Here is a 140,250-nt window from a genome sequence, read left to right as displayed (position 1 = left end):
CAAGGACTTTTGCTACATCCCTGTCAAGTTATGTTTTAAAACTGTGATTACCGAAACTCATGCTTTGATTGATTCGGGGGCCGAGCAAAGTCTTATTGATCTAGATCTGGTTAAATCACTCTCGTTGCCCATGGAACCCTTAGACACCCCCATAAAAGCTGCCGGTTTGGGGGGTCAGCATCTCTCGTTAATCACCCATCGTACTAAACCCTTTCAGCTCGTTACGTCTGGTAATCACCACGAGTACATTCAATTTTTTGTTACTCACGCTCCGCAAAACCCTGTAGTATTAGGCTACTCCTGGCTTAAAACCCACAATCCTCAATTTGACTGGGTCCACCAACGCGTTATAACCTGGAGTGCTTCCTGCCTTGCTAACTGTCTCCAGTCTGCTATACCCGCTATGTCACCCGCTGACACCGTAGTTGCTGAAAACATTGACCTCACTTCTGTGCCCTCCTGTTATCATGATTTCAGAGCGGTCTTTAGCAAATCTAAGGCTAATTCTCTGCCGCCACATAGGCCTTATGATTGCGCCATAGAACTCCTCCAGGGGGCGACTTTGCCCAAAGGCCATCTGTTCAACCTGTCAGGTCCAGAGAAAGCTGCCATGGAGTCTTACATCCATGAGGCTCTTTCGTCCGGTCACATCCGCCCGTCTTCCTCTCCGGTTGGTGCAGGTTTTTTCTTTGTTGAGAAAAAGGACAAAACGCTACGGCCTTGTATTGATTACCGTGAGCTCAATCAAATCACGATCAAAGACAAATACTCTCTCCCTCTTATTAGTTCTGTGTTCGACTCTGTTCAAGGCGCTCAAATTTTCTCTAAACTCGACCTTCGCAACGCCTACCACTTAGTTCGCATGAAAGAGGGCGACGAATGGAAAACCGCATTTAATACTCCTCTGGGCCATTACGAATACCTGGTCATGCCCTTCGGCCTTACTAACGCCCCTGCGGTTTTCCAGAGACTCGTCAACGACGTCCTCCGGGATTTCATTAACCGGTTCGTCTTCGTCTATCTCGACGATATTTTGATTTTCTCTCAGGACCCCATTCAGCACGAAAATCACGTTCGCCTAGTCCTATCCCGGCTCCTTGAAAATCAGCTTTTTGTTAAGGCTGAGAAATGTCTGTTCCATGCCTCCTCTATCCAGTTCCTTGGTTATATTCTCGAGGCAGGAAGCATCCGTCCAGACCCAGCGAAACTCGAAGCCGTCTCTCAGTGGGAACCACCTAAAACTCGCAAAAAGTTACAACAATTTCTTGGTTTTGCCAACTTCTATCGCAGATTCATAAGAAACTACAGTAGTATTGCAGCACCCCTCACTCAATTAACCTCCATCTCCAAGCCCTATGAATGGAGTCCTGAGGCCCAGACCGCTTTTGACACCCTCAAGTCTCTGTTTGTCACGGCTCCTATACTCATTCAACCTGACCCCACGAGACAGTTTATTGTTGAGGTTGATGCTTCAGACACTGGTGTCGGTGCTGTCCTCTCCCAAAGAGAACACACCTCTGGAAAACTCAAACCCTGCGCCTTCTTCTCCCGGAAACTTTCTCCAGCAGAACGTAACTATGACGTAGGAAATCGGGAGCTGCTGGCCATCAAGTTGGCGCTGGAGGAGTGGCGACATTGGCTGGAGGGAGCTAGCCAACCATTCATTGTGTGGACCGACCATAAAAACCTGGCCTACTTAAGGTCTGCCAAGAGGTTAAATTCCCGTCAAGCTCGGTGGTGCCTATTCTTTGACAGATTCAATTTTACCATTACCTACAGGCCGGGCAGTCGTAACACCAAGCCTGACGCCCTTTCCCGGAAATTCAGCTCTGACAACTCTCCCGCTACTACCACTATCATTCCCTCTACATGCATCGTGGGGAATCTAACCTGGGACATTGAGAACCGCGTCATGAATGCCCAAGGTGAGGAACCTAACCATGACCCCTATCCTGACGGTATCCTCTACGTTCCCGCCTCTCTCAGATCCGACGTTCTCTCCTGGGGTCACAATTCTCGTATCGCCTGCCATGGAGGAGTTTTCCGTACGCTCAATCTGATCCGGAAGAGGTTTTGCTGGCCCAACATGGAGAGGGACGTGCGTGAGTACGTTGCCGCATGCACCACTTGTGCCCGATCCAAATCATCCAACTCTCCCCCTTCAGGCCTACTTCGCCCATTACCCACTCCTCACAGACCCTGGTCCCACATTGCTGTGGACTTTGTTACCGGTTTACCTCCCTCTCTAGGCAATACAGTTATCTTCACTATTGTCGATCGTTTCTCCAAAGCAGTCCAGTTTATACCTCTTCCCCAGCTCCCTACCGCCACCGAGACTGCAGACCTCCTAGTTAACAGTGTTTTTCGCCACCATGGCATACCCGCTGACATCGTCTCTGACAGGGGCCCACAATTCATATCCCAAGTATGGAAGGCTTTCTGTTCGGCTCTGGGCGCCACAGTCAGCCTTACCTCCGGTTACCACCCCCAATCTAATGGCCAAGCGGAACGGGCAAACCAAGAGCTGGAAGCGGCTCTTCGCTGCCTGGCAGCTCAAAATCCTGCTGACTGGGCCAAGTATCTAGTTTGGATTGAATATGCCCATAACTCCCACACTTCGTCAGCCACTGGGATCTCCCCATTTGAAGCCTCTCTTGGGTACTCACCACCTCTGTTCCCTTCTCAGGAGCTCGATTTGGCAGTGCCCTCGGTCCAACACCATCTCCAGCGCTGCCGACGCGTGTGGAATCAGACCAGGGCTGCTCTCCTCCGCACCAAGGAGAGCAACTGCCGCGCTGCCAATCGTCACAGGGTGGTGGGACCCACGTATCAGGTTGGACAGAAGGTGTGGCTTTCCTCTAAAAACATACCTCTGCAATCCACTTCTCGCAAGCTGGCTCCCAGGTTCATCGGCCCATACGTCATCGACCGCATCGTCAATCCTTCCTGCGTCCGTCTTCGCCTCCCTGCGGCCCTCAAGGTTCACCCTACGTTCCATGTTTCTCATCTCAAGCCTGTTCTGGACAGCCCTTTGTGCCCGCCGTCCGTCTCCCCTCCACCCACCCGTATCATCGATGGCGCTCCGGCGTTCACTGTGTCCCGCATCTTGGATATTCGTCGTCGTGGCCGTGGTCACCAGTATCTGGTGGATTGGGAAGGGTACGGTCCTGAGGAACGCTCCTGGGTCTCCCGTTCCCTCATCCTCGACCCTTCCCTCATCACGGACTTCTACCGTGCCCACCCTGATCGGCGTCCGGGACCGCCTGGAGGCGGTCGTTGAGGGGGGGGTACTGTCATGGTGCCGCTGTCAGACTCCTCCCCCTCCCAGCTCTGCTCTGCTCCTGACTCACAGCTGTGACCCATCACCTCATCAAGCCTCTGCTCTTCTTAAGGAGACCCAGCTCCAGCAATCATCGCCAGTCCGTTAACCCTGACGGTTTAATATCAAGCCAAGAGAGTCACCAGAGTTTTACACCACCCCGAGCAGCAGCAGACTCACTGTTACCACACTGACGCCTTGCATCCTCAAGAGCCACTGTTCCTGTGCTCCGCAAGAAACTCCAGCCACGCCACTCTCCAAAACCCCCAGCCTCGTCTCTCTCAAGAGCCTCAGCCACGCTCCTCTGGAACACCAACCACGCTTCACGCCAGGATCACCCACTCAGAACCACAGTCACGTTTGCCCTTAGTCCTGCCTGGATCAGCTAAATAAATCTTCATTTACCTACAACTTACCTGCCTCTTCCTTCTGGGTTCCAGCACCTGGGTCCATCTCGTGTTCTGATCATGACACCTAAAATGCACATGACTGCCACTACAATATTAAATTTCAACATTTCTGTCAACGAAGAATTGCATCATAGCCTGCGACACACGTTTCTACCAGCAGGGCAGCGGCGCAGTCTGCAGGCGCCGCAAATGCTTGAAGCTGTTCTGTCATTCGAGCGCAAGCTGACTGTCTTTGCCAGAGATCTACAGCGAAAGAGAAGAGGATGCTGCTGCGTTTTACCCTTGCACTGACTTGCTTGGCATTTGCACAGAAATCAAACTTAACTGTATTAATTTGAATTTATATACTTTACCTTTTCAAAAGGCTATTTTTTTCTTTTTATAAACGCAGGCTGCATTTTATTGCACTCTGTTTAGCTCCCAGAGAGGGGCACGTCATGCACGTTCCATTTTGTTGTTTTTGTTTGAATCCTCAAAATAAAAATGACATCAAAAATCAGATTTCTTTACTACATTTCTTTAATTTTATCAAAACAATGAAACATAATTCATTGATATTGTAATGAAGTTAAACTTGCACAACAGAGCAGTCACGCGACGTGTCGTTCTCGAATGCACTGCAGGGCAAACAAATATTTAATCGTTAATGCCCATAAAGTTTTTGTAGCAACTTACTCATTTTGATAGCAGGGTAATATAGCTAATATAGATACATATTGCATGTGTTGCCTTCATTATAAGGCTTAAATAGGGCTTTTAATATTTTGCGGCTCCAGACATATTTGTCTTTTGTTTTTTTCGTCCAATTTGGCTCTTTCGACATTTTGGGTTGCCGACCCCTGCACTAGACAGTGCTCTGAACCTTTTTTCTTCAATGATTTGTGAACCTCACTGGTGTCCATGGATTACATGAAATCTTTCCACCTTTATCCACCTTTGTCATGGTAGGGAGAACACGTCAATGTAAGGATGGGATCATCTAAGATTGCACAAGGGTTAAAGAATAATTGCTACTCGTGCAGTAACAGCAATTCATGAATTACCAACCAAATATACTAGATTTTTCTAAAAATTTGATCTTAGAACAAACATTTCAACATTTTCAAACCATTACGGCTTTGAGTGTGATCTTCATGCAGTGTTGTGCGGGTGAGTGATTGATGGTCACACAGGGCTTCTGTTTATCTCACTGCTGCTATAAGCTTAAGAGCTGAACTTGTGGACTAAGGAAGGAAAAGGGAGGAAGAGAAGTCATTCTTTCCAGGCCATTGAGGCCAAACCCGGCACAGTTGTTTTGGGGGTTAGTCTGCCTGCTGGGCATGAGAGGCAGCTATTGTCAAGGTCGGTTTTGGAGGCCGGGAGGGGTTTGAGCAGACTCTGGTGTGGCAAGGGAGCCCGGGGGAGGAGTGGGAGAGAAATTTAAATTTCTGTTAAACTCCGTCACAAAAACCAGCCTTGTGACAAAGAGACACTCTGAGGACCACAGAGGCTTCACGGCTTCTCCATGGTGATAAAATGTTGTGGTGACATTAATCTCAATAAATCAGCCCACTGACCCATCTTCACACTGTGACAGTCTGGAAAGACTTTGTGCATAAAAAAGACAAAAAGAGAAAAGCCTGAAAAGTTTGGTAAGAGAAGGAAAACAAAGATTGAGAAACCACTTTCTCGACCAGTTTGCTCTAATTGGTCAAACATTGCTGGAACATTAGTCAACATGTTTTCAATGAGTATTTTTGTATCACACGCTATCAAATAAAGCAATAATTGGGTAATAGCTAAAAGTTTTTTCCTTTTTTGGTTAACACGTAAAAATAAAAAAAATCTTTCTTGAAGATAAAGAAATTTGTAAAGACCCACTTTAAAGGAAATTGTGTTTTTGGTGGTTTTAACATGTTCTTGTGGCCTTTTTCTCATGATGGAGGACAGATATTAACAAAATTGAGAAAAATAAAATGGCATCTGCTAGTATTTCTGTATTCATATCATTGTGAATCAGGAGCAGACAAAAAATGTCAATTGAAAAGGCTGCAGCACTGACATTTTTGCTACTGGATCCACAAGTCCCTGCTCAGCTCCATTCTGATGCATCCAATTGCAGACAAATAGATCCAGTAACATCTTTGTTTTCCTCGTCTGAGCTGACATCTGACTCAAAACTGTACAGCTGAATAGCTCCAATATTGCTCAACACTTTTGTTGCCCACTAATGTTAGATTGGGGTTTTGAGGGGCTGTAAGCTTGCGGGAGAGAGAGTAAACAAAAGGATGATGGGATATCAGGGGAAGCGTACTTCCGCGCCACATGCAATTTTCTGATGAACATCTGCTGCTCTGCAGAAATTATGTCCCAGAAAACACAAGTTTTTTGTTTTGTCTAAGTCATACAAAGACTACTGGAAATGCTTTTACAATAGATCAAAACATGATGGGAATGGAGCTTTAAGAGCTACTCGAAATTAGTTTGTAGCTTTGTTATTTCTATACTTGACAGCATTTTTAATTAAATTCACAGACTTAAATAACTACATGAATGTATTTACTGAGAATATAACAGCATAATATCTGTTCTTCCTATAAGAATAGGTATTAAAATTCCTTGTTTGCTTTGATAATTTATTGAGATCTGAAAAACTCAATATTCATTCATCTTCTTTACCGTTTATTCCCTTTCGGGGTCACAGGGTTGCCGGAGCCTATCCCGGCCACTTGGGCGAAGGCAAGGGATGCCCTGGACTGGTCGCCAGTCTGTCGCAGGGTAGAATGTCCTCAATCACACATCCATTCACTCTCACACTCACACCTATGGACAATTTAGAGTTGCCAATCAACCTATGAAGCATGTTTTTGGAAAACTCAATATGTTGTCTGTTAATAGGACCTATCATGCACACTTTAAATTTGTGACATGAAAAACTCAAACAACAATGAAGATGTAATTCACGGAGCAACTTTATTCTTTGTCACGGTGTCATTTCCCCGTTGTTAATTGGGCAGAAAATTACACCCAATCAACCAGGGTTGAAAGAAATCTATGTAATAATTTGGGAGAAAAAAACGCGTAAAAAATATTCTCACAAAGCAACTTCCTGGTGTGGAGCAGATGCAGAGTTATGAGTCATGAAGCAGGAAACTGCTACTGCTGCCTGTAAGCTGCTGGACATCCTGCAGATGCTCAAACAACGCCCTGAGAAGATGGCTCAAAGAGCAGGAATGACACTCTGCGGGACCCTCACATTCTTTGTAACTATTCATACGTCTGTGAGTCACACAGGGAGAATCATCCCTGCCTGTTTTATCTCACCTTTTCTCCCTGTTTCCCATTGCGGCGAGTTGTGGCCTCTCACCAGCATTAGAGGCCCGAGGCGCGGGGTTACAGAGGAATGTAAGGTCTTGCTCTGGGTCTTGACCAGTCTGCACTCAAGTGATTTCTACTGTTTAGAGTCAGAATTTTCCCATAGAAGCTTGTAGTGAACCGCCTACTCGTCATCCTTTTTCTAGTATAGTCAACAAAAACATTTTCCAACTGCACATCTATGTAGACTTTGGGTGCCGGACAAATCCTGCAATAAGCCACAAAGAATGTGAGGACACAACATGAAACGTAAAGGCACAGCTTCCCTATTACAGTTTTTACAGTCGTTCAGAGAGCAGTTTGTGTCACAGCCAAAGAGTAATCATGGTCAGTAAACTATCCAACACGTTTGTGCTGTTGTGTGGCTTCAGCTCGTACTATTAAACATGTATATATTTGAGTCTGGGGAAATCATTTATAGTTTATTGCGGACTGCACTCAAGAATGTAAAAGCGTGTTGTTTTTAAGTCATAATTAAACTCTGATTGGATGACTTAATACATTAACTATGGCAGCAAACTAGGAAGTTAACACAAGTTTTCATGAAATCCAGGAAAGTCATAGTCACTGTGTACAGGTTTAGATTCAGGACACGTCAGTGACTTTCATTTCAGTTTTTTTTTTTTTTTCAGCTGTCTGTCCTCTGACTTTAAAAGGTCGAACCAAAAATAAATAAATAAAGGAAGTAAATAAGTAACAGAGTTGTACCAGTGCTCTGGATTGAGATTCAGCTCACAAAAGCATTTGTCATGATGAAATAATTGTTCGGAAAAGAATAAAAACTTTGTGGTATTATGGAGAATTTTGATAAAACATCATCATCATCAAAACATCATATTTTTCATTCATTCATCATTTTTTAACCATTACATGGTCAAGGTTTTCATTGCTCTTGCTTTGAGCACTTTTTGTTTCTGCTGAGGCAATTAAAATGCTTTTACTGGACTTCAGAAACACTTAGCGTAACATTTTTAAAGTTTTTTAATGATCAACAGTGATGTGTGCAAAACTGTTTATGATCCATAAACTACACTTTTCATCTCTCATACATAGGCCAGAACACATTTTCTCCCTGAGGACAATAATTTTTACGGTACCTTACCTTTTAACATATGGCTGACCTTAAGGTATATCAAGGAAAGAGTCTTCATTTAAAAAAAAATTGTTTCACTCATTTTAAATAAATTGTTCAATGGTTGGAGTCAAAAAGATGGGGAATCAAAGAACAAATTTCCCAAATCCATTCACAAATTGGAATAATAATAATGTTTTACTGTAGTAGAATATTACAATTTATCAAAATCAATCACTTTCATTTATAAAGTGCTTTAACACAAACTGAGAGTTGAACAAAACGGTGAAAAGTAAAAGCTCAATATCATAAAAACAGTTCAAATTAATTCACAAATGAGTGAATAAAAACATAGAAACAGCTGTTTTCTTATGATGGAGGACATATACAGTGTACAGAAAATTAAGCTTAAAATTGCATTTCTGCATTTATTTTATTCAAATCGTTGTGGATCAAGAGCAAACAAAAAATACTGTTGGAAAAAGCTTGTTGCTGTTACATAAAATCTGGAATGGGCAGGCTACATGCTCCCTGCTCCGCTCCATTCTGATGCCACTAATAGATCCATGAACGTTTTTGTTTTCCTCGTCCGAGCTGGTATCTGGCTCTAGTCAATACAGTTTCATACAGCTGGTTAGCTCCCATATTGATCACCATTGTTGTTGCACTGGTAACATTACGCTGGGGTTTTGAGGGGCTGTAAGCTAACAGGAGAGAGTGTAAACAGATGGATGATGGGAAATGAGGGAACCTACAACTCAGACGCCAATTTCAGATGAACTCCTGGCCAATCTGCAGAAACAATGTCCTAGAAAACGACACAGATTTTTGGATTGATGAAAACAACATACGGTAATCATTATTAAAAATTACTGAGAAAGCTTTTAAAATCAATCAAAAGATGATCTGAGTGGGTGTTTAACCCTTGTGCTATCTTAGATGTCCCCAGCCTTACTTTGACATGTTCTCCCTACCATGACAAAGGTGGAAAGATTTCATGTAAACCATGGACACCAGTGAAGATCACAAATCATTGAAGAAAAAAGGTTTCAGAGCACTGTTTAGTGGGTCTAGATGACCCAACTCCCAACGTTAAAGTGCCTAGGATAGCACAAGGGTTAAAGGTAGAAGCAGACCAAGATTTTTTTAGTTAAGTTTTAAACATAAAACGATAGCTGTCTATTGTTTATAGACAAAGCATTTCAAAACATTAATATCCTTTCCAGAAGGCTTACACATGAATTAGCGTTTGATTTAAACTGTCTCATTTCACTGTTTGAAATCATGATAGTCTTGATGGTTCAGTGAAGGCTTCTGTTGCTTCCTGTGTCGTTTCCTCTTGTAGTAAATTCTGTTCACTGTTTGTTGGTGTAAAGAAATGGACTCCAGGTGCAAGATAAAGGGAACAGTTAAACAGTTCAATCTTGTCACTCTTTAATTTGGACTTAAAAATACGGTAAATGTGTCAACAAAGGACGTTTTTTTAGAGATCGTGAAGTTTGTTGAGGACATTATGCCAACAGGAAAAGAAATGTTAGTTATTAATGTTGTTTTCTAAAGAAATGCTCACACAAACCTGTATACAGTATGTGCAAAAATAATTATGGACTACAATGTATACTGTTTTATTTGAAATCTTATATTAACAACTTGGCCCAAGTGCCAAATGTGGCCCTCCATGTCCTTTTACGTGGCCCGCGAGAGCATAAAAGTTTTTAATTTCTTAAAATAAAAAATAAAAATTAGTGTGCATTTATTTATATCTAGGGGGAATCTGAATTGAAATATCGGAACTATACATCAGGACGTAAACACTGTCCTTATTACCTAACCTGACAGAATCAAATTTAAAATGATTTATAATAGAGTAAGAAGCAAACATATGTTTTCTATGCAACTGTAATTGTCACTTTAAACATTGAGGAGTGGCTGCATTTATTTTTTATTACCTTTAGTTACATCTATAACTTACATCTGGCCCTTTGAGGACAGCCACTATGCTTATGTGGCCCTTGGTGAAAATGAGTTTGACACCTCTGCTCTAAAATGTGTGTCAGCTTCAAAAAGGATTTAGAATAAAAGAGGCAATTAAGAAAATGACCAGTTTTTCAAAAAGAACCACAATATCTTCATTAGGTTGTCAGGGAGTGGCTTTAATAAACAAAAGGATGCCACTAGGTTTGGAATGCTGGAATCTTTTTACCTCACATGTTTCACATTAAGCAATAGTTATGTTTGTTAGGACCACTGAGGAATCTTCAAAGGATGCGGCAGTTTTTTGACTAATGCCCACTGAATCGCCTGTCTTTTAGAGAGAGGAAGGTTAGCCCAGCAGAAAACAAACAGAGGAAGCTGACCGCTGTGCTGTTGACGGACCAGAGGAAGACTATAGCTACCATAAAAGGAAAAGCCGCAGAAGCTCTCTGTCTGAGACAAAAAAATGCAACAAACCTTTTATAGTTTCTTTCACTGTCCTGCATTTCCCTGTTGCATTATTAAATCCTTAAGTTATTGTTAAGTGTTTGTTGGTTCCAAACAGGATTTCCCATGATCATATCTGTGCGAGAAAGAGAGGTCAAGGAAGGAAGTTGGTGTTAGGATGAACTCCAAAGCTTCTTTGTTCCATTGTCGTTGAAACGGGTGATGTAATGGGTTAATATACAGTATCTGAGCAATAAGACCATGTTTGTGTAAATATCATGACTGGAGAAGGTAAAAGTCAGCAGATGGCGATAGGGGTTAAAAAACTGTCTTCTTCTTTTCCTCTTTGGTCTTCCTCCAGACATCTTGTCTGGCAGCTCCATACTCAGCATCCTTTTTTAAAAAATGTCACTGTCTCTCCTCTGGACATGTCTGGACCATCCAAGACTGGCCTCTCTGACTGAGCTGTCCCTCTGATGTACTCATTCCTGATCCTATCCATCCTGGTCACTCCAAATCAGAACCTCAGCATTTTCATCTCTCCTCCCTTCATCTTTGCTTCCAGTTATTTTCCTCAATACCAATGTCTGAACAACATGGTCTCACCACATGTTTGTACACCTTTCCACTCTCTTTTTCACTTCTTTTCCACACTCCCCATTACTCTGGACCAGGGGTGGGCAAACTACAGGATCCGCCGGCCTCCATGTTTGGTCCAGCCCACTGAACAATATGTTTTTAGTGTTTTTTTATCTGGCCACATGATCAAGACCCACATAGAAGGTGACATTTTATTCCACCCTTCTGCAGTCTGTGCTCCAACCTGAAACCCTGTAAAATCCCTGTCAAGTAGAACAGAAGACAGTCTTCCCTTTCTACGTCGCAGTTCATTTTTCCCGGTTCAGCTCATTCTTTTAGAGAGATTATGGTGCTTTTTTTAACCCTTGTGCTATCCTAGGCACTTTAACGTTGGGAGTTGGGTCATCTAGACCCACTAGACCAGTGCTTCTCAATTATTTTTTGCCAGGCCCCCCCTAGGAAAAAGAAAATGTTTCGCGCCCCCCCTAAACCCACCACCACCACCCCACACACACACACTCGCGCAGTGACAATATATGAGATAAGTATCTATAGAAATTGTGTAAGTATACCTCAAACTGTATCTTTTAACATTAACAACAGATAAAATCCATATAAATCCACTTTCAACAAATATTAATTTTATTTTGCCACTCAGAAACCCTGTTCTAGTGTAAAACAGAAAAGAAGCTTAAAGTGCCTGAGATTAAAAAACATCTGTCAGTCCTTATTTAAACATTTTGACCAAATGAACTATTTGATGCTGAGAAAAATAATTCAATTAATAAATAATAGTAAATGTGAATTGATCTGAAACATTAACAGCACCAATATATTTAACGTTTTTAGTCTGAAGAAATAGGTAAAAAACATTGTGCTGATTTTTTTTCTAAATGATGGATTGTTTATCTATGATCTCATAAAGTGCAGCTGTTTTCCTGAATTACCTGCTGTCTTTCTGTCTGTCTGACACCAACAAAACGACAGGCAGACAAAGAATACAATTATGGAAAATAAAGACACGTTATCAAAATGTCTACAAGTGTTCATAAAGAATGACAGTATTAGCATGAGCTGAGTAATCTAAAGGCTAGTGATCCTGGTGTTGGGCAACAGGCAGCTCTCCCCGTGCCCCGTTTCACCTGGCCTACAGAGCCCACACCACCCCTCCCCTTTCGTTCTCACTCAAGCAGCCGCGTGTGACACGAGACAGGAGGCGCTGCACGGACGGGGATTCAAAGGTTTCAGGCTGTTACAAACTGTGATATAACAGACAATGGGAACCGAATAGTGGACCAGATTTTTTTCCAAGCACTGAGCCGCTGTCACCACCGCCCCCATGTTAAATTTGCGCACCGGAGAATTGCCCTTATTGCCTGTCCCTAAAACCGCCACTACTGCGCACCCCCCCTGGCATTGCTTCGCGCCCCCCCTTTTTTCTTCAATGATTTGTGAACCTCACTGGTGTCCATGGATTACATGAAATCTTTCCACCTTTATCCACCTTTGTCATGGTAGGGAGAATACGTCAATGTAAGGGTGGGGTCATAGGATAGCACAAGAGTTAAACAGCACTCCCTATTCTGTGTCCTGATTGGCTAGAGACCCTGTCAATCAATTTCCTCTGTGCAGTGTCTTTTGTACAGAAACGCGGAGCTCTTCAGATCATAAATCTGTGATCGATCAGATCTTTGTTTTCACTCTAAGACCCTGGGCCTAATTTCTATGAAGGTTTGAGAATTTAAACAAGAGAAAAGGGTGAAAATGTTCATGTTTGTGTCAGAAAAGTGTATTTAGGCAGTGAGGAGTTTTACTGCCATAAACTTAAACGTCTGTAATCGGACTCCGTGGATTTCACCGATCACGGTTATTTTTAGAACGCAACTCCTGGAATAAACGAGGGAACTCTGTAGTGGTGAAAAGGTAACGCATAAATATGCCTAGCTGCAACAGAAGACATGGAAATTAGCTTTTTTCATTACTACTGAATAAGAAACAGACGTGCAGGACACAGCCACTCAGTTTGAGCGCAATGTGTGACGTGTGAGGAGCTGCAGCTTCAAAGTCTCAGCGGGACAAAGACGGGAGAGGATCCACTATTTATTGTTTTTCTTTTTAATTTATCAGTATGTTTTTTCCTGACTTTGTGTCTTTTAATGTCACAGTTATTTGGTCATTTTTTATTTTATAAATAGTGTTATTTCTTTTATTAAAAGGATTATGAATTAATATACTTTATTATAGGGCTTTACAAAAAAGAAAGATCAAAGAAGTTTAAAGAAAAAGACTTATGTGGCCCTCACAAGAAAAAGTTTGGGGACTCCGCTCTAGCATCCATGTGGTGTTGGAAGATTTGTTGTTTTTTATTCTTCCTATCATTCAAACACCACATGAACGCAGCATTTCTCTAAGTTTTACACAATTGGCCCTAAAATGAGAACAAAAGTTCTTACCCTAAAAACTTTAAAATGCTCTGTTTTAAAATATAAATTTCAATCCAAATGTTTTCAACCAGATTCCATGTTATTTCTTTCTCACTCCATGCATCTGCTCCTGGTCCGGCCCTTCTATTCAATTTTAGAACCCTATGTTGCCCAAGAGTCAAAATAATTGCCCACCCCTGGATCACAGTTATTTTTAGAACGTAACTCCTGTAATATACGAGGTAACTCTGTACTGGTGAAAAGGTAACGCAGATATATGTCCAGCTGCAGCAGAAGACATAGAAATGTGCTTTTTTCCTTACTGGATGAGAAACAGAGAGCTGCAGCCCTCAAAGTCTCAGCTGGTCTGAGACGGAAGAGGATCGACTATTAATTGTTTTTTCTTTTTAATGTATCAGTCAGTATATTTTTCCTGACATTTTGTCTTTGAAAATCACAGAGAGAGTTATTGGTCATTTTTTGTTTCATAAATAGTGTTATTTATATTATTAAAGAGATCATGAATTAATAAAACTTTATTATAGGGCTTTACAATAAAAAAAATATAAAAGAAGTTTTAAGTTTTAAAGAAAAAGACTTATTGTGGCCTTCACTACAAAAATGTTGGGGACTTCGCTCCAGCATCCATGTGGTGTTTGAAGATTTGTTGTTTTTCATTCTTACGATCATTTAAACACCACATGAATGCAGCATTCCTCAAAGTTTTACATGAGGTACATCAAGCCATTGGTGCAATTGGCTCTAAAATGAGAGCAAAAGTTTTTAACCTAAAAACTTTAAAATGCTCTGTTTTAAAATATAATTTTCAATCCAAATGTTTTCATCCAGATTCCATGTTATTTCTTCCTCACTCCACGCATCTGCTCCTGGTCCAGCCCTTTTATCCAATTTTAGAACCCTATGTGGCCCGCGAGTCAAAATATTTGCCCACCCCTGCTCTGGACTGTTAAAATTGTATTCCTCTCCTTTCCACTGTCCTTTTTTACATAATGACAGATACAGTTTCATAGGCTTATAAAGGCTTTACCGGAAGCATTAAAAAAATTACATCTATTTTATAGGTTAAAGACTTAACTTGTCTGCACATTCAGATGGCCTTGATTCTACTACAAGATACTTGTTTTGTGGAAATTTCATTTTTTACTGATTTAAATAAAATTAAATTTTTTCTCATTACCAATCAGTTTTATGATAATTAAATAAATCTGCATCACGTTAACTAAACACTTGGATTTTGTGATTTAAAAAATGACTATATTTTATTGTTTTACTTTTTGTACTAATATTTTATTACAGAGAGAAAACGCTGTATTTGTAATAACTAAAATGTATTCATTTTTTTAATCTTCTGCTACTACCTTTTTGAAGTGTGGTTTCCTTTGTATTTTGGTATTGTTGATTTTTTTAAATAAAGTTTAAATGCTTCCAATTCACCGGAACTACACGAGATCACGTGAAACGAGCAAAACAAATATGGCGGTCACAGAGAGAGTACCATAAAGCTAAGCGGTCATCCTTTTTGCGTTAATTCTCATTTTCTAGTTGTTTTAAAAACATTTTTACTGCCATATGCACGTCGCTTGATGAATACGAGCGTCCTCGCGCCGCAGAATCGACCACAGAGCAAAACCGAAACCAAGAAAATGAACGGAAGTGTCAGGCGTTCGTTTGAAAACAAACATCCGGCTTTGCGTCGCGTGCGTTTTTGTGTCCCTGTTAAGAGATGGACAGACATGAACTCTTAGGTGAAGGAACGTCTGTGATGTTCGTGAACGCGGATAAGGCCGCGGGGCGCCGCAAGCTTAAATAAGGACGAGCCGCCATGGGTTTTGTTAACTTAGTGATAACTTCAGTAGGAAAATGTCTGGACGCGGTCTGCTTCCTTCTGGACCTAAACTTTCTCATGGTCCACACGGTGGTCCGGACTCTCCTGACTCTGCTTGCCTTCATACACAGCGTGCCCTCCCTCCTCATCAGTTCGGCTCTGCAGCTGGGGAACCTCTGCATGTACTGCGGCATGTGCGTGGCAGAGGCATCCTCACACCTCGCCCACGGCTCGGTCAGCCTGCTGGGTAGCGTGGTCCTGGCCCTGGAGGGGCTGCTGGAGAGCCTGAAGATGGTGGGTTACCTGTCGATGCACGTGCTGCTCAGAGGAAAAGAGCACCTGTACCGCAGTGTGCTGTCACTTCTGGAGGGTTGTGGCATTGCTCTCAGCCTGGTGGTCTACTTCACCAATACGGTGGTGAACTTTGTCCTCATTGCCACCCACAATGTCTACTTGGCAGCAGTCAGTGTGTGGCAGACGGTGTCCAGCCCACTCCAGAAGGTGGTGGAGCTCGCTCTGACCTCCATCACTTGTCTGTCCAGCTGCCTGACGGGAACGTCAGCTTTCCTGTGGTCTCCTTGCAAGCTGGTTCTGGACTTCCTGATCTCCCTGCTGCATATGTTCATCAGTATCTTCATATTGAACATCTATGGCCTTCTACTCACCGTCACTATCGCCTTGACTACCACCGCCTACCTTAACCCAGGACTGGTCCATCAAGCCTTTATTCGCCTCGTGGAATACATGAAGTCTTTTTCTGTTTTGCGGGGATTTTATCGGGCTGTCCATCGCTGTGTCACGGCCCTGTGGAACACTCGACATCTGCTCCGCCGAAACATGCAACACCTGCATAGGTCTCTCCGTCACCTCCAGCTACTGCAGGCTGCCATGTGGCAGCAGCTGTCTCAGTGCAGCAGGCAGCTGTGCCGTCTTCTGCGAACGATGCTGCACAGGGGCAACAGAGTCGGAGGCGACGGCGACCCCGGAGAGAGGAGGCGGGACCCGCCGGACGGGAGAGCAGGAGGCGGGGACCACCGGGAGCTGCTGGATTTAGTGTTTCCCTCCTCCAGCAAAGACGGCCCTTTGAAAAAGCTGCTGTCTTCTGGAAAGAAGCGTAAACATTTGCCTGCTGAAAGCCTACTGACTTTACTGAAGGAGCAGGAGGAGAGGAAGAAGTGCGTGATCTGTCAGGATAGCACCAAAACCGTGGTGCTGTTGCCGTGCCGACACCTGTGCCTGTGTCGAGAGTGCACAAACATCCTTCTGAGGCAGCCCATCTACCAGCAGAACTGCCCTCTCTGTCGTCACATGATTCTCAACACTATGGACGTGTATTTATAGGGATCAATGATCCGTGAAAAGCCTTACAGTATTTACAGAAATAGAAAGGAGTAACGATAAGCCTAAGAGTAACACCAACACTGTTCTTATGTGATATTCAATCTGTTCTTTCTCCATAAAGCTGTAAATCTAAAAAAAAAAAATGTATCTGTAATGTTTTATTTTGAAGGTACTCCTCAATCTTAAAGGGATCAGTGTTAAAACAGATCATAGTGGATACTTGGTATATCGCTTTTACTATTTTAGATGTGAAAAGCAAAGAAGATTTCCAGACTCTTCTTGCAAAACTGGGTAAAAAGCTGTGGAAACTAAACTCAAAAGTTGCACATACTCAAAACGAATGCCAAAAATCTGCAGTCTAAGCTCCATTCTGCACATTTGATACCAAAATGAGACAAACATTGATTAACACGCATAGTAAATCTGTTTTTATAGACCAGAAGTGTGTTTTTTTTAATGCTGGGTAGTGCTGTCACTAACAGTCTCATTTGGATTCTATTTTTTTTTTATGTTTCTTTTGTTAGCTTTCTTTTTCGACGTTTATTTATGGAATAATTCTATCTCTAAATAGTATTTTTACTTGCCCTGCATTTAAAATTAACAATGCTCTGTGCATAGGATACACATGTACCGTTGAAAGTATTTTTTGATTTTTTTTTTCCCACTTTTAACCCTCATTTCCATATTAACCTATTAACATTGCATCCTAATGCTGGTTAAAGGTAGTTAGCTTAAAATCTCTAGTACTCAAAGAAAAGTGAGGCATCCTTTTCATATTTTAACCCAAGAAATCTACCAATACAAATGGAACATACCATGTGTGTAGCAGGGTCGTACTAAGTTATCAGAAGTGCAAAAACGCTAAAACTGTGTACACAAACATTTTAGAATAAAAATTGTGCTTTAGGTTTGTGTTCCTGTCACTCTCATTCTAAACAGCTGCAGTCTTTGTTGTTTCACTACATTGCTGTTGAGTCTCAGGTGTTCTGATCCATGTGTGCCCCCCAGAAGAGCTGAAGCGTTTCCCACCGCTCACATCTTAAAGCACTGAGTAAAGGTGCCATTTTTATCTGTTCCTATCACAAACCTGGCAACCCATAAGGAGTTTCGAGTTTTTCCCTCTGACCTCAGCTCTGTGTGGCATTAGAGGCTTTTTCCAGACTGTCAGCTGAGCTCTGTTACAGTCACCATCTCCAAACAATCCATAAATGGTCTCCCCTTTCTGTCTAACACACTAAGAAGCAGATTTCTGTTGTATAAAAGCAACATAAACTAATAACACCAGTAGCCCAGTTATATTTGCTCTCCTGGTTTATTTAATGCTTTCTCAACTGAGATGTTGGTTTTATCCTGTTAAAAGTTTACAACAACAGGAGGAGGACATGTGGGATCACATGAGTTTCAAGGACAAATGTCCATATCATTTATACATTTTTTTTTACTTTTAAATCAACATGTATTTTGTGCTATGAAATTATGATTGCTGTGATGTAAAAATAAAAAAGTAGTAAATGAATGTTTTTTTTTTCCTGTACTCTGGCTCCTCAGGTATTTTTGAAACACTGTTGGCATTCCTTACTAATTCCTTGCGTGGGTTTGAAAATGTGACTCAGCTGTTGTTTGCTGCTACATTTGGCATGTATGATTAGAAAATCTGAAAGTATTGTGTAATTATTTTTTTTTTACAGGTGTGAGTCTGCAATAAAACTAGCAAATTCACAGTTCATAATAAAACAAAATCTAAAAGAAAGTTTGTCTGGGTTCTCCTTCATGAGTTTGGGATACAACATCTTTCTGAATGAAGCTTATACTATATTATTTTTTTAGAATTATTATTTTTTTATATTATTTATCGCTGGTCATATTTCACTCTTCAATACATCCTTATTCACTTCTTCCTGCTCCTCAGCAGCCACCTCTTCCACTCTGCTCTCTAACTTTTTCCTCATTTATCAGCTCTTCAAAGTTCTTCCATTTTTCCAGCACACTTGGAACCTGTCAACACTTTTCCATCCCTGTCCTTCATTACCATAAACTCCCAAACACCCTTTCACCTCTGTCTTTCTGTACAGATCCACCTCTCCCTCACACACCCTGTGTTTGGTCTTTTCCACCTCCACCTTGTGCTGCAGCCTCCTTTCCGTCCTCCCAATGCCCCGCGTTTTCCTCTAAACACTCCTCTAAACGTCTTCATTCCACCACCAGGTCTCCTTATCTGTCTTCCTTGTTTCAGATGACACACCAGTCTCTCAGATCATTTTAGCTGTCCAGTCATCTGGAAGAACTCCTGACCTCCCAAAGTTTGTTTTAAATCCTCCCTAAAAGCCACACAGCATTTAACCACTAACAAGATAAACGGTCTATTTCAAGCTTTAGACTTGTCACCTTATTTTACTCTTTTCACCTCCAGAACATTCTTAGCAATCTCCCCCTTAAAGATCTCTCCTCCTCTGTTTCTCTTTTCATCCGCACTATGATAACACTGCATGAATTTGTTCCCATCCTGTAATCCCTGTGCTATCCTAGGCACTTTAACATTGGGAGTTGGGTCATCTAGACCCACTAGACAGTGCTCTGAACCTTTTTTCTTCAATGATTTCTGATCTTCACTGGTGTCCATGGATTACATGAAATCTTTCCACCTTTATCCACCTTTGTCATGGTAGGGAGAACACGTCAATGTAAGGGTGGGGTCATTTAAGATAGCACAAGGGATAAACATTGCTTTTCTTCTAACTGTACACCTGAATATCCACCTTTCTTCTCTCCTTCATGTTAACCAACTCTTTGGTTATTCCTGTCAAAGTTCCCACATTTAAATTTCTACTCTTCTGGGTTTTAACCCTTGTGGTATCCTATGACCCCACCCTTACATTGACGTGTTCTCCCTACCATGACAAAGGTGGATAAAGGTGGAAAGATTTCATGTAATCCATGGACACCAGTGAGGTTCACAAATCATTGAAGAAAAAGGTTCAGAGCACTGTCTAGTGGGTCTAGATGACCCAACTCCCAATGTTAAAGTGCCTAGGATAGCACAAGGGTTACACTCATCTCCGTCTGACCCAAGGGGTCGTTCCTGGGAATGCCCCGACTCCCTCATCAGGCTATATTGTCTGGTTCTATCCTTGTTCTCTGGCCTTCCCCTCCTCTCCTCTGCCCTCATCTCTAGCTTCAATCTTTGCATGCTGGTGGGCGGGGTGGCGTCTTCTAAACCATAACAAGCTCTCACCTCCCAGGGTTTTTATCCATTCATTAATTCATCTACTTCACCATTTATTCCCTTTCGGGGTCACGGGGTTGCCGGAGCCTATCCCGGCCACTTGGGCGAAGGCAAGGGATGCTCTGGACTGGTCGCCAGTCTGTCGCAGGGTAGAATATCCTCAATCACACATCCATTCACTCTCACACTCACACCTATGGACAATTTAGAGTTGCCAATCAACCTATGAAGCATGTTTTTGGACGGTGGGAGGAAGCCGGAGATCCCGGAGAAAACCCACGCATGCACGGGGAGAACATGCAAACTCCACACAGAAAGGTCCCCTGTTGATGTGTTTTTCAGGTCCACCAGCCGGGACTTGAACCGGGGGCCTTCTTGCTGTGAGGCAAGAGCGCTAACCACTGCGCCACCGTGCAGCCCCGGTTTTTATCCATCACAAGAGAAATTCTGTCAGGATCAGCGATGATCTGTGATAAGCTCCATGTCAAAATGTTCCTGACAATTTTTAGCAGGATTCATTCATGTTCATAAAAATGAAGCTATATTTGGTCCATAAAAAAACACCTCACATCAGTTAAAAGCCAGACATGCACAGTAACCCAAAAAGTGCTTTGGTGTCTCATTTTTTGAATTTATCTTGAGCATTTTTTTCCATGAAAACAGTAATTCTCTCCAAAGATGGTAGTGTTTGTAGTATTTTTCTGTCTATACATAAAACATTGTGGTGTGTTCTTTTATCTCTACAACCTTTTAAAATTTTGACTAATCCCCCTGGTGTTTAACAGTTTCCTTATTTTATTATGATCATGCAGATCTTAATTTACGAAAGCAATATTTCATTTGTTTTTGAAAAGAACTCTTTGTGATATCAGTATTACACTTCACGTTAGTAATAGAATAATAAAAAGAAAAATACTGGTTGAATTTATTTCTGTGTGATTGTTTTTTCTTTTATGCATCATAGCATTTTATTAGTAATGGGATTCAAACACATTTGGACAGAGGACTGACTGAAGTGGTCACTTTGAGCATGCGCGACATTGCCCCCTGCTGGATAAAATAACCCCCTACTGCAAACTGCAAGGTTCTCAAAATCCAAGCTTTATGATGTCACCCCTTTAGCAGATTTTTTTTCTACGTGATATTTTTTCATATTTTTTTTACATTTATTATGTATCCTTTTTAGTAGAGGACAATAACGTAAAGTTATTTGTTTCAAGGTTTTAACATTAAGGTTTGATTTGTTCTTGAATGTTTTGCAAAGAAATTATAAGCATTGCCAAATAAAAAGAATAATTTTCCCATGAAAATCAAATACCTATTAAGAACAAGAAAGCAGTGAAGCAGAAAGAATGAAGAGGACAGGTTGAAAGTTTAGAATTGCCTCTATAGGTATTGGGTATGAATTTTTTTAGCATATTGACCTTAAAGTCTCATACAGTCCACGGTGTTGTGGAGGCAAATGTGAGGGGATAATGCCTGGTCAGAGCTTGTGTTGGTTCACGCAACATGACAGCATTTCTGAAACACCAAACGAAGCAAAAAAATGACTTTCACAAACAAAAAATCCCAGACTTCAACATATTTTAACCCTTGTGCTATCCTATGACCCCACCCTTACATTGACATGTTCTCCCTACCATGACAAAGGTCGATAAAGGTCGAAAGATTTCATGTAATCCCTGGACACCAGTGAAGATCACAAATCATTAAAGAAAAAAGGTTCAGAGCACTGTCTAGTGGGTCTAGATGACCCTACTCCCAATGTTAAAGTGCCTAGGATAGCACAAGGGTTACAAATTAAGTCCCCCTAACATTAAGTCCTAATGATAAAACCAGATGTGCCAAGTCTTGCTTTAAAAGATAATTTTGTGTCCCCCTTTATTTTATTTTTTAATGTAATTGCAGACTACAACAGCCCAGACACAGTTTCAGATGTCAGGAATTTGTGCCAAGCATTGAAACTGGTCATAACGTATTTAATTTACACCACAGAAGCATGAAGCCTGCATAAGGTCATATAATATTACTGTAATAGGATATATTCTGACTCTGTTTTCAGAGAGGAAACATTAAGATTTATCAGCTGCATAAATTTAACTTCAATCTATCTTGTTTGATGATTCCTCTGCTCTCACTGAGGTTTCATGGCACCTCAAACACATCTGCCAAACAGAAACTTAAAACCTGCTCTGGTTCTGGAGGGGATGTGACCGTCTGCCTCAGAGTTTTCCTCCTACTGTGAACACATGACGATAACGGATTGATGCCAGTGGAATGATTGATTCCCTCCTTGCCACTCCCAACCCGCCCTGAAGGGAATGCGTTTGCACATTTGGAGCCTAATCATGGGCGTGAGTCTCAGACTTATGAATGTGGTAGACACAGAAAGGCTGCCAGAGGCTCGGATCTTGTCAAAGTTGGCTTGCCTAACTTATTAATTAAGTCTCAATGACAAGGTCAAGGGAGGCAGATTTGTTTGAATGAAGTGGGACGACCGTGTCATCACAGCTGGAGAGGGTGGGGAGCTGATGACCCGGGTCTCGTTGAAATGTAGCGTGTCTCTCTCAGTGTTTGGTGGACTCATTAGGCAGAGGTAATCCACAACCAGACAAATGTTTTCCAGACTTTTTCCATGTGGGGATTTCATTCGGGAGCTTTCTGCTTTGGGTTTAGGAACCAAAAATGAAGGTGGAGATTGTCCTTGAAAATGCAGACTTTCCACTTGTTAGCCAGACATAGATGTTAAGCAAGTTTGAAACGTTTCTGCAAGGTTCATTTTTTATTCTGTAACTCAGCTGGTTCGGTGTGAAGACTGCAATAGAGTAACTCCTGTAACCCTTGTTCCTAGGCACTTTCACGTTTGGAGTTGGGTCATCTAGACCAGTGTTTTTCAACCAGTGTGCCGCGGCACACTAGTGTGCCGTGGGAGATGGCCAAGTGTGCCGTGGGAAATTGCCCTCATTAACTGATCTAAAAACATTTCCCATCTCCAGGATTTTAGCTCTCTGTTCATCCAAACAGGCCCTGATGAAACACTGAGGAGTTAGGAATATAAAAGATCGTAAAATACCTTTTCTTTGCGTTTATTTTATTTTATTAAAGACATTTTGATAAGAATGACGTACCGCGATTCAGCTGCACCTTCGGCTGTATTTTGGAAAAGTCCCGTGTTGGGGGGGTTAATCACATGTCATCGGTCTGACCAATCAGAAGTGCTTAAAGTATTCACTTCCTTGTCCCGATTTAGCTCGTAAAGTCGCTCAGTTCTAACAAAAATACCAGCTAAAGCTCGTCTTTAGCGGTGTAGCTTTCCACAGAATCCGGTATCAGACCGTGGAACAAGTGAACAAAACAATGAAGCTCCGAAAACCGATCTTCGGCCGTTTTATGCACTACATTTCCCATGATGCATTGGGTTGTGAGAGTGACAGCCCAAAAGGAGATCTGTTGTTAAACGTCTTGAAACTAACGAACACACAAACTGTTTTTAAATCTTCTAACTTAACTTTTATTGCATCTTTTAGAAAAAAACAGCTGCAGTTTCCAGCTTTTTCTGTAACAATTATCTCAAAAATGCATGTGAGATTGTGGAGGGGCTGTAGATCAATACAGACTATGAGTTTCTCCTTTTTTTAAATTTTTGGATGCTGGTGTGCCGCGGGATTTTTTTTAAGGTTAAAGTGTGCCGTGGCTCAGAAAAGGTTGAAAAACACTGATCTAGACCCACTAGACAGTGCTCTGAACCTTTTTTCTTCAATGATTTGTGATCTTCACTGGTGTCCATGGATTACATGAAATCTTTCCACCTTTATCCACCTTTGTCATGGTAGGAAGAACACGTCAATGTAAGGGTGGGGTCATCTAAGATAGCACAAGGGTTAAACATCTCTGTTTTTATTTCATGTGAATTGGTTGTATTAAAATTATTGTTCAGATCTGATGAAATAAACAAGTGTAAACTTAGAAAATCTTTTAATGAATGATAATGTTTTCACACAGACACTGAATCCTGAAGCTAAAGTCCTTTGTAGCTCAGCTTTCTTTTCCATGGAACCAGTTTTCAAACACAAGATGGAGAGGAGAACTATCAACCCTGTTTAGAATCAATTATAACGAATCCATTTATGCTCTTATCTCACGATATCCCTTTCAGGTCGGGGTCGCGGGGTGACTGGAGCCTGTTTGGTGAAGGCAGGTACACCCTTGACAGGTGGCCAGCTTGTTGCTGGACACACAATCACTCCCACACACACCTAGAGAGACTTCAGAGTAACCAAATAACTTTTTAAGCATGTTTTTTGGCTGCTGGAGGAAACTGATGAAACGGATGATTCAGCACTGAGTTTTAATGCAATTTGTATCAATAAATGTAGCGTCATAATCTGTGAAGAGTTGTAATATATACAGTAATGACTGAAACTTTTAATTGAATGAAATGAAATACAGATAGAATGACTTCAAATACCTATGTTATCAGTAAGAGAAAATATGTATAAAATTGTGTGTTATGTCTCTTTATGTCTTCTTTTCTTTCCAGAGAAAGTTGTCAAAGAATTGGAGGCAAAAACAATAAAAATCCTGTCATTTCTAACTCTGTTTAGTTTAGTCAGTCACCTCCATTTCAGGGTTGTTTTCAATAAAACGCAGCTTATGGCAAATGGGATGTAAAAATGAGTCTTTTCCCTGTCATTATTATAAATTGCTCTTTTTACAGTTGTGACCTTTTGCATTTGTGCCTCAGTTTCCAGCATGATGAGGACTTTTATTCCATTTGAATAATGGCTTTCATCTTTTCAAAGCTGCCAAATCTGCTGATCTAAAAGCATAGGATCTCCTTAGAAGATCAACAAACACCTTCAATTGGTGTGGGATTATTGTGCCTATTTTTTCTAACATCTGTAACTAACAAACAAACATGTAAAACTGTCTGTATACGTCATTGGATCTAGAAAAAAGAAAAGTGAAATAACACAAACTTGGACCTCATTTTCCACATAATGTTAAGCAAACACTGCAGAATTTTTCCAGTCTGAGTTCACCAGGAAGCCGGAGAAGGTGCTGTCTGTCTTGGTGCTGGAGTAAAAGCCGTTGTATTCAGAGAGAGCCATCTGTACCCACACCTGGTCACCAGGAACAAGGTGAAGCAGGGAGCCCCCCGATAGAGATGCTGGTTTGGGCCAGCTGCCGTAAAACTGAAAGTAAGACGCCTCAGCGTGGCCGTTCTTCATCAGGTCAAACTGAAGGCTGGCCCGGTAAACTGTGGCGTGGACAGCAAAGTAGTAGACCCCAGGGACCTTGCAGGTGAAGCGTCCTGTCTCTGCATTGTAGTCACCCTGCTCGTTTAGCAGGATTGTGTCAAAGCGAACGGCATCACCCACACTGAGGGGCAAGGGTAGACCCTGAGACAGTTTGGCGCTGAAGGCTGATTTGGGCGCCACTGCACACTCCCCATGCTGCCCCCTTTCACCCTTTTCTCCAGGGTTTCCTTTGTCTCCCGTCAGGCCTCGCTCTCCTGTTTCCCCTGAAGAAGAACACAGTTATGTGAACGTGTTGGTGGTAACTTCGGTTCATTCTCCCAGACTTGAAGTGAAGTTGGGTACCTGAGCCCCCTTTGTCCCCCTTCTCCCCTTTCTCTCCCGGAGCAGCATCCCTCCCATCCCGGCCATCTCTGCCCGGCTGACCGGGGCTCCCATGAACTCCAGGAGACCCAGGGATCCCAGGGTGACCAGTGCACAGACTGGGAGGGATCTGGTTGTCCTCCAGCTGCTTGGAAAAATGTACTTGAAGAATGAGGAGGGACTGAAGCAACAATCTGAGTGAATCCATCGCAGACGTCAGGCTTCGAGAGAGAAAAAGGTTGCATTGGTTAAGGAAACTCTGAAAACAAAAATATTTATTGAACATCCTAAAAACCTCAGGATGTTTAAACATCTGGTTCCTACAATAATATGGTCTGAGATCAAACAATCCATTTAAAATGGAATCATCAACACAGAAGCTGTTATCTTCTGCTTCATAATCATGATTTAAATTGGATCTTTAATTAAAATTTAAACGTAAAAAATGTGTAAACCAAAAGATAATCTCCTGGCCTCCTCAGTTGGTCAAAGTTAAATTAAATTATATGTAAAATAATTTTGCTCTGTGCACTTTTTTGTAAACTGGCCTTGGATGAAAAATTACTTCACATAACAGAGTGTGCACTCATGTCGAAACACTTCCTTTGGCCATTTGCTAATCTGGAGCAGTGTGTTTTTTCAACACAAAGCCAAGCAACAATCTTTAAAGCAGCTACTAGCGTCCAATATGAAAGCAAAGAGGCTTCACAACAAAGAGCAGAGTTTGAAGAAAAACACATAAAGCGTCTACAACAACCTCCTCATTCCCATTGTAAAGCACGGTGTTGGAAGGGAGGTGATGTGGGCTTGTGGAGATTCTTGACAAAGATTTTTTAAGCTGTGGTCATAACATATCTGCAAAGTAATATATATTATTTAAATCTACAATTAATCTTTTTAGAAGGCTGAATCTGGAACTTTTCTGTGTGGAGTTTGCATGTTTCTCCTCGTGCATATGTGAGTTTTTCTCCTCCCAATGTCCAAAAACATGCTTTGTAGGTTGATTGGTGACTCTAAATTGGCTTAAGCTAAGGTGTGTGTGTGTGTTTGTGTGGCCTCTTGACAGGCTGGCGATCTGACCCCGCCTTCACCCAACAGCGACCAGGCCATGCAACCCCATGACCCCCAAAGGGAAATAGTGGGTTAGGAAAATGGATGGATCTTTTTCAGCAATTCAAGCTGACCAAAGTGTTGTTAGAGGCGCTTCAGATTGAAATCACAAAAACAAGCAGTATGGAATCTGCAGAGTCCTTCCTGCCTCTGCCAGGAGAACGGTGGGTATCCCATCTTCACACTATACTGTTACTTCTCTGTAACAGAGGTGCAAGACAGATGTTCTGCTGTTTAATGCGTGGAGGGTTTGCATAAATGCTGTATTGACATAAGTTTCTGTTGAGTCATCATTATTTGTTTCTGAAGTGTTCTACAGTCACATCTGTCCAACAGCTCACCACCAGCGGAGTTCAGTGAAGAAAGCCTGTCAACTCATTTACACAAATATGCTTTCTGGAGAAACAAATGCTGCTAATTTTGTCCAGTTTTTAATCCAAAAGCTTGAGAGAGATTAACAAAGTGATGCTAAGAATGCACAGTGCATCTAAAGAATCTGTTGTTCACCTTTCAGCATATCTTTTCTGTGTGAATCAGCTTTCACTGATTTGTACTGGTGATTTGGGCAGAGATTTTTACGCCAAACGCCCTTCCTGACACAACTCTGTATTTTATCCGGGCTGGGGGATCGGCACAGGGGGACCCAGACTTGGGCCACTTGCGGCCCCATAGTTAGAGGGGTGAAGGGTCTTGCCGAAGGACCCACATTGGATAAAGCTTGACGCATCCCATGGGATTTGAACCCTGGTTTCCTACGCACCAGTCCTACACACAGGCAACTAAACCATCCAGCCGCAAACTAAAATGATGGAACGATGCTCCAAAACTGATGTTTCTTTGTTTTTTGTAAAAACTACATCCAAATTTAGTCTCCACCTCCTCTGTAACTCACCTGACCCCACTACCAAAGGGTTAAAAGGTTCCCAATTCCTGATTTGTTCCACTTTTTTATATCTGGGACATGTGAGGAGCCCTATTTTCATGCCGTCATGTTGTCCTCTGATATAAGAAAACTTTCTTGGGCTTGTTGAACAACCTGAGAGCAAAAGTGAAATCACAAAATAGAGGAGCAAAGCAGAAGGAGGAGTGACTGCTGTTTTTCTGACACTCTAGTGGTAAATAAGTCGCTGAGTGATGAGAAATGCTGCCAATCAGCAGGTTTCCTAAGGAGCTGCTGGAGTTTTTACATCCACAACAGCTGCAGACAGAGGAGAGAAACTATGAGGGTGGAACAAAGAGTCAGCATTCCTGGTAGAAGCAGGGAGCAGACGAGAACACAAATATTGGGGAGTCTGAGCAGCTGTCTGCCCTCACAGTTCAGGCCCCATCAAGATTTAGTTCTGTTGTTGAGAAACGCCGTTCTCAGACCTTTTCAATGTCACAGAGATTTTGTCGTTACATAACAGTTAAATGCCACCAAAAACAGGCAAAAAGTAGTAACATGAACACAACACTGAATTTATTTAAAGAATGTTTAGTCTTTCTTTGCTTTTTAAACAAAGACAATAGCTCAGACAGGACACACTTACTGGTAATGCGGTTCATGTTTGTTGGCAAACGACATTTTCCATGCTTGGATTGATGAGGTTTAGCTCCAGAGAGAATCAAAACCTTACCAGAATGCTCAGGAACTGCTTCTTCTGGTGCTTGTGTGTGCTGCGCTGGACCAAAAGATTCCCTTAACCAGAAAAAAAAAAAAAGTTACAAGGAAATGGTAATAAAGTCCCATTAAAACTGAGCAGGGAGAGGAGGAGCCATGTGTCCAGAAATGTGATGTTAAAGCAGCGCAAAAAAAAGCCAAATAACTTGAAGGCAGTGTGAGAAAATCATTGAGGAGGGAGGGATTTAAGGAGGAATAAGCAGTCTAAAGGGGAGGGGGACACATGTTTGCATAACGGTCCTCCTCTGGACATGACCACAGAAACTTCAGAGGACTGCGATCTGAACAGCCAGATGCCCCACAATGCTCTGGGAGTCAGCTGTGTTTTACAGAATTTGAGGTGAAAGATGCAGCACGGAATACGATTTCCACATTTTTCTCTGTGCTGACTCAGATGGGTTCACAGTTGCTCAGTTTAGATGTTTTTACTCCAAAAAAAAAAAACTATTAATAGTAATTCTCTTCTTTATATGCTTCGTCTTGCATCACCCTGATCAATAAGCTAAGCATCCTGATCTTTTCCTCCATCACCAGCTTCATTTCAAGTTTGCAAGACTGTTTGAGTTTTATATGACAGAGAAAACTTTCACTTTTTGAACACAATAATGAGTTTCCACCATTCACTCAGGTAATTAATGAGGCATTATGGCCAGTGAGTTCAGAGGCTGGTTTTATGGGGATCTGCAGGAAAACGAGCTTGTGCTTGGTGTTTGAGCAGTAAAACGGCTTTTATGGGAGCAGAAAACCCTTTTAAGCACAAAACTCATCCTTTTTTCTTCTTTTTTTTTGTAAAAGTGCGCTCCCTGTGAAGGCAGCAAGACGACACCGAGCTTCAAACGTTTAACGAGCAACACATTCAGCAACTTCTACTACAGCCACTTCCTGTTCTCTCCTAAAATGATGACGGAGGGGCATTTACCTCCATACCATGAAGCAATTCAGCAACTTCAACCTTTAGCATTGGAAAAGCCGTTTGTCGTGTCAAATCAGAAAAAAATAAACAATAAAAAATAAAAAATGTGATGCTAGTTTTGATTTTAAAACACGAGAGCCGATGCGATCAAAAAGCAGACAGAGCAGAGTAAAGGAGACATGTTTATTATTTAAACTATCACTTAAATAAAAAAAGTGCATAGAAAATAAACATGATTAGAAACTTTTCTTTTTACACTTATGTACAACTTTGTTTCCTAATTATACATTCAACCAAGTAGTTTGTAGTTTATTTTCACATGGTGGTTTTCCTTCATATTGTTGATGTGTATTGAAAAAAACAAAACACTGTTGAATGGGAAAATATATATATATATAGATGTATGACTGTGGTGAATACCGTTATTACAGAGCAGGGGGGGGGGGGTTTGATATATGACAAAAGATATATTCAAGGCAGTTAAAAAAAACAAAAAACAAGCCGTTCATGATCTTACTTCCTCCCCCCCCCCCCCCCTCCTAGATAGGAAGACAACGTCTATACACAACAAGGAAAAATCTACAAATACAGGCTAAGTACTCGTCCCACCTCCTCCTTTTTCTCGTAAAAAGTACAAATCTGGGTAAAGATGCAGCCCAAAATAAATAAATAACAGGTTTTTAACATCAACGTTTCTTCAGCATGATGACTTTCTGGTACGACAGTATATGACAAAGCTTCTGTGGAGAGATGGTTTGTCTTTCAAAGTGACCCAAAAAAAATAATTTATCCCCCCCCCCCCAAAAAAAAATAAAATTGGTGGTATTTTCAAACTTCAAGTCAGCCTTTTTTTGTTTGTTTGTTTTGTTAAATTTACGTCCGTCATCTCTGATACCCCTGTTAAAACATACAAAACATTCACTATGACAACTGGGGGGAAAAAAAACAAAAAAAAAACACATAGTAATGAAATCCAATCAAATGTCTGACTTCAGAGAAGTTCACAACCACATTAAAAACATTTCTCATCACATTAAAACCGTTCTGCTCCAGAGAGAAAAGAAAAGCGGCGCCGCTCCTCGCTGGTGGAGGAGCAGCGCCGGCACGGCAGAAAAGTGGTACTGAATATCCATATACAAAAGAATGATGCACGTTAGCTGATAGTACTGTAACACAAAACCATTATAGGTACATTGAAACATTGCTTTAACCGTTATAAATCTGCTGTTTTGCTACGGTAACTAAGTTTGTCTGACCATTCCATATACTATAGATACTAAAGTACAAGAAGTTACTATGCATGTTTCTGTATAATGTTGTCAAGTATTTATACTATAATTACAGATCATGACGGAGAAGGGCCACTGGTGTGGCGTGGAACAATGTCCCGAGAATCAACAGAAGCTGGTTCCTTATTGGATTCGCTTCATTCTGTAAAGTAAGTGACTTCTTGTTGACCCTGAAAACGCAGAAGTGGAGCTTGTGAAGTGAGAGTCGTGCCCAGAGCCCTTCGCGCCAGTAACTGTTCCGCCCACCGCCGCTGACCGCTCTGCGGTGGACAGAAACGGCGCTCCCTTCAGCTGCTCGCGCTTCCGGTTTCTTCCTGGTGCGGAAAAAAAGGAAAAAAACTGCTGCTGGAGCCCACTTTTCAGGCCTCGTCCGCGTCTTCCATGTTGACCGGGGGGGGTTGCGCAAGAACTCCAAACAAATACAGCTGACGAAGCTTCAACATCGTGTGAAGGAAGAATATACATTCATTGTTGACCTTAGCAGCAGAAACTCAGCGGGCCCACAGTCGGTGCCGCTGTACGGGGCCGCTCTGCCAGCGGAGGAGCCTCAGCCCAACGGTGCACACGTTGCACCAACAGGAAGGAGAGGGCTGCTGGTTCAGTCCCTGCCCTCACTTTGCTGAAGAGAAAGAATCAAGAGAAGTGCACTTTGCTGCGGCCCCCCAACAACCCCAAAGAGCCGGGTGCACAGACTCAAAGCGTCCCAGCTGACCGTGAGTGCTTGTGGTTTCAGGGAAAGAGATGTTTTTCCTATGTCCATTCAGTGCCTGTGTCACAGCTAAAGTGCAAACCTTTCAGGGGTCATATTTCACCTTAAGTTCACAGCAAGGGGGCAGTGCGGGAGGAACTGCTGACGGCCATGACGTCCCAACCAAACCGGCATGAGTGGAAAACGATAACGGGGGGGGGGGCAAATTGCAGTCACAGACTTCAGATCAAACTGTGGACGCCAATTGTCCCGCCTCAATATTCCATTCAAGCCTCATTAAAAAAAAACAAAAAAAAAAACAGCTTTAAAAAAGGACATGCTCACTTACAACTAAGGCAAACACCAAGAAGACACAACCGAATGCATGTTTTCCAAATGCTGGTGAGCCACGGACAACACAGATCACAGATGGATTCAGAGGAGATCTGCAGCCGACTGGAGTTTATGGTTAAATTAAAGGCACCTCTTTGTTTCAGGGTCTGCAGAGAGAGAGACTCATCACCGTCGACCGGTGGGATTCTGCCGAGTTTAAAAAAAACAAAACAAATGTGCACGCTTACTTTAGTGCCAGTTGACCCATGGTGTGACTGCCTGGGAGCAGCCAGTAGGCAGACTGGGTGTGGGGCTGTGGCGACAATAAGGCTGGAGAAAAGAGATATCAGCAAACGACCAATAATCCTACCTCTCTCAAGTGCATAATAATAATAATAATAATAATAATAATAATAATAAAAAGAATTCACATATCTGCCATATCACCAACATAGAAAAGAAAAAGCTCTGGTAAAACGGCCTGGGGTGAATGAAGAGCTACTGGTGGACTGAACTTAAAAAGGGAATCCCCTCACAGACCAGCGTCAGTCTTTGGAATTAAAGAAAAAAAAAAAACATTCAGGCTTTGAATTTAAAAAACCAAAAAATAATGTTAAAAAGTGGAATATAAAACAGAGACAAAGCATTAGTGTTTGTAAACCTCTATTTCCTACAAAAATGGCAATTAAAATAAATACAATTTTAAAAAAATATATAAATACCATCATTAAGTGCTGTGAACAACTGTTTACTTTCTTCTTTTTTTTTTTTTTTTTTTAGAAAAATATACATTATTTACATTTTGGAAAAGTAAGCATATTTCCCTGTCCGTAATAAAAAGACAACAAATAAAAAAACAAATAAACACTTTTCTCATGATAATATTCATCGCAACAGGTCAAGAAGAAAATTCAGCTTAAGGGCTTAATGTTTGGTTTTCCTGCTGCTGTAATTTGGAACATAACTGGAAAGTTCAAGTTTACACACACACACACACACACACACAAATAATCGAATTCAAAACAAAAAGCAGCATGCACAAATGTGCAATACGCCTGTCTGTGCAACTTTCCAAAATAAAGAAATGAATCAATGACACCGAAGCACAGCAGTGGGTTTCTCTGGTCCCATGCTTGTCAGTCCACCAGAACCTCTAGCTGCCTGGCCCTCCCCAACAAGAGACTTCATCTCCTCCACAGCACATCCAAGTTGCTCCCAAGCGGTCAGACTCAAGTTCAATCTAATACCGTTTCATCCCAACGACAAAAATCAAGTTTTGAAAAACGTTCTCTCTTTTTTTTTGTGGACTTTCTTCCCTCGTCTGTCCTGTAGCTAGAGCTCCCTCTAGTGTTTCCATCTGTTCCGCTCAATCGCTCGGACCTCCCTGCTTCGGCCGAGGAGAAGCTCCCAGTAAACTAGAAAAACCACTAAAGGCATCAGGGCACATTCAAACAGGGAGATCTGAACCACGAACAGCTGATGATAAAACACAACACCATGAATTCACTGTCAATCTGAACGGCTAACCAAATGTCCCCTCAGCAAATTGCACTTTGGTGGAAAAATGGAACCAATTTGTTCACTTTTTTGTCATTCTCTGTTCACATGAGCAAATCTGCACATATGTGTTGAAATATGCTATGAAGGGGAAACTTTTGCACTTTGGTGGAAAAATGGAACCAATTTGTTCACTTTTTTGTCATTCTCTGTTCACATGAGCAAATCTGCACATATGTGTTGAAATATGCTATGAAGGGGAAACTTAATCATCCAAATATAAATAAAAGTTAGTATTGCGATGCTGTTCCGTCATTACTGACCTCTTCCGAAGAAATGTCCAATGCCAAATTTAAAATAGACTAAAGGAGGCACATCAGATGGAATGGCCCATCCTCCAAAAAATGGCCCTTTCTGCATATAAAGTATGACCCACAGCTGCTGTCTCTTCCAAATCTGCAGAAGAGGGTCTCTGTGGGCCGGACCAATACGTTGACATGAAGCCATGGCAAAGCCTCAGCAGGGTGTTGGACGCTGCTCTTCAGAGAAGTATAGGAAAAAATGGCCATCAGTTGAGAAACTTGCGACACTTCTTGGTGCCGCAGTTGCAGGGCAGCTTGTTGCTGGCGTCCTCGATTGGGAACTTGTAGTCGTAGGTGAGCTCCTCTCCGCAGCAGATGCGGCGAGAGGCAAAGATGACGATGTGCTTCTGGCCGTCCACAGTGAGGACCCTGGAGTAGCAGTTCGGCTCACAGGAGTGGTTGATGAAGCGGGCGGCGTTGCCGTGCACCGTAGCATCCACCACTTCGTAGTCATCGATGCGAAACATGTAACAGCCGATCCCCTTTGGAGAGCAAAGACGGTCATTTTAACACCAAGCTACAAATAAACCTTCGTCTATGGTACCGAAACGCTCTCACCTTTGCGTCATAGTATTTCTCCCGTTTGTCAGTGAGTACAGACCGAATTACATTCCCAGAATATTCAATGACCATCTCCCCGGCCTCAATGGTTTTCTTGCAGAACAGACCTCTGCCATGAATAGGAGACCTGCAGAGAATCAGAACACCATTAACCAGGGGCAACACATTTTGACATCATCTTTCATTCTTTCATGCCTGTTTTTCTCTTTTGAACCTTGAACTTTCTTAACTTTCAATAGAAAATCTAGCAACATTCACAGAAAATTGTTGTGGTCTAACCTGTAAACTCCAACAGTTTCCTTGGACATGGCCTTGAGCTGTTTAAACCTGACAGCAAGCGGCAGCTCCATGGACGCTCGCCTACAATCACAGATGAAAAAATAAACAAGACTCTGAGAAACTACGCTTTTGGGTCATTTTAGGGGAAAAATAATCCGGAGACATACCTAATGATCCTGAGCTGACCTTCATCCTCCTCTTCCTCCTGTGGCCTGTATTCGGGCGGCTGACGATGTTTTGAGGCCAGGAAGTTGAACATGTCGAACACAGACCTCCTGGAGAGAAAAAGCAGAGCCATGATCAAAATACGACACAGCCCAAAGAGATTTCATCGGCATGCTGCAAAAAACCTGGGTGCTTGATGCAGTTCCCTTCCTCACCTGTGGTGGATTTCTGCACGGGCAGAGCCGTGGGGATTGAGGGGAGGGTCTTCGCTCTCCTCTGGTTTGTGGAAGCGAAAACTGTAGCTTCGGCAGTGTTTGGAACCGCACAGCTGCTCCAGCAGGAAGACCACGGCTTCATGAACGATGCCAAGCATCCTCAGTCCGTTCACACCTGGGATGAGCAGAAAAAGACCGTTTCATGACTGACATCTGTAGTTGCTTTTTGTTGTCATGTGAATGAGCCCTTACCATCGAAAGAGAGGTCGCTGAGTCTTGCGTGGGAGCGAGCCTCCTTCACCTTATCCGTCAAGCACTTCCAGGCATCTGCACAAACAAGGTCGCATTTCTTTCTCAAACAGTTGTCCTCTTTCACTGACAAATTAAACAAGTAAATTTAGCCATTCTGGTCTCACCTTCAATACTCTCAGAGCGAATGTGGAAGCCATCCTCACTACAGATTTCAAAGATGATTCCTTTTTTGGGTTTGCTGTCCGTGCTCGGATCCTCGACGTTGCTGTCCTTGTTGGGTGGTAGCGACACAGGAACAGACACGCCTCTTCCAACAGGGCACGCTTTGTCTTTTCCTACTGGCTTCCCTGGTGCAGCAGTCCCTTCAGGTGACTTCTTGTTACCAAGAACACTACGCGAACAGGTCAAACATTAAAAAACATCTTTATGAATAGTTTGAAATTTGATGTTTTTATTTATACATATTCACCAACAGGCCGAAACCCATTAATAGGTGAATTGGGAAAAAAAAATGTCATTCACTCTGACACGGTTTACCTTTTGCTGGTGGTTTTTTCTGAGGGCTTGGCTGTGTCCATGGGTTCAGGAGAGCTCAGGTCTTTGGAGCTACTCAGAAGAACGATAGAGAAGTTTCAGTTAGAATCGTATTTTTATGAAAGTTACTTTAGCAAAGTAAAATAAGCCTTTGATTACTTAGTAAACTAAATTTTTTGAAAATAAGAATGAATCCAATTACATGGATTTATTGCCATGTCTGGGAAACCCCATCTCCTGGGGCAGGTCAATTTTAGAGGAAAAAACTAATAAAACTAGTTAAAAATGTTAAAAACTGTGCTAACAAAGTGGGCACACTGCAAGAACTAAATCTTAAGAAGGTAAAAAGAACCTTGTTTCAATAAAAAAAACTTTTTTTATTTCTTCTTTTGCAAGAAAATTGATCTCATCAAGAAAGTTTTTGAATAGCAGCAGGATGTTTTTCTTGGTTCGACCATTTTTCTTACCCCCAAAGATATCTGCCAATGGGGTAAAAATGTATGACTTATTTCTAAGGAGCCTGTTTTTGCAAGAGACCTAAAGAAATCACTTTAGAAGGTGAATATTCACTACTTGGCAAAGACAAACACAAGAAATGATATAAAGGACAATAATATAATACTGGGGGCTGCTAAAAATGCAGCCAAAAGAAGCAGAATTCCTATTTAATTTTAAGTTAAATTGTATTTTGTCAATGACTGAAATGGGGAGGATAGGTTTCATGAAAACAGTGAATTTCTCACCTTGGCTTTAAGATTGGAAGCTGCCCTGCAGGTTTGTTGACTTGATCTTCTGCCTGTGAGGCCTTGAGCTTTTTGCCACTGCTTGAGTCCAGGCTCTGCCTGCTCCTCTTCACCTTCTGTTTGCTCTTCTCTGAGAGTGCGCCTGATCCCGCTGTGGTAGAATTGAGTGGCCTCTGCTCCGACGATCTCACGATGGGTGTTGTTCTGCTACTCTGGGAATGCGCAGAGGGGAGTGCTTGAGTGAACACTCCGACGACACGTCCTTTGGCGGGGCTTTGAGGTGTAGATGGGCTCGGGGATAAAGCAACAGTGTTGTTTGCACAGGAGTCCACGGTCTGCGCTCTACTAACAGGCTGGGACTGATGTTGCAAGTACAGGTTATTAACCTCTGTCTCTCCCTGCCGGTTGACGGCCATGGTGATGGTCTGCTGAGTAGGCAGGACACAAATGCTACTAGCGATAGATGTTTGAACAGGAGAGCTAAGTTGTGACATCAAAGTCCCCGTCCCTGCTGACTGAATGACCACCGGCTGGTCTGACAGGCCCAGACCATGAGGACCTGCTTTAAAAAGGAGGTTGCTGATTGGCCCAGTGATCTCAGTGGATCCAAGAACAGGGGTGGAGAGGGACACCGATCCAGGTGCAAGAAGGCCAGCGGAGCCACTTGGGGGCACAGACACAACATTCAAAACTGACTGACTGGGACTGAGGCCAGAGACGGTACAAGGTATCAGATGAGTGGAGGATTCGTGACCCATAATTCCAGACTGGGTGGTACCAGGAATCCTCTGCTGTAGCAGGGTAGTGGGGTCCAAGTACATGAACCCCCCTGATTTTCTTTTGATAATATTGGGAACCTTGCGCTGGGAAGAGGACAGGGTGCTTAACTCGACCAGACCACTCGGTTGGCCGGGGATGCTCGCAGTGATCTGTGGGGAAGACAAGTTGATGAGAGTCATGTTGGCGGGGGCCACGTCAGAGGGCGCCAGAGTGGGCTGGCTGCGAGAGCGGCTCGCCTTTTTGCTTTTCCTTGGCAGGCGAGAGATGGGACGCTTCTTGCCATGAGCCGAGGCAAGCACAGCTGGGGAAGAGTTCATAGAAGAGGGGCTGGAAACGATGGCGACACTAGGACCCAACTCGTGTGGCCGACCAGCTTCTGAGACAAGAATCTGGGACTGGTCATGCGCCTGAGAGGGAAGACCAATGAGAAGACCGGAGGTGGTGCTCGGGATTCCTGTCTGGAAGCCTGTCTGTGTGGGTCCTGTGAAGGCGTGAATCTGAGAGGGGTGGGGTATGGTGCCCAGGACTTTGCCCCCACCAGGAAACATAGGCTGACCTGATGATAAACCAGTATTCAAACCTGTGGTGAGTGTCATGGAGCTTAGCACTGTGGGTGAAGCAGTGTCCATCACTCCTGTGGCGCTAATCTTTTGAGTGACTCCGTTAGGGACAGTCTGAAGGACGTAAAGAGGCTGGAATTGCTGATGGACCACGATGAGCTTGTCTGGGCCTGATTTGATGACAGCAGGACTGGAAACCTGAGTCTGGGAAGGTCCTGGTCCAGGCACCGGACTGGGGCTGCCTGCAGTGGTCACAGAAGCTGGGAGGTACTTCTGACCCTGAAGGGGCATTGATGGAGAACTTGGCAAACCAGGGGTACCCGGATTCCTTGGAACATCCTGGCTAGCTGGAGCTTCGTTCACGGGGCCGACAGCAGGACTGGCAATAAACTGTTCAGGAGTCATGTGACCTTCTGTAACCTGAGTCTCCCTGTTTCCCAAAGCTGTGCTGTTATGCTGGTTCTCAGAGGGGGACAAAGCTGGCCCCGCTGTTTTCTTACCCCCACTCTTTTCTCCACTGATGGTCTCCGAGTCAGAGTTTAGGCCTAGAATAGTACGGTTTGAGGTATTTGAGATAAGAGTCCCGGCAGAGTGGTTCTGACTTGTGCCGACAGTGGGGCTGCGTGTGGTCAAGACGGACAGATCTGAGGGCAGCTCCAATGGAAGATAAGGCTCTTCCACAGAAATGGAGCTATTAACACTGCTCTCCACAACCCCTCCGCTTTCACCACTCGCTAGTGGCTGTGGAAAGTCACCAAACAGCATATCTTTAGGCCTGTTGACATCCACTCCTACATAGCTCTCATCCAGCAGTGGCTCAGACTGCTGACCTAAAGTTGGCAAAGACATGGACTGCGTGTTCAACACAAACTCCATGATATCCGATGGTAAAATATTCCCACAGTCGTCGCTGTTGTTGTTGTCGGAATCTGATTTAAGCAGGTCTGTGCTGAGGGTCAGTGGAGTGTCCAGGGGGTCCTGGGCCTGACTCTGAGGCTGGGACTTGACACTACCTCCTAGAGGAAGGCAGTTTTCCTTCTGGTTCCTTCTGCTTTCCCGGGTGTTGCTGCTTACGGCTCCGCCGCAGCTGTCCGCCTCTTTGCTTGAAACGTGCGCAGCAGTTTTCTCTGTGTGCCTTTCTCTGCCCCTTCTCTTTGGAGTAATCTTGTGAGGCGTGGACGTGGAGGTGGCCGTGGTAGTCGTGTTGCTGGTGGTGCAGATGCTGGTGTCACTCTCAGAGCCGTCATCAACACCGTCAAGCTGGCCTATTTGCTGCTTGCCAAGGGTCCTGTCAAAGACAAAACACAATGTGTGAAAAAAAAACATTACAACCAATGCAAAATCATGGTTTCCAAAGTGAGTATACTAACAGAGATCCCAGCATGTCCGTCTCTGTTTTTTCTTGAACTCTTTGTTGCTGCTGCTCCTCATCTTTGAGAAAGCGCTGGAGCTGGGACCCCCTTCCGAGACATTGGTCTAATCCTTCTATAGATGGAAGGCCCTCGCCGGGATTGATAATTGTCCGAGTGAAGTTGTAGTAGTAAGGATCTTTACCCCTCTGTTTCATTCCACTATCGTCATCCTCTCCACTTTCCCCTGATGAAGATGAGGTGCTTATATCATCTGCTCCATCCACCTGCCCTTCCGCTGACTTCTTACGACTGCCTGTCCTCCTCTTCACCACAGGGCCCGCTCCGTCACCACTGCCATAGAAGGGAAGGTCCTCTTCCCCATAGGAGCGGACTCCATAAAGAGGCGTGAGACCAAAGAACGTGTTGGAACGGGCACGAGCGCTGCGGCGCGGGTACCGCCGCTTCGCTGACCCTGACCCGTCGCTGTCATCTTCGTGATGTTTGTCATCCAAACTTCTGTTGTGGTCGTCCTCTGGGCCGTCGTCGTCTGCGCACTCGGTGAGTAGACTGTGGTGATCTCGGAGCTTGTTGCTTGAGTAGTCTTTGTGAAGCTCGTGCTCCTCTGCTTGAGTCCGAGTATCAGACTCCGAGCTGTCACTGCTGCTGGCAGATGGGGATGAAAAGAGGGCAGAAAGGACAGAGCAGTGAGTTGTCTGTCCAGCAGCAGCGGCAGAGGAAGTAGTGCCAGTGTGACAGGAGGATGGGGAAATGCCTGCAGCTGTGATAGTGCCATTAGGGTCAGTCATTTTATCAGTCTTCAGTGGAGTTGGGGTAGAGAGCCTGACTGATCTCTTTTTCTCTCTGGAAGCCAGTGGTAGCTGGTTAGCTGCCTGCTTAATATAAGACTGAACAGTGGTGTTTCCACCCGTCTCAGCTGCTAAACTAGTCTGCTGCAGCTGCTGCAAGCTGCTCTCCAGACTGGAGCTGTTCTTCCTCTCCGGACAGCTGTAATTGTCCCTGCTCTTGGAGGACGACCTGTCCCCTTCCAGGTTAAAATGCTTCTCCCCCTGAGCCTTCCCGTGGGCTTTGGTGCTGTTCCCAAGCACTTTGTTATTGCTGCTGTTGTAGAAGCTGGTGCTTGAAGCATGCGTGTTGGAGCTGCCAGAAGCTTTTGTGTTATTGTTGAGAAGTGGCATTTTGTTACTGCTGTTGCTGTTTGGAATGTTCTTTTCTCTGTCTTTGGACACGTCTCTGCTGCCTGCTGCCTTAACTTTGGGGTGCTTGTCTTTGGCAGTCGAAGCTGCATTTGGAGAGGCCAGGGGCATGGTGCCTCGTTTGATAACATCTTCATCTGCTGACGCCTTTGACAACCACTGAGTCTTCGCAGCTGCTGCTGTGGCTGGACCTGATGCGTGTTCATTTGATTTCCGTGTGATAGACTTCTGCGGGGAGCAAGATTTTCCAACAACAGAATCTTTTTGGAGTGGAGGTGGGACTGCATTTCTTGTGCCGCTGATGCTGTCCTTTCCTGAAGCGAGCCTTTCTTTGCTTGATGTTGTGTTGGAGTTGAAAGAGGGACGGTGATGAGACAAGAAGTTCAGGCTTGCAGACACATCTTGGTCTTTGCCTCCATGTTTCCCCTGCTTGTCTACTTGTTTGTTGCTGCCACTTCTCTGTAGACCTGAGAGAACTGCAGTGCCTACCGGAGGAGAGGACTGACCACAGCCTGCAGGAGCCAGTCTGGAGCTCTTGTTCTCAGTGCTCATTGGTTTGCACTGGCTGCCTGGGTTAACTTCTTTCCCTGAACCAGTTTCTTTGATTCTCTCTGTGTTCCTATAGCTGGAATCTCTTGACGGATGCTTACCTTTATCAGAGTCTCTGCTAGGAGGTCTGTCTTTCCCTTGACCACAGTCTTTTCCTGTTTCCCTGCCATACTGCCTGTGCTTGTCAATGTTTCTCATTGCAGAATCTTTACTGAGAGATCTAGTTTTGTCAGAATCCTTGTAGCTGGGGTCTCTAGAAGCTGATTTGCTCTTATCTGTCTCTTTATTGCTGGAATCTTTGCTCACTTTTCTTCCCATGTCAAGGTCTCTGCTTGCTGGTCTTGGCTTTTCTGAATCTTTTGAAGGATCTCTACTCTGAGGTTTCCCCCTGTCTGATTCTTTTAGACCTGAGTCTTTACTTAGCGGCCTCCTCTTTTCTGGGTCTTTGGTTGAATTTTTGCCCTTGTCGGATTCTCTTTGTCCGATTTCGCTAGACGATCTGTTCTTGTCAGATTCTTTGGATGGGTGATCTCGGTTTGAAGTCCTGCTCTTGTCTGCGTCTCTCAAACTCTGCTTTTTGTTTGGCTGTCTATATCTCTCTTCAGAAAGGGGCTTTCCTCGATCGTTATCTCGCTGGGCCGGGATCTTAGCTGAGTCTTTGCTAAGGTGCCTCGACTTTTCTGGGTCTCTGGCGGGGGAGGGTATCAGAGGAGGAGGTGAAGTAAGGGGCCGGGTTAAAATCTGAGCTGCAAAAGTTACACCTCGTTGTTTGTTTAACTGATAGGACGCAGGAGACAGAGAAGGGGAGCTGTGACGTCTCGACTCGATATTCTGAACACCAGCATTCACCAGGGAATCCCCAAATGTCATGACCTCCTTGCCTTGGGGTTGCACAGTAATCCCTAAATGAAAAAACAAATCTGTGAAAAACTTGGACTGCTGACATCACTCTAAAACAAATGAGGAGTATTATCTGTAAATGTACTTGACATGAAACATTCTAATGGCTCCACATCAGTACCTGCAGATGGCATGAGCTTGGGGCCGAGTGAGCGTGGACAAGGCGGGTAACTGGGGTGTCGGTTTCTGGTATAAACCCTGAGCTTGGGGGTGTTGGCGGGAGACAGTGTATCCGAGCGCCTCGGTGACTCGAATGGATCAGGAAAGTCTACATCTGTAAAATAAATCATACGAAAATTTCACTCTTTGCCGTTATTAAACCAGTCAAACATCTAAAAAAAATCAAATGCATCTCTGTCTTCAAAGGTCCCACCAAAAAAACACAAAAACAAGGCCTGTTATAACTAATCAAAAACCACTGCTGACAAGCACTAAAAATGTAAATGATGGAAATCACCAGATACACATAAATGTTCTTGAAAAAGTAAAGTTTATTTCAACTCAATCTTTGCAATATACTTTGTCTTGATGAGCAACTCTACCATTATTCTGATGTAATGGAAGACAGATGTCAGGCTTTACCTGCATTGGGAGGTGGGCTGTGTGCAATAGTGTAATTCTCTTCAGGAGTCATCGCACTCTTCAAGTCAGAATCTCTCACAGGAGGGTCGCAAACTATAATCCTACAAGTGTAGACACATCGCTTTCGAGCATCTAAGGTACTCCAGTACACCCTTGAACACCTGTAAAGAAATATTGTTCAATTATTTCACAAAAACTACTATCAGTTTTTTTGACAGTCCTTTGTGTTTTCTTGCAGAGAAGAAAAGCGCTGACAGTAGAATGAATAGAAAAAGTGGAACTCACTGGTATCCTAGAGGAAAGAGTTTGCGTTTGCAGTCTGAGAGTTCAGTCAGTATTCCCAAACAATCAATTTTCATGGATCCTGAAAAAAGAAATGTTGTTTGAAACAATTCGTACAGATAGTTGAGATAATCCAACAGAACAAAACTCTGTAGTCGTTTTCGTACCTATCATCATATGGACGCTTTCTGGCTCCAGTCCCGCCAGAAATTTCCTCTTAAAGTTAATCCCCTCCATGTCCACTAGGATTCTACGAGTTACCTCAAACCCTGATACCACCTTGAGAAAAATAAAACAAAACACTTGGGTAGAAGAATGCAGAACAGTTGTGGGAATGTACTGATAGTGGCTGGTTAAAGAGTAAATATGGCTTCCTTACCTCTCCTCTGATGACATCCCTGTGTTTTGGACAGTAGATTTTTTTGTCTTCCAAGAAGGTGCACTGACACTGGCGGGCGCACATGAAATGGTAGTTCCGGGTGCAGGAGGTGAAGCAGCAGCTAACTGTAGCCCCTGTTTTTTGGCACCTTTCACAGCACTGGATAATAAAAAAAATAAAAAAAATATTTAGATTGGTATTCAGAAACATGTCCTAAAGGGATGAGTAACTTGGCATTTTACCATTTTCTTTCCCCTGAGAACAGCCATGTGAACGTTTTTCAAAGATGCATCATCATCTTCAAACACCTCAGCAGACCAGAGAGCACAGTTGACATGTGTCCACTCATTCTGACCGATGTACAGCAACCTGCCACACTCCTAAAAGATTCATAGAGGTCAAACACCTTTAATCCCATATGTCTTCAAACAAATCAGAGTCTATCAGTCACTTACATTAATTTTCTCATCCCCATACTTGAAGCAAAAAACACATTTCCTGTTATCAGTGACACCTGGTGGAGGAGGGGGCTCTGGTCCGTCGTCTAGATCTGGGGCCAAACAGATTTGATTAGGGGTGATCATGAAGAACATTGTGAGCTCTGAAAGATTTTTATTGATTTATTTTTCAATTAAGGAGAACCGAATTGCTGTGTTTTTTACCTGGTAGGAGAGAGGGGGGCGGAGGCAGGACAGGAGGTTGAGGAGGGGAAGAAGCAGGCAAATCAGGTTCACCGGGAGTCTTGGGCTGGGGGGCTGGAATGATTTTTTTCATGAAATGGGGGTGCTCAGCACGGGAAAGCTCCTGTCTCTCCTGCCACTGGGCATAGTTGTGATCCAGGGATGGAGGCAGCACAGCGTTGGGGAGGAGCCCACTGCTGGAGAACATGAGGAGTACATGATGTGACACCAACAACCAGGCTTAATGAATACCAACGTTAACTAGATGAGTTATGACAACTTTATTGAAAAATTAAACAGTTTAAACAGCAAAAGTGATAGACTTCATAGTATTCATCGAATACTAGATGATCCGACATAATAAAACCTCAAGTAAACTCTTTCCAACCTATCAGGAAACAAAACCACCACAGTAATCCCGCCCACTGTTTTACCCTCTGCATATAACTTAACAATGGACCTCAGAAATTTTTCACTATCCTTACACCACCTTAGGGGGCTGCTCCAGCCTATAAGGGAGCGCCGCCAGAGAAACTTTGCATCCTCCTGTACCATTCATACGAGGACCTCAAGCAGTCCAGGTGGAAAGTCGTCGTACAAATAATCAACGTGTTGCAAAAAGACTTGGGTGGCAGTGAATGAGCTTTGAGTGCTTGAGTCATAATTACAGAATAAGTACATAAGTGTGGTTTGTAAACAAGACAATAAATGCCTTGAAAAGTAATTTATGCCTGACATGAAATTTAAAAGAAGTGCCCTTGGCTTTAAAATATTGATGCGATCCTTGGTAGTACTAAACCAGGCAATTGAACCGTAAAAGTATACATGTATAAAGGGATTCAGCTGGTTCAGAAAATGAATAAGTGGATGTATAAAGTAGCATTTGGTAAATTTCAAGTTGGCTCTATTGATCAACTGTCCAGAGTGTACCCCGCCTTAGTCTTGAAGTAGTCTGGAAACCCTCCAAAAACCCTTGTGACCCTGCACAGAACTAAGCAGAAAAAGATGGATGATGGATCAAAAGAGATTAAAGGTGCAGTTTTGACAGCTGATCCAGATGTAAAGAAAAACCTTCTAACCACTTCAGCTAAAATACAAACCACACTGCAAGAAAGAGCTGCAACTATTCTGCAAGCAGGAAGTGCTTAAATAAAAAAAACGAATCAGTTGTTCGAGCTGTAAGAATGAAATGATAAATGGTTAGAAATATGATTTGGGTTGAAGAACCTGCTTTTTTTGTTGTTTTTAACATTAAGGTAAGAATTACAAATAAGTTCTTAAATGAAAGCTTTTCCAGGCTTTCAGAAGCTCTTCTCCTAAATAAAATTCTCAATCTATTGTTTTAATGGAATGGTTTTCAATCCCTTTTTTTTAACTTGTTTTGCCACTAAACACTGAATGTTAATGCAAACAGATCTTCACACAAAATAAATCAACTTTGCAGGAAACATTTTTAATTTCCCTACTGGCACTACAACTACAGTAAAAACAAAAATAAATAAATAAGTCAATTTAAAAGACGACTGACGTTTAGTTCTTTGGAACAAAACACAAGGATTGTCTGAGTGTTCAGTACATTATGTACTGAATAGAGACAAGCACTAATTCTCCAGACGCAAGAACTTTCAAATGTTGTGTTCTGGCCAAGACAAGCACGACTGATTAATTTGTGCAAAGCAAAGTTTCATCTTAATAAGTCAGTCGAGAAATACGTAAACCAACAGAGAGCGATGTCAAGAGCCAACCACAAATCAACCACAACAATGTATCAGATGGACCTCGAGTGAAACGCGACACCCCTGCAGTCGGCTTCTCCCAGCGTTTGGGGGAAACGAGGGAAAGAGGAGGCCGAGGGCCGAGTCTAACCGACAGTATTGGTGAATGAGTGCTAGGAAAACGTCTCTTACAAAGACATCAGCGAGCTGAGAATAAAGTTATCTCCAATGCCAGCTGACTTAACTGATGTTATTATCCTGTCTATAAAGGGCGCATTGCTTCAGGATTCACTGCATTGCTGGTGAGTGAATGTTTTTACGGAGAGAAATGTGAAACTGAATGCGGCTTTAAACAACGTCCAAGGCTTAAGTAACAGTCGCTGTCATGTAAAAATGTGTCGAGAGAAAACAACTTTAATCCTTTCCATTCAATCCTAATTTTTTTTAGACATCATAAATGGTCTCTTAGGTGTTTTGAGTCAGACTTTTAGTTATAACTCCCGAGAATGGAATTGCAAACATCTCAATAAAGTATCAAGTCCCCATCGTGCAACAGTCGGATCCTGCTTCTTCTCAGATGGAACATGCAGCCCAAACATTTCTAAATATTAGCTTGCTGCTAGCTTCAAAATACAGATAATGATACAGTTTCTTTCTGAGAAACCTCATCTGTCTCTGGGTTTCCATAATTACAGAGCATCACTTCTTGACAACTGCCGTTTCAAGAGGATTCCAGATGTGCTCACATCACGGGAGTATCGAAGGTCAACCTTTTCCTCCCTTTTATGAAGAGAAAGTCATCTCAAAATGCTTCCAAATGTGCATTGCACAAGTGTTCACTAACACTGGAAGGCAAACTTAATCAAATGTCCAAATATCCGTGTTTTATACACGTTATGACTTTAAGCTCCAACAGTGTCTTCTGACTTTCACTTTTGTTTAAGGAGAATTAAAAAAACAGCTGGTTTTAAATTCTTAGAATTTATTAAAGCTTGCATTTTACATTCTATGGGGAACCATCTGTTTTTTATAGTCTACGAATTGTGTCATCTGCCATTAAACCAGAATTGTTATTTATACATTTTTGGATGGAAGGCCTCATCTTCCAGGTATAGCAGCACTTGTAAAGTGGGTGTGTACGGAGGACTAGCAATTGGAATAAAAGCGTTAAGATCTGCATCAGATCAGCTGATTCTTGTATAGAATTTCTTATTCAGACAATGCGACCACACACATTCAGTTAGATTCAGAAAAACTTCTGAGTCGATGACAGTCTAATGCAGTGTTTTTCAACCTTTTTTGAGCCACGGCACACTTTAACCTTGATAAAAATCCGGCGGCACACCAGCATCCAAGATTTTTTTTAAAAAAAGGAGAAACTCAGTCTGTATTGATCTACAGACCCTCCGCAATCTCACATGCATTTTTGTGATAATTGTGGCAGAAAAAGCTGGAAGTTGCAGCTGTTTTTTTCTAAAAGATGTAATAAAAGTTAAGTTAGAAGGTTTAAAAACTTTCTGATGTGTGTTCGCTGTGGTGTCAAGACCTCAGAGGAAGACTCATTGTGCGCTAAGACTCTGTCACTTTAACCCAATGCCTCAAAGTGCAAACAGCCGCCGAACGCCAGACAGACTCGCATCTCTGAGATTCTTGTTTTGTTCACTTTTTCCACGGTCTGATACCGGATCCCGCGGAAAGCTACACCGCTAAAGACGAGCTCTACCTGGTATTTTTGTTGGAACTGAGCAATTTTATGAGCAGAATCGGAACAAGGAAGTGAAGACTTTAACCACTTCTGATTGGTCAGACTGATGACGTGTGATTAAGCCTCCAAGAATGATTGGTAGAGACAGTTAAAGGGGCGGAACTTTTCAGAATTCAAACCACCAATCAAATAAACACAAAGAAAAAAGTATTTTATGATCTTTCATATTCTTAACTCCTCAGTGTTTTATCAGGGCCTGTTTGGATGAACAAAGAGCTGATATCCTGGAGATGGTTAATGTTTTTAGATCAGTTAAAGAGGGCAATTTCCCACGGCATACCTGACCATCTCCCACGGCAAACTAGTGTGCCGCAGCACACTGGTTGAAAAACACTGGTCTAATGTGTGAGTTTGTAGCTTTGACAGATTTATAGCACAAAAAGCTCAAGCTTCTGTGACTTCGTTTGACCTTCGTCCCCATCAGTACAAAGATTTGAAACCCTTTCAGAACAAATTATCTTTATGCTGTTAAAAGAAATATATACTGGAGCATCATAAATATATTCATCAGTTCCACCAAGGAAGCAATGAATGACTGCTAAGACCTTTTTCTTGATATATAATTTTGCATGCCATTTATACTAGTTAGATTTTTTTCACTTCTGTGATTCTGCTGGTTGTCCTTCCAGTTGTTAAAGAGTCCTTCATGTGCTAAAGATAAATGACAGTTTATATAACCGTAATGACTTCCACAGAGGAGACACTCAATACTTTGCAGTGACATAACTTCTTGTATTTGCTGTTGGACACTCACTTGGCAGAGACTTTTTGGCTTTCCCAGAACCGCGACTCTTTCACTTTGAACCACGGGAAGTTTCGCTCCATTTGCTGAAAAAGAAAACATTCCGTCATATTTACACATGAAGCACCTGCACAGACTTGCAGTTTGGGTGGAAAATCCATTGACGATTCAGTGTTCATTCAAATAAATCCCAGACAGGGTGATCGATCACTTCAATCAGCGCAAGAAAGATGTGTTTCTTTAACTTGTTGCTCTGCTGCCACTGCAGAACTTGGATAGAGTTTGTGACACTGAGCAGAATACTAGTGTTTGCAGTGAAACATGTCTGGGATTCTTACCCGAATGAAGAAGGACTTCACCATGCTGTTAGCCTTTCTGCCCTCAGGCTGGCCTCCATCACCCTTAATGGCTGTCTGGATGATCCGCACAATGTCATCATTAAAGTCCAGCTGGCAGAGAAAAGACAGAAGCACATGATTTACATATCCAACGCATAATAACACAATATAAAATCACAACATGTTGAAAGGCAAGTGTGGAAAGGCCTTTGTGGTATCTAAATTACTCTGGATGACATAGGATTACTTTATCCAGAAAATGCACAGGAAATAAAAAGTTATTTCATTGGCTTAAATCCATTACACTTTTTAAAAAGTGAGTGTGATGGTAGAGGCCTCTATATGTTCTTTAACCTAAATAGGCTTAATGGCAAAAGTTTAAAACAAAATAAAAGTCAATGAGCTGGAAAAAGACACAAAAATGGAAAATACACAACTAAACAACATGAAACTACAAGCTAAACAGACCAAAAGAGTTATGTCCATTTTCATGTTGGATATTCTCTTTCTTCCTTAGATGTTGTGTCATTAATAACATACTGCAGCGACCCTCAAATGTTGTAAAGCAAAGGAAAAAGTGCTTAAAATATCATCAATTTGGTTTATTTTGCTTTGATATTTGATGAATACCTTTTCTTCATTTCTTTGGTGCACATTTTTGAATTTTTGAACTACAACAGTGATTATTATTTTCACTAGACTACTATTATTTTAATGGCAGCATTATGCTCAGGATGTGTGCTTATGAAAGTCACCTTTGATATAAGTAATGAGGTATTAGGAGGAACGAACAAGCAGAACACAAACCTAACATCCCATAATTCAACAGCATTAAGCCCTCAGTCTATGAAGTGCCTGCAAAGTGAGTTGCCTTCTGTTTTAGGAGCAGACACAATTCACGTACCAGTGACCTGTAATGGCCTTGATCCATCTTCTTCTCAACAGACTCCAGATCTGGAGGGGAGTCACCGGGAGGGGTAGTGGGGGCAACTTCAGTGAGGACTGGAGGATCTGGGCCCTCCGGGGAACGGCGGGACGGAAGGCTCTCCTCCATTTCCGGATTCAGCTCTGGAGGCTTCACCGCCTGTCGCATAGTCAGAAAGTAAAGCTTTCTCTCTTTTAAATCCGAGTTTACTGCAGTTACTAAAAAAAAAAAACACTCCCATAACGTGGATTTAAACAGCACCCTCACCTGTCTGTAGCGTAACAGGTGTGTGGATGTGCGTGAGTTCAGCAGTGCATTGAGGACATTGCGGATGCAGCCCTGAAGCTCCATCTCCAGAGCTGATCTCCACTCGGCAGGATGGCATTCGGCACATTTCATACAGGTGTAGGCAATGTTTTCTGGCAGCTTTGACAGCAGTTCAAACATTTCATCTGAAAGACAGTAACAAGACAGGTTTGCTACCATCTTTCACCTCGCCTCCTGTAGATTATCAGCATTTTAAAGACGGCCCCGACAGGGATATTCCTTCAAAAGCTGACAGCGGTAAATTATGTTAGCATGCCATGTGATTGAATAGAACCTCTCTTCTCCTGCTGACTAACCTGTAATGTTCTCACACTTTGCATGAACCCACTGTTTGCAGCGAGCACACTCCATCATCTTGCTGTCATAGTAATCATCGCTGTAGCTCTTATCACACAGTGGACAGAAGTTACCTGCAAGACCAAAAAACAAAACAAAACACATTTAGCCAACAATTTTTGGGTGACATTTCTAATCCCCAAATAGTTTAATTGATTGAGTAAAATTAGCAAATACTTGAAGTTTTCTCTGATTCAAAAAGCAGTCAGGATCTAACCTTTAGCAAAGAGTTTGGCACAGTCATGGCACATGGAGAAATCATGTGACCACTGAGCATCCCAGGACTTCCCAGGTTTAGTGGCTCCACAACTCTTGCAGCGTACACACTTGGTGCAAATCTGACGAGAAAACACATGACATGGATGAACAGATGTGATGAAACGGTGTAGAGGTTACATTGTAGTGTGGGTGACAAGCTTTTGAAGAAACTTTATGTGAGTCTTCTGAACATAAGGAAGAAGAAAACTCAATTGTTTGAAGTATGGTTAAAGAGATGAAAGTGAGGTAATAGAGAGAGAACAGGGAGGAGTAGAGAGGAAACATACCCAGATTCTCTTCTTCTTGGTGGGTTTGGTAGGGTAGTTGGGACCCAGGCACTCCGGGTGATAGCTGTTGCGGCACTTATCACACTCTACCAGCTGTTGCTGCAATCAAAGCGATCCCAGATTAAATTAAAAAGCTAAAATATCAATCATCTTTATTGATTACCGATTTGTTTTTGTTGAGAGCTGATTAATAACAAATATCCCTTTTTTGGTTCTAGCTAATCCCAGCAGCGGTCATTGTCATTTGGAAATGAATTCAAGATCATCAGTGAACTGTTTTCACATTAAACTCAGAGTACCGGTAGTTTGGATTTTAAGAACACTACAGCCAGCACTGCTTCCCTAAGTTAAAAGGTAAGGATCATTGGCAGTGGGCTGTGTAAATGCAAGATCGTCGTTTGAAATGGGTTATTGTGCTTCTATATATAGATCAGTGGATCTGTAGATGGCCACAAGCTCTATCAAGCTTCTCTTGTGTCCTTGGGACAGCACAGTTAGCTCACACAGCCCTTTGCAAAACACATCATTAAAAGCTGAAGCATCTATTTATTTTTCCAATCAGGAGATATATCTGCCATTTATAAATCTATCACTCTATGTTTTACGCACACAATTTGCATTACATTTGTCATATGGTTTGTCATGTCAGCAGCCTTAGTAGGAGCTGAGATGTGAGCCATTAAATAAGTCTCTGCTGTAAAGTTAGAGTGACAGCTGACCTGAGCAGCAGCTCAATCCCAGATTAAAGTCAGACCATTAATACATTTTTTTCTGTGCTTTGATTCGATCTTTTCTTTTTAAAAACTTGTTCCAACAAACCCTTTTCTTTTGGCTGGCTTGTTCTGAATGGGCAGCAACCAACCCCTTCATGGTTTGCAACTATCTAAGCAGTTAATTTACTGAGCTGCTTAGACCAAATATGCATAATCCTTAAATGAGACAGCATGCACATTCAGATAGGACACGACTTTAATGAACAAAAACATGGCAAAAATCCAAGATTCTCGTTCTCTGTTCAGAAAAGGCCGGGCACTCTCCACTGTCACACTCCAAACGGAGCTTCTTTTGTTTGCTACTTCAAACTGAACTAAACGGCTTACTTTAGCTTTCTGGTGCTGGCGCCCACAGGCCTGGCAGAACCGGCACAGTCGACAACACCAGTTCTCAAACTGCTCCTGAAGAGGGCGCTCTGACTCCCCCAGGCAAAAGAGATGGAATGGTTCACAGCATACCCGGCAGTAGACAAACTACCAAAAAAAGAAGAGACAATTTAAAAGGCCAGCATGTAAGCTGAACTAAAAATAAAAATCAATGGAAATTGAAAAGCAAAATTCACAATATTTCACCTCGACATTTCCACTGCTTGCACACAGGAAGCAGAGCACCCTTGGAGTGATAGGCACAGAGGTGAGCAGGCTGAGGCCTCCAGCCTCCCACACCTTCTCCACATCATGGTCCCTCTGAAAATCCACTCTGATACGATGCACTCCGTCGCAGGGCGCTCTGGGCTTCACCTGGTCCCTAGTCGAGGGAGTGCTCAGCAAGTTTAAAGTACTGCTGCTGGTAGGTTTAGTGTTCAGCGGCTTTTTGAGAAAACAATCGAGGAGATAGAAAAGATTAGAAACGATCCACGGCTCACTTACAAAGAAAAAAAACAGAAATTCAAAGTGTTTTCTTCTAAGAAAATGAAAAAGCTGTAATGTAAATGTGTAAAACACTATCCTCAGTGAAGTCTCACCTTGTCTTTTGGTCTCTGTTTAGTTGATGGAGGAACAGAGCGAGATGTTGGCTTCTTTGACTGTTTTGAGTCAGCTGAGGAAAGGAAACAGGCAATACATTATGAATTTTAGCATATACTGTTTTATATATTCATTTATGTCATTTATAATTTTGTGATAAAAATAAGTAGTAGCACCAAACCAAGTTCATTGAAAATTAGCAGCTGGATTGTGGTGGCAGGAAGAGTACAGTGTGGGGGCTGCTCTCTCTGAAATATGAATGCAGGACAAACGTGCGCCCCGGTCTCTCACCTGTTGGAAGTGGGCTCTGCTGTTGTGCTGAGTGCTGCTGGGGTTTCTTCTTGTGTTCACACGGAGAAACCTTGGGTGAGGACTCTTTTGTTAAAGCCGGCTGGCTGGCGGGAGGCCACGGCTGCTGTTGCGCCATTTGGGAAGGTTGAGATGGTTGGGCCATTTGCGGCGGTGTTGACTGAGAGGGGGAACTGTGCGCTGAAGAAGATGAGGAGGAAGATGAGGAGGAGGACGAAGAAGAAGAGGAAGTGGAAGATAATGATGTAGAGGAAGAAGCCAGAGCGGGCTGCTGTGGTTTCGGGCCTTTTTTGCCGCTTGTATTGCTGGAAACGGGGAGCTGCTTGGGGCCCTCCTTGGTCAAAGATGGAGACTCAGCCTCAAATGTGACTGTGTTGGAAGCCTGAGAAGGTTCGACTGGGGAGGGGGTCGACAAGGGGATAGGAGAGGATTGCTTTGACAATGGCAGCTGTTTCGATTTCTCCTCTCCCAGCTTTCTAGGGGGACTTTCACTCTTTTTACAGGGAGGATCCTCCTTTGGTGGGGCAGGGGTAGCTTTTGGGGCAGACTCTGTGACGGGCCCTTTTACAGGATTTTTGTCAGGCAACTTAATCTTTTTCTTGTCCTTTTTGTCTTTGCTCTGCTTCTGAAGAAACATTTTTGAGGGCATCCACTGCAAGTTCTGGCACTTTCTCATCCTGTGAGAGGAAACACAGAAAGCTCAAACCTCCTAATTCTACAAAATGAGAATTTGTAATCAAGTTTCCTTTCAAATTACTGGGGGGAAAATTGCAAGGCCATGAACAAAACCTTACTTGCAACATTGCTTTTTAATGTTTCGTCCTCCAAACTTTGGTTTGTCGAGACAGTTGGTGCAGACCCCGCAGTCTTCTGGAACTTGGCAGCCTGAGCATTGGCCACAGCGGCGTGAGCGACGCCCCTTCTTGAGTGGAGCCTCTTGAACGGCTTTTTGCCGTGTCTCCCGTGGCTTTATGGGCGGAGACTGTGGTTCTGCCTCCTCAGAGCCCGCTACTGATGATTTATCTAAAAACACAAAAACATTGTTAGAAGTTATCATAAACATTTATATAATTTTCACAATCTAAAGCAATTTCCTCTTAGAGACTCATTTGTTCCTATAGAAGCATCTTATTTTTTGTGGATTACAAATGCAGATCTTTCAGGTTAAAACAAGCAAGTCAACAGCAGGTTGGCTGAAGATGTCCTACCATCGTTCCCCATAGAAGACAGGATCTTCTCTCTCTCTTCCCAGGGCAAGGCACTAAGTGTGGGCATGTCATCAGGGAACACGGCCCGATTACGGCCCAACGCCACAGCAGCACGACGGCATACGTGCTTGATCCGTGGACCCCGGACTGAGGCCTCTGACGAGTCACTTTCCTGACCCTGTAAGGCCAAACATTTGTTTAGAAATATAAACATATAAAAGGCTTTTTGTATTCATCTATTATTTTGGTTTCTCTAACAGGAGATCAGATCTATATGACTTTCTGATGCTTAGTTTTAGAGTACAGTTAAGCAAAAACAAACACTTCTCCAGAGGAAAGCCAGCTCCTCCTTCAACATGCAGCCCCGTTACCTTAATAACTCTCTGCAACGTTCCTCTAATCAAACTTTAATAAAAGTATAAAACACAAGTTTGATATTTGAAGAATGTAATTTATAAAATGTAAGCAAAGAAAACAAAACAAAACAGTGCAACTTAAGATCTAGAAAATCAGCAGAACTAACCTGGACCTTATTCTGCTCTGCAGGTTTCTGCTTATTCTTCTTTATCGCAATGAGCTGGTCTTTGGCCTTCTTCAGGAGTCCAACTATGCGCTTATCTGGCAAAGGATGTTGCTCTGTTTGCTTTACTAATAAGGAGACGGGGAGCTGATGTTTGCCTGATGGCTGCCCTGGAAGGCTTGGTGTCTGCTGGTTAGGCATGCTTCGCTTCTCTTTGTCCTTTTCCACATTTTCTGTTTCGGCTACTTTCTCAGACAGTCTGCCTTTTTTGGGTGGACGACCTTTACCAATCGAACTGTGATGAAGGCCGCGCCCGTCCGAGGAAGCAGTGTCAGAAATTGTGTCGACGGATGTCGATTTCTTTCTCCCTGGGGTTTTTTTTGGTGAAAGGTGTAAGACACCACCTTCTGAGTCCCTCTTATCTACCCCAAACAGGCTGGACGGCGGATTGGGGGAATCATCCAATGCAATTGTCTTATTTCTCTTCTCGAAATCCTTTCTTCCATCTCTTTTATTTTCCTTCTCTTTCTCTCGGTTCTTCTCAAAATCATTTTCTTTTTCTTTAGTGGCTGGCTCCGGGGGAGCCTTTTCTTTGCCGCCTTTACCGGCTCCTCGTCCTGTGTCCTGAGCACTGGATGGAAAAGCAGAGAAAAGTGGAGAAGGAGCGGCAGGTGGAGTTGACAAAGATGGGGTTCCATTTGCCCCTCTTCTGCTCTCAGGTGTTCCTTGTGCAGGGAGACTCAGAGAAACACTGGAGAAGGTGCTGAAAGGAGCAGGCACTAAGGCACTAGTGGCTAGTGAACTAGCCAAAGAGCTGGGGTTACCACTGGAGACGGAGCTTGACAGCACAGACATTTCAGATGTGACTTTCCCTACAGAAACATGGCCTCCCATTTGGCTGCTGCGCCTGGTCATTGAATGTGATGGAGATCGTGGATTGCTGCGCTGCGCCACAGAGACCGGTCGTCTCCTAGGGCGCAAGTTCTGAGCGGAAGAAGAGGAATTCTGATGTGGGGAGAGAGAACCGGGACTGCTCCCAGATGATGAAGGCAAAGTGACTGATTCAAATATGCGAGAGTGGGCCTCACTGGGTGTAAAGCACGGAGCCCGAAGCAATGGGCTGCGCTTTGCGTGTGGTGCATCAAAGCGGGTTGATGAGGGATGCTGGTGGTGGGTATGAAGAGGGCCGAACAGACGAGTGCCTGTGCCTGCTCCGGCGCCTGGCAATCGAAACGCACCTGCAGTGGCTCCTCCGGCTCCTAAGACGCCTTGGGGCAACAACCCAACATCTTCGAGTGTGAGAGGAGGGGGACGGAAGTTGTCAAATATTGGTTTTCGGATGAGGCCCTCCTTGGCATATTTAGCCGAGGAGAAGCAGGGAAGTTTAGGGTTGGACATGGAGGTCCAGCGGAAAGTGGGCTCTCTGAGAATCGATCGGTTCCGTTTGTCTGACAAGTTGGACAGCACAGGTGACCCGGGCAGGAAAGGTGGGATGGGGTGAGGCATCCAGGATGGCTGCGAGAGGTGTTCACTGATGGCAGCTGCGCTGGAAGAACTTGATTGGGGAGGCTGTGTGAGAGTAAGAAGAGAAGAAGGCGGAGGAGGGGGGGACGAAGGAGAAGAAGCTGTGGATGACGCTTGCTGGGAATTCCCAATCGTAGAGGAGGGCATCAGCAGTCCTGTTGGTGGGCTGATGATTGGCTTCTTAACCCTGGTGGTGAGTCTCTCCTTGACCCTCTGTTTGTGACTACCCCGACCTACCCCTTGTGCTCTGCGGCCTCTGCGACTCCTGTCTGACAACACATGCTCGGGCTCTGTTTCAGAGGGGGGAGAGAGCGGTTGGGACCCTTGCAGCAAACTGGACTCTCTCTCTCCATGAGAAGACGGGGAATTGTCCTCCTGATCTGACAAAGTCTGCGTGGCTTCAGAAGCTTGGGAGTCGCAGGACGAGTCGTCCAAGCTTGGGCTGCTGGACCTGGAAGACTCTGCAGATGACAGCTGGGAGGAATGCTGTGACACAGCACTTGAGCCGCAAGATGGTGCACTGCTGCTAAATCTCCCGTTGGCCGTGTTGGAGCTGCTGTTGAGCAGGCTGGGAGCTGCTGATGGGACAGCGTGAATAGGCTCAGGAGATGCTGTGTGAGGAGGCGAAACAATAGGAGCAGTCATACCACTGCTCGCAGTGGCAACAGTAACAGAAACAAGTGCAGGAGAAGGGGATGAAGAGGTGGCAGACGTGGTCTGAGCAGATGTAGAAAGTGCTGAGGTGGGTGTCTCTAAACGCGGCATCTTAGCCAGGGGTGTGGAGGTTCCAAAACTGCCCTCGTCCTCAATGAAGCGCTTGGGGGTTTTAATGATACGAAGGGAAACAGTGCTTACTACAGGCATGATAAACTGCCGGATATTTTTTAGTTGGGTTTTTCTGATCCCAGCTTCAGAGGATGAAACCACACTGCCCCCAGTGGCAACGGCTTCTTTCTCCAATCGCTTTTGTGCTCCTTTCTTCGCACGCTGCAGAAGCTGTTTAGCAATAGTCGCATCAGTTCGTTTAGAAGGGGGGACTATTCTGACTGGTTTTACGTGTCTGGGGCTTTTTCTGAGGCCTACTGGCTTACCCAATTTAGACGGAGGAGGAGAAGCAGCTGCGCTGGAAGGGACTTGGTCATCAGACCCATCCACATTCTTCAGTATGGCCTGCTGACTTGTGAGCTGATCTGTGCTGCTGTCTCCACCTCTGACTCTAAATGCTTTATGTTTCCCTTCCCCACCTTCAACCAAGGTGCACAGCTGTGCAGCAGCAGTCATAGCTTTCAGACGCTCGGCCGAAGGCGGTCGGCCAGGCCTGCGTCGGGGGACACCGGGCACAGTCTTGAGGTGTGGATTGAGAGGCGTCATTTTAGTTTCTGTTAGCCTCTTCAGTTTGTTAACTTTGGGTTCACTCCGTCCAGCTTTGGAAAGCCTTGCCTCCATGTCGTGAGGCTGAGCAGAGCCCGCTGGCGGCTTTTTTGCGGCCTTTTTGTCCTTCTCCCCCTCCGTGTCCAAACCCAACTCAGACTCAGCAAGCCTGCTGTCCTCGTCTGCTGCATGGTTTCCTGAACTCCAAGCTTTCTTGTTGCTTGAAGATGGTGGCCGACCTCTTCGCTTCTCTCCAGTGCCAGGTGGTCTCCCAGGTAGCCTTTTCTCCTTTTCTGCTGGCAATTCGGGACCCTCAAGTTTAGCCTGTGTAGGGGAGGGCAGCGATGAGTGTGGTGATAAACTTGCAGCCGTTCTCTGAGTAGTCAGACCCCGCGGGGGACGGCCTCTGGGCTTCTTCTCCTGTGCGGCTGTGCCTGCTAAAACAAAACAGAGAACAAAACATTCATTCAGCATAAAATGCCAACTTCAAATAGCCTACACAAGTACAGTCTTCAACAAAACAGTAACAGAGTATCTGGATATTTTAAAATCTGTTTTGGCTTTACCTGAAGAAGGGTCCGAGGGACTCTGGGCCCCTGTGTGTTCAGCAAAGGTTCCAAAGCCCAAAAAAGCTTCTTCCTACGAACAGGAGATACATGTTTTATGATAACCCAACACTGAAAAAATGAAAAGGATCGAAAAGAGTCATAAATGATAAACAAGAGGTCTAAAAGCCACCAACAATTGAGTTCTTCCTGAATTATTGATCCTGACAAATGACTTTGACTTTTAGAATGACGGGCCTTCAATGACGGGCCTTCAGCTGCAGACAGTCTAGTTTAGCCATTTGACTTATGGCTGGCTGAGTGTCTGTCTGATACCCCTTCTTGAAAGTGAAGAATCCGTCTTGAGAAAAATGACCTTGTTCTAACTAAGCATCACCTCTGAAAAAGATGTTAAAAATTCAGCAAAGTAAAAAGGAGAGTAACTTATCTCCTTTAGCAGAGGATAACCAGACCATCATTTTTGAAAGAGAGAGCATAATCTAATTTCACAGTTCTGTCCAGTCGCAACATTGAAAGAAGAAGTAATGGCCAAAATCCTTTATGATTTAGGTGCAAGAGGCATGGAGGAATCAAAGGCACTTCAGCAGAATATGTTGTTGGTGCCTTAAATGTATGTTTTGGTAGGGAAGGAAAGGCAAAGATTGTTTTTGTAACGCTAGACACCCAGTGACTGCAAGTTGTCAAGCTCTAAAACAAATAATACCCCAACCTCTGGACTGCTAGAGAGTTTGTGGGATGGATGGATGGATGGATGGATGGATGGATGGATGGATGAATGGATGGATGGATGGATGGATGGATGGATGGATGGATGGATGGATGGATGGATGGATGGATGGATGGATGGATGGATGGATGGATGGATGGATGGATGGATGGATGGATGGATGGATGGATGTTTTCATTCAATGATAAATTATTAATTTATTTGAATCTTTCTAGAAAAAAAAACATGCTAGTCCATATGGAGGGTGAGGGGCATTCTTCTCGAGGCAACAAGTGTCAGAGTTGTTCTCCTTTTGCATCAGTCCAGTCTTGTCCTGCAGTTTTCATCACTACTTGCAATCAATACCTTCGGAGTGGAGGTGTGCATGTCACTTCATGATGTTTATTTATAGAAATGTGTGGGGATGCAGTTGAGGTCTTGCTGGCCCAGTTTAAAGAGCAGCTGCTATCCAAGAGTGTGCAAATGACTACATGCTCACAGATTTTGCAGATAACACACATCATCATGAGGACACAAAAAATGCGCCTGATACACACAATATGGAATCTAATTTAAATACTGTATATTTAAGATATGAGGCAACCGGAAAAACTTTCACCTGTTCTCTGTATAAGCAAATGGCAATTTTAAAAATGTAAATCCTGCTGTTTATCCTGGCAGGCATTATGAATCTGATCATCTGACATTCCTTACAGTGAATCTGCATCAGTTATTTCCATGAATGCTTCTCTCCTCTCTTTCCCTCTCCTCATGAAGCATAAAGCATCCTCCCCTTTTGGAGCAAGTGGCTGCTCTTGGTTGGTGCTGTTGCAGAGCTAAAAAAAGGGGCGGAGCACCAACAGACAGCACTGACTTGCTGTGGTAGTGCGAGTAGCAGTCAATGACATCACAGCATGCAATGCTAACAGAAAGTGCTGCAGGAGCTGCTGACATGTACAGTACACGGACTCGTGCACCCTCTCCATACGCCTGCAATCATAAAACACACACCAGAGGCACACGCGTCCAACGTACATATGCATAGAGACTCCGGATATGAACCGCAAATCAAGATGTAAACAAGCAGAACATCAGACTTAGGGGAATGGGGGAGGGGGCGCACAAGAAAGCCAAGCGAGCAATCCCGTGAAGAAAGGAGGAGGGCTGTGGGGAGGCTGGAGAAGAAGAGAAAAAGAGCGAAAGAGGCAGCATCTTGACCACATGCAGCATCGGTACAGAACTGGACTGCGGTTATCTCCTGGGCCCGGTTGGGTTTTGGACTTTCTAATAGAAGCTCACCAAATCCCAAACTACGCAGTCTCACACACATGGCTCCCCTCTCCTCCCCATCCCTGCTCTCTGCCAATGCTCCCCAAAAACATTTGCAGTCAGTCACTCCCTCGTTGCCCGCTCACTTGCTTCCCGCCCACTAGCTGCTCAGCAGCAGCAGCAGCATGTGAAACACGAGGCTCGCCACAAGCTCAGTGGCAGGAAGGCATGGGGAGGTAACTTCAAGAAGTAAACAAATGCTGTAGTAGACTAACACGGTGGAAGTTTGAGCCGCCTTTCCTTGCAACAAGGAGGTAAAACCATCTAAGCTGAAGAGCGTTTTTCCTTTTTGCTGCTGTGCTGTCACTCTTAGATCTGTTGCATTTCATCCAACCGTATTTGACAGAAGTCACTAACAGATTCAGAGAAGAAAAGCAGAATGATTCATTGAGGGAGCAAAACAGTTACATCCAGATGATGCAAGGGGCTGTCCCTGCTCTTTCTGAGATGGATGAGAATTTGGTTTCAGGGGTACTTTTTCCTTTCAATCTGACAGAGCATTTAAATGAAGCTACTGGGACTTTCTAGAAGTAGAAATCTAAAGACATTTGACTGACAATTTGATACCAGCGTCTGGTCCAATCTTTAAAATTTAGATTTCTTTATTCACTAAAATGTTGTGAAATATTTAAAACCGTCCTTCAATGCACTTGTTTATTATATAAAGTAAAAAAAAGTGTTTTTTTTTTCTTTATAACTGTTTCTGAAGCACATATACAAAAAAAAACACCCCCAAGGATGGGGGACCGCCTCTTCCAATAACTTGCACAAAGGAAAATGAAGACAGTTGGTGAACAAAGACAAACAGGAAAACTGTCAAATGTAAAGATGTGTCCCACTCTTACACACAGTAAGAGTCAAACATAGATTGACAGACACCCACTAGCACCCATCTCCCCCAGCCCCCATCCAAGGAAGCAGCATGCACTGAAGTTTTCATCAAAACTAAGACAAAGAAAACTCGCCTGCATCCATAGCAATGAGTAAAATAAAACCTGAGCAACACCGCCCACCCCTTACAACCAGACATATAGAGGTGAAAGCTCCCTTGCCTGCCTGCTGCAGCAGAATAAAGCCATGGATGGAGAGTCTGTGACTAATTCTCCACCCAGTGTTGCCCCGTTGGGAAAGGGGTTGGGGGGGGGGGGGGTCGTCCCGCACCCTTTGATATCCTTCCCTGCCCTCTTTCAGCCATGCGCACTTTGTGAGAGCGAAGATAAAAGCAGACACAAAGCTTCCTGCTCCAGTCCACACGCTGTCTTGCGGAAGGTTTGGCGGGTGTGGGGGTCTTCCATTTAAATAGGCCAAACACCTGCTGGACTAAGCCCCCCCTCTGCTGCTGAGGAGAACAGTTTTGCTCAGATGGCAAAGCAGAGACATTGAGGTTGATTTATCTATTCAGTATTTTCTTATATAAGGAATAACAAAAACTTGGTATTTACATGAGGGCAAAATAAATAAATAAATGTGTCAGCATGCATAATGTAGGGGACCCAAAAAGAGAAAGCATGGAGAGCAAGGTTAGCACTTTAAAGTTGAAAAAAGTGTTCACCAAAAACAAAAAGGTTTAATAATTTTTCAGGATTTAAATAAAAAAAAGCATATAAATGCATTTATTTAAAAAAAAGCAACAGCCAATGAGATCCGTTTTGAGGCACCCCCTCCAGAGGCTTAGTAATCCATTTCAAAGTGGCAGCTGTCAGAAGAAAAGTCGCTCCCTTTCAGACAGAGATGTGTGCCTGAATTGGATTCTGAGTTTTTTTCCCGATGGGTGGGGGGTGGACAAGTGTCCAACTGACACAAAATTTGGGGTAGCTAGGGGCTCAGTGGGTTGCACAGGGACATAATGGTCTGAGTGCATACATCTCCACTTCTGCTACATTCTGACAATGAAAGGACCTCCAAGTGATGGAAATGCATTTGGAAATACTTTCCCTCAATAATTTGCAAATCAAAAGAGATCAAGGTGTAAATATCTAAGGGTGTAGTCAGACTGGAAAGTCAGTTGGTCCGTACCGAGTCCTGAACCTTGTGCTTGGTCTGTCTTCAGACTGCCTTTCCGCTTTGAACCAAAGCTTGTAAACCAAACCATGTGACTAAAGATCTCCTGTCATTGGCCAGAGGGCAAAGCAATTAGAGAAAGAATAACGGAAGTCCTGCGCTTTGCGGTCCTTGTCAGGATACTTCATTCTTTCAAACTTTATGTTTCGCCGACCTGTTTTGAACGACAGGTATAACACTTTTTACTTACTACTTGGGTATGGCGAAGGCATCCTGCAAGACGGTTACTGAAGAGACGATGACTATGACGGTACGCTGATAAGTTTGAGCCTCCATTCATCCAATCAAATTGAGTTGCTGTGTCTCATTGTCATGGTTGCCTCCTTCCTACTCTGTTTACATCCCATAATGCCCGGCTCCGCTCGTCCCTTTGGTCCAGTTGTTCTGCTCCGAACACAGACTGATACATCTCAAAGCGAACCAGAGCTCAGTCCAATTGGAAACGAACAGAGATCACCTCCAAAGATGGGACAGAGAGCGGTTCCTGGTCCCAGACCAGAGTCCGCTTGGGTGTATTCAGACTGAAAACTTGTTCCAGATTATTGGGGGAAACGAACTCTGGTTTACTTAAACAGGACCAAATGTGTCCAGTCTGAATACACACTAAGTGTTTAACATGGCTGTATATTTTCCAAACAAAATAAATAATATACATTATAATTTTCAGTATATTAAAAGTTCACAGGAAAGGAAAACCCTATTAATATGTTATCAAGATTTTTAAAAGTATATATATTTTTAAATCAATGCGTTTCTTAGATAGTTAATAGCAGGTTCCGATTTTTTTCAATGAGAAGAATCACGTGTAGTTTAGGGCTACTATATATATGTATACATTGCTTTTTATTTTAACAATGTATCGGTAATTTACACGTTTGTAGAGGTTATGTGTTATGATAGGCGCAATCGTCTTCAAGCGATGCCTGAAAGTACATTCTGGGATCAACTATTTTTATTCGAAAGGAAAAAATGTCTCGCTGTTTTTTTGCCAAATAAATGTCTGTCTGAGCTCAGATTAGGAGCACCAAAGCTGCTGGTAAACATCCCCACTCTGAGTACTCCCACTGCAATGAGCGCATGCTGCTCATCACGAAGAAGGAAGATGGTAGTTCGCTAAGGCGAACACACCCCCACATCACACGGCCCGTCAAAGAAGGGGCTCGGTGTTGTTGTAGCCAGCCCTGCATGCGCACTGACTGTCACTCTCGCCTTACTCCTCGGATAAAACGCTCGGGAAACCGTAGCGAACCACGGCGATGGAGCTTCGATGGCGCTCGCGCACACAGTGCGGAGTGATCTGAATCAGACGTCACCAGCAGGCGTTATAAACCCGATATTATTATAGTACTGTTACGTACTGGCTGTGTGATGAAGGGGAAAACATGTCCACCTCCCATTTTCCTATGCATCAGCAATAGCCCCGATGGCTAGCGTGGCGTAGTGCGTAGCATGGTAGCTGTTGTAGCTTAACCCTAAAAGCAGGAATGGAATTTACATAGTTTTTCGCGTGAGCTGCACCAGCTTTTAGCCCCGAAGCTTTCGCTCCAGCGCTGGCTGGAGGTAAACACGCCAACCCCCCGAAGCAAAAACACAACTTTGACATGCTCCGACAGCGGAATAATGGTGTGATCCTTAGACAGCTAGCATGCGTGCTAACCAAGACGCTATGTTGGCTAAGAGTCGCTAGAAGGTTGACACCTCAACGCCAAGAGTTAGCCATTGTGCTCATGCTGTTTTAGTGCCCAATCATTTCTAAAGCTCGATTACACCAAATCCGATCAAATGGACAATGTAGAACCCCCAGGAGCCCCAGACGGACGCCAAGTTTACGTTAGCTCATTACAAATATTGAAGCCTCGCTTCCTTTCGTTTGCATTGGCTTCGAAACATCATCTTTTAGCTTTCTTTCTCCATGATGTTGTTACACATCGGCACATAAAATCTGCTTTTAGTTGGAAGCGGGACATGCTTGATGCTTATGGGACGTTTAACTTTTACACAGTCAACGAATGTGGAGGCACTGTGCTAAACTAATAAGCCAGTTGTAACGGCGTTGATACACTCTAGTAAATAGAGAGTCCATTCCACCAAAGGTTCGTCCAAAAAATGTACATTAAATGATAAACATGAATGCACTAAATCCGGCATCTGTCTGCAGTAATTTGGCTAGCAGACTAAACGTTAGCATCACTCCATCCAAACTGTGTGGATGTAGCAACTGGGAGGAAAACTTTGCTGCTTTTAGAACTCCTGCGATCAAATACAATAAAAATGTTGTGTTTATGTAGAGCCCACATAAAGTTAGTGTTGTAACACGTTACTGTTAGAGTTTCGGGCCAAACAACGTAAACTCCAAGTACAGAGCATCCTGCCAATGACAAGTTTGTGGTCGGTAGAGATGATGGTTAGAACCGCAAACGAGAACTGCTCGACTTCTCTCGTCGGCAACAAACGGTCCTCCTCGTGCGTTGTGCCGCGCGGCTTTGAACTCGATGCTGCCGGCTTGTCTTGTGCTTACCTCTGCACTGCTTGAGTCGCTCGATTCCCCCAAAACATCCCGAAATTTCTGCAGGTTGCTCCCGATAACCGAAGAAACCTGTAGTGCCGCATCAAACCCAGGTCCAAGTCCAGCTGTGTTTGACTGGGCTCCTGGTATACTCCGCAAAGAGGCAGTAACCCTGATCCGGCCCGCTCTCTTCCCGGTACCGGAGTTGCTGCTCCCTCCGGGCCGAGCGGGGAACCGCCACCGACAGCTGTGCGCCATTTTACACTCTGCCTGTCTGCCCTGCAATCAGAGATACCTCGGTGGGCGGAACCCTAACCCAGCACTCCACATAAACAACCTCTATCACAGTGCTGCGCTCTCACTGGACTAGTCATCGCTATTCATGGTACAGGGCGGAACTGACGAAACCCCAACAATGCCTTTTCGTAGAGGTCTTATTCAGGTTCCGGGGCTATGCCCGGGAAAATAACCCCGTGTTTGAAAAACAGGCGAATTCAGACTGCTTTCTTTCTATTTTTTAAATGAAAAAGAGGGTATATTTTACAGCAAATGTTTCAAAAATCTTTCAGACATGCTTTAATTGAATTTCTCTCTTACAAAACAAGGTATCTACAGAGCATTTCCTGAAACCCAACAGCAAAAAAATAATACAAAATAAATGTGACATTTGATAGAATGTTTAGTTCTATCAAACTAAACTAGTTAATTTAAATTTTGCCCCTTTTCTGTTTATAACTTTAGATAATAAATGAGTATGATGGGAAATATATAAATTATATTTCTAAGTTATTTAATCAAAGACTGCGTGACATGTGGAAGTATTTTCTATAAATCCCAAACACACATACAGAAAAAATACTTCAACCAAATACATTTGAAATGGTTTTCATGGATGCAGGCAAATACTTTTAATTTTTTTAATTTTTTTACATGGCATTTCTTGACTGTTCAATAGCCTACAAAAACCTGTTACCATACTTAAAATAAGTGGGTTTTATGTTTAACCCACTTCTGGGGTTATTCAAGTCATATTTATCGCTTACTTATTGGACCGCTGCAATTTTTTAGGGTTTTAGTGGTTTCAAAATGTTTTTATTCCTTAGTTTAACCTTGGAGTTGGGTTTTAAAAAAAAAAAACTTGGGTTATTTTCAAGATGTTTCATCTCGATCTATCATTTTGCATGTCTATCACAAAAAAAAAAAAAAAGGAGCAAAATTTTACATTTTCAAGTTGGCAAAAGTTGATCAGTGCTGTAAAATATTGCTCGTTCTCACTGATAAATAATAATCTGTAAATTGCAAACAGAGATTAAAAACTTTTCTATGTCTGAGACCCCTTTTTTGTGAGGTGACCAAACAGATGCTCAAAGCAAAGCGCTGACCCCTTTCAAAAATGGAGAAGCATGAGCTCTTGGATTGTAAAGCTTCTGACTGTCTCTAGTAAGGGTGATCCTGGTCTCTTTTAGTGACTTGCTTACACGAACAATCACTAGATGGTGTTTCAGTCAAAGAAATCAAGTTGCTTTTGTTTTCTGTGTAACCATTGTGCTATCTTAGATGACCCCACCCTTACATTGACGTGTTCTCCCTACCATGACAAAGGTGGATAAAGGTGGAAAGATTTCATGTAATCCATGGACACCAGTGAAGAACACAAAACATTGAAGAAAAAAGGTTCAGAGCGCTGTCTAGTGGGTCTAGATGACCCAACTCCCAACGTTAAAGTGCCTAGGACAGCACAAGGGGTATACATGCACAGTGCTTTATTTTCTTACAAATGTAGGGATAACTATGTCATTTACAGAGACATCTTTTGACTGGTGGTCTGCGTCTGGTCAAAAAGAGAAACCTTATGATGTGCCACTAAGTCTGTTATTCTAAACAGGTGAGCATAGCCCAGACATGCTTCAGCTACTCAAAATACACACACTGTACTCCTGATACCTGCTTGAGTATAACACTCAGTGAAACAAACAGGACAAAAGCATCTTTGGTAAAGAATCTCATACTTTGTATGGCTAAAGCGTCTTCAGAAAACACGAGGATAATAGCATGAGCTTCTCTAAGATCATAAAAAAATTGCAAAGGTTTTAGAGTGCTGTCACTAACAAGCAGTAAAGCTCAGTTACCCACTCTTTGATGCTGTTCTATTTGTGAAAAAATTCTTAAAAATTATCTGATTGTAAATTATTTTAATATGTGGGAAACACAAATTCAACATACAAAATTGTTTTTGGTATTGGTTTTTTTTTTAGAAAAATTAATATGTTGGCATTACAAAATATCCTCTTCCTGCTCTTGATACACTGACAATCAGTGTGTTCCTATGAAAGCAGGTGTTGTCTTGGTTTGTTTTTCTGTAGCATTCAGGTGTGTTAAAACACAACAGAAAAACTTTGGCAACAAGTTTCAAGAACTTTGCTGCCCAACAATCTAAAAAGGGTTATAAATGATTTCTAGAAAATTTGGAATTTTTCAGGAACATGCTTCTGCAAATATTGGCCACACTGGTCTTTGTTATGCCCAAAGAAGATAAGAGCAGTCTGCAAAAACAAACAAAATACTTACAGATAACTTACTTTTATAGTCAAGAACAACAGTAGCAGTGTGATCATTTGAATCAGATTTTGCTCCTTTCTAAATAAAAAATAAATTGCCAAAAATGGCAGGAAGACTCCTTTTTTTACATAGTAAATAGCTATGTTTTTGGAAGTCATGTTCATTTTCTTCATTTCATCATTTTCCCCATTATAACATGGACACCCACCTGAGCACAGATGATTTGTATACATGCACAACAAATGTTTGTTTGTGTGCATAAGCATGTGCGTGTGAGCTGATCTGTATTTGTACGTGTTAACATGTATGTGTATAAAGGTGTTTGCAGCCAAAAGGAAAATGTAATATTTAAGTGTGTGTGGATGAGTGTGTCTGTGGACAGGCCCCATCCTTTTGATAAACATCTACATCTGAAGGTAGAATTAAAAAACCTTGAGCAACTTGTAACCCTTTTTTGTAATTCCACTCCTTCCTTCTCTTTAATCATCCAACTTCATCAATCATCTCAACTCCTTTTTTTGTCTTATACCCTAATTCCCCACCTCTTAGAGTGGGGCAAAAAAGTATCTAGTCAGCCACCAATTGTGCAAGTTCTCCCACTTAAAGTTGGGAGTCCTGTAATTTTCATCTAAGTTATATCTCAACTATGAGAGACAAAATGAGAAAAAAGAAATCCAGAAAATCCCATTGTCCGATTTTCAAAGTATTTATTTGTAAATTATGGTGGAAAATAAGTCTATACTTTGTTACAAACACGTTGTTGGCAATGACATCAGTCAAACGTTTTCTGTAAGTCTAATCAAGATTTTAACAAACTGTTACTAGTATTTTGGCCCAATTCTCCTTGCAGATCTCCTCTAGAGCAGTGATGATTTGGGGTTGTCACTGGGAGCCATAAAGTTTCAACTCCCTCCAAAGATTTTCGATGGGTTTGAGATCTGGAGAGTGGCTAGGCCACTCCGGGACCTAGAAATGCTTCTTACAAAGCCACTTTGTCTTATGAAGCCATTCCTTCCTGACTTGGGCAGTGTTGTGGGATCGTTGTCATGCTGAAAGACCCAACCACGTTTCGTCTTTATGCCATTGCTGATGGAAGGAGGTTTTCATTCAAAATCTGACAACACATGGTTTCATCTGACCATAGGACATTCTTCAAATCCCCTTTTGTGTGATCCAAATGTTCCTAGTAAACTTTAGACAGGTTTGGACATGCACTGGCTTTAGCAGGGGGACACTTCTGGCGTGGTGTGTTACTGATGGTAGCCTTTGTTACTTTGGTCCCAGCTCTCTGCAGGTCATTCACTAGCCCCACCTCCTCATGTGGTTCTGGGATTTTTGCTCACTGTGATCATTTTGACCCCACAGGGTTAGAGCTTGCAGAGAGCCCCAGATGGAGGGAGATTATTAGTGATCTGCTTACCTGTTGCAGATTCAGTCTCCCCAGCCAGATGTGGATCAACACATTTGTTTCTGGCGTCCTTTGAAAGCTCTTTGGTCTTGGCCATAGTAGAGTTTGGAGTGTGACTGGTGAGGTTGTGGACAGGTGTCTTTTATATAGATAATGAGTTCAAACAGGTGTCATTCATGTAGGTAATGAGTGGAGAACACATGATACTCTTACAGTAGTTTCAGGTCTGTGAGAAAGAGGTGATGGCTCTTGGCAAGAGCATGAACCAGCAAAAGTATGCAGCCTAAATCCATCAGTCCGTTTTATTAACCCGCAGCATCCCTTTCAGGGTCACAAGGTTGCTGGAGCCTGTCCAGACAGGGTACACCCTGGACAGGCTGCTAGTCTGTCACAAGGCACACATTCACTCCCAGACACTCATACATAAGGACACTTTAAAGTCACCAATTACTCTATAAAGCATGTCTTTGGACTGTGGGAGGAAGCCAGAGAAAACCCACAGATGTATGAGGAGAACTTGCAAACCTTAGTGAACACAATTTTTAATAATTAATAAAATAAACTTTTTAATGTTTTTTTGTCCAAATGCTTACAGGGTAAAAAAATATGCTAATTATGTCTCAGGAAAACCAATTTTAAATTAAGTACAACTACCAAATACAGTTTACGACTAAAAAAGGAGTAAAAAATATGCTTCCTGTTGTAAAGAAGCAACTTGAATTATTTGTTCCAAGCTTTTAGTTAAGAAAACAATCCAAATGAAAGTTAATGGTGGATGGGGGTGGGACTGATTTCTGCAGAATGATAGTTTTCTTCCATACCAATGCAATAGACAGTGGCACTAATGAGAGAAAGCAAAATATCTTTAATTACATACATGAGATTATTTCATAATTACACTGTACATCCAAGGTAAACATAATACAATCACAGCAAAGAAGTCAAAAAGGGAAAGGATTTTAATCAAACAGTGTGATCATTAGAGAGAGAGTACATGTTAGATTTTCAAAACAGCATTTGAGAATGCCAAAGACGTCTCATCACAGTTCACTTAAATTTAAATAAAACTCCTTTAATTCAAAACACTTCTTCCCAAAATGTAATCAATGTATGCTTTTCTTTAACTCCATAGATCCATTTATTTAATGAAAAAATAATAAAATTAAAAGGAGTTTGAAACAAGGTCTTTATTTGCTGATTTTACTGGAAGGCTATGGGTTTTAGGCACAGATACTACTGTTTAGATGTTTGCTCACATGACGCCGTTCTGTTCAATAACTTCATTAGAACACATCAGCCATCTTTTGAAAAGTTAAGAGGAAATGATGACTGACGTGCACTGCAGCTCAAAAATGATTGCATCGTTTATTTGTATTTTTTTGCATTTTAGGGTTTAATGTGAAGAAATACGGTCATTCCAAATACCCTAAAATAGTTAATGGAATAAATTAAACAAACCAGAATGTGGAACCAATCAGAACCAAAAAAAAAATCAGTGAATTTATAGGCGACCGGCTTTTTCTCAATAAAAAGATGACAAAGAAAAATGTCCATTCTGAAATCAACATGTGTTTTAAGACTAAAAAAACCACAATCTGGAGAAACGTGTTGATCATAGCATCCCCTCAAGAGGTTATCCATTACACACAAGTCATTTTGGAAGCCTGTGATAGCAGCACTACTGTCACTTTCATGCTACACCTTTCTCTCAGACTTGAATGTTTCCTGGAGCTATCATTAAACGGTCAGTTTGCATTTATTTTAAGCGGTGTAATTAAACAGTTCAGACATTTTCAGATGTCATTTTCTGACTGTGTGTGTAAGCAACTGAAAACCTAGCTTTAAGTCTATTAAAACAATCTAATAACGAATCTTTAAGCACAGTAGTTGTTCATAGGTCAAACTCCTTTATGCACATTAAAAAGAACAATAATCTTAGGGGCACCAGTTTAATGTAGAATATTTACAATGAAAGAGCATAGAGTTCCAGTTAATTTTGGTTAAGGGCTCAAAGGAAGCATGCTGCTTAAAATATGACCAAAGTGCAAACATACGAGGCATTTGCAGTGAAAAGCAGCAGATGATGTAAAACAGGTTTAAATAACAATGGGATCCATATTCTGACTTCTAAAAATACTTATTTTGTGTTACAAAATCTGGGAGTTCATAAGCATTTAGGATAGAGAATCATAGACGAAACTCGACTTTGAAGTTGTAACCAGCAGATGAGTTGAAGCGTACCTGGACTGCTGATGCTAAGAGGATCCTGTGAGGATGAATGCTAGGTGAAATGGCTAAACCAATGGCAGCCTGAGTAAAAAAAATAAAAATAAAAATCACCCCAAATCGCCATAAAACCAAGGAGCATGTGGCCCAGGAAAGAGAACAGACATGTTAAGATTCACAAAGAGAGGTCAGGACTAGCCACTGGGCCCCAGCTGCTTCTCCTGCTTATGTTTCTCTAACCACTGTAAGATCTGCTGTTTAAGTTCCACGTTTGGCCTGATCTGGTCCATAGTTAGAGGACTACGGTTGAAAGGATCAGTCTGATCACTGCAAAAACAATAAAAACAATATGTTAGCTCACTTCTTCTGCTCTATATTGTGTTTCTCTACACAGTTCACACTCAATTTTACATTTAAACTTCACCAAACTTTTTGCTAAAAGTAAAAGTTCTACTTCTGACCAGTACTGTCAGTGAACATCATTTCTGCATTATGTTGAAACTTGCAGCTTTTGTGTTTTAAAGTAACTGACCTGAGAAGATGTCTAGCTATAGTGGAGCGGTCTACTGTCACATTGGAGGAGGGGAGAAGAACAGGATCCATCATCAGGGTGGACATGATGGGGTCCAGGAACTCATCTGGAGCATCTGCATACGTTTCCTCTTCCTGCTGCTGCCTGTCTGCATGAGACTGGATAGAGAGGCAAAGGAAACAAAAGACTTTGCGGTAAGGACACATAAATGTTTAATTCTTCTTCATAAAGTAAAAAAATGAACGAAAACAAGATCTATAAAAGATGCTCTGTCTTATCGTCTGTCTGATGAGCCATGAGTTAAATTAGACCTTTATTTTGTCTGCAAGGACACCAAACGCCACAATCATGTCTCCGGGCTTGTTGATTTTCTTCAGCACACGAAGCGTCTGAGAGAAGAGCGTAGGAGAATACGACCTTCCATCCTTTGGAACTGTAGTGCAGAAATTCTCTTCATCTCTGCCAAAAGAAAAAAAAATGTTAGATTTAACTCTGCAAATGTGTTTTTTCTTCTTATAAATTTGGCTTCAGATCAAGATTTACGTAAAAGAAATCCAAAAAAAAATAGCAAATTAACATTTTTTGGGGTTTACTTTGTGACATTGGACTGACTTATTCTGTTTGTTAAGAAGGAAGTCCTTCTACAAACCCCAGATTCAGGTAGATGGTGCAGATGTCCGAAACAAGCTGCTGTGGCTTAAAGTCAAATTCACTGAAGTCCTTGACTTTAAGGGCACCCATCTTTGGACCCACCAGGTGCTGCAGGAAGTAGTTTAGCATTGAGATAATCCTCTCAGCCAGGAAGGGGTGCACAAAGATCCCTCTGATTTCTGAGGTAAAAAGTTGAAAAATAATTAAGTTGTTTTTGAAAAACTGCAGTTAGTGAAAGATCTGCACATGAAATCTGATTTCTAAAGTAAAGATAGATGGTACTGCGCATCTGTATGGAAGCAATTGCGTAGCATAATTAAAAATAAAAGTCAATACCAGAAATGCTTTTTCATTTTCAAAATGAAGCTGGTAGCTCCTCCCACACTCGGCCTGGTGCGTTCACGGAGCTCCAGTACATAGAAGCTTCGCAGAACTCCAACAGCCACACAGTCGGGTAATATATTTTCATGAGAAAATAAGAACTGCCAGACCGACCCCTAAAATCACCCAAATTTTGCCTACTCTCCTAAAGCCATTTTTTTACCCGCAAATTTAGAACCAAAACCGCCCAATCTAGCAACACTGCCGGGAGGGAAAAGTGCGCAGAAGAACAGTGAGCACTGACGTCATCGCCCCGCCTCCCCCTGGAAATGCTGACTGGGATTGAATTTTGCTACAGATTTTGCGGGGTGGATGTGAAAACGTAAATGCAATCCCGTCTTTGCATTTTCACTTTAATTAAGTCACAGAATGAGCGATTTTAAAGAAGAAATAGAAAAAGTATTTTGGCGGATTGCTTTTTCATTTTAATTTTGAGTCACAAAATGCAGCTTCATTTTGAAAATGAAAAAGCATTTCTGGTATTGACTTTTATTTTTAATTATGCTACACAATCGCTTCCATACATCTGATCCTAATAAGTGGGAAAGATCCCTTCTCAAGAATTGCAAAGATATTCGTTTATACTATAGACTGGTTTGGTTGAGAAGATTCTAGTGCACATTTTTAAAATAACTGAATATTCCAGAAGACAATTCAATACAGATTTGATCCCTTTTGTGTGGGTTCACTGCTCAGAGTCAAAGGTAAGCTAAAAAGAGAACAAAATGTTTGACATAATCAAATTATCATATTAAAGGAAATGCTCTCTGAGGGGGCGTAAAATGTGTGAAAGGTTATCAAAGTAAAGATTTAACCCTTAAGAAACAAAACAAATGAAGGGAGCCCTTTGAAGAATGACATGTAACAGTTTTTTTTGGTCTGACCTGAGGTGAGGAAGGCCAGTGTCCCTATGGTCTCATTAGACATGATGTTGTGGAAGCGACCCAGCTGTCCAAACATCTGGAGGCTCGACTCCTTCTCTCTACGGGCATCTGGGGCCAGGCCCTCCCACTCCCCTCGATCCCGCTCCAACTGCAGAACTTTAATTTTACTCAGGTACTAAAAAGGCAAAAAGTTACATTTGTTTAGGAAAATGTACAAAAAAACAACAACAGACAGAATCCTATGTAAAGAAACAAGAGAAAAGTACCATCAAAATGATTAAAAAAAGTATTTGGGTAATTTATTTCTATACATTAGAAGTTGTGACTCACCTGAATGGCTTCATCTAACAGGAAGATGGCATCATTGGTGAGTAAGTTAAGGAACCTGAGAAACAGTGGGGGGTTCATGGCCTCCAGGTTCTCTGATGCATAGTTTGCCAAATGCTGAAAAAATAAATACATGTCCCAAAAAAATAAAAGAATTGGACGAAATTTGCTTTTGTCTGTTTTAAAAAACCACCACTACTGACTGAGCTATTATTTTTTCATGTTTACAAGGAGCAAACGGTTCTTTCGGCAAGAACAGAAAACCAAACGACTGGATGGTTTTTTTTGTCCTTCAAAGTATTTTAGATCGTCTTTGTATGAAAGAGGTTTTACAAAACTGCCTTGTCTTTCTTTCCTCAATAGATATGTGATTGTGGACAGATTGTTTGACTGCTCTGTCAAGGCAAAAAAAATCATATGGGCTCCAAAAGATGCCGGCTTATTCTTAACACTCCACAAATACATCAGAAAGCCTTCAAAACCACCTTTCATACCATCAAAAGCTGAACTGGTGATTAAGCTTGAAATTAAACTGAACTCTGAGTCAGATGTGATCTTCTGAAAACAGTTTATCAAGATGAAGACAATTTTTTTTTTTTTTTACCTTAATGCTCTCTCTGTAGTTTTCTTTGCTCCACATGTATTTCAGAATTGGATACATGGGTCTTCTATAGTTAAATTTCTGTTCAAACTGATGAGGATCTCCTGGTGAGAGCAAAAGCATATGCAGTTTAGTTCTAAAGCCTCGCTGAGGGAACAAAAAAAAATTGGCATGATGCTTAAAAACAATAAATAAAGTCAAACATCTGTTGGTAGGACAACTTAAGTGGAAGTCATTTGAATTTATTCCTGGTTTTTGGAAAATGTTTTTCAGAATGAGGTTCTCAACCTGACTCTGTTCTTATGGCATTCAATGTGATTTCATCAGCTGTAAAAAAAATAACACAAAACTGGAGGGCAGGCACGCTGTTCATGATTACACCACAAAACCACAGCAGTAATTCCTGACAATGACAGCGTCAGAGCTACCTGCTGTGATGGCTTTGTGATCATAATGAAGAGATTACCTTGTTAGATACTGAGGAAAGTCATTTAGCCACTAACTCACACGTACACAATTTGTCTGTCACCAAAGCTGTACTTTTGCAATCTGACAGGGAGCCAGTTCCACTGATGCCTGAAAAGCTACTTATGCCAAAGGCAACGCTTCCCATCAGGACCGACAGATCCGCTGCCAGACCAGCAAAGTTTGACATCGACTTCCTCAAAGTCAGTGGGATGGCAAAGCCACCAATGTGTCTGCACAAGTCACATACATAAGTAAATATACCCCACCTGTGAATTCAATGTCAACAAACACAGTGATGAGGGCCTCAGCCAGCTGAGGTGCATGTCTGTAGGAGCAGAAGACTCGCTCTCTTTGGAACACGATTGGCTGAGCGGCACCAGGAGCCAGAGGCTCCATGTGAGGCATTACTGCCTCCAAGACTTCTGCAAGCTTTGCTCTTAAATGAGGGTTCTTCATCCTGTTGAATCAAACACATCAGAGATTCAATCAAACGGAAAAGGCAAAAAGACGCCATGCATCCTCCTTCAATTCATCAGGATGGAGTTGTGTACCTCTCCACGTTACCCATGAAGACTGTAATGAAGTTAAGAATTGGCTCCAAGCTCTCTGCAGAAGTCTCTAACACATCATCAGCAAACCGACGCAAAAATATGAAAAAATCTCCCAAGTTTTCTGCAAAAAACTCTGAGGAACAAAAGAAAGATTTAGAATCATTGGAAACATGTAAAAATAAAAGATTCATCTATTATGATGCTTTTGCAATTGTAGCTGCTTTAAAAATATTCTGTATGCTTTCCATAAAGCCTAGGCCCTAAACTGTTGTTAAAAGTGAATAATGATGAGAAAAACACTAAAGAGACAAAGTGACCCAAAATATTAACATTTAAAAGAGACAAAAAAAAGTTGTGCATCTTACATTAATATACAGTGTTCCCTCATTTATCGAGTAGATATACTTTAAAGATAACCCCTGAGAGGTGCAATCCACAAAGTGGGATTATAAATGTTTTAAGGCTGTAAAACCCCTCACTTTATACACTACATTAGCATTTTCACATTTCTCTATCATTTTAACTCTCAAAGTTCAAACCTTTATAGAAAAATAAGTCAGAACACAGTGTGCTGTAAGAAGAAAAAAAGCAAAATTGCTCTGCAACAAATCTGCAAGACCGCTAAAGTTGAACCGGGATACAGCGAGGAACACTGTTTTCAAATTGCAGTGCAGGACTTGACCCACCGGGTATATAGCAGAGCATGTTATTCCTCAGAGAGGGCAGGGGAAAGCAGAGTGCTACATGATCAGGCCCCTGGTTTCCCAGACTGATCTGCACCAGCAGCGCAGCAGTGGAAGCTTGGAGGTTAAGGCAGCATTGCAGCATCGCAGGCTGCGTGGTGGCAGCTTTGGTTGACAGATAAACAATCATCAGGCGCTCAAACTGCTCCAGGAGCTGCTCCGTCATCGGGTTGTGAGTCCTCTGGGCTTCCTGGCATGCCACCTGAACTCGGTGAAGAGACTGGTTTATCTTGACCATCTGATCATGGAGTCTGCAAACGTCATCCACACACAGAGAGGTTTATGCTTTAAAGAGCAGAATCTTAAGTTTACTGCAGGTATTGGTGTTAGACTGACTGCTTGTACCTGTGGAAGCCCAGATACATGGTGAGCTGTGTGAAGATGAGGTTTTCGGTCAGCAGGCTGTAGGACTGCGCGGGCTCTACCTGCTGCTGGGGCGGCACAGGGATCAGGCACGTTTCCTTGTCCAGCCCTGATCAAGACAAAGGGTGGAATCAAAGAGAGTATATGCTTCTGTTCAGGAGTCCAACAACAACAGACTCTTCTGGAGTAGTAACCACCAAGTGTAACCCTAAATATCTTCTAAGGTAAATGGTTGTTGGTCTCAACAAGGCCCCCTGAAACATAAAAGTAAGTGAACCACAGAAATGACTTTCTGGCAATAAATTGTACTCTTATTTATGGTAGCAAACTCTAGGAGCCCAAAGTCATGGTCTGTTATGCAACACTGCAGCATCCCTATCATAAGAAAACACAGGAGATAAATCTAAGCCCGTCATCTTCGAAGAAAACCTTTCAAATAAAGAGGTCCTTCGTGTAAATGTCCACCAAAAAAACATCCTAATGCCCATATTTTCTACCAGATGTTTTCCACAAAAAAAGACCAACCAGATCAATCTGTGTGAGGCAAGCTGTTAATCGATTCGACCATTTAATTGTTTCAAAACGAAATAAATCTATTATTGCAATATGTGAAGATACCATTCGGATTGAAGCACATTAGGTTTTTTTATTATAATGTAAAAATAACACAGCAGACAACACACACACACACATACACACACGTGATGTCAGCAAAAAAGGATCAGTCCATCATTCCAGTCCAATGTGTGGAAACACTGAGTTTTGCAGAAAGACGTGACCAACAGTGTGGTAGAATGTTCTAATAATGTTCCCTTTGGATTATTTTGATGTGGAAAAACAACAGTGGGCTGAACTTTAGGAAACTAAAGTATCAATGGATTTGTCATTTATTCTTGTTTACTTGTTTGTACACATACTTAATTTACACTGGATTATCTTTTAAAAAATACAAGATATCTGGAAAACTTCACTGTTTGGTTCCCAGGTATTTCTCTCTGAGTCACAACTATTTGTTACACCCCTAGTTAGTATTCTTTCCACATAAAGAGAGAAATTTTGCAGTGACATAGTCTACTGTTAGTTTAAATATGGCACAATACTACTGCATATCCAAGACTTGGATTTACTTTGTTAAAGATTTTAAAGAAAGAAAATGTTAACTTTAAAGTCAATCTGGTGGCCCCATAAATACCAAAAGCCAGTTTTTTTGTGTTTATATATTTTTCAAAATCCAGTTTTAAACGAACACAGGTTCTATCCTTAAATATCCTAACCTCTAGCGTGGATGCTACGGTTGCGTCTCTCCTCGTCGCCCATGTCTTTGAACGCGCAGTAGGTAGGGTTGAAGGTGAGCAGTTTGGGTGAGCGCGGCTTGCAGAACGGCTGGCACAGCTTAAGCAGAACGGCACCCAGGTTCAGGAAAAATGCATCCGAGGCGTACATTTGAAAGAATATCTCTGGCATCTGATTGGCCCAGATCTTGGCTCGGCCGGCATTGGCCTGCAGACAGTTGCCCAACCACGTGAGCAGCAAGTGGCGGGTCTCAACCGAACGCTGTAGCAGGTTTTTGAAGATCTGGTGCAGCTTGTCATGGAACTGACCCATAAACTGCAACGCGCACAAGAGAGATGTTAGAACTGCAGAACCGTTGGTTTGGAAATTGGTATGAAGTTGCCAAGGAATCAAGCAATGTTAGAAGAAAAAAAAAAGATGGAATTACTTGATGGATGTTTGCCTCTTGAACTTTTGTCTCCTGTGCGCTGGAGCGAGAGGGGTTCAGGAAGTAGCCATGTCCTTCTACAACACCCGGGGTTTTCAGTAAGCACGATATATTCAATACTGCCCCAATTAGGCTCTTCTGATACTGCAAACCATTAGCTGGGTCTTTTGGTTGAATGTGTTCCACCAATACCTGGAAAATAAGGAAAAGGAAGAAAACCTGAAACCTAACATCAAATAGTGGGATACTTGTTTCTAACTGCAAATTCTCTTTTTTTGACCCAAATAAATTTTTGTGTGTGCCTCCCAACCTTTGATATATCTTTATGATGGCTGAAATAGAGGAGAACATCTAGGTAAGAGTAGAGGAGAGGCTGACAAAGGTCCAGATCTTTGACACGGCCCTGGAAGATATCTAGCACAGGAACTAGCACCTCCTGAAAGGATCGCACCTCTTGGTCGGAGAGCAGGCCAGTAATGACCTCCTCTAAGAATTCAACCAACTCCTCTGGCTCTGAAAAACACAGATATTTTGAAAGCTAAGAAAAGAAACGTTTTCAATCTTGTGGCTAAAAGATAAAAGTGGAACTGATGAGAGAGAAATCACAAGAAAGAGAGAAGAGTCGGAGCCAAAGCAGAACCTACGAGCTCCCCTGATGCCTTCCAGCAGGAGGTCCAAAAGCTGTTCATAAACATTCTGGTTAACATAGATCTCTGGCGTGAGCAGAACCGTCCGTGCGTTTGAAACCGTGAGGGTTTGGCAGCGATCAGCAAATGAGTGCAACTTCTCAGGCACTTTCTTCACCTGATGAAAAGATGAACAAGAGTTAAAAAAGATAAACTATGGTGGATTATGGAATTAAATGACTAATAAGCATGTCAAAAAAAGAGATTATTTAAAATAAATACAACTAGACAAGAAGACGCACCTCTTCTTTAGCCCTCAGGTAACAAGCAAAAAGATAAGGGACTGCACATTTCTCTCCAGCGTCACGGTCGGCAGATAGGTTCACCGCACTACATGACGTCATGTAAATGAGATGATTTCCTGGCTCCAACATCAGAAGGCGATTAAACAGAGCCTGGAGGACAAATAAAACAACCACAAGATGTAAAAACCATCAACAATCAATTCCCTCAATAAGACCAGACCAGTGTTTTCAACAGTGTGTCCCTTAAAAGCTTCTATTTACGTCTTAAATAATACTTGTGACATTTAGACTAAACTGACAAGAATGGCATTTACTCAGAAGCTGAAAAGTTTATTATGTGTCTCTTCTATTTTATGGGCTATTGAGAAGGAAGAGACAAGAAAATTGGTGAGGAAGAGCTGTGACACACAAGCTGTTGCTGATGTTTGACCTGCTCTATGTTGTCCATGTCCAGCCAGTCCTGCCCATCCAGATCCGCTGCCATTTCCTCCAAGTAAACGCATCGAGGAGGGATCCCATTACCTCCTCTGAGACTGGGATCACCTGAAGTTAAAAAAAATGTAGTCGAATAAAGATTACCGTGTTGTAGCAGTCTAAAGAATTTACATTCAGTCGGGCTTTAGGTGCTAAATCCACCAAACAGAGGCCTAGCACTAAAAAAGACCACATGTACTGGAAAACAAATATGCAGCATGGGTTTTAATAACCCAGAGAATTGGTTCACGTGGAGCCTGCCTGTGAAATCAAGGGAGGGCTTTTATCCCACATTTCCTGAAGCTTATGACTCATCTTTAAGCTTTGTGAGGGATGCAGAGATCCAGCCAGCTCACTGCGAGACTTCACAGCAGTGGAGGTCTTTCTATTGTCTTTAAGTGAGGTGAGTCATGTGGTAAGTTGTTGCTTACTGGAAATTTCTGATTTGATTTTCAATATACCCACTTTGATCCAAGAATGGCCCCTAGAGAGAACAAGAGGTTGCTAACGATGACCTGCAATCCTTTCTAGATATCAAAGAATGACTTTCCATGCCAAGCGGTAAAACACTTCAGGGACATTATGCTTTGCTGTTAATGCTCCATCCACTTTTTCATACAGAATGTCTTTGTAGGACATCTATGGAAACTTAAGTTGGAATGTAAACTTGTTAAAAAAAAGAATAGAAATCAAAATAAATAAGTTTTGATATTTCAAAATCACTTGAAACTAGACTCAAATTTGTCGACAAACCGCCAAAAATGTCATGGAGAGTTGGTAAGCTAATTCACTTCCATTTTATTATTTCTCAGAAAACTATTTTCCATGAAACCATTCTGAAAACCAAAATGAAAACCCGAATCAATAAATTCAACGACAGATGCCAGCTAGGTCTTGTGAGCTGGATTCATGAATGTTTAAAGGTCACAGTGGTAGGAATCACTCCAGATGAGCTAAAGATGAGCTCGAGCAGCTTTGTGGTACAGTAGACACCCTGTTTATTCAAAATAAGAGGCAAGTTGTAAAATACAGTAATAATAATAATATTGGATTAGATTTATCTACACTTTTCCAGTCACTCAAAGCGCTTACAATGTGTCCATCATTCATTCACTCTGCATTCAGACTTGGTGATGACAGGGGCGTGGCTGCCAGTCGGCGCCTAAGGTCCCTCTGACCATCAGCGGGACATCCACGCACATTCACACACCAGTGGAGCCACACTGGAGGCAGGAAAGGTGAAGTGTGTTGCCCAAAGATACAACAGTTGACTGGGGCGAGCAGGGATCGAACCGCTGACCCTTGGTCATTGAATGACCTGCTCAACCGCCTGAGCCACTGCCGCCCCATCAGTTGTCTTCTGCTTTTTTAGTTTAAAGAAAAGTAACATTTTGTACCATGTATTCAAAGTGTTGGAGACAATAAAGTTGTTTTGTACTTCTAATTTAACCTTATTGTAACATATAAATGGACAATACTTTAATGTTACAATTCCACAATTGCTAGATTCCATATCAATCCATGAATTTGAGACAGTTGGGTTCACCCATTCATGTATATATCGCATTTGCGCAGCCCAGTAGTAGAAACGGATATTTGGGACAGCTAGACCCGCTTGATCTTTACTTCTCTGTAATTTGCTTAGTTTCATTCTTACTTTCTTCCCCTGCCAAAGATAATGTGTAAATATTTTATCCAAATCCGAGCACCAGCTATTTGGAATTGAGTTTGGCAGCATCTGTAGTGGATACATGAGTCTAGGGAGTATATTCATTTTCAGCACACTTATTCTTCCAAGCCAAGAAACGGGTAGGCTTTTCCACCATTCTAAGTCCTCCCTAATACGTTTAATTGTTGGTTTTAGATTCAATTTGAGCAATTTATTAAGAGAGGGGCTCACTTGTATTCCGAGATATGTTATTATTTTCGGGGACCATTGGAAGGGAAACCCCGTTGGGGGAGCAGATCCAGTCATGGTGCCAATAGGCATAGCTTCTGACTTCGATAAGTTTACTTTAAAACCTGAGATATGGCCAAATTGTTTCAAGAGGTTGAGTAAGTGTGGGATGGTGCTGTCTGTTTCGACTAGATACAGTAAGACATCATCTGCATATAATGAGATTTTATGTTCTGTACCATCGATGAGGAATCCCTTTATACTCAAAGAAGTTCTGATGAGCTCTGCAAAAGGTTCGATAGCCAGCGCAGTCTTCTGCTTTTTAATACTTTATTGTTGTTCACCTTTCGGCATATCCCTTCAGGGGTCGCCACAGCGCATTCTCTGATTTACACAGGAGGTCTAGGAGTGATTTTTACACTGGATGCTCTTCCTGACACCACCCTGTATTTGATCTGAGCTGGGGCCCGCCGCAGGGAGACCCCAACTTGGCTCCCCTTGTGGCTACATAGTGAAGCATTAGCACAAAAGGTGTTGCCTAAAGACCCACACTGGATGAAGCTCATCGCGCCCCCCAAAATAAACACTGGTTTCCTATCCGCCAGTCCTACACGCAGCCAACTGAGACATCCAGCTGCTCTGTTCTGGTTTTTAATACAAGCTCTTCATTTTTTTAGAAAAATTAAAACCTGTATTATTTTTGAACTAAAAAGATTAAATGTAAATGTACAAGTTTAAGACGCATCGATGTTTCCTATAAAAAAAGAAGAAGAAAAGAAAATCCCCTGGGCTTGTTTCTAGCTTGCAGACTGCAGTCTGTTGGAGTTTGTACTTACTGTTGTCCAAAGTGATCAGAAATATCCTCTGGATCATGTGATTGACATTGAGTTGCTCGCACAGCTCCTGTCGGGACCGGAATGAGCGGCTGATCTCTGCAACCGAGTCGTCATTGTCATCAACACTGTCTGACACGGAGTTTTCTGACTCAGACTGGCTGTCTCCAGAGTCCTCCACTGTGACAGCAAAGAGAAAGGGAGAGTAAATAGGAGGTTTGACCAGATGTTACTGCCAGAAGAAAGAAAAAAACAAAACAAACGTTCCTGGAATGTGTGTACAAAGGTTTGAAACTCTCAGTCAATATGCTTTGAAATCCACTGTGCTATACAGAGATGAACAGCTGGACATCCAACTATTATATACGACGGAGTTTTGGGGCCACGGTAAGGAAAAAAAATTCTGGCCAACGTGGCGACATTAAAGTCGTCATGTCAACTTTAATCTCGCCATGACGAGAAAAAACTCGACACAAAGTTTCGAGAAAAAACTCGTCTTGTCGAGATAAAAGTCGAAATAAAGTTTCAAGATTAAAGTCGCAAAAAAACTCGTAAATTTACGAGATTATTGTGGGAGTGAGCACGCAGAGCAGCAGGTGAACGCCGTGCAGCAGCAGAACAGACCGACTAAACTCAGTTGAACAGGTGAGCTGAATGTTAATTGATAATGTTCCAAATGTCTGGAAGCTCATTTGTTTGATTTACAAGTTATTAAAGTTTTATTTATTGATCGTTGGTTTGCAGGATCTCTGCAGCTCGATGATGAAGCCATCATCAGTTGTCCCTGCAGCTGTTTGCTTGAATCCCTTCTTCCTCCACCAAAGACCAGATCTCTATGTTTGTGTGACGCTTCCGTCTGAGGAGGAGAAGTACTTTTTGCCTTTTTCAACGTTGTAATGCAAATATAACAGACTATTTTCATTCATCTTCGATTTTTAATCATCAAACGGGTCGCTTCATCTGCAGGAGGGGGCGTGTGTGACACTGTTTACTTCCGCATTGGTGATCGGAAGACAGGTTCATGACGTAAGGTGACAGATGAACTTCAGGTGATGTGAATGAAAAGGAGAATAAAAGCTGCAGCGATCCTCAACACCCAAACGTGTCTCTGAGCTCCTTATTTTACAGATGAAACTCCGCTTTACTGACACCGAACCCCGGAAAGACTGCTACACGGAAAAAAATCTGATTTTGAGCCGCCAGAAGGTTCAGAATCTCTTTGTTTTAAACCTATAATCCGGAAATAAAGCTTCACAAAAGGCTCCACATACTTCATCTTCAAGCTAGGCTCCCATAAACGGAAAACTTCGGGGTTTTCTCCTTGTTAATCTATGAATTTTCCCCCGTAAATTTACGAGTTTTTATCTCCTAATAAAATAATTTTTTTTGGTGGCCATAAAACTCTGTCGTAAACTCTTAAATACAATTAGCCATAACACTGAATACTCCTGAAAGACTCAGCTTCACTGCTCTCGCGCAACATGTCGACTTTAATCTCGAAACTTTATTTCGACTTTTATCTCGACACGTCGAGTTTTTTCTCGAAACTTTGTGTCGAGTTTTTTCTCGTCATGACGAGATAAAAGTCGACATGACGACTTTAATCTCGTCATGTTGGCCAGAATTTTTTTTCCTCACCGTGGCCCTAAAACTCCGTCGTAATAATAAGACCTCACACTTATGCGGACAAAAATATCTGTTAAGAAAAGACAAACTCACAGTGATTTCTAAACCCACTGACAGCAGTAATATTAAAAATAAATCTACTCAAACTCAAGCCATGAAAACCAAACTATTGCTTTTGAATTTCTGTTTATTACTATCTTTAAAAAACCCAGATGGTTTCTGAATATTTTGTTGCACAAACCTCAAATTCACAGAATTCAATTATTTATTTAACTGTCAGTGAGACTTCTGCACACGTGGAACTTTTAGCACACTCCTAACAAGCACACTGCTCCAGTTGTTCCAGGCTGGATTTCTTCTCCTGACAGCAGATGTTTAGATCAGGGCTCATAAAGGCCACTTCAGTTCAGAGAAGTTCCATGTTTTGTTCTCAGCCATTCTTGCACCTTTTTGTTTGTTGTTTTTAAGCAGTCTGTGTTTTGGGGAATCCTATTAGAAGATCCATATCCTGTGACTGAACCTTGGTAGCAAATTTGACTTCAGAATGCCTTCTATATTTTATATACCTGCATGGATTCTAGAGCCCCCTGTCAGATGCAGCAGAGCAGCCTCAGATCATAACCGACAGTTGTGTCTTCCTTTCTCGTCTCCCATGAAATACACTCCGGCTCAGACGGCTCCTAATGGTGCCGTGCGACACTGATGCACTTTGAGATTCACCTGTATGTGTATTCGGTTGTCTTTTAAACAGATTTGTCATCACTTTTCTTCGTGCACCATTGTTCAGAAAGCTTGTACACTTCTGTGGACTTTAACTATGAAGGGATAGTTGTGCTACTACATTGAAAGTCAGTTTTGAGATCAAAATGTCCTAAATTGCAATCAAAATGTTTACATTTTCAAAACAATACTTACTAAATAGCAAATGAAAATAGGAAATGTTTGCTTTCAAGATACATTTTTGCGTTTGTGACATGAATGTTTTTAGATGCATCTTTGATTTTGCGTTTGCATCTCAGAGTTTAGCGTGTTGTTTTGAGCCACCAAATTGATAGGAAATTTTGACCTCAAAACTGTGACCTTTGTTCTCAATGCAGTGGCACAAATCTCACTTCACTCACAGTCACAAGAATGTGAAGATGCTTGGAGATGCTCGTATAGGCTTTGCCTTTAATGGCCTTTGGCCTTTGAATTTTTTTGGTCATCTCCAGAAGCAAAGAGTTCTCTAAAGTTCTCTTCTTGTGGTCCATGTTCAGTGTGGTTTTAGAAAGGCAGACTGACATATTATAGGTGTAGGAGGACAACGCCTTTTTTGATCAATTTCCCCTAAAAATTTTTTAGGGAAAATCATCTATTTTTCCGATCCATTCTTTTGTTTGTTTGTTTTTTAACTGCTGCTTTGGTAAATGAACTTTCAGAAGAAATGTTTGATTAATTCACTAATATATTAATTTTCAGTACATTTTTATTTATTAGTAATTTCAATTTTTTTTCTTTCGTAATCAAAGTATTTTTTGCCAATAACAGAGGGGTAACAATAACTTGACCATGTATTTGTATGGTTTCAGTAAAGAAGAAAAAGCAGATTTATCTTTGCACGACTGTTTTTTCTCTCCACCTATAATAGAAAAACTGTAACAAAAGATGCTTTGGGTTTAATTCTTCTGCTAATAACTGATCATAAATACTTTGTATGACTTTTCTTTAAAAGTTTTTAAACTTGTACTTCATACTTCCAAAACAACAAGCCAATGTTTTATATCTAAATTAAATACACTTTTTTTTTCAGAGAAAAAAAGGATGTTTATGTCTGGGGAGATTTTAAAATTTTACTGAAATTCTTAAAGATTTTGTTTCACATTTCTGCTTTTTTTTCCCCACAGTCTTTCAGAAAAAGAGATAACTAAGAAAGTAGAGACAGCCATATGAATATTATGAACACAAAGGCAAAAAAAAAGATCATTATGAGTTATTAGAAAGACCAGATGTAAAAATCACCATCAAATATATGCTTTTCTAAAATGATATCTGTCAGAGCGATTCTTAAAGTATGTGCACAGCTTTAGTGTGACTTATGACCGCATTCTCCCTTTACTTACAGTTAGCTGGTTGTTGTGGAGCAGGCTGCTGCTGCTGCTGCTGTGGTTTCTGTCCAGATGCAAACTGTTTGGCATCTGCAAGTGAGCTGAAGAGGGCAGCAAAAGGGTTGCAGGAGATGTTCTGATTGTTGTTGCCCTGGTCTGTCATCTCACTGGGGCACAACACTCACTCCATGCAAGATCCCAGCCTCACTGAACGAAGAAGCAAAGCAGACAGTAGACATGTTATTTAAAATCCCTGAGGGACTACAATTGTTTAAAAGGGTTGGGTGTTTGAAAAGAACAGGGAAATTAGAAAAGTTTTATTTGATTAATTTGTCAACCCCCTTTTTCATGTTATGTCTAACCTGTTTGTTTGTTTGTTTGTTTGATGGCCTCCTTTCAAGTTAACATCACTAGTAAAACATGCTAGTTCGTGGAGCTAGCATGTCCAATGATCTGTCAACAATGGAGTATATTATATGCAGCTAATGAGATGTAGCGATGTATACATATATATTAAAAGATACTTGCCAACTAGTTAGATATTTAGCGAGTTTAACTTGTCAGGTAACGGCGCTGAAACGCGAACCCTCAGTCAGGAAACCAGTTAGCTCGTGTGTGGCTCAGCATGCTAGGCTGTCAGTACGTGTTTGTGTAAGCTAGTATTAGGCAGCCGGTGTTTATATTTCAAGTTTTCAATGTTTGAATGTTGTAGTAAAGTCATACCGAAGAATGTCGTACCTGCTAGATGATAAGAAGTTCGGTTTTGTCAGTTTTTATCCGCAACGAGCAGTAAACACAGACTGTACACGTCATCAGTATGAGACGGCTCACTCGCTCTTTCGAAAGTGCTTCATTAGTTACCCACAAGTCAACATTCACCTGATTTTCTGAGCACCTTATGTGGGACCAAATTTGGATAAACTTAAAGTTAATGGGAAAAAAAACAGATTGTCAACTTGGAGAAAAAAAAAAAAACAAACATTGAAAATTAAAAAAAAAAAAAAAATAACATCAATGAAATTGGAAAACGGTCCAATACTCAAAATTACACAATGTGAACTTTGATTGTTTATTAAAAAATAAATTAATTTGAAGAAAAAAAACTTGAAATAGATATTTAAAATGTGAACACATAATGGTAAATTTGAAACTATAGTTTCAAGAGCTGCTGTTTTAATTTTTTTTTACTTTTTTCCCATTTGTTTCTATCTTTTGCTTTTACAATCAAGTTTCAAATGTATTTATTTATTTATTTTAAATATAATTACTTCAAGTTTACAATTTGTACTCTTGAGTTTTTTTCTCTTTTTTTATTTATTCACAATTTGGTATTTCATTTACTTTAGGCTGATCTGATTCTGACCCCATAAGTTAGCATTGACTCAAAAAAAAAAGTTATATCAGCAATAGAATATGCAGGACAGGCAGAATTTAATTGAAAAATCCCAAACTTATTATACTGTAACATAAAGTCTTATTGATTCCAGATCAGAGAATCTAACATGTTAGGAGGAAATAAAAATAAATAAATACGGGTAATAGATGATAAGAATGTGCAAAAGAACTATGGATTGATAAATTTTGAACCTTTTTGGTGTTAATATTTGACAAATATCATGTAAAAATTTCAGTATCAGTAATGGATAAAAGTAAAAAAACAAAAAAGAAAACAAAGACTTAAATCTTTCAAATTCAGAATTTCCTTTTTTATTTCAAAATGTTTGCTTTTATTGTCTTCAGTACTCTTTCAAGATCTGAGAAATGCTTTTGTGAAGATGTGATGATTTACAGACGCAATTGTATTCCTCACAAACCGCCTTTGTCCTTGTTCTCCCACACCTCCTATAGCCCTATTACCTATTTAAATAAACATACAGTGGACGAAGAATTGAAATAAACATTACTATTATCTTAACATTTAAAAATCTTTAAATTTGCATCATGGTCTGTTCCCCTGCAGAGGGCAGCAGAGTACATTGTCAAACCTTGTTATATGTTCAAATTCTCCCCTTTTTTGCTTGTCCACCATCATTTTAAAACTGAAGCTATTCTTAACGGTATTGGTGAATAATTACCATTACATACACATTAATCATTGAAAACCCAAGTTCCATCTTGTTAATGTGCCAATAGATGTGCAGAAAATAAAAGTCCACCTTTATACTTTGTAATGTAACCCTGATTGACAATGAAGGAGGTCAGTTTTCTGTCTTCACCAGGTTTGCACATACTAGAGCTGCTCTTTTGGCCAAGGTATTGTGGAGGATATCATAGCTTCTCAAAAGAAGTATCCTAACAACAGGTCTGTGAGAGCCAGTGAGAGCTCTCACAGAGTAGGAGCTAAAAATGTCTGCACCATTACATAAACAAATTCTTTGAAAATCTTACATTATTTCCTGGATACCGTTTTTTTTCCGGACTATAAGTAGCCCTTTTTTCATAGTTTAGCAATGGGTGCAACTGATACTCAGCAGTGACTTCTATTAGAACTAAATTGAAACAAATACATTTTTAACCCTCCTGTTATGTTCATTTGTGAGGAACAGAGATGATGTTCCTGGGTCAATTTGATGTATGAGGTATGTTAAGTGTTAAGAGTATGTTATGTGACTCAGAGAATCAGCAAACTTTTTTTTACAGTAAGATCTCGAAGGCTAACAACATATCATTCTATTTTCCAATGATTTCATAGATTCAGAAATGCAATAAAAATGACAACTGTTTCTACATATACAGGATGAAAACAGAGTATTAGTTGGCCAATGATGCTTCATGAAAGGAATAAATAAATAAGTATGAGAAAGAATTACTGTGAAATTATGAGATAAACAGTCTGCTATGATTGTGTCATATGAGGTTGTGGAACTTATTTTTTTTTTTTTTTTTAACTTGTCCTGTCCAACAGCTGGGCAGACAGACGAGAGCTGAGGGCCTCTTGTGTTGGACATATTTTGCTTTAACAAGAGGGGTTATTAATCTTCTGACAAACCAAAGGTATGTCTGAATAAACCCCTTTTGTAATTGAGGCCAAACTTTATTAATTTCAATCATGTCTGAAAATCTTTGGTGTTGGACCGGACGGAAAAGGAAAGAGGGGAAGAAGAGAGAGGGACGTTAGAGAGAGGGGGTGGTAGGGGGTGATAATAGGAGGGGAAGGGGGATAAGACCATGAAGCAGCATACAGCAACAAGTTTACTGGTTGTTAATCATTATGGTAAGGTTCAAATGTAGTACAAAAAGGGCGGGGCCTGTCCACACACACACTCAAATGTTATAAACACACCTGCTAGCTGCAAAAATGTCCACCTGTTGACATGTACACAAAACAGATAGTGTTCACACACGCATACTTATGCCTTAAAACCAACTAGTGTGAAATATTTCAGTCATTCAGTCATGCAAGCTATTAGTGCAAAGGTGAGCTAACACCAGTGCTCAGGTGAGGTTTTATGTTCTTCTAAAATGGATGGTGGAACGTGAAAAGAAGGAGGGAGAGTGCCCAGCCATCCCCACCCCAAGACCCCCACCGCAGCAGCAGCGGCAGCCGGAATCCCCCCAACGCCACACGGGAACCGGCAGGGAACAACCGCCGCCCGGGCGACCAAGCCCGCCACCCAGGCCAGGGCCAGCAGGGCCGCCGCAAGGCCCCCAGAGCCAGAGGCCAGGGAAGCACGGAGGGAAAGAGAGCGCCGCCCCAGCCCAACCAGGGGAGCAGCCCCCCCGCCGCGCCGGGAGAACCCAACGCAGAGCCCCACCGGAGAAGGACGCCCACAGCCCCAAACGAGCACCCCACCACCACCCAGGAGTTCCGGGCATCCCCCCGCCCCAACCCCAGGTACGAGCCAGGACCCCCCAAGGGAGACCCGCTCCGCACTCCAGGCAGCCATCCGCCCGGCCCACGGTTGGTCCAGGGAGGAGCGAGGCAGGGGGCCCGCCGCCCCCGCCCAGGAGGGGGGAACCCCGGGGAAAAAAAAGAGGGCCCACAAGGGGTGTTATAAATATGGCCCGACCAGGCTCGGCCACAGTTCGAAATTTGGCGGGGCCCAGCACTCAGGAGCAAGGACCAGAACCCACCCCCCAGGGACCAGACACCCCCGGCTCAGATGTAATGTGAACTCCCCCACCGCGCGGAGAGAGCACCGCCGGGCCCAGGAAGCCGGCACCCCGGGGACACGGCCGCCGTTGCAAAGGGGCCCGCACCCCCCACCAGGTTGTGGAACTTATTAGTTTTTGGTCTCAGATTTTGTCAAATAAATTTCCCATCAAAATGCGACTTATCTGTTTTTTTTTCTACTTTATAATGCATTTTTGGGCTGGTGCGACTTATGCTCCGGAGCGACTTATAGTCCGGAAAATACAGTACTTTTTTTTACATTCCGTCTCTCACAGTTGGAAGAGCCCCGTAATTGACATGAAAGTCATCTATAAGTGGAAAATCTTGCAGAATTATGACTGACATATTTTTATAATCCCACTGTCATTTAATCTCATCGACATCACTATTTTTCAAAGACCTGAGTTCTACTTTAAAACATTTAAGAGGTGAATTCAAATGGGTTTGACAATTTACAACAAAAATGTCATTCTGTTAAGTTCAGAATGCTTAAGGACTCTGTGAGTTGGTTCTTTAGCCTCAATGTGTAAGGCTCTGTATCATTATAATGGTAAATGACTCTATACTTAGAGAGTGCTTTAGTACCTTCTTACAAGGCCCAGAGCCCTTACAGTCACACACATTCACCCATGCACACACACACATCCACGCACTGAAGGGGGCTCTGCTGCTGAACACTGGCACCAACCTAAAAACCACCACACGCTATCTGGGCTTCGACACATGGATGGGCAAGGTGGGAATTAAACCTCAGATCTTCCAATCAGAGGTCAACCGCTGCACTACGGCTGCAATAAGCAACAACACACAATGCACTTAAAGGCATCCATCTGCACTGCCTTCTAAAGCAGTTATTTTCCCGATCTTGTTCTGGGTTGAGGTTGCTTGTTCAATTTCCATTTTTGCCCCCCCCCCACCCATCAAAAATCATAACAACAAAAGTCAAAAAGATCATTTAAGGTTTTATGAAAATTTTCAGCAAGGGATGTTAGAAAACAACAGAGTTTACGTTTGAGCAGCTTCAAAGTTGAACACTGAGTCACTGTAAATAAACAAATATGTACTACATACAGAAAAAAACATTTTTTTTTAAACTGTACATTAATTTACATAAACTTCTGAGATTTTTTAACAGAAAAACCCCAAAAGTATACAGTTAAATAAAAAAATAACTATCATTACACTTTAGCTTCTTAGATTTAGTTTGACGTTAAATTCATAGAAAATGAAGTGTTTAATCCTTTCTGTGCCAGACTTACCTTGCTTTTGATTTGTTCATTTAAATAATCTATAAACATTTTCCACTGATCTGCACTTGTCATGTGTTTACCAGATATTCACAAAAACTAAAGAGCTTCACAATATTACAAAATAAGGTATGTACAGTCTGAAGGTAGTTTTGTGAAAATCAAATATCAAAGTGGTCACAGTGAAACGTCTTTCAGAACGTGTTTCTGAAACTAATCTTTGCTTGCAGTAGCTCCGGTTTTCAATGTCTTTGAGGTTTTTTCGTCCCCACATTTTTGAAGTCTTCTGACTTATTTATGTTGTTTCTTGTCCTGCAGTCAGTGGAAAGATGCAGCGCTCAGTGTCGATTATTTGCCGTACTGTGAGCCTTTGCCCCGTCTCAACCAGTCCTTCCAGGGAGCCTGAGCTTTGTCCTGATTAGTGTCTGAAATCCAAGAGGAGGACGGCTGGCGTGTCCAGGTAGAAGCCACTTTGCTCGGTCTGCGGAAGAATGACATCCCATTGGAGGGGGGCTTCTTCTGAGGCTGCTCCGACTGCTGCTGGGACTTCAGCTGCTGGTTTATGACAATTTGTATGTCATCCTGCGGAAAACACGAGAAGATTACATTAAAAGTTTGAAATGTAAACGTTTTCTTTTCTGAATATTTAAACAATTTGAATGATCCATTTGTTTTTGGCATATAGATCAATGTATTTGTGTTGGATTATTATCAATTGACTTAATTAGATGGAATGCTTTTGCCCGTTATCATCTTTCGTTTTCTTGTATCTCATTAATTTTCATGCAATTTACTGTAAACCTTACAGATATATTTGAATCATCGCAAGCCCAGTTTGGATCCTAGCATCTTGGCCAACTATAGACCGATATCAAACCTGCCCTTTATTTCTAAAATCCTAGAAAGAGTTGTAGTTAAGCAGCTTTACTGCCACCTACAGGACAACAGCCACTTTGAAGACTTTCAGTCGGGGTTTAGACCTCACCACAGTACGGAAACTGCACTAGTTAGAGTCTCTAATGACTTGTTATTGGCCTCAGAAAAGGGACTACTTTCTATGCTGGTCCTGTTGGACCTCAGTGCAGCCTTTGACACTATCGACCACGGTATTTTACTCCATAGATTAGAGCAGGACAAAATATGTCAGAGGATCTGCTCTCCAGTGGTTTAAATCCTATCTGTCCGATAGGTATCAGTTCGTTAATGTAAATGGCCATTCCTCTCAGTGCACTCGAGTCAACTATGGAGTCCCACAGGGCTCAGTCTTGGGACCCATCCTGTTTACGCTTTATATGCTACCCCTAGGAAACATAATCAGGAAACACAGCATTAATTTTCATTGTTATGCCGATGATATGCAGTTGTATTTATCCATGAAGCCTGACCAGAATGACCAGATAGAGAAACTGAACGCCTGCATCAGAGACATCAAGACCTGGATGACAATTAATTACCTCCTCTTGAACCCAGAAAAAACTGAGGTCATTATACTTGGTCCTAAAAACCTCAGAGATACTCTGTCTGCTCAGATAGTCTCCCTGGATGGCATAAGTATAGCCCCCAATTCCACAGTTAGAAACCTTGGGGTTTTACTTGACCAGGATTTATCATTTAAGGCTCACATATCTCAGGCGTGCAGAACTGCCTTTTTTCACCTGCGGAATATTGCTAAGATCAGAAATATACTTTCTAAGAGTGATGCTGAAAAACTCATCCATGCATTTGTTATGTCGAGGCTGGATTACTGTAACTCCTTGTTAGCAGCGTGTCCTAAGAGTTCCTTAAGAAGTCTCCAGCTTGTTCAGAACGCAGCAGCTAGATTGTTAGCTGGAACCAGCAGAAGAGATCACATCACTCCTGTGTTAGTTTCGCTCCATTGGCTCCCAGTTGATTCCAGAATCAAGTTCAAGATCCTCCTGTTAACCTATAAGGCCTTACATGGAATGGCCCCGTCCTATATTAAGGACCTCATAGTCCCTTACCATCCAATAAGAACACTTCGCTCGCAAAAGGCAGGACTGCTTGTGGTTCCTAGAATTAGTCAAAGTACGGTTGGAGGTAGAGCGTTTAGTCACCAAGCCCCTGTTTTATGGAATTAACTCCCAGCTCATGTAAGAGAGGCCGACTCAGTTCCTACATTCAAAGTTAGACTGAAAACATTCCTCTTTGGACAGGCTTATTGTCAGACTAGTTAGTATTCAGAGATTATTTAACTTAATGTTAATTTGTTTAAATTAAACTTAATAATAACTATTTCTTTTAAAAGGCTGCTAGAAGTTGAAGCTGGGGTAACTATGGTGCACTGGGGTTCTGTCCTCTTTCCTTTTTTTACTTCTACCCTTCCTCTCCTCTATTCTTGATCATAATTTATCATTTAGTTCTCCATGCCTCTGTTTGGTGCAGTGCGATTCATGTATTGTCCCTCTTTTCCTCTCCCCTCCTGGGGAGTGGGAGTGCTTCCAGACTCCAGTTGGCTCATCCGTGCTCCAGTTCCTGACCGTTTACCTCGCCTTTGCTCCTGCTCCTACACCTGGCTGTGGATCCTGCCTCTGGCTCATCTCTGGCTCGTCTCTGCTCTGTACCTGACCGAGTACCTCGTCTCTGCTCCTGCTCCTACACCTGGCTGTGGTTCCTGTCTCCGGCTCGACTCGCGCCTTTGACTGTCCCCACAACCACGGCTGGATGAAGCTCGTCTGCTGGACTTTTATATATGTAGTTGTAGATTTAGATAAGTTAATTCTTCTCTAAGAGTTCTGGTAAATCGCCTGTCCGTCCTGGGGGAGGATCCCTCCTTCATGTGGGCACCCCTGAGGTTTCTTCGTTTTTTCCGGAATCCGTTTTTTTTGGGAGTTTTTCCTTACCGCGAAGGGGGGTCTAAGGGCAGGGATGCCAGTATAGCTTAGTCAGTTTGTTAGTTCATTTTAGTATTTTTCTATTGAACTCTTTGTACTCGTGATCCTTTTGATTTCATGTTTTACTTCGAAGCCCATCGAGACGACTGTTGTTGTGATTTTGGGCTATACAAATAAAATTGAATTGAATTGAATTGAAATTGAAAGTGTAAAACAGAGCCTCAGACTATAGACAGGCTTACATTTCATCACTATCCATAAGCTATTATCTGGAGGGAATCATTTTTAAAATAGAGAGCTAAAATGCGTCACAGTAGCAGATATATTTGTGTTTTAAGCATATGATTTACAACACACTATCAAATGACCTTTTCTCGAGCCATAAAATTAATATTTTCAACAGATATTGAATATATCTCCTACATAATCTGTACAGTAGAGTTCTAGAAAGATAAGACAGAAAACTGACTTAGTCAGGAAAATGTTGTCTTATGTAAACAGTCTTACAATTATACTCTTTAATTTTAATAAACAAAAAGCAAACTATTAACTATTATGGATCAGAGGATTAAAGTTGATTATTGTGCCTGTTCTGTATAAAATGACCTGAAAAGTTTGGAAAAAAAGGTCAAAAACTCTTTACTTAGACAACATCTAGAAATGTATTCACCAAATTAATGCAAATAGCCATAGAAATGTCAAATTCTCTATCGGCTCTGTGAACTCTTTCTGTATTGTGAATATGGGGTTTACATAATATCAGCACAACCTGCATCTTATCTTTTGTACAGCAAAGCTAATCAGATCAGCCTTTAAGGTATGGCCTTATCCACAGTATGAGGTAATCTTTTTTGAGATATGACAGTTCTGCATCATCACATTAGAACTGGCTGCATTTAGAGAAATGTATAGCCATCTGACCAAACAAGACCATTTTGCAAATCCTGTTATGGGTTATGATTGACAATTACAAAAAAGATTCAAAGGATCATTTGATCAGAATCCTTAGTTTAATGATGGGGAACCATTAACACATTCAGACCTGAAACAGTATTTTATCTGCTCATGTCCCACAATCAGTAAGGAGGTTCTAGGATTAATATCCTAGAACCTCCTTACTGAAGAAATAAACATTTGTTCCAAATTAAATCTTAAATTGGTAAAATTTAAAACATTAAAATCTGCATTGATATTCACATATATCCTTGTTTGACCCTAATTGTGTGGCCTAAAATGAGTTTCTGGGGGAAAAAACAGCAACTTATGGTCCTACGATAGGATTTTATCAAGCCGTAGCACAGGAGACATTTTAGGACAGTAAGTGCTGCAACGTAATAGATGATGCATTAGGACATTATGGACCTTGGAAAAAAAACAAAAGAGGCTTACCTGCCAGGCCTCCAACTCCTGTGACAGCTCCAGTTTGCGTTGGATGGCTTCTAACAGCTGGTTGTTCAGAGACATCATGTCATTTTTGCTTCTCACCAATTCAGTTTCCATCATGTTCTTCCTACAAAATAAAACCATTTGAGTCATTTATTCGCTTTTACGTTGTCTAAACCTAAAAGCAAAAGTTCAACATATACAGTTGAATCGGTTAGTTCAAAAGGGGCCCAACTCCAAGAGGTTTGTTTTTCCAGAGAAGGATTTTAAAGGAAGGCTACACCAAATGATTAATACTTTACCCAGATTTAGCACCAGTTCATAGCTCACAAATGCTATAATATGAAACACCTCACTTTTATCATTTCAGAGGACCAGCAAACTAAAGTCTCTGGACTTGGGCCCTTCGTGAATTAAACAGGGGCGCTGCCATATTGGAAAACTAGTGCTGCCATCTATGGGACTAAGCTAAACCCATGCAAGAGATGCCCAAGTCCAGGAATATTGCCCTTAATGCATTTTAAATGTCAAGCATAGTCAATAAATTACTTGGGGCCCCTTTTGAACTAACCGATTCAATTGCAAGAGTGGCTGTAATTCTGCAAGCATGTATATTACAAATTACTATTTTTTTGGTTACTTTAATTTCCATATTGAGAAATCATGAGTAACTAACTTGGCTATGGCTTCATCTCGGTCTCTGATGGCCTGTTGGACCATGTCGGATTGATCCTGAATGCTTCGCAGCTTTTGCTTCATCTCAGCATTTTCCTGCTGCAGCAGAATGTTCTGCACAAGAAAGAAAGCAAAATCACAGATACACTTTTATTCTCAATGTCCCTTTATTAAAGCAGCCGTGATTTAAAAAAAAAAAAAAAGGCATTTGTTTTAATTTTTTTAATTTAACATTCACAGGAGCATAATCATCACTGAAATGGAACTATTGAATGAAACTAAGGGTTAATAGTTGTAAATTCAAGGTCAACAAGAGTATAAAACCTAATTGTCTGGGGCTGCAACCAGCACTAAAAGTCAGTTGTGGTGCAACCACATTTTAAAGTTAGGGTGTGGCTCTTTGTAGTTAACATATTTGTTCATCAGTGGGTTACCTGATCTCTTAGCTCCTGAGTTGTGTTTAAATTCCCACAGTGATCCACCGTCCTGCTGACAAAACCCAGATTCAGCTCCTGGGTCAGACAAAATGACAGAGAGATCAGGTGTCAGACATGCATGAGAAACAGAAAAGGGTTTGTGTGCCGTCAGCCGACTTGCACTCAGAGGGTGGAGGACTGGATCTCGTTACAATGTCTAACGGACGCTATGGGTTTGAATAGCGAACACAAACTGGACAACTGGATGTTCTTGCCAATGGCTAGAAAGGCGGGCGGCACAGAAAGGGTGTCAGTTGAACCCCTGGGACTGGGATCTAGTCCCAGGGGTCATTATTTTGTCCCTGTGGAAACACTTTAGTAACTCTAGATTCATGGCAATGGCATTTTCTCATATTAAAGAAAACACACAGAAGGTATTTTACCCTTACTGCAGCTAGAGGAAAAAATATAAGATTTAAAGACGATTCGTTGTTTTAAAGGATGCATGTATCATAAAGCACATTGATAAGAAGCAAGATTCCTAAAAACTGCCCACAACGTGCATTTTAAAAATGGGACACGAGACAGCAAGCACTAACGTATTGCAATTTAATGATATGGAATCTCAGACTTTGATCAAATAAAAGCTTAAGTTTTCTTTTCATGTCCGTTTATCTTGAACATCAGTGCTTCCATTTCCTTTCTTGACCCTCACCTGGGGGCTGGATACTCGAGTTGCCACAGTTTCTGCCACGCCCTTCAGCTGGTGCAGCGTGGACACCAGGTCCTCCTGTTCATGCTCGACCTCTGACCTCCCTGAGCTGCTCAGACCCCGGGTCAGTGGGAGAAGTAACTGCAGGATGGACTGCATCTCTTTTGTCATCTAAAAACAATGATAGAGATGCATGTTGCTTCAAAACAAAACCACCAAGTATTGTGTCAAAGCAATGACAACTTGCATCAGGTATTTAGTGAAACAACATGACCTCATTTCTAGTTTTAACTTTCCTGACTAAACCTGTATAACATGACTGCTGATTTCATGATAACAATGCCATGGAACAGGCTTTTAAAGCACAGTTTCAGTTTATGAAACCTCAGTTTAACCACTGACCTCTCCTGCAATGTGGTCATGATGAACAGGAAATATACCGAGTGAGTCACGACCATCAACGCATGACACGTTTTCCTGCTGCAACACATGACGGGTGAGAAAACTTCTGTCCTCTCTCAGAAATAATTCAAACTTGTATCCTTAGCCAGCATGGTTTCTTTGTTTCTTCTCTACTCAAGGACATTCACACCATCTTTTTTTTTTTTTTTGCCAAACAGAAGTCACACTGACATTCAAACTTGTAGAAAATGTTCTGTCGTTGTGTTCCTCCTCATTAACGCTGCAACTGGCCAGTGTAGGGCCTACAGGAGGGTAGATCTCCATGCACGTCTTAAGCTCAGTGATGTAGTGTTCAGTGATCACAGGTGCACACTGTCATCTGGTTAGTTGATGAGGAAACAGGCTCGACAGGTAAATAAAACAGCGTGATGAATATATGAATCAGTGACTCCATTTTTGACATCAGGGCAGAGCTTTAAAGTGAAGGTCTTCAACATTTAACACTAAAAGAGCCTCATGGACCAAAACTCAGGAGGAGTCACAAAGCCTTACTTTTCCCTGCAGACAAATACAACACCGCTTTGTATCTGCAATTCTAATATATATAAAGAACTTAACTTTTTTGAATAAAATAAAGTTAAAAATAACATATTTTACCCTGAATTTAATAAAGCTTCAAAGGAGGAATAAAAGAGCTACTTGTTGCTCTGGAACCTGCTTTAGAGTTTGCTGGTTTCCCTTGGTTATTAGGCTTGCTCATCTACCTTTATCACAATATATCTAGGATGTCTTTTAGCCAACGGGTGTAAAGATTTTATAAGTATATCAGCTAAGCTTCTTTTTTTTTTACTAAACTTCAAGTCTACCTTTTCTTTGCTGACTCCATAGTCTGCGGTTTCCAGCTCAGACAGCAGAGAGGCATCTCCGTGGCTCCTGTTCTCCTGCAGAGACGCCTCCTCTTGCAGCTCCTCCACCTGAGCCTGCAGCTGCTGTGAGCGACTCCGCGCCACATCCACCTCCTGCCATGCCTCAGCAAGCTGAAAAAGAGGCATTCGTGTCAAGCATATGCCAGGATTACAGGCTTTCATATGAAGTTAAGAAGAAACCATTTAAACTGACACAAGACTTTATTCATCCTTTTTTTTTTAATGAGTGTGGATGGTTAATGAATGAACTAATGATTTTCAGCAGTGCGGAAATCCTGACATGACAGATTACAACTGGCTAACTGTCAAGAAACTAAATAAAAACAAGTGGAATCCAGACTTGTGAGGGAAAAGAACAATGACGAGACTAAGGCGCCTGTTTCGCAATTCTTTCCTCAGTCCCATCGAAACCCAGGCTGTCAGGCAGAGAGACCCTTTTGTTATTGAGGCTCCCAGTCTAACAGAGTCGCTCACTGCTAAAAAAAAGTGACTCTTCCTGTGTCAGAGGGTTTTCAGCGCTTGTTTTTGTGTGTTGCACACCTGCTGGCTGTGTTGTTGGTCAAGTTGTTCATGCTGAGCCAGCCGTGAATGTAAAGAGGCTAAACTTGCTCTCAGTTCAGCATTTTCTCGACATGCATTCTCCAAGCGCTGCCCCAGTAGCTCTTCTTTCTGTGTGAGGAGCAACATCTGAGGAAAACAACAACAACAACAATATATCAATACAGATTTAGCTTAAAAATAAAAAGATTATCGTATGTGACCTCCAAAAAGGGACAAAAAACCCAAATGACTTTGTATTGACCATAGAATTCTTTTGAACATATGTATGTGCATTCTATGCATTTATGTAACTGTTCTAGAAATTAGGACCCACTCCAATAAAAATCGTGTTTTTGGTATTTTAAACATGTTCTTGTACCATTTTCTCACGATCGAGGACAAATATTAAAAAAATTAAGATTAAAATTGCATTTCTGAGTATCTTTTTTTAAATTCAAATTATGAACCAGGATCAGATGAGAAAATGCAGTTTGAAAAAGCCTACAGCTGTAATGTAGCTGCTTCAATTGGCAAGCCACAAGCCCCCTGCTCCGCTGTATTCTGAGGCATCTTCTAGGCAGACAAATGCAGTCTAAGCAAGTAGAAACCATGTCCTAGAAAACGACACAGGTTTTTTGGATTTTGCCTAAAAACTACGAGACCCCTGGGAATGCTTTTACAACGAATCAAAAGACGATCAGAGCAGGACTTTACAATAACAGTGGATAATCAGCAGCCATTTAACCAAATCTTTGACAAGAATAATGTAACACCTGTGTTTCTGGTGCTTACCTGCTCCTTCATGGCACTGATCAGCTCCTCATCATGCTGCCTGTCCTGGCTTCCCTTTTGCTGGAGCTCCTGTTTCAGAGCCTGCAGCTCAGCAGACATGCTTTTCTTCACATCCATCGCCTTCAAAGGGAAAAGCACAAACGCAGCACATTCATGAATCCAGTAGGGAGCTGTTATGTAGTGCGTTTTCTCAAGATAAAAACAGTAAGCAGTGGGTAAAGGACAGAACAAAGTCTTGTAGGCAGAAAAGTGAAGTCCCCTGTAGCAGTCAATAAACTATTTCTACCTGTAATAGGGGGTTACTGGAAATTTATGTCAAAGAAAAAGTAAAGTAATGCATTACATAAAGGAAATCATCCAGTAGCTAGACTTTTGTCATTCATCAGGTGAGTGCCAAACATGTGATCAATGACAAATTTACACTTTGTTACTTCCTTCTTGGTAATGAGTCGGTTTGCTTGAAAGGAATGAAGAAATGGAAATTTGTAGCATCTGCAAAGCATCATTCTCAGATCAGAGGAGGCTAGGTGTTAATTATACCTGGATTGCAGATATCAGTCTTGCACAGACATACAGGGTAGGTTCCTGTTGAGTCCCAACCACACCCCCCCTTTTCTGCAAAAGTTGTTCTGTCAGCGTCACAAGCAACAAAGGAAATGTTACAGGAAACCAACATGATTTCCTTTGCTCTTTCACTGGTTTCTCAATCAATAAGAAAGTATTGACTCACTCAGGAAAAATACCAAAATAACAGAAAGATGTTACAGAGTCTGCTCAAGCTGACCAATCCCCCCCCCCTTCTGTGTCTTGCTCTAGGACCCTAATTCCTCTTTAGTCAGCAGTTTGGCGAGTCACTGTCAGGTCCCATCATCACCAAATAATGCAGGATAAAAGGCTGCGCTTGGCAGCAGATGGAGCATGGGGCTATTTGGTCTCACCAGTGACATCATTTAACAACAGAGGGGCAGGGAAACTTGGACATCATGAGGGTAAAATTAGAAGGGACAGCTTAAGAGTGGATGGACAGAGGAAGTGAGGCAGACAGAAGGTGTTAACGTGTCTATGTTGGTGGATACAAACAAAACTCTACATGGGAACCAAAACTGATGAGAAGAGGTCTGTAAAAAGGAACCTTCACCCCCCCCGTTAGTTGTCAGTATGGCGTCCTCCTCCAGCCAACACGGGCCCCCTTTGACAATAGAAACAGCAACCCACTGAGAAGTCCCAAAACAAGGGTGGAAGCAGGACGCTCGCTTCACAAGTATGCTGAGATGATGTCCCCTCACGTGGCCCCCCAAGCCCATTTTACAACAGAAAAGCTTCTACCAGCTGACGACCCCAGCCACAGCAGAGGCCCTCGGGGAGCAAAAACAAAAGACAGCTCACCCCTGGGATGCCGGGGCATTTGGACATGAGAGGAAAGATCAAAAGGAGAAAATTACAGATTAATATCTCCCTGCAATATGCTTTGTTTTTCCCCGTTTCTGTGAGCTGGGTGATGCTAACGGAAGGAGCAAAGGTCACTGGGGCTCATATGTGTAGTTTTTTACAACAACAACAAAAAACAACATATGGGATTTGTACGAAAGTACTCAGTACTCTCTATGGCTGTAGAGTAAAAGTTGAAAAAGGTATAAAGTATGAAGTATAAAGTATAAAAAACATTTTTCAGCTACATAGCTTTTTATTTTAAAAAAGGTCTAGATATAGGAAAGGTATACATTTGAATTTACTTCATGCTAAACGGAAGCAATAATGGAAAAAAGTACTCAAAAACCTTTGAAAAGAAACCAGATTTGGGTAATAGAAAAGAGTGTTATTATTAGTACTACATAAACCTTATGTATCAGATTCAATGGCAGTTCTACTGCAAATTATTATCAGAATAATAGAAGGGATATCAATACAATAATCATCTTTTTTCCTCCAGGACTGGTAATTTATCATGATGGCAAAAAGAAGTTGCTCTAAATATGGTTTTCCTGCCGACTGCATCACTACCTGTGAGATCCATGCAGTTAAAACAGACAGGAAAGAAGAAAAACTAATTAGAAGTTAAAAAAACAAAAACACAAGCTGACTTACTGCAAGATGATGTCAAAAGTCAGTAAAAAATTTGTTTCTAAATTTCTAACAAATGTGTGAGACTAACCAAAGTGTTTTGTGTTTCTGTGTCACACAACAGACCCCCCCACACACACACATACACACACACACACACACACACACACGTGCAAAGTATCCTGTTATACTGAAAGAGAAAGCAGATGCTATCCTAAACCAAGGCACAGTAACAATACAGCTGTTTTTAGAGCAGTTAGGTTGCTGCAAACTGAGTGAAATAACTTGTATACCATGCCTTTTAATGATGAGACAAACACTATTCGTCTTCGCAGGTCATTGAATTTGCACCAGTTAGACTCAATTCTGCGCCGCCTCATTTTCCTTGATGCTACTGTCAACACTTCCACTACTTCTCAGTCATCCACTGCCAGGAAACTGTCATTAAAGCGATTTCAAACAGAAGCATCCAGCAATGTTTACCCTAAACAGCTGCCAACGGAGGAATAGTTTATGTAAAATGAAAAGATGGGAACAAAAAGATCATTCAAATAAAAATACCAGGAAGATTGCTACTCTGATCATCTTCTCAGAGAGTTGACTTTAGCTGGACCAGACACTGTGACATCGCTGAACAGCTCTGGAATGCCCAGCAAGTTTCCGACAAAAGTCTTTTTATGAGAGTTATCAAAGACAAAAATCCTGTCATGCTTCGTTAACTGTTAATATTGTGAAGCTTTCCTGGAATTGGAAAATTACACCCAAAAGTTATGTAAATCCATCTTTTATGAAACCGGTTAAAGGTAAATATATTATCTCAGCAAAACTACAAATGAAAAACACCTAAAGAGACGTGGGCCTTCTTAAAACAAGAAGCTCAAAAGCACACCTCAGATAATTTTTCTTTAATGCGTTAATTTCTTTAAAAAAAAAACAGTAAAGAACATTTAAAAAGTAACAAATTCACAGCAGATCTTTAAAGGATTTTCATCATAAGGGTGTCAAGAAATGGACGCTCAAAATCAAAGCTGACACTATGGAAAGATGGTCTAAAAATTCAACTTCATTCTTTTAGGGTGTATTTAGATTGTGCTGACGTGACTTTGCCGTCTTCTCCTTTCAAAATCCCGTATAGATGATGTTTTTGTTTCTTGATTCGAAAGAACTGAAAAGCACATCTGGGGTTACAAAGGTGGAAAACAGTTGTTTTCTGAGTCACTGTTTGATCCAACGGATGAGTCAGATATAAAACATAGCAGCGCTTTGAGATGATTATTGCTCTGGCAAGCGTTTGTGACCTTAAAGAGCTCTTCTATTGATTTTTCTGTCAGCTGTAATTGAAGATCTACAGAGACTTTATGCATATTTTTGAGTGTTTGCTGCACCAGAGCTTAGTTATCAAATGATTTCTACAAAATTCACCCCTACAGCATCAACGACACCAACGACCACATCAGGTAACTCTTCACTCTCACCTGACCTCGCAGGCTATCGTTTCTGGCCTTTACAAGCTCACAGAATCCGTGGATACACACCAACAACACAAAATATTTCCTCCACTTCCTTCTCCTGAAGTGGTTCAAACAGACCAGACGGATTTTATCTAAATTGTCTTTTTCCTGAACCTCCCAGGAGTCCTGCAGCTTTTCTGCATTCACGGTCCCTTCTTCTTTGGACCTTGACTTCTGGGAGGGTTTTGGTGCTGCTTGGATTCACGTTTAACTTTTGTGCTCAACTTTTGCCGCTCGCTGCAAAAACAACTCAAGCAAAAACTCGGCTCGGTGACCGGTCGAGCGGGACACAAAATACCGGGGACGCTTGGCAAAAACAGTACTCCTTCATACCACGCTTTCTCAGGCTGGAAAAACACTCAAGGTCGCCCAGCTGCAACGTCCAATAAGCAAGTCCAGTTTGACTGATAAGAAGCTGTAGGGAGCACGTCACCAGCTTTATTTTCCTACCAGAGATTAGCGTTTCCTTGGTATCCAGAGTCGGGGACGGCATTCAACTTTAGACTAAAGGAAGATAACTCGTTTTGAGTCCGCTGGATGCTCTCACTGTTCTTGCTCATTACATCAAGAAACTGCCCAAGTTCAAGTTAAGCTTGTTACTTATTAAGCAAACACATGAATATTAAAACTGTGACTTAGAACTGTGGCTAAGGATTATTTTTATAACAGAGCCATCATCTCATTTGTCTTCAAGTAGGTTCTACTCTATGGTGTAATGGAAAAGTTTAGGAGTAGTTTTATTTTTATTTTATTTTTTAAATCAATAGCCTGAACGATATTCCGTAATAAATTGAAACCTCTGTGTTAAATCTGAAATTAGGTCAAAGCTTTCACTGCCCCCTAGTATTTACATATAATTTCCATCCTGCTCCACGCCACCATGCATCATTTGCCTAAAGCGAACAGCCCATTCCTAATGTCATAACACCCAACAAACAATCTCCATGCTTTTATTTTCAGCTCATATACAACTTTCTTGCTCTGTCAGCAGCCTCATAGTCTAACCTCTGTCTTTCCTAGAACAACACAGACTGATATCTAAGAGGTTACATTTCAGCGTGAAGATTAGGTAACATCCAGACTTATCTAGTTCAACTCAGATTGCTTGCAACCTTGACAGCAAGAGTTTGTTTCAGCCGAGCTTAGTTCCCCAGATAGCCAGGAGGTGTTCTCTGCCCCATATTGAGAAGTGTAGAGAGAACATGATTACACTTTCCATAACTCCCCAAAGCTGCACTCAAATGGGACTCACCGCGTTGAGCTCCCCTTTGAGGCGGTGCGTCTGCTCGCTGTGCTCCATCTGAGCTCGACACTTGTCCTTCTCGGCCTCGCTGAGCGCCTGGTTAAGTCGCTCCACCTGGGAACTCAGATCCCTCACATCCCTCTCCAGATCCCCCACCTGGCTCTCCCACTGGGACTGGCTGCCCTCCAGCTTCAGCTGCAGCTCATGGCGTCCCTGCTCCAGCTCCTGAACACAAGTAGAGAGGAATAACGGGGCAGGGGGAGTTAAAACATCTCAAAAGTGCTGATGAATACTGATATCTTATAAAAGGTGTTACAGATTGAATCTGACTGAAGCAAAACATACAAAGTTAAGCATCAAATCTACATTAAAGTAAATAGAACAGGAAAATAACAGTTGGTCAATATTTAATATAAAAAATTATTCTAAACTTGTGACTTAAAAAAACATTTCAATATGCATATTCATATTCTTGAATGTCTGTCCTTAGTTCTCAGAGGGATAATTAAAACTGACTGAATCAGACCATCATCGTGAGAAACCACAGAGGATGTTATTTAGTCTGTGGCAGAGACAAAGCACTCTAGAGCAGCACAGGTGCTGTGCAGGCCACCGTTTTCTTAAATCCTCACACAAAAGTCTAAGTTAGGTTAAGCCTTAACCGGTAAGGGTTGCAGGTTACCGAAGGATAAAGCATCAGTAAGAAACTTCAAGTGGTGGCAGAAAGTGGGATCCTTGTGAAAAACGGCATCCGTGTGTTCTTCGTGGAATGTTTTTGAGTTTGGCAGGGGCACACTTACAATTAGGCTAGTGTTCTGAGCTGAACACTTAAAAAAATGTTTAAAATTATTTCTAAATCCTTGAATTAAAAAACCAAATCTCTGAAATGACATAAGACTGCTCATGTGAAAGGTTTCGTCCTCCCCCGTCCCCATGTAGAATGGACTATTCCATCGACAGCAGGTCAAATATACAATCAATTTCTTTAACATTTAAATGGGATTTCACTTTTTTAAATCCATGTAAAAACATTTGAATTCTTGACATTGACAATGTCTAAAAACGTGCCTGTAAAGAGGTTATTCAATGGACGTTTGTTTAGATAAATAATTACTGCAATGAGCCCATTGCATTGGGGCCCCTTGCGATTATTCGCCTGGGTCCCCCAAACTGCTAAGTCCGCCCGTGGAGCAGGCTTCTGGAACCTCTTTGAAGAGAGTGAAGAACAAATAAGGGGGCCACATTTTGAGCAAAATGCCATTTTGTTTATTCTGTGCTTTTAATAAATACTTTAGTCCAGTATTTTCATCAATCATAAATGTAGTCTGAAATAAGAAATGCTTGTAAAAGCGCCTAATACCGCGTGTCCAAACTTTAAGATAACTCTGCGCAACCAGCAAGGGAACTTTTAATAAAACGCATCTGTGACTATCTATCTTAATTAACAGTCGACATTTTTCTTATTTCGTTTTTACTAAAAAGAGAGCTTACCTCCAGCTTGTCTGCGTATTGTTCGTGCAGTTTGTCGCTCTGCTCTTTGAGCTGACGGTTTTCCAGCAGCAATGCCTTTCCCAGCTGCGCTGCCAAAATAACCTCTTCCTCCTTTTGTTTCAGAGCAGCCACCAGTTCAGCGGGGTCTTGATAGTCTGTTATTTCCTCCACCCCGTAGTCGAAGTAGAAATCGTCCTCCATGTCCATCCCTTTGGACTGGAAGTTCCAGCCACGCAGCTGATCCATAACTATCTAACTTTCTTAATTCTAAAAGTAAATAATACCTAAAAACAATAACAATAACATCGATGATGTGGTCCTTTCTTTACGCCATATCCACGGTCAGTGTGAGAGTGATCTTGTCGTGACGGCTGGTGTCTCCTTTGCTTTGTGGGAGTGTGCTTCTGTCACCTGAGCCTCCGTCATCCTGCTCCTCCACCTGTCCTCATCCGGGACTCTCCGCCATGATGCGTCATCATGGAAACCCTCGAGCACCACCCTAAGCAGCATTTTTACCAAAGTTTTAGGTTCCATATACAACCAACCGCACACCGCAGACTTCTAAAGACGAAATGTGTCCTGTTGTGATCCTTCTTTTAGTTGTCATTGATAAGGAGATTGGTAAAGTCCTGCTCCACTTAGATTGTGGTCTATTGTCAAATTGTTCCCAGTGGTCATTTCATTATGACTAAGCCGTTTTTAGACAAAAAACAAAATAAAACAAAAAACTATCTTTTTCTATGACATAGTTTCTGCAGAGCAGCAGGAGTTCACTGGAAGTTCACTTCTGAGTTGTGGGTTAGACTGAAGTAAGCCTCCACTGATATCCCATCATCCCATAGTTTACAATCTCTCCTGCGATCTTACAGCCCCTCACAACCCCAACCTAACATTAGCAGTGCATAAAAATATGGTTAGGGATATGGGACATAGCTAGCCTCACAGTTTTGAGCAGATCCCAGCTCAGACGAGGAGGACGTCAATGCACTTATTTGACTGGAAGTACATGAATCAGAATGGAGCAGGGAGACTTTGGCCCACCCATTTCATTTTCTGCCACAACTAAGTGTTTTTAAATGCCATTATTGGGTCTGATCTTGATTCATCACGATCTGAATACAGAAATACTCAGAAACAGTTTGAAGCTTAAATACTGTTATAAGTGTCCTCCATCATGCTACCAGAACATGTTAAAAACACCATTTTCATTACAGTGGGTCTTTCATTGCAGTGGGGCCGTGCTGTTCTTAAGCCTTTTATGGTAAACCATATCTAAATATGATAATATATTACCTTTGGCACACTTTTGACCGACAATACTGCATAAGTTGTCAACTTTGAAGCTGAATTTAAAGTGATCTTGGTGCACATCCTGTATATGTAGGCAGATTATAAGCAGTAAAAAGTGCGTGTACCGATGGCATAGGACCTGTAATAGCTATAGGGAGTCAATTGTTTCAAGACTCCAAATTGATGCACTTGCAGAAAAGTGCAATGCTGCTTTACAACGCATTTTTTTTAACAGTTTGAAAGCCTATTTTTGTCTTTTTATGGTCCCACATTTGTATTAGCCCCTGTAACATGCATTTGTGCGATGAGCACCACATCTGAGGAATGAATGTCGTTTGCACTGAGAAAAATTCTGTCAAAATTCTCTGTAATAATCTGTCAAACAGGAATCTACTACAAAAAGAATGATTTGTTTTAACTGGAGTATCAAATAAACCTACAAAAATCTACATTCAAGTTCACAGTAGGAAGACTGTCTTCATTCTGTTCTCTCCCTGTCATCTCTTACTTCTTACTGATGTTTTTTTTCCTGGACTGTGATAAGGTTTGAATCATCAGTTTGGTACAGGTCCGTCCATGACCCCTTGTGGAAAGAGTTGAGATTTTTATTTTTTTCATTTCCTTTCTTCGGTCTGTCTATTTTTGGCCAAATGAAAATATATGCTCATATATAAGTATGGGTCTCAATGGTTACAATTATTTTTACATTAAATGAACATTTGTTAATATTAATTGTGATCAACAGAAGAAATGTTAGCTGGATACTTTAGAGTTAATACAACTGAACAACCTTAGGAGGTTTTTTGCTGTTTAAAAAACCGCAGATATTTTAATCATAGATCTTCACTTAGGGGTTTACTTTCTCCGATATTATTACATGTTTGGTATTTTATTTCTCCAAGTACGATTTTAGCATTCATTTTTCTCTCCACGTTTGAAGACGTCATCTGCTAGTCCAAACACCGGCCAGCAGGGGGCAGTGTGAGTTCTATCTTGGAGCAGTGAAAGCAGGAAGTACACAGTGTAAACACGCTTAATCTTTAACGGTATACTGTTCATGGTTTTTGCTGAACTGACTACGCGGTCTATCGCATCTTTTCTCCAATGGAGAGGACCTTAGAGACCATTTCTTCAATTAAAGCTTTGGGGTAAATCATATACATGTTTTTTTTATTTGTTGTCGACTTTCCCTGGTTGTTTTTTTAATATTTGCTGTCACTTATTCGTAGGCTAAAGAAATTGAAAGTTTTGCTAATGTTTGTTGAGCAAAAAGTTTAAACAATTAATTAAGGTAACGCAAAAAGATATTCGAAAAAAACGTTGAAAATAGAGACCCTAAATAAAATACAAATATGTCAACGAGTAAAGTCAAGGGGCAAAAGATAACACACAGGACAGGCAGGTAAGCTAGCAATTAAGTTATTGACTTTTGAACAGACGTCACAAATAATGGGAAGTTCTTCTAGCCTCGACTACAGGAGAAAGGCGTGTACATATTTGCTTTGGGTAACCACAAAAGGCCCCAAAATAGTGTAATAAGATAGTAGGTATAGACAGGGACTCTGCAAAGAGAACCATCATGTCTGTTGAGGTAAAAATCCAGCAGCAGGTTAGTTATCAAACCATCCCGGGCAGTGTTAGCATTCCCAACAATAACAAGAAATTGGGAAGCAGCTCAGAATTATAACATCAGGAGAAACAAATAGCTATGCAAGGAAAGAAATGAGTGCAGGGTAGAAATCTGCTTTTAAGACCGTTGCTGACATGCTGGCCAGCTGAGTTTATCTGTTGCCTCGCTTCCTGTTTAGGTACCCCAGCAGGTCCTGCCTCTCTGTGTGCAGGTGTGATGAGCTTCCCTGTCCGCTGCTCACCTGGCTGTCCACTGAGCTCAGGACTGTCTGTCCAGAGCTCAGAGGTGAGACAAAACTCTGCATGTATAGTGTCAACTTTAATGCACATTTTCTAGTGGATACGTTTTGATTTTTTTTAAAAATATTTCAGTCATCGTAGTTGTTATTGCTCTATCGTGTGTTCATGTTTCTATGCTGATTAGGATGTGTCAGTTTTGAGCAGACTTTTAACACGTCAACTGGTAGAATAGTCATTTACACAACCTGTAGGTTAATGGCATCAATAATTAGTTGATTTATATACTGTTTTTTTCTATTTATTGTTGGTATTGGAAATATCAGTTCAGTAAATTAATCTAAGCACGCTATAACTGTTTCAAACAAAAGGTTGTGCAGCTGTTAGTATGAAAAAAACAACAACCAGCATATTCTAGCTCTTATAAAATGTACACTTTAATTTATTTCTATGATAAGATCATTCATTTATTATTCTGCATAGAGGAAATTCACAAAAAAGTTATGAATAATATTTCTCTTATTTTTGGATAAATATTAAAAAATAGACAACTGTAAATGAATCAGCAGGTATAAAAGCATTAATAATTAGGCCCACATTGAAAATTATTATTTATTACAGTAACCATTACAGATCTTATTGCCTCTATAAGCAGGGAAGTAATCATTTATCGGATTTTAAAGTCTTTTTGTTTTATTTTTTACTTTTGTCTATATTTTCATTTTATTTTATAATAATATTATAATAAATCGATTTTTCGGTTTTGCTTAAGACTCGGATAGCACAGGTGATGTGTTGCTGGTGGGAGAGCTTCGGAGCTTGCTCTCAAACATGCAGTCGCCGCTCACTGGGCTGGCCTCTAATGTGCTTGACCCCTTCATCCTCAGCCATGTCACAGGTGAGTAATACAAGTTCTCCTTTTGCTGTTTAAAAAGGATTTGTTTTGCTATTTTAAAAAACGGTGTCGTTGTCATACAACCCTGCAGAGTTTCTTGTGTCAGAACTGCAAGCAGCTCACATAAACAAGCATAAAGAATTGCATCCAGGAGAAAACCCTGTGGAGGAGTCGGAGAAAGAGCAACGAGTGACAAAGCACCACGAGTCTTTTCCGGTGTGTGACGATGATGATGCATCAGATGGAAAAATAAAGATGGCAAAGATGCAGGCTGAATGGATATTAGTTCTGCACGCCCTTGGATTAGATGCCTCTTCTCAGTTTAAAGATGTGCAAAATGAGGTAAGCATTAAAAGATAGGAAATCTATAAATAATGCCTACAAACAAGCATTTAAGACATTTTCAAATATTGTTTTGATGCAGCTTGAATCAAGATTAGCCCGTATGTCTGGTGGAGAAATGACAAACCCTCTTTTTAACAGCAGTCTCAGCTCAGAGCAGTGGGTACGTTTGCACGACTCTTTTCCCTTTAGCACACAAAGCATGCACTGCTAGCACTGCTCTGCTCATCATCTTGTGTCTTATAGCTTCAAGTGAACCAAATGAATCAAACCATGTTGAAGGATTATCAGTGTCGACAACAAATGATGATCAAACGATTTCAGGTTACGCTTGAGTCCTTTGCTTGGGGAGAAAAACAGCAGGTAAGTAGGAAAAATCCCACCAAGTTGAACATTGTTAGATTTATTCTTTTGTCAAAATCATACAACCCTCTTTAAATGTTTTGTAAAATTAGCATTTACTCAGGCTAACACACTTCCTATATATAAATAAAATCAAAGTATCATTATGATTACTATTTCTTAATTATTTTATTTGATATATTTTTGATTACAAAAATATTTAAATATGCAGTGTGGAGCTGTTACTTTTCAGTTGTGTGGTCATTGCTGTGTATTAAAGTTCCCTTTCTTCTCTTATATGTGTCTTTTCACTTTTAGCTTGGTTTTTGGGTAATTGCTGCTTTTTACATCTTTATGTACAGGTCATTACTTATTTTTTTAGTTCTGGTTTTGTTTTTTTGTAGCTGTTTTTATTCCCTTTACTCTGTGCACAAGTGTCTTTTCTTTCATTTTAAGTCAAACTCATTGTCAACCAGTATTCTTAACCTTGAACTTTGCAATGCTGTCATTGTTTTTCTTTATTGATTTTTTTTTTTTAGAATTTTATTTTTAATGCATTTGTTTTTATTTGTTATAACAGTGTAGCTTTTCTTCTACTGGTTTAAATATTACTTTTCGAATAGCAAGTCCGAAGCAGCTGTGTAGAAAGCATTACTGCTTTTCTCAAAGGCCAGAAGAGGGCTCTTAAAACGGGTCACTAAGTGCATGTAGATCAGTTTTCCTTGTGTAGAAGGAATTTTGGTTTGATCCTTAATATTTTAAATATGTGTGCAATAAAATGAGCTACAATCTTCCTCCATCAACATAACCAGGTATCTCCTTGCTCATCATCTGTTTGCTTATGGTTGCTGCTTCAGTTTTGTGTGGTATACTGTAAGTTGGAAACAAGCTCAAAATCCATTTTATCAACAGGAACGGCGTGCTGCTCTGTCCTCTGTACCTCCTCTTGCTTCCCTCTCGGAATCCTGCAAAGTGTCCCTCCCCCTTCTTCTGGCAGCCAGACAAGATCAGTCAGGGATCAAACCTGTCAGAGCAGGACCAAGCACTACTGTATACAAGGTACAGCTTTGGTAATATTAAATTTGTTTTACTTTGCTCTTATTTGTTTTTCAAACTGTCTTTGCAGATGTTGATGGGTAGTGTACCAGACAGAGGTGGGCGGCCGGGGGAGATCGAGCCGCCCATGCCGTCATGGGGGGACCGAAGAACTCAAGGAAACAGGGGGGGAAAGGGAAACCGATATCATCAGCACCAAAAAAAGAAGAGAGGAAATAAAGATTAATTTGCCTCTTTGGTTTTCTTTAATGTCTAAATTGACTGTAAAAATATCCTAATTTAAATTCAGATGTCTAAGTTTTTTGTGAAAGGCTGCCTTTGTAACATGATCCTAATTGTTTCAAATGTATGTATAATTTCAATTTGTGGTGTATATAAATACCAGTTTGGGTATATTCTACTTTATGCTTATCACTACTACAAAATACTGGTGTATGATTGATTATTTTTGTAGAAATGTGTTTCAAAGAAAGAAGTAAACAATGGGAAGTTGTATTTTTTAATGTACTGGCTGTCTAAAACTTTATTTTAGTTTACAAAAATAAACCTCTGAACTGAATCAATTGCATCGTCACTGAATTCACAAAAACAATAGTTATAACAGTGTGGTGCATCACCAAACAAGTTTCTCTTGAAACAATTTTGGTTTACCAACTTTAAAGGTTATGAAGGGAAATTTTAATAATTTGTTAGTCCGTGTATTGCATAATATTTGACAACCTCATATTGTTCTAGGAAAATAGATTAGTGGCAGATGGGTATTGATGCATAGTTTTAAAAATTAGGTACTCGGAAAGTTTTTTAATAAATGTGTGATTTTTGATCAATGCAGGGGATTCGCATAAAGAAATTGTTTATAGAATCTTCCTGTTAATTTAAGACATGTACATTCAGGATATTGCCCTCTCATCCTCTACTACCTTCTGAGGTGTTTCCCATTTTGACCTTGGGGTTTCCAGTTCCTATTCTGCACACATGTTCCTGTATATTATTCCAGCCACTTGATTGTGGCGCTCCATGTATGCTTTACCTGCCAGCATCTTACACCCTGCAGTTATGTGCTGGATTGTTTCAGGCGCCTCTTTGCACAGCCTACACCTTGGCTGTATATGTGGGTGTGTGGATAGATAGATATAGTCATGTGCTCAGTGAATGTCTCAGACAATGGAGAGCTGAGGATGCAGTGCTGGAGGACAGATCCTCATGGGAGGACAAACCCCTGCATGGGATGTACCACCGGACCATAACTGAAGTGGCGGATATCAAGAAGTCTTACTAATGGCTAGAAAGGGCTGGCCTACAGGACAGCACTGAAGCACTCATCTTAGCAGCTCAGGAACAAGCCCTGAGCACCAGAGCGATAGAGGCTCAGATCTACCACACCAGACAAGACCCAAGGTGTAGGCTGTGCAAAGAAGCGCCTGAAACAATCCAGCACATAACTGCAAGGTGTAAGATGCTGGCAGGTAAAGCATACATGGAGCGACACAACCAAGTGGCTGGAATAATATTCAGGAACATGTGTGCAGAATATGGACTGGAAACCCCAAAGTCAAAATGGGAAACACCTCTGAAGGTGGTAGAGAATGAAAGGGCAAAGATCCTGTAGGACTTCCAGATCCAGACTGATAGGATGGTAATGGCGAACCAACCAGACATTGTAGTGGTGGATAAAGAACAGAGGAAAGCTGTTGTGGTGGATGTGGCAGTGCCAAGTGATGGGAACATCAGGAAGAAGGAACATGAGAAACTGGAGAAATACCAGGGACTCAAAAGAACTGGAAAAAGCCTGGAAAGTGAAGGTGACAATGGTGCCTGTGGTAATTGGAGCACTCGGGGCAGTAATACCTGGAAAGACCTCAGACCTCTCAGTCCAGAAAAGCGCAGTGCTAGGAACAGCTAAGATACTGCGCAGGACCCTCAAGCTCCCATATAGATAGATAGATAGATAGATAGATAGATAGATAGATAGATAGATAGATAGATAGATAGATAGATAGATAGATAGATAGATAGATAGATAGATAGATAGATAGATAGATAGATAGATAGATAGATAGATAGATAGATAGATAAAAACAATGTGTAGAGAATAAATTTACCTAACATAAAAAAGAAATACGGTAAAAATAAACGAAATAAGAAATAGGGAAAAAAAATAACTTTAATTACTACAGTCTTGGAAAGCGTTTTAAAAAAATTGTTTTTTAAAAGTAGACTATTTAACAAACGTTATTATACATGCGAAGCATCAGAAGAGCAAAGACGGGGATAGTAAAACAAATACAAAAAAATAAAATAAAAAGACAGTAGGCGAGGAATTAAATTGTTATTACAGAGCACATTTGAGCGAATGACAACACAATGAAAATAGGGGAAAGTTCAGTGTATCGTCTCAAAATAAAGTTACACAAGCGTTTCAGCTGCACCGGAAGTTAGCCGGCAGACAGATGATGTAACACATAGAAAGTTCCGGATGAACCAAAGGTCGACATAAAACTCGCAAGCGACGTTGCGGCTCCAGATTATCGCGTCAGTTTTTCATCAAACGCACAGCTGTCCAACCTTAATATTTAGGTATGCCAAGAGGAAGCAGAAGCCGGACATCTAGGATGCCCGCCCCGGCCAGGTAACGATTTCTATTTAATAACTGGGATGAAAGGTGGTTAGATAGTGTGCTGCGTGGGATAGCGCAGGCTAAAATGTGCTAATAGTGTTTCAGTGTCAAATGTCTGTGGGAGCCTGCCAACAGAGTTGAGGATTATTTTAACACATTTAGTATCCTAAAATGCCCAAATCTGGAGATAAAAACGTCTATTTATGTTCAGACAGGATTGTTGAGGCAGGCCAAGAGTTTCTGACAAATGTAGTAAAGGTCAAAGTGTCAAACCTATGTATTTTAAAATTCAATTTTATAGAATGGTATAACAATACGTCATTAATGTTCATCTAAACTCATTGAAAGGTTGAGATGCTTTGCATTCATCCAAAAAATGAACTTTAATAATGTTCACAGTGTGAAAGTATCTCTATAATATAACACGTTTTAGTGACAGTTTACTACAAAACTTGGGAAGATTTTTCTTACGTAATTGGCTTCTTTAACCTTCAGTTACATAACTGTCCTGACAAAACCTCATCATGACCTCCAAAACCCACAACATCAACTCTGACACACAATTTTAGTGAGAAATGATCTCTCATTAGACCTAAGCGTAGACCTGAACAAGAGTGATCATGTCAACAACAATAACTCAAAAAATATTACTGTCCTGTAATTTTTAGGTACGGAACATGCCAACTTTGATATTTAAACTAAGGTTTACGCTTTACAGCCGGGCGCCACCATCCCCACCACCCATGGCCAGAGCAGCACCTCCTCCTTCCCACGCCCCTGTCCCAATGCAGGCTCCTCCATCCGCTGTGGGAGCACCGGCTGCTGCACCCAGGCAGCCGGGTATGTTTGCGCAGATGGCTACTACAGCAGCTGGGGTGGCAGTGGGCTCCGCGGTGGGACACACTATTGGCCACGCGTTGACTGGTGGGTTCGGTGGAGGACAGTCAGAACCAGCCAAGCCCGACATCACGTACCAGGTAAAAGGAAGAGCATCTGCCAAAGGACCAGAATAGTATCGGTAAAGATTAGGTTGTCTAACTCCTGGCAATGCCAGCCGTTCAGAGCTCAGCTCTAACAGGAAAAAAGGCAGTCAAATTTACAATTAAAATGTTGCTAAATCAGTTGGAATTTTAATTCATAAAATACAGTTTTGATCTGATTACATTGATTATTTACATGGTGTTATTGTCAAATTGAGACTAACTAAAGCCAAAGTATATATAACTTGGTTTTTTCTTTTTAGGTTTCATCATTTTATCATGTCAAAGATAAACTGAGCCTTTAAAGTAAACATTTTCTTTACATTAGCTCATAAAATACTTCTATATTTAATAGAAGCTGTTGTTGTATTTTTAACTGAATTTCATTTTAAAACATGTTTTACTCTAACTTGTTTTGAAAACAAATGCCCCTTTTTTCAAAATTATTGTCTCTAATCTTTCATTCTGTTTGTCAGGAGCAACATCAGCAGCAGCCACAGTCTTTCTACCAGCAAGAACAGCAGCAGCAGCAGCAGGTTTGCTCCTATGAGCTCAAACAGTTCATTGAGTGTGCACAGAACCAGAGCGACCTGAAGCTCTGTGAGGGATTCGGTGAAGTACTGAAACAATGCAGGTTTGCAAACGGTAAGCAAATGTGGAAATACATTTTGTAATAAATAAAAAAAAAGTAGATATGTACTAAGGGGTTGTTATATTTTTCATCCTCCTGTGTGTTCGATGTTTTGTAGTCTGGTTTTTCCTTTTTTATTTTTATTTTATGTAAGCTAAGCATGGGAAGACTTTCTGTTTTTTCAAAGATTTATTAGGTCCAAATTCTTTGTTGGAATTTGTCAGGGGTGATGGGAGTTGTAGTTTAAACCCGTTTTACTTATGTGATGCTGCACATTTAAAATGATAAAAATAAATGCATCTTAATGAAGTGTTTTCTTCTCCACAGGACTATGATGAGGTGAAGACAAAGCGCTGCAGAGAAGAGGAAGTCACAAATGTTATCAAAGTTTTAGCAGGGTATAATTATTAAGGGATCAATCAACAAAACAAGCTCATTATTTAACATTTGAGTTTCAAGCATCATTTGTGAAGACCGCTGCAGAGCTTAGAAAAATGTTTATATACTTTAGTGTTGTCATTTCCTCAGTTTGTAATTATGATGGGAGCTTGTGTTTCATTAGCATCCATGCTTTTAGTTTCTTCTCTGATACTTCAGACTCTGCAACATGAACCTGTAAGAACAAAAAGTTTGCATTTTCTGGATGAGCATTGCTCAAGGTTTGATTGTACCAGTAAAAAAATAAAGTTAAATCTAAACCTGATTTATTTCCTTGCCTCTTCAATCACACGTTGTGTTTCTTATTTTGGCCTGCTAGTTCTTTAAATAGAAACTAGGAGCTGTTACAACTCAGCGGTCCAGCAACTGTTGTGTCACTCCAGAACGGTGCACGTGCAGTAACCTGTCTCTGAATGCTAAAGGTGAGAAAAGGGACCGTCTTCTCACAGCATGGATCCCAGTTTTTGTTATGTTGATTCGCCTAGGCTGCCTGAGAAGCAGCCGTGTATTTTTGGCGTGTGACATTAAAGCTCGTCTTATACGACGTGGAAGCGGCCACCCCACACACGCGTGCAGCAGCAGTCGGAGCGGACCGGACTGGTTTTAATCTCTGCAGAGCGATCACACTAAGGATGAAAAGGATTTTTTAACACGGACAAGAACGGTGAGTGTTTTCAGGTGTTGCTTCGCTGGAAATGGAAAAAAAATGGCAGTGAATGACCCCTTACATGAGTGTGATTCCGTTTTAGTGCACGGACATTTATAGATTTATTTTCTTCTCATCGTTATAGTTTAAAAGGTACAAAAGTATTTTTAAGTGACTTTTTCAAAACTAAGGTAATACAGAAGTTTAGTTAGTTTAGAGATCTATGGAGAGCAGGAAACAACCGGCACACTTGACCCCGATTAATCAGATCTAAGTGACCCAAACTGGAGAGTATTGGACTATAAGGGTTGAAATAAGTCAAAATGTAGTTTGACACTGATGGAATGTCATGAGATGTTTTTTCTTTTTTTAAATATAAATCTGGTATATAAGTTTAAATACTAGCAAATATGAATTCTAAAGAAATGTAAAGGGTGAAAGGAACCAGTTTTCTAGAAACTGATGTGATGATCTTTGATAAAAGGGACAAACAAACACACTGCTTTTAATGTTAAAATGAAAAATAACCAAAGTACAAGTGTTGATGACATAGGACTGAATTGCTCACAACATGAAACGTGATTGTTCTATACTTGAACTAATGTTTAAAAATAAATCATAACGTAAAGGTGATGCTTGTAGCTTAAAGCTTTGTGTTTTAGCAGTAAAAGTCAAAATTTAGAAACTGAATCTGCTAGCAATCCTTAAACATTTGATTGTGTAAATGACCAGTATTGTGCGTTATAACACACATGCAGAGTTTCTGTGTGGATCTGAGTTGTGTTTGTGGTGTGTTTGCTCCTGCGGCAGCCTTTTGTGAGCCGTGAGAGGAGGGGAGTTGTGCACATTCAGTGGTGAAGCTTTGTCGCTCCATCATGACCAAAGAGGAGGAAATCCCAGACTGGGTTGGAGCCAAGGAGTTCTATGATAAGTATGAGCCCAAAGAGATCCTGGGCAGGTAATATGACCTCCACACAATAACAAAAATGAGATGCAATACGGGGAACTTTCTTTTAATCCAAAGAGTTGCAGTAAGATGCAAGTTGAACTTGTTTCTGCAGAACTTCTCTACCACACAAAAGAAGTGCACAGAAAAACTTGAATAGTTGACGTCATTACCACTGTTGAACTGCATTTCTTAAAAGATTTTTGAACTTTCAAGCATTGCATCATGACACTTTAGCTTCAAAATGAATACAGTTCTGCAAAAAGGAAAGGGGAGTTGGTCTAAAAAGAGTTGACTGTAAAATCTTGAGCATGATGTTGTTGGCCAATAAAAAGGTAATTACCAGAAGATGGCGTTAGTGCCTAAAGTGGAAAAATGGGTTGAGGTGATGCTCAGCATTTATAATATGGAGAAAATGACACCGTCACTCCAGTTTAATTCTATTCGGACAGGATGGCTACAGTACATTAGACAATCGAGATCTGACTTTGAGTAGGCCTGATGTGAGATCTCTGAATGCAAGTACTGTGTAAATACTGTATATATATTATGGATTGCAAATAGAGATCTGACAGAGCCGTTTAGATAATAATAAGGACTCACACCCCAGTTGAGTTACAGTGTTACTGCATATTTCACTGTCTTGTATTTAATTTCTTTTCTTTTTAAGTACAGGTGTTTACATTTACATTTTATGTGGATCAATCATTCTTACAAGGGTCTTCATTTTTTTTTCCCATTTGTGAAAAACTATCTGTTTTAAATGTAACACAGTAGTCTAAAGTTTCCCAAAACCCTAACAAAAAATAAATGACAAAAAAAACCCAAAGAGAACTGGCTTCCCTGGTTTCCCTTTAGTTTCCAAGAAATGAGCATTGCCGTAACTCCTCACCAGCTCCTACATGCCAGCATTCTTTTGTAAAGTTAATTAATAGTTTAATGCTGCTTGAACAGCAAATGCTGCCAGGATTTGGAGCTAAACGTTGTTGAAAAATAGCTTTTGTGCTGTTGTATTAAATAATTTATCCAATTTTCTAGCACTTTAGAATCTTGTGTTCTTATCTTGGTTTCATTAAGTTCCACGAATGTCCAGAAAGGTTCTTACAGTCCCAAAATCAGCACACCAAACTTAGAACATGACGTAGAACTAAAAGTTTGTCATAAGTAGTAAATTATTTACATTATTAGTCCACTTTTCCTGTCAGTTAGTGCTGCACACTCCTTCATCCTGATCACAAAAGCTTTCTAAGACGGAAACATTTATGGTAGAAAATGAGCAAAAAAAAGTAGGAGGTACATAAAAAATGTACTTTTAGAAGTAACATAAGATGAGTGCCTCTGGATAAAACAGCAGAAACTGCAGGTAAAGTGGTAAATGACTAAAAGAGCCTTGAGGAAGGTTTGCAGTTCTTGATAAGAAATACAAAGAAGTGTCTGTTTTTGTCTTTTGTTGTTACAAATACAGGTTCAGTATTTGTCGTCACATACAGGAAAGCATTTTCAGATGTGTGACTTTGATTTGACCCTATTCCTTAACCTTGGTGTCCTGTTGTCCTGGTCAGGGGAGTAAGCAGTGTGGTGCGCCGCTGTTTGGACAAGCGGACGTCTCAAGAGTATGCGGTGAAGATCATCGACATCACCCCCTCTGACAAGATGAGCCCACAGCAGATCGAGGAGATCCGGGAGGCAACGGTGAAGGAGATCTACATCCTGAAGAAGGTTTGCGGGCAGGAGAACATCAGTAAGCTCATCCCATAGATGAGGCTGCAGGCTTATTCATTTGGTCATGTTCAATGGTCTATTCTGCACTTTTTGCCCATTTATTTATCAAATTCTCGTTTTTTTTTAGTACAGCTCAAAGACAGTTATGAGTCGAAGTCCTTTTACTTCCTGGTTTTTGACCTGTAAGTATATATTTTACATGATAACGTGAACTTAAATGCTCAAGGCTTGACTAACAGTTTTATTTTCCTTTCCCCAGAATGAGAAAAGGTGAACTTTTTGACTACCTCACAGAGAAAGTTACTCTGAGTGAGAAGGAAACCAGGTTGGTCAGAGTTCTGAACAGAGACGACTTTTTTTATTTATTTATTTTTTACAACCTTGATTATTTATTGTGCTTTACTTGTTTAAGAAAGATCATGCGAGCTTTGCTGGAGGTGGTCCAGTTTCTTCACGCCCAGAACATTGTCCACAGAGACCTAAAGCCTGAGAACATCCTCTTAGATGACAACATGAACATCAAACTCACAGATTTTGGATTTGCAGTGCAAATCGAGCCAGGACAGACGCTCAGAGGTGAGCTTACGTAAAGCAAACAACAATAACCCTTGTGCTATCTTAGATGACCCCACCCTTGCATTGACGTGTTCTCCCTACCATGACAAAGGTGGATAAAGGTGGAAAGATTTCATGTAATCCATGGACACCAGTGAAGATCAAGAATCATTGAAGAAAAAAGGTTCAGAACACTGTCTAGTGGGTCTAGATGACCCAACTCTCAATATTAAAGTGCCTAGGATAGCACAAGGGATAATAAACCCAAAATAACCAGTCCAACTGCTTAGTCAAAATATCATAGGTTCATTAAAAGGTTAATATTAACTGAGCAAAAAATAAATAAAAAAAGGAATTAAAAAAATTATACAACTTGCTCTGGTCTAAAGGGTATGACTGATGTCCCCTTCAGATTGGTTAGTATCTTTGCAGCCTGCAGTGTTCTCGCCAGAGCACCAGCTGTTGGCGGAGAATCTGGATCTGATTGCACAACACGCTTCCTGCAATGAGCGGTACAGGACACTCCGATCTGCAAGCTACAGTCTCAGATGCTTGCAGGGCACTGACCTTTAAAGCAGCCGTCTCAGAAAGCGTTAGATCATTGGCAGCAGGAGCTGGCGAGTCAACTGTCGCATGAACCTGTGTCCGTCACATGGGCTGTATTGTATTTATATGAAAATTGCCCTTTGACTGGTCTACATAGACAAATATCTGAAGCTGAAGCTAATCATTGTGACTCTTAATGGTTCTTTTTTCTCTTTTTTTGCTGCAGTTTTTCTCAGGTTTGAATCAATTGTTTTAAGGTGGATTGAAGTTGTACTATTTTTACACAATAACTTTATAATAGCTTGTATGATTACAGAAACTCATGAGGAATTTCATATTTTTTATGAATTAACTTTGTTTCAGTTAAATCAGGACTTTATAACTTTTCAAAAACCTTGACGTCTTTAGATATTAATTTGATGATTGTTCAATTAGGTACAGCAGGTTTATGCTCACTGGCCACTTTATTAGGTACACCTGTCCCACTGCTCATTAATGCCAATTTCTATGTCAGCCAATCACATGGCAGCAACTCAATACATTTAGGCATGTAGACATATTTTTTTCATTTAACCTTTATTTACCCAGGAATTGTCCCATTGAGATTAAGAATCTCTTTTTCGAGGGAGTCCTGGCTAGAGGGGAAACAATAAATTACATTTACAATAAAAATGTCAACATTAAAAACAAATAAAAATTAGAACTCATGTAAAACAGGTACAGTTAAAAGTGACTTTCTCCTCAAATTTCAGCTTGGATTTAAAAATATTCAGAGGAATGAGTTCTTTTAATTTCCATCTTTTCTGTAGAGTGTTCCATGTGGAGGGGGCAGAAAAGACAAAAGCCTTTTTCCCCAGTTCTGTACGAGCAAATGGAACGGCGAGCGATAGATGGTCATTTGAGCGCAGTCCGTATGATTCCACAGTCCTCAGCTTGATCAGGCTGCAAATGTAGGAAGGTAAAAGTCCAAGAAGAGATTTGTAAATAAAAATGCACCAGTGTGTGAACCTCCTGGTGGACAGAGAAGACCATCCCACTCGAGAGTACAGTTCACAATGATGAGTCGAGGCCTTGCAGTTTGTCACAAACCTCAAAGCGGCGTGATACACAGAATCAATCTTGCTCAAACATTGGGCTGTTGCATTCATATATAAAAGGTCTCCATAATCTAAAATGGATAAGAAAGTTGCTGTGACAAGTCGTTTTTTAATCCCAAATGAAAAACAACACTTGTTTCGAAATAAAAAACCCAGTTTCAATTTCAGTTTCCTAACAAGATTTTCAATGTGGGGCTTGAATGAGAGTGCATCATCAATCAAGATTCCCAGATATTTGTACACGTGAACCAACTCAATTTCATTTCCTTCTAGAGTGGAAACTGTAAGGAAACCCTGTGGTGTTTTTCTAGAGTTTGAGAACAGCATTAATTTGGTTTTGTCTGCATTAACCGTTAATTTTAGCTGGAGAAATGTGTGCTGTACCGTATCAAAAGCTTTTTGCAGATATTTAACAGCAGTGGTAGGGGATGGGTCAAAGCAGTAAATAATTGTGTCATCAGCATAAAAATGCATATTTGTATGAGACACATTTTGATCTATATTATTTATATACATGACAAATAGGAGGGGTCCTAATACAGAACCCTGTGGCACCCCCGTGTGTACATTTAAGAATTCAGAACACAAACCGTCCTGTCTAACACATTGGGTTCTGTTCTTCATGTAATTTGTGAGCCAGGAGACTGCATGATCTGAAAGGCCAAAACTGATAAGTCTTTGTTTTAACACAATGTGATCCACAGTGTCAAATGCTTTTGATAAATCAATGAAGAGTGCAGCACAGTACTGCTTATTGTCAAGAGCAACAAGAATGTCATTTATCACTTTTGTAGCAGCAGTAATGGTACTGTGCTTTTTCCTGAAACCCGACTGTAATGTTGAGAGAAGCTCATTTGAGTATAAAAACTCTTTGAGTTGCTCGCACACAAGAGATTCAAGGATTTTTGACAAGACACACAAATTGGAGATTGGCCTGTAGTTGGTTAAAACTGCTGGGTCACCTCCTTTTAAGTGGGGAGTAACAAAAGCTGACTTCCAGATGGAAGGAATTTCTTGAGTTTCAATTGACAGATTAAAAAGTGTTGTAAGAGGCTGAGCAATAAAATCAGCAGCCATTTTTAAAGAGAAAGGCTCTATCAGATCTGGCCCGGGAGGTTTTCTGTGGTTCAGAGTTTTAAGAGCTTTATGAACTTGATTTACAGTAAAAGGTACAAATGTAAAGGGTTCACCGGAAAACATAGAAGAGTTTACACTGTGGGGCACTGAGGCAGCTCCTTTGTAGTCAGAGCAGGAGCCAGATGATATAAAATGATTATTGAAACAATTTAAAACCTCAGTTCTGTCATAAACTGGGACTGAGTTTTTTAAAACAAATGAAGGAAGATCATGTGAACTTTTGTTCACAGAGAAGGATTTTATCACCTTCCAAAATTTCTGCGGATTGTTGAGATGCTCAGTTGTGACAGATAGATAATATTCTGATTTAGCTTTTTTAATGAATGAAGTGCATTTGTTTCTCAGTTGTCTAAAGGTGGACCAGTCCCTGGCTAAGTCTGTTTTTCTGGCTTTGGCCCAAGCCCTATTCCGAAGGTGAATGATGTCCGATAGCTCTCGGGTGAACCAAGGATTATCTCGTCCTTTCACTCTAAATTTCTTCATTGGAGCATGTTTATTTATAATCTTTTCAAAGTTGCCCTTAAAAAATGACCAAGCTAACTCAACATTGGGCGTTAGGCCTATGCGCTCCCAGTTAACCAAGGATAAATCATGACGGTAGGCTTGTTCATTAAATTTCTTGAAATTTCTCCTAATGACGATGCGTGGTTTACATTTGGGGATTTTTGCGTCTCTGCATGCAGCAACAACACAGTGATCACTCAAATCATTACAGAAAACACCCGCAGATGAAAATTTGTGTGGAGCATTTGTTAGAATTAAATCAATCAAAGTAGACTTTTCTGGACATTTAGTATTTGGCCTAGTTGGCTGACTAATCAACTGGCTAAGATTTATAGAGTCACAGAGGGATTTAAAGTCTTCAGAGGCCGTACTTGACCAGTCCCAGTTGAAATCTCCGACCATTAACAGTTCGCCATAATTTATCCTGGAGAGAAGATCTTTTAAAGATGATAGTGCCTCCTTGGTGGCAGATGGGGGCCTATAGCACCCCACTACTGTTATGGACAGGGATTTGGCTAATTTCACATTCAAGACTAAAAGCTCCAACTGTTTAGGGATGGACTTGGACATGACTGTTGATGCTTCAAATCTAGATTTAACATAGATGGCTACACCACCACCTTTTTTTGGCCTGTCTGTTCGATACACATTGTATCCATTTACATTTATGTCTTCATTTGTGATAGATTTAGTCAGCCACGTCTCAGAGATAATCACAATGTCCGCTTCAGTTGATGTAAACCAAATTTTAACCATGTCCATTTTGGGAGCCAAGCTGCGCACATTAAGATGAATAATTTTGAGCCCAGATATCAACTTTAAATCAGTAGGTGTCTGAATACATTGCACTTCAGGCCCTGGGTTTGGCTGCACATTTCCAGATAAAAGTAAAAGTAGAATTATCATCAATCTTTGCTTTACATTACATTTCAATACAGTATTATTATATGTAGAGGCCAGTTCATACAAAGTAAGAAAATTTTGGAGTTTAGGTAGCACTGTAGATTTATCTGTCCAAAAGTTTGGGTCCATGACCAGATGAGGCTGTGGTAGCCCATACACAGCATTAGAAGTACCGCTATTGAAAGAGTCCAAGAACCACATTCTGTTGTTATGGGTACTCACCCAGGGAGCATTGTTAGGCCTCAAGTCCCAGACTCCCAACAAACATATCAAGAAAATGAAGAGTGCCATTTTGTCCACTTGCAGTGCAGATTTGCAGTTTAGGTCAGACTGCATCTGGAGGTAAGCATTGACAGCCGAGCTGGGGCTGGAGATTGGCAGTGCAGGCCGAGCTGGAGCTGGAGATTGGCCGTGTAGGCCGAGCTGAAGCTGAGCTGGGGCTGGAGATTGGCAGTGCAGGCCTAGCTGGAGCTGGAGATTGGCCGTGTAGGCCGAGCTGGAGCTGGAGCTGGAGATTGGCAGTGCAGGCCTAGCTGGAGCTGGAGATTGGCAGTGCAGACCTAGCTGGAGCTGGAGCTGGAGATTGGCAGTGCAGGCCTAGCTGGAGCTGGAGATTGGCCGTGTAGGCCGAGCTGGAGCTGGAGCTGGAGATTGTGTCTGCGCTTTCATGGAACAACCTGCTGCAGGTGGTGTTTCAACGTCGCCCGTGTTCTGTCCTGTAGGTGTGTCTGTCATATATGGGCTTTGTCCAAATTCCTGCCCTAAAAAGCTTTACAGTGCTGGACTATGTGGTGCCCTGGATTTTAAAAGCAATTCAAATGCAATTCTGGATTATAACCGCCAATCTAGTGAGAATTGTGCACACTGGTTTTTCGCAGAGACTTCTAGAAAATTTCTAGGGCACTGGATTTTGGAATTGTAGATTCGGACAGCACTACAAAATGGCCAACGCACTATATAGAGCACTATATAGTTAGTAGTGAAGAAATTCGGATAAAGCCACAGTCAATGTGTTCTCTGGACTCAAACTGCCTCCACAGTCACCAGATCTCAACCCAATAAATCATCTTTGTGATGTGGTAGATCGGGGAGATCGGCATCATGGATGTGCAGCCGACAAATCTGCAGCAACTGTGTGATGCTGTCATGTCAATATGGACCAAACTCTGAGGAATCTTTCTGGTACCTTGTTAAATCTATGCCACAAAACATAAAGGCAGTTCTGAAGACAAAAGAGTCCAACCTGGCTGGTATACCTAATAAAATTACCGGTGGATTTATTATGATTTAGATTTATTAGTGTACACTTTTACTAATGGTGATTGGAAAATTACGTCATACATTATCCTGTATTTTAGAGGTTTAATGTACTTGTTTTAGTAACTTTACCGGAATATAAATATTGCTATTTGAGAACTTTATTTTTAAAGCGCCAGCTTGAATCAATAGTTCTTTAAACTGTTTTTTATTCATGACTGCAGCAGCTTCAATGATTACGTACCTGGTATCATTCAGCAAAAAATGTTTTGTCTTGCAACACGCAGTCTTGGCGTTGTCCTGTTTTATTTTTTCTAAATAACTTTTCCTGATCCAATAAACATTGTTTGCATGTACAACTCAACATTTTACCAAAATATGCTTCTTATTTTCTTCAAAAAACTACAAATGCAGGTTTAAGTTAATAAAATGTTAAGAAATTAGCCCTTTTTAAATAAATAAATAACTGATAAAACTACTTCTGTGTGCCTGTAATGCAGAGGTGTACGGGACGCCCGTTTACCTCGCCCCTGAGATTATCGAGTGCTCCATGGATGCCAGTCACGCGGGCTATTGGACAGCTGTGGACATGTGAGTGGCCATGGGTTTTCTCCAAGCACACCGGCTTCCACCCACAGTCCAAACTGATGCGGCAATTGGTGACTCTAAATTATTATAAATTTCCCTTAGGGGTGACTGTGTGTGTGCGCTTCAGCGTCTGTGTTGCCCTGCAATGCACGGGTTACAAATCCAGCATGCACCGTGCCTTCACCCAACAGTAGCCGTGATAGGCTCCAGCAACCCTGTGACCCCAAAAGGAATTAAGGGGAATAGGAAAAACCTGTGAACTGATGAGATACATTTATAAGCTTTTTTTTTTTTTAATGATCTGGGGTTATAAATGTTGGACAAAAAGAATATTTGGACATTTCAAACTGAGCCGTCACCTGATCCGTGTTTGCAGATGGAGTTCGGGTGTTATCATGTATACGCTGCTCGCGGGCTCTCCTCCCTTCTGGCACAGAAAACAGATGCTGATGCTGCGCATGATTTTAGCAGGAAACTACGACTTCTCTTCTCCTGAGTGGGAGGACCGTTCAGACACCGTCAAAGATTTGGTAGGTTGACCGTTTGTCTATAAACTGTATATGTAAACATTCATTTACTGTACCTGTGTGTGTGTGGTTTCTCTCACAGATCTCACGCATGTTGGTGGTGGATCCAAGTAGGCGTTTCACTGCTGCTGATGCTCTCAACCACCCCTTCTTCTCACAATATGTAGTGAACGAAGTCCGACAGTTTAGTCCATACAGGCGATTTAAGGTGAGATTAATTCATGTGTAAACCCGGAAGTTAATTTTAAACAATATTAATTCAGGGAACATAATAAGACTGAACCAGTTTGAGATAAAGAATCTTTGTTCCACAACTGTATGTCATACTCGTCTCAAGTATTTAAAAGTATAGTACAATAGGATCAATGATCCACTTGCATTGATTCCTTTCTCCATCAGGTTATCTGCATAACAGTGCTCGCCACCATGCGCATCTACTGCAACTACCGCCGTGCCAAACCCGTCACCAAGGAGGTGATCCAGAGCGACCCGTACGCCGTCAAGCCCATCCGCAAGCTCATCGACGCCTGCGCATTTAAAATCTACGGCCACTGGGTCAAGAAGGGCCAAACTCAGAACAGAGCGGCGCTTTTTGAGAACGCTCCAAAGGCCATTCTGCTGTCGTTAGCTGCTGAAGCGGACAAGCAGGGCCAACAAAGTTGGTAAAAGGCCGACAGGACTGAAATACAACTACACGCTCATTTTAAAAAACTCAAAAGAAATTAGCTTAAGCATGTTGTGCCCAAAGTTTTGACTCTAAAATTTAGAATCAACATATATATATATGGTGCTATAGTGGGGATGCTTTTGATTTTTGGCTTGTTTCCTGCTCTTCATCTGTTCCAACAGCTGATAAAGAAATGTCCCCTTGCTTCAAACAAGAAAGGCCTCAAGACGCTGTTATCTTAAGATCTGTTTTCCATGTCATTTTAGAGACATATTTTTTTTAACAATGTCTTTTTGTCTTATGAATGTCATAACTGAAGTGTTGAAAGCAAAACCAGATCATGGGTTCAGGTGACTTGGATATTACAAACAGAACAGTGAGCGTAATTCTCCTGGGTGAACTTTACAGCCCTAACAAAAACAGAAAACTTCCCTTAAACCTGAGCACTTTCAATGTTTTACTAATAATGTCAATATTAAAAATCTATCTTGTATTTTAGACCGTGGTTCTGCAGAATTTTTCATCTTTTGCAAAAAGATTGAAATCAGACATTAAAACACAAACAGTTGTAGGATTAATCAGTTTATTGAAGTAGTCTTTAGAGGGGAAACAGTCACAAATATTCACAGCACAAGATGTTCCTCATACTGAGAACCAGAACTGAACAGGACAGCGTGGATGACCTGTAGGACTGCAGTGGGGGAGTGACATGCAAGTCAGATGTGATGTTTGATCTTGAGGGTGGTGAACAGTACAAAATCATTTGTGCTTCATTACGAGAAACACAAAAACATGTAGGTGATCAAGGGGGGGGGGGGGGGGGGGGGGTGAATGAGCACCCAGTGATTACCACAGACAGGAGATGAGAGCTTCTGTCCTCTGTTGCTCTGAAAACAACCAGAGTAAGAAAATATTAGGACCATACATTTCACCCATGTAAGAAATCAGGAGTCAACATTGTTTGTCTTTTTTGCCCCAACAACACATGAAGACCACATGCTTTCCATTAAAAGTTAACTTTTCCTGTTCTTTAAACATCTGTGTACTCATTTCTGCGTAGCTGAACAGCGCTGGTTTGGAGCATCTGTCCAATCACTAGGCAGAAATGAGGCTTGGCTTTTGCATGGTGTCTGACTGTCTCCAGCACAGGCCAGCTGAGGCAGAATTCAGCCATGCTTCAATGATCAGAAATTATCACAAGGACACCGCAGAATTAAAAGAGCATCAAATGGGACAGTCCAAACCTACCAGAAGTCAGGGTCCGTTTGCGGTCTCCAGGCAGTGTCCACGAGATGATCATGATCATGGGTCTCTTTTTCAAACATGTGATGATGACCACGCACGTGCTCGTTAACATACAACTGAAGGCAGCTAACCAAGCCTTTCAGGGGTTAATAAAAGCTCAAAAATTTCACTTCTCGGATTTAAGAACTTAAATTTAATAATGCTAAAATAACAAAAGTTACGTTTTTCAAAGAACTAAAATCTAAAGCTCACCTTTCAGTCTAACGTGGTCGCCTCTTCCTGCTTTATCCGCTTCTTCTTCTTCTTTATTCAAACTGTCCCGTGCAATGCTGCCCCCTACAGCTGAAAGGGAGTCATTACCTTTCAGGAGCAAATGGCTGTTTATCCAGGTACTGAATGAATTTTAATCCAAAGCTGTACAGCTTTAAATTTTGTCTTCCATCAACAGATCCTATCTTTATGTCTTTTTAATTCATTTTTACTTTTTTTCTTGGCCAGCATGAAATTGTGCTTGTCATTTAAACCCAGTAACTTACAATGCTGCCCCTGAGAAGATGGCTTTATGCTGTGTTTCTTACTAATGTGTACAGTGACATTTAAATAATAATGATACTGTTGATTCAGATTTGAGCTGTTATACGGTATCCCTACAGAGCTTTATCATATTAGGCTGATTCTGAATCTGCACAATATCTGAGACTCCTTTAAAATCAGTGTTTAGTCGCCTCTCCTGAGTTTTAACTTGGAAAAAACAGGCAAGCATAAATGTTCACTGATAACATTTCCTAATTTAAAGAAGGTAGTACCCCTTGACTATTGTTATCAGCAACTGTATAAATTGATCGTTGTTTTAATAATGTTTGAAATTAATAAACTAAAGTTAAGTAAGTCTGACTTTAGATTTTACTTGTAGTGTTCCTGTTTCATACAGCAGATCTGACACAAATACATAGTGTTCCAAATTTACAGAGCTCTGGACATGACATTCCCAAAAAATATTGTTCCCTCAAATTAGTATTTTGAGCACACAAATGACTAGTTTGTGGCCACAAATGAGCATTTTATTAGCATTTCGTGCAAATAAGTTAAGATTTTATGTACACAAATTAGCATCTTGTGTGCACAAATTGGTATTTTGTGCACATTGTCACAAAACAGGCAGACGGTTGGTTGAAATTGCAGCAGGTTTATTAGCTTAGCCAAAAGTCCACAAAGCTAAATCAGGGTCAGACAGGCAAAGGTCAACAGTGGGTATGGGAGCATCAGAGAAGAAACTAGAGTTGTCAGGATCCAGAAGAGATTCGGGGCAGGCAAACTGAGTCAGCAAGGTCAGGAAATCAGAAGATCAGGTCTGGATACAACGCTCTGTAATGAAGGCAGAGTGACACAAACAATACTTTGCACTCGGTGAGGCTCAGTACAGTTTGAAAGGGATCTGTGAGTGATTGCAAATGAAAGTCCGGTATGTGGCATCCAAAAACTGTGTGCTGGGGTTGCTGGGAGATGTAGTGCGTTCTGAACTGTGGAGACAGTTCCTGCCGGTGACCAGAGGAGGAGACAGACTTCTGACACACATAAAGTAGTAGTAGTAAGTGTTGATAAAGGAATCAAAAAATAAATTACTCTGATGGCTATAGAGCCCTGGACATGGCATTAAAAAATTGTTCCCTCAAATCAGCATTTTATGTGCAAAATTCCAATTTGAGAGAACAATTTAATTATTTATAGTTTATGTGTCCAGGACTCTGCTATACTGATTACTTAAAATGAAACTTAATCTCCTGAAAAACATTTTTTTAAGTATTTGATAAACATTAAAAAGTTATATGGACACATTATTGTCAAAATTGCCAATGTGTCAAATAAAAAACGAACCTTGTTTCCTAAGCTTTGTTGATGGCAAAAGAGGACTGTTGTGATTTATAAATAGGAAAAGAAACAGTAAAAAAAAAAAAGTCAGCATCATCTGGAATACAATACATATTTCTAAAAATAAAATGGCGGTTTCAAACTTTTTGAAACTTTTTTCTTCAAACAAAAGTCCTGCACATCATTAAATCTTTGTCCGCTGGTGACGTCATGGAACAAAACCAGCGTGGAGAGTGGGCGTGGCTTACGCGGCCTCGCTCTGATTGGTTCCCCGTGCGGCTCCTGTCTTCCTCTTTACTGTTCCATCTAAGCGGCTCGGTGTGGGTTCTGCTGGATGTTCCCTCTCAGCTCTCCGTGTTCTGGTAGGTGTCATTGGACTACTTCTTCACGGGAAGGGGTTCTGAAGACGCTGTGGGGAAATTTTGTCGACCGATCGCGACTAGAAAAAAAAGTGGAGCGGCAAAAAAACACGGTTTATCAGATTTTAAAAGTTCATTTGGGAAATGTTTACAGCTTGTGTCTTAAAACAGTCGAGCTCTGACAGCAAAAGGGAGTGTGACTTGTCTGCCCCCCCCCCCCGTCTCTGCATTCGCTGTAGGTTTGTGCTCGTTCTTCGGTGGGGAGTGTATGGGAGGGGGGGGGGGGGGGTGACGCAACATCATCAGAGGATGTCTGACCATCCATAGATCCATCCATACCACATGACCCAGCCGCGCGGCGTCCTGTCTCTTCTGCTTAGTTTGTTTGTTTTAAATGGCTTAAGCTCCACTGGTTCATTTGTAGTGTTTGCTGCTCCACTGGTCGAAAGGCATCCACTACACCCAAAGAGCCTCACGTTAAGACAACAATGGACTCCCTTTGCTGATGTCACCTGAACTAAAGTAACTCTGAGAACTTTGTCTATTCCCAGCATGATGACAACTCTTGATCAAACTAAGGAGCTCTTCAGGAGAGCAGATGCCGTCTGCTTTGATGTGGACAGCACAGTCATTAAAGAAGAAGGCATCGATGAGCTCGCCAAGTTCTGTGGTGTTGGGGACGCGGTCAGAGAGATGTATGTGCCAGCACCCACTTTCATGTAGTTTAAAAGTTGTTATAGTTGGATGATTTTTTTTTTCTTCTCCTATTCTTCTTCCTGTCTTAGGACTCGGAAAGCCATGGGGGGCTCGGTGACATTCAAGAAGGCCCTCACTGACCGCCTCTCCACCATCCGATGTTCCAGAGAGCAAGTAAACAAACTGATAACCGACCACCCACCTCAGCTGACTCCAGGCATCAGGTGGGGGTGCAAAGACTTGGATGAATTCAGTCAATAGATCTTGTTTTCTGCTGCAACCATCAACTGTAGAAGAGAACTGGACTGGACAAACCCACACCCTGGCAGCCAAAACCCCATAGACTTTTATTGAGAAATAATCAGTGATTATATTTGTCAGAATAACCTTTCTTGCTCTGCTACATCGTTTTAACACATTCTTGCTAATACTACTTTTTCTCTCTATTGCAAGTCATTCAAAGTGGCCCATCAGATGCCTCAGTAAAAGCATGTGATGCCTTGAATGTTCCTCCTTCAAGGTTTGACAAATTCTCCTCATCCCGCTTTCATTGGCCTTGCAACAAGCTCACTCCTGATTGGCGGCAGTAGTTGCCACAGAAACTTCGACTCGGGCCAATCACTGCTTACTTGCGTCGTCTAGCTCCAGCATGGGGGCTGAGTTGGCTTCATTTCGCTGGAGCAGGGAGTAAGGCATTTCCTACGTCACACTCGCTCAGTCCAGTTCTGTTATACAGTCAATGGCTGCAACTCAAACTGCATTTGTCTCAGTGTCTCACTTGTTTTGTTTTTGGTTCTTTTTTCTCACCTTTTTTTTTTAAGCAATAATTTTCAATGAAATTACACTCAAAAATATTTTAAAGGGTTGCAACATTTAGTTTGATTTCAAATGACAGTAGTTCATCAAATTCCTCACTAAAGGTGTTTAAATGTTAAAAGAAATCTTCATTTATTTTTGTCCAGGGAGCTTGTGGACCGTCTGCATGAGCTCAACATAAAGGTGTTCCTTGTTTCAGGTGGCTTCCGCTGCATCGTAGAACACGTGGCGTCTCAGCTAAATATTCCTCTGCAGCACGTCTATGCCAACCGGCTCAAGTTCTACTTTAACGGTAAAAGCGTAAAGACGCAGGTTTTCTGAGGCTCCACCGCTCTACTCGTCTTAAACGTCTCCATAAAAATTCCCCAGGAGAGTATGCTGGTTTTGACGAGAGTCAGCCAACAGCTGAGAGCGGCGGCAAAGGAAAAGTGATAAGCATGCTGAAGGAGCAATATGGCTTCAAGACGGTTGTGATGATTGGAGACGGGGCCACCGATCTGGAAGCTTGTCCTCCAGCTGTGAGTCTTTCAGTTCATAATTTTTTTTTTTTTTAATTTCAAGTTCCTATACATCTGATGGATGCTTCTCCCCCTCAGAGTGCCTTCATTGGGTTTGGCGGGAATGTGGTGAGGCCACAGGTCAAGGAGAGATGTTCGTGGTTCGTGACGAGTTTCGGGGAGCTTCTAAAGGAGCTGGAGAAAATCTAAAGATACTGAAAGAAAAAAATAATAGTAATTTAACCTTTTATATTTGCACCCAAAGGGTGTGTGCCGAGAGTAGTTTTAACTACTGCACACTTTTATTCCTCAAACTAAAAGCTTTTTATAACGATTGCTTTGTTTTACTAAAGTTAAATTGTGCCAGAAAAAAAAACTGCTCAATTTTTATACTAAAATACTAAAAAGAAACAATAAAAACACTGTATGGAGAAGATTGAAGTAGTTTTGCACATTTCACAACAAAGCCTCTACATAAGTTAACCTTTATGGCATGATGTGCAATGAGAGATGTTCTGTATAAAAAGCTGTTACCCTCTTGTCATGGTTCTGTAAGGAGCACCTGCTGCAATAAAGATGAGGAAAAAAACACAACAACCCCAAGATGAACGTTTAATTTTCTACCATTGTGTCTTCTGTTACATTGTTCCTGCAATAACAGAAATATCATGTGGTTCCATCCATTGATTACAGTTAAAGAGCAGGACTGGCTGTCTTCTGTCAGAATTCATGCTTCCAACGGAAATGACTGGACTTTTAAAAACGGATGTTTGAAACCCGGCATGCTTGTTTCACAAGAGGAAAGGTGGAAGCGGTTACCAACACGGCGCCATGAAGCAGGATCATACGGGGCATACAGAACTAAAACCACACAGGGAGAAACTCAGCAGTTTGCACATCTAAAAGTATGACACCCACTTTGTGCACCACGTCACAGTTGGCAAAGAAAAGGACTTTTTGTCAAATTAATATATTTAAATCTGCATAAATAAATAAATAAATGGCTACTGCAGTAAACAATGTACTTTTCCCCCTTTTCTGATCCCACATTTACCACATAGCTGCCGCCTCTTTCAAGTAACTTTGGTTCGCTCTTAATTTAAAAACGATTTCTCTTAAAGGCCCTGTTTTAATCTGACGCCACATGATGTGCTCTATGGCCGTCAGGAGGTTTTAATTGGGCCAAAAGTATTCATCCTGTTCCAAAACGTGGAATGCACAGAGCTCGCTACCCTTCAGGAATGAATTAAAACCACAGATAAACGTCTTAGCGATGTCTAAATGGCATCGGGAAGAAAAAGGAGAAGGGAAAAGTACGTTTAGCAGCAATGACAGGAGGTGGAACCCGTGACGCCCACACTCTGCTGCGTGGCTGTAACATTCTCAGGGGTGCAGCTGGATTTTCCACACGCCTCACTGCAGCGGCGAGGCCTTCAGCGGGATCATGATCCGAGACTCCATGTGCTGTATGAGAGGCACTGCAGGGAAGGCGTAATGTGTGGATGTCAAGGTGACAAACACAGAAAGTGCTTTTCCAAACGTTTTTCTTGTCAAAGCAGTTGATTTGTGCTCACCTGTGTAATACACAGCCTCATGCCAGCCCTCCTGGTGCCAGGCGCCGTTTCTCGTCTCTTCACGGGACTGCAGGTCTTCATAAGCTGCAGCCACAAAGTAACGTTTATAGGAAAAGTCACAGCATACTTAATCGACCTTTCTTTTTTGTAATCTCAAAACCACGATGAATTATCTGATTAAGTATGAAGACAGATGTTTTTTCCATTGATCAGTTTTGCAGCAACACTATTTTGGCCTCAATTTACAGCTAAATGAGACAAAGAAGTTACTCAGGGCAAAGAAAACTGAGAATGGGAGAAACTTTAGACCCAGAGAAGCTGATAATTATTGAGGTTCAATAGCTAATTAATAATTAACAAATAAATGGACGTTTTGGTGTGTTTCATAAAAAGTTGACCAAAATTTGATCAAATATTTGAAATGTCCCCGGAGACTAAATGTGGTTTCCACACAAACCCGGCGGGGTTCAGTTAAAAAACTCACTTATGGATATAATTAAGGGAATATGTAAGGGGTTGAACTCTGAAATGCACAAAAGAAAAGGCTGAAAAAAATGTCATAAAATTCATTTAATTAACATTGTAGTTGATTGAAAGTGTGATTCTTTTTTAAATCTCAATTTATGGATGACTTGAGATGACAAAAAAAGCACAACTTGTCTACAAAAGGAGTTCATGAAACAGGTGATGGAGTTGAGCACGATCTCATGGAGCACTAGCATAGAGTCGTACCCCAGAGGTGATGGACCATGTAGAGATCACCGATCTGTGAGAAAAAGCCTCCGACCGCCTCTTTGTTACGCTGCCGGTGACGGATCCCTCGGGCCCTGCAAACAGCAACTTCAGTGTTGGAAAAAACAACAATAAAAACGATAAAGAAATACTCAGAAATGGAGTTTTAAACTCCAATTCTTTTATATATATCCACCATCATGAGGAAAATACTCTGAGAACATGTTAAAAACAGGATCATTGAGTCATTAAGCAGTCCTCGTCTGTTAGCCTCACTTTTTCATGTTTTTAGGACTTTAGTCCTCAGCAACAATTTGCTAAAATTGCTGTCTTGATATACAAGACTACAGATGACAGCAATAATTATAAACATAAGTAAAATAAAACAAAGGGAAAGAGAAAACTACACTCCTCCAAAAGAGGTATTTTTGTAAAAGGATTGCCCCGTCCACCTCAAACAGTTGTTTAAAAATGAGTCCCATTCCTCTCCTCTTTTGATCTATTGTAAAAGCGATCCCAGTGGTCTTTTAATTAGGATTATTTCATTTTTAGCCAAAAAACAAAAACAAAAAACGGTAGTTTTCCAGGACATAGTTTCTGTGGGGCGGCAGGAGTTCATCAGAAATTCATCTCAGAGTTGTGATCGGGACTGTTGGCACAGAAGTAAGCCTCCGCTGATTTCCCATCATCCCTCTGCTTACACTCCCTCCCAGAACAATGGTGAGCCATGTCAGAGCTTTCCACCTGTACAGTTTTGAGCCGGATGCCAGTTCAAAGACGTACGTGGATCCATTTGTCTGCAAGTGGAGCAGAAAGGAGCGGAGCGGGGAGTTTAAGCTTGTCTATTGTAGTTTGTACAGAACAAATACAATATTTTTCCAAAGGGCAATTTTTTGTTTGCTCCCGATTCACAACAATTTGAATAAAGCAATAGTCAGAGATGCAACTTTGAGCTGAATCTTCCTGTATGTCCTCCATCATCTAAAGAAATCTCACAAGAACATTTTAACCCAAAATTACACTTCTGAGCATGTCTTTATTCAAACTGTGGTGAATCCAGAGTAGACGAAAAATACTGTTTGTATAAGATTGTATTTGTAGTACGATGGGCGGACCACAGGCTCCCTGCTGCGCTCCATTCTGATGCATCTTCTTGAAGACAAATAGATCCATTCACGTCTTCATTTTCCTCGTCTGAGCCGCTATCTGGCTCCAAACTGAACGGCGCGAAAGCTCCAATATCGCTCACCATTCATGTTGCACCGCTAAAGTTAGGTTGGGGGTCTGAGGGGCTGTAAGCTAGGGAGAAAGTGTGTAAACAGATAGCTGGGTTATGGGTGGCGGTTATGGGGGAAGGGTTGCTCTGCAGCAACGGTCCAGACCACATCTCAGATGAACTCCTGCTGCTCTGCAGAAACTATGTCCTAGAAAGCAACACAGGTTTTTAGTGTTTGCCTAAAAAACATCCTAATCATGATTAAAAGATCACTGAGAAGGATTTTACACTAGAACAAAAGGAAGTGGGACTTTAAAGAATCTATTTTATTTTTCACGTGAATCCATCCTAACTGACACACACACAGATCTGTAACCAGTCTAAATCAACCATCATGCTCACAGGTATACACTACTTCACGTTTTAATCTAGGTTGAAGTGCAAGGGAGCGGGGTATCAAACCTAGAGCCTGGGTGGAATGGCTCCTGGGATGAGAGCGGTTTCAGGTAGTGCAACTGTTCTGTGACTACAGTCTAATGCAATCCAATCTAATGAAATCAGGCTGGCTTACCAGTAATTACCCCACTCGATCATGGTTCCTGGCTGCAGGGGGGAGAGCACAAAGTTATTTATGACAATGAAAACCGCCCAGAAGAAAGCTTTCCAATCTTCCCTCTAGTTTCCAGGTCAAATATGTCACTACAGATAAATGGGAGAGGCATAACCCTGGTGGTTTGTCATCGCAGATAAGTTGCAATAACAAGAACATCCAGAAAGTTTGGTTCACTGGAGCATGAAGAATGCTGCTCTTCAGGTGTGACATCAGACAAAAAGGATGCATTCATGATATATGATCATGGATCATATGCTGAGAAACATCTCTAAGCTAGGAGTAGATGACGACACAAAACACTTGATTTTCTGACAAAGCTGACATCCCAGCCAGGGATATTATAAACAGGCATTGGGTTATATTTTTACTTAGTTTAAATTGCAATTTGCCAACAAAACTTGCTAAAAAAAAGCTGGTAAGTCGATTCTGTCCAGATTGCGCAATAACGTTTTGGATACAAATTCCCAACATAAAAAAGCCAAGAAAAAGGCATTCTGAAACAAGTTTATAGGTACACGGTGTATCTGATATTTAAATGCAAAAGTAACCAGAATAAAATCATCACATTTTACACGTCTTATGCTTAATACAACATTATTTTTTTTTTAGCTGAACTACAGTAATCATAAAAGCACTTTCAAGGTTCAGTTTGGCTCTGGAGACTTTGAAGAACAACTTAATCCACACAACATGTCTGTTATGGATAAAAAGGAACAAACTAAGCAAAATGTGTAACATTTAGTACTTTGAGAACCTAGTAGAACTTTGTGTTCAAGTGAAACAATAAAACAGGATGATGGGTAATTCTCATTCCTTGAAAATATGACTATCGTTTCAACAATTCTCAGAAAAATTGGACACGCAAATGAACTAACTGATCAAATGTTTTTGCAATGGATTCATTTAGTAAATTTAAGCAAAGCCTGTTTTCTATTGTTCTAAATAACTGAACTGGATCCCAAAAAAACCATTTCAAGAAAATCTTTATTATTCTGTGTTGATAAATAAATGATAACTGTGCGATATGGAGAGTGCAGATGCAGACAGAAAAACAGATTTGTATTGAATGCAGTATGTCATAAACGGTATGTTACTCACCCTGAGCTGGTAAGACCTGAGCTCATAGATGTTGGGTCCTTCTCTGGGAACAGGCTCATTCCAGAAGCTGAACTCCAGCAGAAGCTGATTCCTGCGGGACAGCAGCATCTTTCCTCGCTCCTTCCTGTAGGCAGTGAACTCCTGGCACGGAGTGACGAGCAATCAATAGGTCTTCTCCAGCTGTTTTCCAACAATACAGCAATAAACGGGAATGGTAGCATGCTGGCTACCTTGTTCTGTCTGAGTTTGTTCATCACTTCTGTTAGGGCTGGATATCCTCCTCTGTAACGCCACAGATGGACTGGAAGAAGAGCGTCTCATAAATGCAGCAGCTCATAAAATTTCTGGGTATAAATGGAGCTCCGCTGTTAGATTTTCTGTTGTCCAGGGAAATAAAAGCTCTAAAATCACATTTTAGCAACTGATTTTCATTTATCTGTATGAAAATTAATATGCAGTATGACTGGAAGCAAATCTTATGCTGCAGATATGAGTTGATGTCAGTAATCCTACCAGCCTGGTCTTGTTCTCCATACCAGGTATTCCAGGTTCCCACCAGCTCACAGGGGTAGTACTTATCAGCATGAATGGTTGGCAAAACGTCCTCGCTGGGATGAACAGGAGACCAGTTTGACCAAACATTAAAAAAGATTAGATTTATAATTGATTTTTAACATTAACAACACATTCAGGCTGCTTCCAAACTACTTCTGACCACACGGGAGAAGATTTAACTCACCAAAGTTTGTTGTACGCATCCAGGCACTCAGGTTTGACATTATGGACTGAAAGTAGAAATAATTTGACCTCACAGGAGATGCTGCAGTTGTCAATCAAGGCTTTTGACAAACTTACACTGAATTTTGTAGAGGTTGCTCTCCTCGTTTTTGGTCAGGAGGTTGGCGTGTGCGTCTTTTCTGGGATCTACTTTCCTGACAAACAGGGATTTGAACCAGCTGTCCTCACTGCACGCGTGGCTGGATGCTGTGAAGCCTCTAGAGACACAAAGAAGCCGTCATGAGCGGGCGGGCGGATGGACGGATGGATGGATGGATGGATGGAGATGGATGGATGGATGGATGGATGGATGGATGGATGGATGGATGGATGGAGATGGATGGATGGATGGATGGATGGATGGATGGATCTTCTGCTACCAAGAAGCAGAAGAGCTCAGTTAAAAGAAAAAAGTTTTTTGCAAAGGATAATATCACAATAAAGTGGAAACATATCAAAGTACCAACGATTACATTAAAAAAAAAGAATAAACTAAAACAAGTTAATGTATTGGAAAAACTGACTGCATTCCTTATTATTGAGGTAAATGCTTTTAACGAGAAATCGAACATAAGAATATTTAAGTTAAATGAATATTTTACATGCTTGGAGACATGATGTACCCAAACATGACAATGGATCCATAAACTAACAACTGAATGGAAGACAGATCAATAAAGACATTTGATATTTAAATTATTTTTGTTTCCGTTTTTACCTCCTGTCGTTGTCCTTTTTTATTTGTTTTGTTTGTTTATGGTGTGTGGTAACAGTTCATTGGTTTTGCTTTGTTTGTACAATTGAAATTTTAATAATTTTAATAAAGTTATCAAAAAAACGTTATGTTTGAAGAACACCAAATTTGTGAAATTACTATTATTATTTAGCAAAACTCATTAAAATAAGAAACTGACCTTGAAGATTGGCAGTGTTCTCCAACAATAGGTGACAGAAAGTCACAATATTTTTTCACTACCAATATCACATCTGCGCTAGACATATTGGGGTGATTTAATAAAAAAGACGTCAAGTAAAAAGATTTAAGCTAAAAGAGCCAAATGTTGTCTACGACTAGCTGCTAGCTGGTGGTGACAAGCTAGCTCTTAAAAAAACGAACAAAAACTATATTCAGCAGCCAGCATCAAACATTACGGAGATTCTACTGAAACACCAAGGTAAAACCACCCACCTGACCCAAAATACGTGCTGTCCGGCTGTGTGCGCCCCATTCTTGGCCGGACCAACCCCCCTGCAGACTTTCTGAAGGACTCCCGTCGCCATCTTCATCTGAGCTCAGGAAGTACCAAAGCTGACCACCAGGTGGCGGCAAAGCACCAAACCACCTCGTTTACAGCAGCAATGCATCTTTCAGTGAGATTGTGGAAATAAATGGCTAAATCTACCCAATAATTTTTTTAAATTACACTGTAACATTCTTATGCACAAAATTTCAGACAGGTTAGATATTTGATAATATTTGAGTACGATCTAATTCAGTTCTTTTGAACATTCAGATAACAGAGAACATTCAGCCCCCCCCCCCCCCCCCCCCCCCCCCCCCC

At 41.5% G+C, this 140,250-nt stretch overlaps 10 protein-coding genes, 1 long non-coding RNA gene and 1 other non-coding gene across 17 annotated transcripts; 5 read left to right on the top strand and 7 right to left on the bottom strand.

The window, feature by feature from the left end:
• The first annotated feature begins 13,259 nt into the window (after positions 1-13,259).
• Positions 13,260-18,515, top strand: rnf26 (ring finger protein 26). The gene has a single exon (XM_004075683.5). It carries the CDS (start codon positions 15,422-15,424, stop codon positions 16,763-16,765), a length of 1,344 nt encoding a protein of 447 aa, XP_004075731.1. The 5' UTR covers positions 13,260-15,421; the 3' UTR covers positions 16,766-18,515.
• Positions 18,516-23,946: 5,431 nt separating this feature from the next.
• Positions 23,947-28,538, bottom strand: c1qtnf5 (C1q and TNF related 5). Of its 2 annotated transcripts, none has more exons than XM_078930066.1 (3): positions 28,336-28,538; positions 25,592-25,830; positions 23,947-25,512 (listed from the first exon to the last, which is right to left on the bottom strand). In XM_078930066.1, the coding sequence occupies exons 2-3, from the start codon at positions 25,815-25,817 to the stop codon at positions 24,992-24,994; spliced, it is 747 nt and encodes a 248-aa protein (XP_078786192.1). In that variant the 5' UTR covers positions 25,818-25,830; positions 28,336-28,538; the 3' UTR covers positions 23,947-24,991. The 2 variants fall into 2 exon arrangements, with proteins under 2 accessions (XP_078786192.1, XP_078786191.1); XM_078930065.1 differs by having other exon boundaries at positions 28,249-28,418.
• A 3,844-nt stretch (positions 28,539-32,382) lies between these two features.
• On the bottom strand, positions 32,383-64,413 carry kmt2a (lysine (K)-specific methyltransferase 2A). 2 transcript variants are annotated; one of them, XM_011482582.4, is made up of 34 exons: positions 64,033-64,413; positions 57,419-57,491; positions 53,961-57,289; positions 53,438-53,615; positions 53,024-53,252; positions 52,212-52,906; positions 51,920-51,993; positions 51,528-51,764; positions 51,282-51,428; positions 50,182-50,280; positions 49,854-49,974; positions 49,597-49,710; positions 49,241-49,425; positions 48,953-49,132; positions 48,049-48,159; positions 47,723-47,796; positions 43,471-43,685; positions 43,264-43,358; positions 43,051-43,188; positions 42,809-42,967; positions 42,597-42,708; positions 42,433-42,511; positions 42,148-42,308; positions 41,687-41,839; positions 38,921-41,567; positions 36,211-38,838; positions 35,471-35,539; positions 35,098-35,324; positions 34,934-35,008; positions 34,682-34,856; positions 34,469-34,576; positions 34,302-34,382; positions 34,020-34,149; positions 32,383-33,943 (listed from the first exon to the last, which is right to left on the bottom strand). In XM_011482582.4, exons 1-34 carry the CDS (start codon positions 64,276-64,278, stop codon positions 33,668-33,670), a joined length of 13,620 nt encoding a protein of 4,539 aa, XP_011480884.1. In that variant the 5' UTR covers positions 64,279-64,413; the 3' UTR covers positions 32,383-33,667. The 2 variants fall into 2 exon arrangements, with proteins under 2 accessions (XP_011480884.1, XP_011480885.1); XM_011482583.4 differs by having other exon boundaries at positions 43,471-43,682.
• A 4,419-nt stretch (positions 64,414-68,832) lies between these two features.
• ube4a (ubiquitination factor E4A (UFD2 homolog, yeast)) lies at positions 68,833-86,152 on the bottom strand. Of its 4 annotated transcripts, none has more exons than XM_011482584.4 (20): positions 86,018-86,152; positions 85,295-85,486; positions 81,573-81,749; positions 78,796-78,908; positions 78,363-78,515; positions 78,079-78,238; positions 77,745-77,947; positions 77,435-77,626; positions 76,989-77,322; positions 75,697-75,823; positions 75,295-75,602; positions 74,609-74,741; positions 74,324-74,514; positions 73,593-73,693; positions 72,992-73,105; positions 72,662-72,836; positions 71,395-71,575; positions 71,057-71,204; positions 70,746-70,903; positions 68,833-70,540 (listed from the first exon to the last, which is right to left on the bottom strand). In XM_011482584.4, exons 2-20 carry the CDS (start codon positions 85,440-85,442, stop codon positions 70,408-70,410), a joined length of 3,249 nt encoding a protein of 1,082 aa, XP_011480886.1. In that variant the 5' UTR covers positions 85,443-85,486; positions 86,018-86,152; the 3' UTR covers positions 68,833-70,407. The 4 variants fall into 4 exon arrangements, with proteins under 4 accessions (XP_011480886.1, XP_078786188.1, XP_078786189.1 ...); XM_078930062.1 differs by having other exon boundaries at positions 71,395-71,580; positions 72,667-72,836; XM_078930063.1 differs by having other exon boundaries at positions 85,295-85,482; positions 86,018-86,138.
• A 4,190-nt stretch (positions 86,153-90,342) lies between these two features.
• On the bottom strand, positions 90,343-106,152 carry si:ch211-235m3.5 (BICD family-like cargo adapter 1). The gene is made up of 10 exons (XM_023961787.2): positions 105,645-106,152; positions 104,163-104,378; positions 99,339-99,458; positions 98,547-98,693; positions 97,947-98,117; positions 96,682-96,849; positions 95,985-96,062; positions 95,552-95,664; positions 94,882-95,002; positions 90,343-91,222 (listed from the first exon to the last, which is right to left on the bottom strand). The coding sequence occupies exons 1-10, from the start codon at positions 105,888-105,890 to the stop codon at positions 90,989-90,991; spliced, it is 1,614 nt and encodes a 537-aa protein (XP_023817555.1). The 5' UTR covers positions 105,891-106,152; the 3' UTR covers positions 90,343-90,988.
• A 1,772-nt stretch (positions 106,153-107,924) lies between these two features.
• im:7138535 (protein FAM98C) lies at positions 107,925-111,994 on the top strand. Its single transcript, XM_004075427.5, has 8 exons — positions 107,925-108,082; positions 108,743-108,849; positions 109,573-109,698; positions 109,787-110,037; positions 110,120-110,200; positions 110,284-110,400; positions 111,292-111,438; positions 111,506-111,994. The coding sequence occupies exons 1-8, from the start codon at positions 108,039-108,041 to the stop codon at positions 111,659-111,661; spliced, it is 1,029 nt and encodes a 342-aa protein (XP_004075475.1). The 5' UTR covers positions 107,925-108,038; the 3' UTR covers positions 111,662-111,994.
• Positions 111,995-113,864: 1,870 nt separating this feature from the next.
• Positions 113,865-116,366, top strand: chchd2 (coiled-coil-helix-coiled-coil-helix domain containing 2). Its single transcript, XM_004075428.3, has 4 exons — positions 113,865-114,064; positions 114,771-115,029; positions 115,509-115,677; positions 115,991-116,366. Exons 1-4 carry the CDS (start codon positions 114,015-114,017, stop codon positions 115,996-115,998), a joined length of 486 nt encoding a protein of 161 aa, XP_004075476.1. The 5' UTR covers positions 113,865-114,014; the 3' UTR covers positions 115,999-116,366.
• Positions 116,367-116,447: 81 nt separating this feature from the next.
• On the top strand, positions 116,448-127,694 carry LOC101167060 (phosphorylase b kinase gamma catalytic chain, skeletal muscle/heart isoform). The gene is made up of 10 exons (XM_011482587.3): positions 116,448-116,765; positions 117,558-117,705; positions 119,256-119,434; positions 119,543-119,597; positions 119,675-119,740; positions 119,828-119,991; positions 125,915-126,005; positions 126,379-126,532; positions 126,612-126,737; positions 126,929-127,694. The coding sequence occupies exons 2-10, from the start codon at positions 117,623-117,625 to the stop codon at positions 127,193-127,195; spliced, it is 1,185 nt and encodes a 394-aa protein (XP_011480889.1). The 5' UTR covers positions 116,448-116,765; positions 117,558-117,622; the 3' UTR covers positions 127,196-127,694.
• Positions 127,695-127,762: 68 nt separating this feature from the next.
• LOC111948437 (uncharacterized) lies at positions 127,763-128,736 on the bottom strand. Its single transcript, XR_002874447.2, has 2 exons — positions 128,445-128,736; positions 127,763-128,083 (listed from the first exon to the last, which is right to left on the bottom strand). It is a non-coding gene; the product is annotated as an uncharacterized LOC111948437 (long non-coding RNA).
• On the bottom strand, positions 128,235-128,372 carry LOC111948544 (small nucleolar RNA SNORA15). The gene has a single exon (XR_002874557.1). It is a non-coding gene; the product is annotated as a small nucleolar RNA SNORA15 (small nucleolar RNA).
• Positions 128,737-130,516: 1,780 nt separating the features above from the next.
• Positions 130,517-133,275, top strand: psph (phosphoserine phosphatase). Its single transcript, XM_004075426.4, has 6 exons — positions 130,517-130,672; positions 131,221-131,364; positions 131,455-131,589; positions 132,328-132,473; positions 132,551-132,699; positions 132,778-133,275. Exons 1-6 carry the CDS (start codon positions 130,521-130,523, stop codon positions 132,886-132,888), a joined length of 837 nt encoding a protein of 278 aa, XP_004075474.2. The 5' UTR covers positions 130,517-130,520; the 3' UTR covers positions 132,889-133,275.
• A 1-nt stretch (position 133,276) lies between these two features.
• On the bottom strand, positions 133,277-140,037 carry nipsnap2 (nipsnap homolog 2). Its single transcript, XM_011482589.4, has 10 exons — positions 139,878-140,037; positions 138,767-138,906; positions 138,651-138,696; positions 138,425-138,519; positions 138,142-138,212; positions 137,912-138,052; positions 136,772-136,803; positions 134,985-135,079; positions 134,253-134,336; positions 133,277-134,156 (listed from the first exon to the last, which is right to left on the bottom strand). Exons 1-10 carry the CDS (start codon positions 139,973-139,975, stop codon positions 134,092-134,094), a joined length of 867 nt encoding a protein of 288 aa, XP_011480891.1. The 5' UTR covers positions 139,976-140,037; the 3' UTR covers positions 133,277-134,091.
• Positions 140,038-140,250: the final 213 nt, after the last annotated feature.

This window comes from Oryzias latipes, chromosome 13 (assembly GCF_053564925.1).
Source record: "Oryzias latipes strain Hd-rR chromosome 13, Olatipes_Hd-rR_3.1".
Classification (NCBI taxonomy): Eukaryota; Metazoa; Chordata; class Actinopteri; order Beloniformes; family Adrianichthyidae; genus Oryzias; species Oryzias latipes.
This window is presented reverse-complemented; position numbering and strand designations above follow the sequence as displayed.

Excerpts from the sequence above, each read along its gene's own strand:
- rnf26 (XM_004075683.5), top strand. The coding sequence starts at position 15,422 with ATGGGTTTTGTTAACTTAGTGATAACTTCAGTAGGAAAATGTCTGGAC.
- c1qtnf5 (XM_078930065.1), bottom strand. The coding sequence starts at position 28,283 with ATGTCGTTTGCCAACAAACATGAACCGCATTACCA. Across the intron at positions 25,831-28,248 it reads AAACATGAACCGCATTACCA|CCTGACGTCTGCGATGGATT; the intron begins GTAAGTGTGTCC and ends TCTCTCTCGAAG. Across the intron at positions 25,513-25,591 it reads GGGGGACAAAGGGGGCTCAG|GGGAAACAGGAGAGCGAGGC; the intron begins GTACCCAACTTC and ends GTTCTTCTTCAG.
- kmt2a (XM_011482582.4), bottom strand. The coding sequence starts at position 64,278 with ATGGCGCACAGCTGTCGGTGGCGGTTCCCCGCTCGGCCCGGAGGGAGC. Across the intron at positions 53,616-53,960 it reads CAGAGCAGAATAAGGTCCAG|GGTCAGGAAAGTGACTCGTC; the intron begins GTTAGTTCTGCT and ends TTGGCCTTACAG. Across the intron at positions 48,160-48,952 it reads AAGGCCATTACAGGTCACTG|CTGGACTTTAATGATGACAT; the intron begins GTACGTGAATTG and ends TTTCTCTGCCAG.
- ube4a (XM_011482584.4), bottom strand. The coding sequence starts at position 85,442 with ATGACAGACCAGGGCAACAACAATCAGAACATCTCCTGCAACCCTTTT. Across the intron at positions 72,837-72,991 it reads TGTTAGATGAAGCCATTCAG|TACCTGAGTAAAATTAAAGT; the intron begins GTGAGTCACAAC and ends TTGCCTTTTTAG. Across the intron at positions 71,205-71,394 it reads ACCATCTACCTGAATCTGGG|AGATGAAGAGAATTTCTGCA; the intron begins GTTTGTAGAAGG and ends TTCTTTTGGCAG.
- si:ch211-235m3.5 (XM_023961787.2), bottom strand. The coding sequence starts at position 105,890 with ATGGATCAGCTGCGTGGCTGGAACTTCCAGTCCAAAGGGATGGACATG. Across the intron at positions 98,694-99,338 it reads TCAGTGCCATGAAGGAGCAG|ATGTTGCTCCTCACACAGAA; the intron begins GTAAGCACCAGA and ends TGTTTTCCTCAG. Across the intron at positions 96,850-97,946 it reads ATGGAGTCAGCAAAGAAAAG|ATGACAAAAGAGATGCAGTC; the intron begins GTAGACTTGAAG and ends CATTGTTTTTAG.
- im:7138535 (XM_004075427.5), top strand. The coding sequence starts at position 108,039 with ATGGAGAGGACCTTAGAGACCATTTCTTCAATTAAAGCTTTGGG. Across the intron at positions 109,699-109,786 it reads CATCCTCAGCCATGTCACAG|AGTTTCTTGTGTCAGAACTG; the intron begins GTGAGTAATACA and ends ACAACCCTGCAG. Across the intron at positions 110,201-110,283 it reads GTCTCAGCTCAGAGCAGTGG|CTTCAAGTGAACCAAATGAA; the intron begins GTACGTTTGCAC and ends TGTGTCTTATAG.
- chchd2 (XM_004075428.3), top strand. The coding sequence starts at position 114,015 with ATGCCAAGAGGAAGCAGAAGCCGGACATCTAGGATGCCCGCCCCGGCC. Across the intron at positions 114,065-114,770 it reads AGGATGCCCGCCCCGGCCAG|CCGGGCGCCACCATCCCCAC; the intron begins GTAACGATTTCT and ends TACGCTTTACAG. Across the intron at positions 115,030-115,508 it reads AGCCCGACATCACGTACCAG|GAGCAACATCAGCAGCAGCC; the intron begins GTAAAAGGAAGA and ends TCTGTTTGTCAG.
- LOC101167060 (XM_011482587.3), top strand. The coding sequence starts at position 117,623 with ATGACCAAAGAGGAGGAAATCCCAGACTGGGTTGGAGCCAAGGAGTTC. Across the intron at positions 119,741-119,827 it reads CTGAGTGAGAAGGAAACCAG|AAAGATCATGCGAGCTTTGC; the intron begins GTTGGTCAGAGT and ends TACTTGTTTAAG. Across the intron at positions 119,992-125,914 it reads GCCAGGACAGACGCTCAGAG|AGGTGTACGGGACGCCCGTT; the intron begins GTGAGCTTACGT and ends CCTGTAATGCAG.
- psph (XM_004075426.4), top strand. The coding sequence starts at position 130,521 with ATGGAACAAAACCAGCGTGGAGAGTGGGCGTGGCTTACGCGGCCTCGC. Across the intron at positions 130,673-131,220 it reads TCTCAGCTCTCCGTGTTCTG|CATGATGACAACTCTTGATC; the intron begins GTAGGTGTCATT and ends GTCTATTCCCAG. Across the intron at positions 131,365-131,454 it reads GGGGACGCGGTCAGAGAGAT|GACTCGGAAAGCCATGGGGG; the intron begins GTATGTGCCAGC and ends TTCCTGTCTTAG.
- nipsnap2 (XM_011482589.4), bottom strand. The coding sequence starts at position 139,975 with ATGAAGATGGCGACGGGAGTCCTTCAGAAAGTCTGCAGGGGGGTTGGT. Across the intron at positions 138,520-138,650 it reads GATGCGTACAACAAACTTTG|CGAGGACGTTTTGCCAACCA; the intron begins GTGAGTTAAATC and ends TGTTCATCCCAG. Across the intron at positions 138,213-138,424 it reads TGGAGAACAAGACCAGGCTG|TCCATCTGTGGCGTTACAGA; the intron begins GTAGGATTACTG and ends CTCTTCTTCCAG.